Raw genomic sequence first — 144,179 nt, 5'->3', positions numbered from 1 at the left:
GTTACCTTACTCACAGGCAGACCCTGTGCATGGTTAGTACAAATATACATTGTGTGGACAAAAAAACGCAAACAGGAATAAATATTGATCAGCGGTAAAGAAACACTGACTCCAGGTGGCAAGTTTACAAATTTTATAGCTAGAGGGAAAGATGGCACGATTTTGCTATTGTATAGCAACAGTAGTAGATTTTTTCAAACTTTTTTGTATCTGAATCTTTTTATATGGATTCAGTATCACCCAGTTATGATAATCACCTTTTGAGAATAAAACTAGTGTTGTAAATAGCATGGATAGATGTTTAACGTGAGAGTGTTTCAGTGCGCATCTAAAGAAAAGCTGTCTGTGTCAAAATTGGGAAGAAATCACTGCATTTTGCTCTTTCATGTCTGGAAAAGCTTTGTTAAACTGAGTTAAGTGCCTTGAAAGCTTTGTTATTTCAAGTCGATGGCAGCCCTTAATTCCTGCCGGGGAATGAAAATTTCATTAGATCAGGAAATTCATGAAATCAGGTAATGTTTCACTAGGCTGAGTTTTAACTGCAATTTCAGTCTGGCAGCAACTATGCCAGAGAATGTAACGGCTAGTGCATAAAAGTATTGGGAAGTACTTATCCTCATTTCACCCACAACACTTTTTGTATCATGGTTTGAAGGGCCACTCACCAGGTTTGACTATTTTTAGCTGACAAGTGCAATGCGTACATGGGGAGTTCACGATCAGATCTGCCAAAACTTGCAACGCTACGCGCCACGAAAATGGGTCAAATTTCAAGATTAACGCTGCTCTTTCTTTCTTTTGCAGCCGCGCACCCAGAGAATGAGGGCATGATCTACACATAAGGATTGTCCTACGTACATGGCAGTGCTGTGATTTTGGTCCTCTATGTAGACGACTGATGTAGATGACTGTGCTCTGACGTTGCCAACAGTAGCGCGTGACATGGTGAAAACTATTTATCCCGATATGTGTAGTTTATGTAATTTGTTACTTGACTAGATTAATGAAACATGAGATAAATAGTGTGATGCAATTAGGGAATTGCGTGCAATCAGGGAAATGTGTGCGTCTTTTCCATTTTTCCTCTGTAAATTGCAACGAGATGCGGAGATAATGTGCCTTTGTTTCGCATGCGTTCATGTCCCCGCGGTTAGCACATCAAGGAGACGCCTATTCTGGAAAAGAAATTAATGGTCCTGCGCATTCGAGTACCCATTATGGTCATCTATTCTACCGCGTCTAAGCCACTGTTTCTAAATTATCCCGAAGGAACAGACAGTATACCACAAAATAACGCTGGTCAACAAAACAAAGCTGCTCGCGTGCTCGGGGGTTGGGCTTGTTCGGGCATGTCATGCGCACCTGATCTCGTGGCCGGATGCCGGAAAGGGTAGGGAAGAGATTTGGCTTGCGAAGGCTACGCCTGGGAGCGGCAAAGGTTTCGAGCTAGCCTCCTCGCATCTTCCTTTCGCACCACTTAAAAAAAAAAACAATTTTTTTAGCTTTTAATGAAGCGATTGAAAAAAGTTTTGTAGCATAATGCTCTTCATCAGACACACAATAACTACCACGGTCTAACTAAAATTTGTTAGGGGGCCTGGTCAGTGCCTCTTTAACATTATGTGAATATAACAACTTTATTCAAGTATAACAAATCTTCAGTAATCCAATTATTATGCATCACCACTCTATGAAAAAACTTCATGTTATTTACTGTATGAAATATTACTCCTGATGATGCATGTGTAGCATATTTTACGAAAACAATGAATGACACCAAATGTGTCCTGATTGCTTAGTGTAAACTAAGCTAAATGAAATGCGGAAAAAAAACAATGACCATGCATAAAAACATGGCACTGAACTAACTGGCATAGAGGCAAGCAAGGTAAATTCAATCACACATTTGCAACAAGTTAAAGAAAAAACTCAGGACGGAAAAGCATCATTCAAAGGTATGTCCAATTTTAACACACTGTAAAAAAAAACGTGATTGAAGGACACCGACACAAATAGTTTACATTTTTATTTACCCATACTTTAGTTCTTCCATTAGGTAACTTATGCTGTTTAAATACTAAACTGCACATTGGCACCTGTGACTCTTAGCATGCTGTGGTAAATGAGAACAGGTGGCTGTTCACAATGAGATTTCATATTTTGGGTTAACTGTCACTGACCAGTTGGTCCAATGCAACACCTCCTACAGGCCAAGTTGCTTACTGGTGTGCATGTGTGATTCGAACCAGTTGGTGAAGTGTATTGTCTTTCATTTTTTCCCATAAAGATAAGTACAGAGAGTTCAGGAGGTGTTCTCAGTGTCTTTTTTTTCTGTGTGTATGTTTGTTTTGCCCTTTAAATAAGATCTCTTGTATTGCCCTGTTCATTGTGCTAATTGAACTGTATTCAAAGTCTGCTACATCAAACTTGGTAAATTAAATAGACTTTATGTCGAACTAGCTGCAAACATGACAATGCTATAATGTCAATGCATAGGAAAATTTATGGCAATCTTGAGCTAAAATGGATAGAACACTTGATCTATCGAGCATTGGGCAATGCTAAACACCCCAAGTAATTGACTCCCCCTACAATATTTGGTATTTCCTAGTGGAAGGGGGCTTTTCAGCATGCATTTGGTAGCATCAGTGGTGTGATTGAAAGGATGCCGTGTTGAGCAAATAGAAACCAGCATTCATCATTAGGTGTTCCTCTCATGATTTCTCGCTACTGCGCCTGTCAGCCTACCGTGTAAAATTTTCATGAGCTTTTCCACTCTCTCACTCTCTTTATTAATGCAATGGCAGCCATAAAACAAAAAATTCTGGCTGTTCTTCGCAAGGTTAACGATAATTAAAGGGTTACTGACACAAAAATTTACGGCCAAGATAGCCTGCGGGATTAATTCTCGTGAGCATGTGTATATCATCTGCAAAATACGAGCAGCGAACATATCTACTTGAAAGGTATTTTACAGCAATTATAAACTTCAACTTTGAAGGTATTGACACCATCTGAAGGGACCGCTTGGGGACCCTTTTACTTCCTTCTCATCACCACACTGCAGTCAAAAAGCAAGGTATGATGACATCATAGTTGGCATTTTTTTTTTCCATGTTTGTTTCAGCAGTTTATTTATATTTCTCTGCGGCTAGTCGCAAGAGCGTGGCCGCCGAGAAGTATAAATAAACTCCGACAGCTGCTTTTTATTTTCAGAGACATGACATACTTCACATTTTACTTTATCGGCTGCACTGATACAGCAGAATATTAGGCTGAGTTCGTGTAGTGAAGACAGAAGTGGTCTTCTATTACCTTGTGTTTCGAAATTATAATGAGACGCTTGTACAAATAATTTTCAAATATTATAGGCTAGATCCCTTCCGTTCTTCAACGTTCTCATGAGAGAAATGCTATGATAGCATAATTCCTCCGTTCACAGAAATCCAACCGACTTCGAAAGATACTGAAATTATCTACTGTCTCAATAGTAGTATTTGACGAGTCAGAGAGGCTGTGTGCAATTTCATAGACGAAAAAAAAAAAGGAAAGCCGTTGTCAATGACGCTGCCTGGAACGTTGCTTTGGGCGAGTTTGTTTTAGCAAATAAAAGCTTGTGGTGGCGCGTCAGACCAAGGGAAATGCCACGTCTGCATTTCACACACACAAAAAAAGAAAGACATATGAGCAAGAAAGTTTCTAAAAGCAGCAAAGCAACAGGGGAGGGGTGGGGGGTGAAAAATGGGCACTTTCCTAAAACCACACCAGTACTTTTTTCACCTAAGACACACAGCGCTTTCCTCCTTCTCCAGTCAAGACACAACGCTGCTTTGAACCCCGCCCTCCCTCCCTCCAAGACGAAAGCTTGCTGATATCTATGGCATGAGGGGTCAAAGAATACTTGAGTGCTCCCACTCCATTGTATGGGGGAGGCTCTGGCCACACTGATCTCCCCCACCGTTCGCCTCGTCCGTGTGAGTGAGGGACATTTGGGAGGACTTATCCTCACCTGTTGACATCATTAGGCTCGGCCTTTATCCCCCGTGTATTTCTCTCTCCTGTGAATCCCGCTTGAAGAACGATTGTCGTCCAGAGACTGTGACAGCGACTTTTGCTATTTAGGCTGCAGGCAGGACGCACATTTTGCAAACCGAGTGAGCTGTGTTGGCTTGCCGTGATAATGTTCATTGTGGTGGGGCTGGCTTCCAGATGCTTGGCGAAGAACTTTAAAATCAAAGTAAAGTCAATTCTCATTAATTCAAACTCAAAGGAACCTCTTAATTTTGTTTGAATTATCAAGAAGTTTGAATTATCAGAAGTTCTCACATTGATGAGTGTGGGTGAGCTGACACCACACATTATGATTAGACGTTGATTTTATCAGATTTAAAAACTTTTTAAGCGATTGTAATCCCTATCTGCACGAAATGAACAGAAAGCAGAGGTGTACAGTCCACAAGTTTGTCGGAGATTTACTGCTTATCAGACCTTTTAAAGAAATTGCGAATTGCGAGCTGCTTCTTTGCTGTATGTGCCTTCAGCACAAAGATCTCTATACCAGTTGAGAAGCATCATGGTTTACCATGCATGTGCTTTGTTTCAAACATTTGTTTACTAGTGAATCCTTTTTCTTTGAAGGCCTGAGGCACTTATTTTTCATTTTTAGACTATTAGGGTTATATAAGCTTGCACATTTTTGATTAGTAGTAAGAAAGCAGCAGATATTTTCTCCTATAGAACCACAAAAAGTATGAATTAAATGAATGATTAAATTTGAATTAAGAGTATTTTAAATACATTGAAAGATTACAGGTCCAACCAAAAAATTGAATTTTGTTTGAATGAACAAAAAGTATGCATTACCAGAGTTTGAAATATCGTGAGTCTACTGTAATATATTTTTATCCTGTGTTGTCTGGCTTCAGTGTGTAGAGAGCGAAGACAGTGCACACCATGATGAAACAAAAAATTTCCCTTTTGGTATGCCTCCAATTCATGTCAAAACTCTTTTAAGGGACAAGGAAGACAAGGTCACAAGCAATATGGATTGGATGGTTGAGGTAGTGAAAGAGTTCTACAGGGATCTGTACAGCAGCCGAGACAATCAGGATGATAACGTAAGAAGCAGTAATAACCAAGATGAATCTGACATCCCACCCGTAATGACAAGGGAAATAAAAAAAGCCCTAGAGAGAAGGCAAAGAGGCAAAGCCGCCGGTGAGGATTAGGTAACATCAGTGTTGAAAGATGACAGAGAGATTGTGGCAAAAAATGTGGGCACACTGTATACGAAGTGTCTCTTAATGGAACTAGAATCTTGGAAGAATGCCAACATAACCTTAATCCATTAGAAAGGGGACATGAAGGACTTGAAAATTTACAGGCCGATTAGCTTACTCTCTGTTCTCTACAAGCTCTTCACAAAAATAATTGCTAATAGAATTAAGATAGAATTAGAGTTCAGTCAACCAAAGGACTAAGCAGTATTTCGTTCAGGCTACTCAACAAGAAACCATATTCTTACTATCAACTGGGTAATAGACAAATGATTGGAATACAACTAACCCTTATATACATGGCCTTTATAGATTATGAGAAGGCATTTGATTCAGTCGAGATATCAGCCATCATGCAGGCACTGCAGAATGAGGGCATCAACATGCCGGGATAAATCAATAGTGAACACACAGCTACCACAGTCCTTCATAAAGAAAGCGATAGAATCATAATAAAGAAGGGTGTGAGGCAGGTAAACAGGATGCTATTCTGCAATGCTATTTACTGCATGTTTACAGGTTTTCTGCGCCCTAGATTAGGAAGAGTTAAGGATAAGAGGGTCCATGATGAAAACACAAATCATTGCTTCAACACAGGACACAGGAAAGAAAGGGACACACACGGTGCTGAACTTGCAACAGTTGCAAGTACAGTGCCGTGTGTGTGTCTCTTTCTTCTGTCCTGTGTTGAAGCGCTGTTTCATATTTTCATCATGGAACTGCATCATACCAGTGCTTATCTATGGAGCAGAAACCTGGAGGCATACACAGAGGGCTCAACTTCAATTGAGGATGACGCATCAAGTGATGGAAAGGAAAATGATAGGTGCAACCTTAAGAGACAGCAAGAGTGGATCAGGGAACAAACGGGGGTTAACGATATCATAGTTAAAATAAAAAATAACTTGACATGGGCCGGGCACTTAGCACGTTGGGAAGATAATCGCAGGGCATTAAGGGTAATTGACTAAAATAAAAAATAAATTGACATGGGTCGGGCATGTAGCACGTTGGGAAGATAATCGCAGGTCATTAAGGGTAATTGACTGGATTCCCGGAGGAGGCAGACACGTGAGAGGGAGACAAAAAATTAGGCGGGCAGATAAAGATAAGAAAGTTTGCAAATATAACGTGGCAACAGGAAGCATAGGACCCAGTTGATTGATGGAACAAGAGAGGCCTTTACCATGCAGTGGGCATAGTTAGGTAATTATAGGCACTCACGCAGAACAACGACAACAGGAATATTTGAGGCTTTTTGCATCCAGGAAAGCGAAAAGTGTTGTGTCAGCGTGGCTTCACTATTGTTTCAAAAAAATTGAATGAAGTATCTCTCGAAAATGTGATTCAGTATGTTTCAACGATAACTTGTTCTTTTATACTTTCACTGATTGTATTTTCCTGTATATATTGACGTGTAAATGCAATAAAACATGGCTTTTCGCACCGCATTTTGTCTTCTCGCCTTCGTCCTGTTCCAGCGCTGTTACTTTTTCTTTGTCAATATGTACCAATCAGCCCAATTCAAGACGCTAATACAGTAGTTAGGGTGATGATGGTAATGATATTCGAAGAAGAATTTTATTGTTACAGCTCAGGTACTCATGGCTATACATGTCTGTACGCTCACCAATTAGTGTTATGGCTACCTTTTTATTAGTGCAATAAGTAAACTGAACAATACGGCACCTCTTTTTTCTATTATCAGGTTGTAGGCCACAAATTCTGTGAGATCGGGAACGTGAAAAAAGTGGTGGTGACCTACAATAAAATTGGGGATCCGTATACACCTGAGCTTATGCATGAATGAGAAAAAAATCTAGAATAGAGCAGTTAATTAGATTTTTTTTTGGCAGCGACAGCTGGAAGCTTAGCACGGAAGAAAGTCAGCGTGAACTGAAGAGGCAGGAGCTGAGGGAATGTAGAAGGTATATAAAATAAAACTTTGTCACCATATTTATCATTACAAAATAAGCATAAACCCCGAATAATATTCTCAGGCACAACACTATATGCCAGGAGGACTGGACCACTGTTTGAATGTAATGTTTTTTAGAGGTTTCTTCATGTGTTTTTCTTTTTCTTTTTGTTTGACGTGCTTGAGATTTGAACAGTTCACTATACAGCACGGGTCTCAAATACATGGCTCACAGGTCACATGTGGCCCGCAATCCCCTGATTTGCGTTCTGCAGCCCGCAGAAGTCTGTCTTCCTCCCACATTTTTTATTCTCTTGGTAAGCATGTGCACATGCTACATAAGCATTACTGGTCTCACATTATTTACATGAGAGAGTTCACCTAGTCACCATGTGCTGAAGTATAACTGTGAAACAAAATCTCCATTGTAGAATTGACGTCAAGACTTTAGTCACTTTGACGACCGCTATCGGCATATTGTTGGAAGACTGGCACCAAATTTTCTTAATATATCGCCTGTGTATAGGGTTTAGCGAACATTTTTTTTCAAATGGCAAAATTAGCTGACAACTGCCCCCCCCCCCCCCTTATTGAGTTCGAGATCCCTGCTATATATAGCAATGTGTATACGTGTAAATTGTAGTGCTGACCTACAGCAGAATCAGGTATCCATATACATCTCAGCTTATGAGCAAATGAGAAAAAAATTCTAGAATGGAGCTGTTAGATTCGTTCTTGGTAGCAACAGCTTGTAGCTTAGAATGGACTGAAAAGGCAGGCCTGTCAATGCAGGTTAAGTGTAGAGATGGTTCCCGCATGGAGGAAGAAGCGTAGGTGGCTGAAGCGACCATCTGGGGATGGGAACGTGCTAAGAGGGGTGACAGTGTGGCAATCCACTTTCGACAGTTCACACTTATGTCCGTAATGTCCATCATTGGGTACGTGCCCAATGACGGACGTCTACGTTAATGCTGCCACAATTTTTATTCTCTTAATAAGCATGGCACTTCTTTTTGAAGCATTGAAATAATTTGTTTATTTTTGTAGTTGAACCCCTTCCCATGCCACCTTAGTGCCTTGATTGATTGATATGTGGGGTTTAACGTCCCAAAACCACCATATGATTATGAGAGACGCCGTAGTGGAGGGCTCCGGAAATTTCTACTACCTGTGGTTCTTTATGTGCACTCAAATCTGAGCACACGGGCCTACAACATTTCCGCCTTTATCGGAAATGTAGCCGCCGCAGCCGGGATTCGAACCCGCGACCTGCGGGTCAGCAGCCGAGTACTTTAGTCTAGTGACCACCACGGCGGGGCATCTTAGTGCCTTATGAGGAGACGTGGGTATATATAAGTAAATACAGTACACTTGAAACATTTTTTAAGTTCCAATGAAAATTGTGGTGGCAGCCTAGACTATCCTGAGGGCTGCCAGGTAGTGATGCAAAACTATTGGTAAATGAACTACCGGAATTTTTAAACAATCGATAGTGTACAAGAACTGTCATATTACTACCATTGATAAACTGTCGATAGTATTATTAAAAGTGCAATCAAGAGTACCATCAACAGCATTATTATAGGTGACACTATTATAGTGCAGTGAATAATTTTGCGGTTGTTGGCCAGTGAGATCACCAAAACATCCATGATAGCCTACTGTCAGCAATACTTGGTTCGTTTATGAGTAATATTTTAGCAAAAGAAATTAACTATTGCCACATCAGAAATGTCAGCTCATGTCCTTCCAAAAAATTGATATTCAAAAACAATCTGCCACATCTTACAATTAACAAACTTAGTTCATGATATTTTCATTAACTGATGTAAAACTTTAAATATTACTACATCATACTTTTACTTTAAAATCAGCGAATGCCATACAAATTTGAAGCCACACATCACCACCATATGTAACAGCTTCATTTCTGCTCCAGGTAAACAGTTCAATTTAATTATCATGTGCCAGCAAAGCATTCTGGTGAAAGAACACGAGCACGTCAACATTCTTGCCCTTGTGCCTGCTTCTTATGCTCCAGCATTTGCTGTGCACTTGAGGAACAACAATTATACCGCAATGAATTTGTGCGGTTGATCTTATACTATAAATACTGCACTATCAAACTTACAATCGTTAGTGCTATCAATAATTTTTTTGTACGATATATGATTCAAAAGTCACTAAACTATTGATAGTATAGTGCTATCGATAGTTCTGCATCCCTACTGTCTGCACTGCTTGTGTGTCAAATGAGCGGCATTCAGCACAACCATGGTATTGTGCACGAACTGTGTGGAGTTTAGCTAATTTTGTTCAAGTGTAAACTAAACAAATAAGCTGATATATATATTTGGAATAAAAGAATAAAGAATCATGCTTGCATTAGTATATACAGTGTCAAAGCATTTTGCCTAGTTTTTGGCTACAGCTGGCCTCGGAATAATATATAAAAACCCAAACACCACACAGTAAGAAAACAGTTAGGCCTTCGGAAGGTTGGAATGATTATTAGTAAAACTGTTTCTCTTTGTGCAGTGTTATGTATACCTTTTGCTTGATTCGTCAATTTTTTACTTCTTTGCAGACACTGTGATGCATTGGGAGCACTGAAGTGAAAAAAAAACAACAACTGATAACATATTGACATGACATTACCAGAAAATTAGGATGTATTTGAAGCAAAAAAATTGAGGAGTTTCAGACTACTGCTAACTGTTTTTAACGAATTGGATTTTTGCCACCAGTTAGACCATACCATTCCTAGACCAGCAACTTAAAACATTAAATTTATCCCATTGGCACCTATACTATTTTTCAAAATGTAATGATTTTGAAAATAACTGGTGAACTATTGACTAGTCAGTTCATTATTGGAGCAAGGTGAGTGTCACAGCTTGCCGACGTAGATTTCCCCTACAGACCAATTTAATACAAGTGGGTAATAGGCCCCTGCATGATTGATCTGTTTAAAACAACTTTAGAAAGCTTCTTTGTATATTAAGACCATAAACACAAATATGCCTGTTATGCTGAAGAAACAAAGCAGTGCAGTTGCATGAACTGAATGTTACAGATAATCTGTAGACAAACTTTAAATTTTGCTCCACCGATTTCACATTCATTGACTATAAAGGTAATCTGATGTCAATAAATTTAAGCCAAGCAAACAGTGCAAGATTTTCACAATTGGGCAGTTATTATAGCTAATTCAATGATCAAAATATAAAAAGTTATTAATAAAGATCAAATATAAATGAAAAACTATCTTAGATCAAGACTTGTGCTATAATCATAATATTTTTACCAACTTCTCTTATTTCACAGCGTTGCTCATTTTTAAGACTTAAATCAATTGATATCAATCAACATATTGAAGTTCAACTGAATTACCAACTAGTTCTATTCTCGTTGGAACCAGCTATTATTTAGAGCCTTTAACCATGCAGTTCCTATAGATAATTTATGGATTTGACGACGAAACCCTTTGATTAGTGACTTCACCAACATGTCTCTCTATATATATGTCTCCTGACTGGAAATGCAATACAAGAACTGGTAAGGCACACAGTGAAAGTGAGGTACATATATGAAAAACAAATCTGTCATTGTTGTGATCGAAATTTGGAATTTGTCAAAAATTGATGCCAGAATTTCACTGCATATATGTGTTGAACAAAAATCGAACTACAATGAGGGCTGATAGCATATGCAGAAATGTGGTGGCACTGTTGGTACGTGCGAGAAATGTGCACTGAGAGTTCACCACAGCACATCGTGGACAAGTCCAGAATAGGAGGAGAAAGGGGGGCACCGTCATTGATGCTTTGATGCACTACCAATCGTCTAAGAGTTAGGCTGGCAGAAATTGTGGAGCTCACTCAGACTCACTCATGAAGTGTACGCTCTGCTTAGAGCTCACTTGGACTCGGACTCGCCAAATAATTTCCTGAGCCGAGGTTGCTCGGACTCACTCGTGGGCACATTCTTCATCCAAACTCACATGAGCTGACAGAAAAGAGGTGCCTCTTTCTTGTAAAACACTTCTTGTTACAATTTTGTAAACAGCGTGGCACCCAATTATTGCAATTCAGTACCAACTAGCCTTCATAGACACCCTTGTTTAGTCACTCGAGCTCAAACTCACCAAAATATTACTCACACATACTCACTTCAGACTCAAACTAACGGGTCGATCCGAGTCTGAGTGAGTTCGAGTGAGCAGATTCGTAACTGCGTCAGCCTAGAACTAGCTTTTTCAACCATGGTGTCCATGGTATTCCTTGACCCCAATATCTCATGCAATCAGTGCTCCTCTGGGCACTTTATAATATGAAGTACCTCTGAGTAAGGGACTGGTTTCAAGCGAGTAGGGTCGTTTCTTGTGAAAGAGATGAAGACATTGGATGTTTTCACAAATAATTTCCCTGGAAGTCTTGATGGCAGGAAGGTCAAGGCACCCTTCAATGTAATGCACACCTTTGATTAATAAATATTGAAATAGTATATGAATGATGCTGCTTTTAAATACGCTCGAGTAGACATGAGCATAAACATGATCGCAGGCAAGGCTAATAGTAGAGGTAAACAGGAGTAGATAGTACTATAAGTCGGCAAAAAACAAAAGTGGAACTCACTGAGACTCACTCAAAAAATATATCTTTCACTTTGGACTCACTCGTACTCAGCCTTGCCGAAAATTTTCTGAGTCGTACTCACTCGGACTCAAACTCACCGTAATATTACTCACCAATACTGACTCAGACTCATGGCTCTGAGTCAGAGTCATAAGTCGTGCGACTCATGATCTGAGTCGGAGCAAGTCTGAGGGAGTCGACTCATGCGAGTGTTCGCTGATCTATGAAAAGGGGTGTTTTATCGGGAGGGGGGGGAGCTAAAACTTCCAAGGCTCTATGTTTTTTGTGCGAGTATAAGTGTGCTCAAAAACATAGGTATGCACAGACATACACCTAAGGGAATAAGGGGCGAAACACCCCCCCTAGTCACAAAAAAAATTCTGCATATGCCCTTAGCCATTACAACATGTGGTAGGTTCTTTCTAGAGTTACCGTGTGTGGCTTTTTTAGCCACATAATGTAACTCTAGTTCTCTCCAGTGTACAATGCCTATGTGTGTGCCTAACATGCAAGCATTGCGAGAAGGTCACTACTGAGCAGAGCTTGTCAAAGCGTTTGACCTCTTCCTGCTTTATCTTGTAACACAAATTCTTGCCAGAAGATTGTGTCAGCGCTACCATGTGAGGCTGCTTCAATGTGGCCAATGGCCTAGATCTTACCACAGCTTGCTGTGGTAACAAATGTCAAGCATCAATAATCCTACATCATCACTCTCACATAATTAAAACTATTCAGACTAATTAAAGACAACAAATTCTGCAGCAATGCAACATTTATGCAACATTTTGCAATAGTGTGATATTTCAGGTGCAGTGGACTGCATGATGTGCTACTCGCTCCCAGAAGACGGGGTGCATGTAGCATACAAATTCCTACTGCCTCAAAGGAATAACTTGTATGTAGATGCGAGTACTTGGAAACCCCACGTACACTAGTGAATGCACCATGCACAAAAATGAATTGCAGTGAGAGCATTTAACTCAGGCTAGAACTAATAAATTGAAGGTAGGAAGATATAGCCTAGTACACTTTATGCACAAAAAATAAAGGAAGTGTTAGAAATGTTTATTAAAAAAACTGTGGATGTACCTAAACTACTGTCACTATTTTAATACATGAGCATGAATACAGGCCAAATATTGTTTTACTATAATTATGAGGCTGTTAGTTTTACACATTAATTTGTGCTTTTGGCTAGAAGAGCATTCACTGTTTTCTGGGTGCTTGACAAGCAAAGCTGCATATCGCTGCAAAATGAAGGTAGTGAACAAAAACAAGTGCTTATTGTTCATTGTGTTTGATTTTTCTTTTAACGTAAAAGTGACAAGGCAGCACTAGCAACTTGAATTGAATGTTCACTATGTTTCTTACTATTTTTGCTGCCTGAATGCAGCGTATCGTAGACATCAGGCACACAAAGATTAAAACAAATGTCACAGAGCCTCTAAAATTATTGTGAATCTAGTGCTATCTGCAGCACATATCCGTCATCATTGAAAGGTATGTAGCACAAGAATTACCTATTGCTTTTAAGAGTACGTTTCTCATGTGATGATACATAATGGCTGTTTTAAAGTAGCTAGCAACTGTAAATTGCATGCAAGCTCAAGAAACATAATACATTCAAGGAGCAGTGATCGATATTTTATTTGTCCACAGCACATGTGAGTGACCATATTAGGTTTGGCCCATTTGCTTGAACTATCAGCACAACTACTTGAAAAATCACTCTTGCTCACTGATTTCTCATTGATGTCAGGTGTCCTGAAAGTATAATCAGGAATAGACAGAGATGATACGGAGAAGCCGTTTTCATTTTGAGAACCACTGGCAGCTGAAGATGTTTTGCGATGCTAGAACATCAATGATTGATACCTCATTATGTAATTTACTTCTTAGACATTTTTTACCCTTTCTGTAGCTAACGGTAACTGCAAAAACGCTTCAGACTCTCCAACAATCCAGCAGAGTCACACAACATTGACAAACCTGATGCAGTAGTGGAAATGCCATCAAGGCACGAAAACTCATAGCAGAAAGCACAAAGGAACTGCTACGAGTACACTGACAGTGGCCTTTCTGGCGATATATTTGGAAGATGCTGCTGGCATGTTTCAATAGTATCTGGGAAAGCTAGTATCTGTGGCAAAACAGCAAAACAAATACACTGTGTCTGAAGGTACGTTGGACGTACCCGAAACGGGAGTTACGTCGGATGTCGAGCAGGTCTTATCACGGCTGTAAACCTCATGGGCTCAAGCGGGCTGATTAGTTTTGTGACACAGTTGCAGGAGGCACCCAAAATGGTATTGATGCAAACTCAGCTGGCTACGTGGCCACACAAAACCGCGTTCACAAAAGCACCACGACCTCTTTGCAGCGAAAGGCCCTAGGCGCTGATATTATCCCCTGCCAAGGCAAGGATATCAGCCTTCGCACTTCTGCGCGGGTCTGCCCCTTTTTTTCATTCAAAAGGTGTGTTGTCTGAGAACACTCGCGAGAACATTGTAGGCAAAGCTTGCGGACGTTGCTGCGCGAATATGCGCCATACGCTAATTTCTTCCGAGCTCTCGTTAAATGACGCAAAGCGTGCGGTAACTCTGTACTTAAACGAAAACGTAAGGCGCGTTTCGCGTGCAGTTGGAATGAGGTAACATGACACGCACTTCAGATTCATTTTGGTGCATGTTCCAAGTCATATTATCTTTTAATATTTCGTAGATGATCTGTGCCTGTAACACAAATCTATCCGACAAATTATCACGCCTTGAGATTTTGTGTCAGTAGTTCTTTAAGGTTTGTGACTGGTACCGCCTGCCGCGACGCCGTGCTCACTTCTTGTCGATTTTTACGTCAACAGACTCGTACTACGCGGTAGCCGTGACCCATCCGCCGACTGGTGCTTCTCATCACGACGGCCAACGTATATTTAAGCTTGCGGTTACGGATACTTCTGAAGTGCCTTCAGCTTTTGGCATTCACGTACGTACATCTGCTGCATCTTCTGTCCGCCGTACCTTTGGACACAGCGAAACAAATAACGCGCGGCTCCGTGCCGACAACAGTGCTCCCTACCGATGACTATAATCACGAGCTTTTATCGCGACAAAGTCTTGTACAGTCCTCTTAAAAAAATATTTTCGCTTTTTAAAAGACTGCTTTAACTTTTCGGCCTTCACGGCCACGCCTTCACATCGGCCACGCCTTCACATCGACCACTACCTTTCAAGTTAGCTGTTCAACACGAAAACACTCCCCGAAAAAACTTCCTGGGTACAACCCTGCTTGGACAGGCCTAATAAGTTAAGTTTCCCCTTTCACACTATACGCGACAAAGCTCGACACTTGCGCTGCTGTGAAAAGCGACCAAGTTACTTCACAGCGAAGAAAGCTTGCACGCGCACCCACACAATTGCGTGCGAGCTCAGAGAAGACGAGGCTGGCGCGGTAGTAAAAAATTGCTAGACCAGATCTTTCTTAGTTGTTCTCTTGCCATATGTGCATGTTAGCAGCGCTTGCTATGTTTCCCAGACAGCAATCTTTGAGGAAAGCAAACAAAAATACGAAACGCGAAAACAAACACTGCCAATATATCTTTATTGGAAGTGTGCGCAAATCACGGAGGATTAAACTGTTTGTAATTTAGACGTTATTTGAAAAGTTAATTAAGTTGATTGTTTTATTTTATGCAATTGCACGTGCATTACAGAGTACCTTGCACGTTTTATGCAACAACATAAATAAATTAGGTTTGAATTTGTTGCCAGATTTTCAACAAGTACACAGCGTGGTTTAAATTTGGCAGAGACTGCTGCGCGGCGCACAAGCCACCCCTCACACAAAAACGGCTGCTGCGCCGCACGAAAGTGTCAACACGCATTTTTTGGTTAGGCGCTTTGTTTGAATAGTCGAGGGTGTCTAGCGGTACGTCTAGACATAACGATAAAAGCCGTTAAAATTACGTCCAAACGAAAAAGTGAACAAAAAGTGTTAGGTTTAGCGAGACAACAATGCAAAACCGGCTAGTTTGCCATCACAAACTGATCGGCAGCTGTGGCGTAGTTGGTTAAAGCAACATATCAACTGCTGAGGTGGGTGGTTCTAGTCCCATTGCAGTTTATCTTTTTGTTGTTCACGCATGTATTGTTTTAACATTTGCGCCTCCTCATCAGCCCGACTTGCTGCTGCTGGTGGTCCCGTCCACAGGCCCTTTAATATTGGATCTTCGATGACTCTTGCAGGATTGACTATATTTATTATGATAAAGTGTTTTACGAATTAGTGCTCTTAATCGGCGAGACGCAAAAAGACACAAAAAACTCAAATGCAGCTGGCTGCATTGGTTTCTTCGGCACAGGTGTCAGGAATGTTTTCACAGTTTATCAAAGTTTTGATGACAGAAAGGTGCACTGCAATGTAGTCTCGGGCAACTTTTTTTACGTCGCTCAGTGTACCACCACCTGACGAGGTAACCGGCAGGCCGCTTCTTTTAAAAATACTGACGTGTCACGGCAATGTTCTAGGCGATCAGCACTCGATAAACGATGCCTAAGGGCAAGAGCCGACGGCGTTAGCCCATCTAACTACAAAGCAGCTTGTCTGCCTTGCTGAATAACACGCACGGCCTGGGACAGCACGGGAGCATTCACGTAGCAACGGTTGAGAATGGCCGTACGTGTTCGCACTTGACAAAACAGACGGCAATGCAGTAGCTCTGGCCTTCGTAGATCACAGGCTTCGTAAGAACATTACAATAAAGTTGTTTCCATCCACCGTATGAACACTTCGCCGACGCACTGGGGTTTCATGCATGTGCGTCCGGTCAGTCACATGTGAACTGTGCGAAATCATTTATTTCATAGTCGACCTTGTCCTTCGCGACAAGCAAAACACGGCAGCAAGAACACTTTCACCTTTGACAACACCACGCTTGGCACTGCAATCTAGAAAATGCTGTACGTCCAACAACTGTAATCCGCACATCATACTGAGAAACTTAATGGCGCACACACCCAGATGAAGATGCGGCGCGGTGGACGGCCGCGCTAGCTCCAACCACCAAGTTCAACTAAGCATCCAGCAATCACATGAAGCAGCGACGACACTCCAGTCCTCCTTGGGAGTGGCCTAGGCCATGGCCACGATTTCGTCGGAGTTTTCGCCACCTACACACATCGCAGGCGGCTACCATCTCGCAGTGTTTACCTTTCGCAGCCGCAGCGCCCATAGCACCCCTGTATTTAAAATACCTTACTATGTACTTAAATAACAAACCTAGTTTAATTGACTCGTTGAACACCTGCTTAATAAAATTTTTGTAGGTTTAACGCATTACACACAAATAATTTACTCATTTAACTAGCTTTAAGTAGTAATTTTTAAAGTGACGTCACTTCATGCGGCGCAGGAGCCACTTCTGTGTGTGGCTCTGCTGGCTGCTGCACCGCGCAGCGCTGGAGACGCTTCTTTTTTTTTTTTGTTAAACATACCTGTTTATATTTACGTAAACAACGTTTATTTTTTGTAAATTATATACTGTTACAATAAGTGTGTATATAATTTTGAGGTCTGAGTTTTTATATTATTTATTTGCATATGACGTTTGAAGACGTATTTAGTGGCCAAAATTCGGTAAAAATAACAATGTTGCCCAATTTTCACAAACTTTTAAAATAAAACGCATTATTTAGTTTTTTAAAATAATTAAGTAACGCTTAAAATTTATTCACTTATTTAAACGTTGTCATGCAAAAATGTGTTTGATATTACCAGTGTTTGCTGATTGTTGTGATCAAAAAATGTACATTGTTGCTCAGATTTTGTGTATCAATTGCAAGAATTTCATTTTTTAGTTTGATTTATTTTGTTTTTGAAAATATTTTTTTTTCAGTTTGTCTGTTGTTTGTTGTGTTTGTGTAAGTACTGACGGCTATAAATTAATACTTTGCGTCTCGGTTAGTCTCGGTGCCAGCCCATGGCCAGCCAACGTTGGTGCCAGCTGCGGTGGCTGCGGCAACTCCGCCAGCGCTACTTTTCTCGCTAGCGTGTGTCGCATATTGCGAGGCCGTGCTTGCTGAGTTGTTTCTGTCCGTGTCTAAGTGCTTGGCTATTCCTTTCATCTAAGTTGATCCAAGCTCGCTTCTCTTGTGCTCGCCTACGGTACTGTAAGTTTGTTGCTCGCGCAGGCAACAAGGTACTCGTCAAATCCTGTTGCAAGTAGCGTAGCTGACGTTGATAAAGATAGCTAAGGTTACATTGTCTTTATTAGAAATTTTCCTTGGGCTCCGGAGCGTGCTTGTGTTTTTTAATGCATTAGCGTGCGCCACCGCAGTGGTCTAGTGGCTAAGGTACTCGGCTGCTGACCCGCAGGTCGCGGGATTGAATCCCAGCTGCGGCGGCTGCATTTCCGATGGAGGCGGAAATGTTGTAGGCCCGTGTGCTCAGATGTGGGCGCACGTTAAAGAACCCCAGGTGGTCAAAATTTTCGGAGCCATTCACTACGGCGTCTCTCATAATCATATGGTGGTTTTGGGACGTTCAAACCCCACATCTCAATAAATGCACAGGCGTGCGCAGGGTTCTCCATCAAGGCGGGCGGGAGTCATGGCAGCGCCTTCCCTCCTTCTAACTCAATGTATGAGGCAGATTTTACGCGCCTTCGTGGCTCGGGGGATGGGCGCTTCCACCTGCATCCCCGTCCAGCGCACGCCTATGAGTGAATAGAATGAATGAGAATGCTACTTCGCATTTACATTCACTTCACTTCACTTTAATACCTTAAAGACCCCGGTTTGCCCAAACTCCATAAGCGCGAAAATGCACGCGACAGCGACGAGCGACGCGACGTAGATCGGCGTCGCGCCATAGAGAAAGAAGAAGACAAGAGCGGACACTCCGCGAAACCTGGCCTCAGGAAGTGCATGAGGGTGGCGATTTGGGCTTGTTGGTATGGTTGCATGATGATGGATGGTAGCGCAGACGTGTTGTGTCTATGTGCCTTCTCTTGTCCGTGTTCGTTGTCTGCGCTACCATCCATCCTCAGGAAGTGCGTCACGACTACGTAACGAACTAGTGCTCCCACCACACGTCAGAGGGCGCAAGCGCAAAAAAAAACACAGTTATAATCAATGCAACAGAATTGTTTTCACAAATTAATAATTACACGCCCAAATTTGGTATGTTCTTTATACATAAAAACGATTTATTCAACACACCTTACGCGATTATTTTTCTTCAGCCGTACTGTCATAAACACCATCTATCCAGCGACAAGCCCATGCATGACTGACAGCGAGACGCTTTCGTCGCTTTCGTCAACGTCGGCTGCGTCGGCGTTTTCAAGCGTGAGATAACAGGTGAGGCACGTTTTCAAGCGAAGCTTGTTGAATGACATGTTGTTGGTCTTGTTGGGTCATTTTTTCAGAAAACGGTTACGCCTGCGCGAAAAAGACACCATGCAACAAACATAGAAAGATGCACACACACACGTTGCGCTTCGAGTGTGCGAGTTTGTTCCTTACGTGGCGTCTCATTCACGCAGTTGTAACCTTTTTCTGAAGCTTGTAAGGATGGGGAGGTTCGCTAAAAAGAAAGTTTGTGGCTCTATGCGGCGGTTAGACGGGAACATTGTGCAACGTATGCAGTATAGAAAAGGCGGCACGGCGTCAAGCCGAGGCGACGCGTGCTGCGTCTGCCACGGACGCGAGCGTCTGTGCGCTGAGCATAGCTGGGCAGCTAGGTCGTAGGCTCGGTGCAAAATATTGAGAAGCGTTTGTTGGGCCTCGCATGCTTCACGACGCATTTCCCGAAGGCTCGGAACACGAATAATTCTTGGTGTGCCGGAGGCAAATCTGGACTAGCCAAGTGGCCATCATCTTCGTTTCTTCGCTAGCCTTGTGCCACTAGTGCAAGCTGCCCACAAATTTTTTTGACGTTTCCAATATAATTTTACCGCACAAATTTCAACTACGATTTTTCTTCCCAATGTACTGCTGATACTGCGTACGCACGAAGGTGTTCTAATGTTCCCAGGCCGCGATACCATTGCATTACAAGGGATAGCGGCCTGGAAACTTCTGAAGATCTTTGTTCGTGGTCTTGACGTATATCTTTGTAAGTCAGAGTTTTATGGGTCAGAGATGTATCACTGGTTTTGTATTGTGCATCGATTAGCTAATCATTCAAAGGGGTTTGCTGGTACACTTATGACGTGCACATATCTTTTTTGTAATTTGACAGCGAAGCATCCACTTACTAACATTTTCAGACCGCGCTGACGCCATGCCGTCCGGCGGTCCAAGCTACGGCAGCTACTGCTGTGTATCGTGGTGCTTCAACAATGGCAGAACCCACAAGAAGCCTGGGACGAGTTTCTTCCGCGTACCACGGGACGGCAGGTGTGTTAAAGCTTTTGTATGGTTTGCATGTCTGTAGGCTTACTGTTCGTACTTGCTAAGTGAGGGTAACAATAAAAAATCACTATTCAAGCACTTCCCCTTTCAGCTGATAGTTCATTGCCAATGCAGGATGAAAGCATGGATGCAGTATGCTGGACGCGATGATCTCCTGAGTAAGCCGGCCAGCCTATTGTACGCAACGTACAGGGTTTGTAGCGACCATTTTACTGCTCAAAGTTTCATGGACCCTGGGCACACAAGGCTTACAAGAATGGCTGTTCCCAGTGTGCAACCAGCTGCACCATGTAAGTGATTGACTGAAACTCAAATATGTGCAATAGCAGCCACTTGTATTGAATCAGTGGCGACAGTTAACCGTGAAGATCTCTGTAGCCGATAGAGAAACCTCACTACAGAAGTAACACTTGGAAAGTCTTAAGTTCTGTGAATTGTGGGCTATTACCTTCCTAACAGCAGCTTTACATTTCTGTCATTTTTTGATGCTCTGGACCTGCGCAACTTGTTTTGAAAGACTTTAAAGGGCTATTTCACGTTATCTTCAAGCCTGAGTGCACATGTACGTATACCTTTCATCAGTGAAAGCTGCCACTGTTGATAATTCCAAAAATCACAAATTACTTGTTTCCTAGTTGGTGCCGTCTCTTTTCTTCCACGTTCGACCAATTTATGCGTTTGAAAGAGCTGTTTAAGCTTCCCCATGCTACAAGCTTTGTAACTTGTACCAACTGCACATATATGCAGGTTCTCTGAGCGTCGCTTCAAGTAGTGACTGTGACATGGCTGCAGAAGCTGCACTGCAAGGTGCGGATGAGCTTCAGTTTGTGTTATTATAAGCCTCTTACTGACACATTGTCGTAATTTCATCTCTTCAGGACCTGCGGTAGAGGCTTCAGAAAGCGGCTCCCACACATTGAGGTGCCCCGATGAACAGGGTGCGTTCAGTGTCGCGATTTCTTTTTTTTTTTACCCAAATTGACTGTTGACCAAACCTCTGCAGGTGGCAGCTCCCTTGTAGCTGGTGAAAGAATTTCTGATGATTTCGTCTTGCCGGAGAAAACCTTAACCAGTCGTTCAGCTGTCACAAAAGGAACTTGTGTGGCCGGTAAGTTGTATGTTCACTTCAACACCAGAGTGGATTGATATAGAGACTTCCGCAGGCCGCTCGCAAGATTGTTCCGACAGCATTGTCCGAGGCACTGAACAAGCTTCACAAGACCCTCCAGAAGACGTCTCCGCCAACAGCTCCACGCCTGAGTGCCTTAGAGAAAATGGTGACTATGCTTTTATTGCAGCAGTTTTTAATGTGCTATTTTATGTTTAGGACATTCTGAGGAAACTATCCTCAAAAGGACACTACGTGTGCACTTACAAAATGTAAGGGTGGGCTCTCAGTGATTTTCATTTTTTTTGTGCATTGTCAACATTGTGAATGGTTTGTTTTTAGGTAGTGGAATCGAAAACTTTGTACCACAGAAAGTTTCAGACCTTGGGTCTGAAAGAGCGAGGAAAGTGCTCGTATGGGATTAGTTGTTCTTCGCTTTTACATCAATTTTTTTGTTTATTGCAGTGCGTTCCTGTGTGCCAGCGACAATGTCTCCTTCAATGAAGTACAAGCAAACCATTAAACATCTGCAAGCCAAAGTAGCAGCACAGCGGAAAACTATCAAAAGACTGCAGAGACAGCCTCACCAAGCACCGTCATCGACTACGAAGGCCCTTGAAGTTATCCGACCGCACGTCACCGAGGAGGTTTTTAAACTTCTTTCTGCACATGTTCGCTTGAGGCCCAAATGCAAGGGCAAGCGGTTTCCCGTGTGGTTCAAGAAATTCGCTCTTCACTTAAACTTCCGAGGTCCGCGAGCATACCGATTTCTGGCTCCGTATTTTTCTTTGCCCTCCCGGCGTTCATTAAGGAGGTGGCTAGCTAATGTAAAGATGACTCCAGGCATAATTCCAGGAATCCTTTCTTCCATTGCAACAAATACTCAAGCTTGGAATGAACGGGACCGAGTGTGCGCTTTAGTTTTCGACGAAATAGCACTCAAAAAGAATTTGTACTATGATGCTTCAAGAGACGTTGTCCAGGGTTTTACAGATGATGGCACTCATCGCACTTCAACCATCGCTGATCGAGCACTGGTTTTTCTTCTTGTTGGTGTTTCGAGAAAGTGGGTTCAACCGGTTGCTTTTACTATAGGGCACACATCAACACCATCATCTGTTATGCATAACTTGCTGGTGTCACTCATTTTGGAGCTTAGGAGCATTAATATTGCAGTGAAAGCAGTCATTTGTGACCAGGGCAGTTCAAATGTAAGTCTCGCTAACCAACTAAAAGTGACTGTAGCAAAGCCTTTTTTTGAAGTTAATGGTGAGCGGGTATATTACATTTTTGATGTTCCGCATTTAATTAAAACAACGCGCAATAATGTCCAAGCACACAAGTTATACATTGGGGATGACATCGTTAACTGGTCGCACATTGTAAGCCTTTACCAATCCTCACATGAGTTGCGGTTGCGATTGGCTCCAAAGTTGACTGAACGGCACGTTCATCAGAAACCTTTTTCTAATATGAAGGTCAGCAGAGCAACTCAGGTCTTCAGTGCATCAGTTTCGATTGCTATCACGGCAATGGTGTATGCGAAGGTGCTGCCTGCCTCGGCCATCACTACAGCTCAATTTTGTGATCGTATGGACAGGATTTTCGATGCCTTGAACAGCTCGAGTAAAAAAAGAACTTCGCAAAAGCTGCGGCATGCAATCATGAAAAATGATTCAGAGCTGATTGACTTCCTCCGAGGCCAGCTTCCCTGGATTGCATCATGGCAGTTTGTTGGCAGACGTCAACCACAAACCATCGTAGGTTGGCAAATTACAATTCAGGCAATTTGTCAACTATGGGACGACCTCTCCAAAAATTACAATTTTGAATACCTGTTAACACGCAGGCTTCAACAGGATCCTCTGGAGAACATATTTGGCCACATTAGGCAAAAACAGGGTTGCAACACCAACCCCAATGTAGCACAATTTATTTGTGGCCTGAAGCACATCTGCATAAGAAAACTCTTCAAGCTGTCAGAATACGGAAATGTCGAGGATGATGAATGTGACCTCCTCCAGGAACAGCTGTCGCCATTCTCCCTCACCAGTGCGTCTCTTGTGGATAATGAGGAGTGTGCACAGCCACAGCCTGACGACTTTCCCGCTCTAGACGATCTCTCTGAACTTGCGACAAACATTCACTCCCATATTATCGATGACTCCGCTGCATATTATGTAGCTGGTTTTCTCATCAAACACTTCCTTCGGAATGCATGTGACGGTTGCAGTTGCCCACAGTTACTGAAAGACGACAGTGAGACGCTTAAGGGTACCCACCAGTATTTCACAATGCTCAAAGCATACCACGTCCCCAGCAAACTTTTTGGGAATCTCACTGTGCCATCAGAAGCAGCTTTTGCATACGTACAACAACTTGAATCTCGCTTTCTTGCCATAATTGAGGCCACTGCACATCACCTGAAAGTGTGCGATGTTTTGTATCACCATCTGTCAAGTGTTGGCGATTTTCATTTCTGCTCTGCTGGGTGTCGCGCTAAGTTTCTGAAAATGTTTTGCCGGGTTCGTTTATGTTGGCATGTGCGTTTTGTGAACCGAAACTTAGACAGGGTTAGGTTCCAGTCTTCAATCTCGGGCATGCAGCTTGACAAGTTCAAAGGTTAGCAATTAGCGGCGGGTTTACACTAAAGTATTGGAGTTGAGCCGAATCCTGCAATAGCTTTGTTATGTTATTACTTCGTTACAGCAGACTTCATTATGGTCTTATATGCTTATATTCAGTTCAACTGGACTAACCACTCCTTCGTTGCATTCATTGTTTTGGTTACCCGCTATGAGGAGTACAAACACTGTGTATTCGCTCGAAGTGATTTGCATAACCTTAAAAAGAATGTTGGGCATCCTGTCTGTATTTTTTGTAGCAAATACGGGCGAACTGTACACTTTACTGTGGGTCGCTTGGTCACTGTGTATGCTTTATCTCTCCAGCTCAAGTAATATATCGATAACAAAACCGCTTGTTGAAATGTCTTCGAGCGGGTAAGGAACACAGTATGAAGTGGGCACGGTTCATGTTATCACGCTTTTCGTATTTTAGCTTCTCATCAACCTCCTCATCTTGCCCATCAAAATTTTCAAAAGAATACCCAAACTTGTAGTGTTTGATGGGGCTGCGGACGCTGCCATTTTATTTTTATATAGCTTGTGAGTGATAACGTACGATGTAGAGCCTTTGTGAAAAATAATGAGCCAAAGTGGTTTCCTTCTGCTATTTATTAGCCCTGTAATACCGCTCTCGTAGCACCAATTAAAGTCCACAATTCTGGATAAAGTGATGACTACAATCTATTTTAGCTCGCAAGCGTCACAGCAACACCCAAACGCAAATCACTTGGGATCTTAAGTTTTTGATGAAGGCGACGCATAACAAAAGCCACAAGACCTGCCAGTGTTGTAGCATAAAGTTTGTCTTTCACGTAGTGAGCAAGCTGCAAAGCCCTACCTTTCTGAGGACAAGCAGGCATCAAGTCTGCTTTTTTTCATTTTGGACTAGCTGTTCTTAAGCACAGCCAGCACACTGCACCTTTGCCTTTCTGTTATATTGTGTCGTGTGGTTTCTGTGCGCTCTTTTTTTCTATGCATTATTTCAGTTAAGCCCAGGCGTGATTCGCGACTTCATTGCTGTGTATATGTCACTTCTTCCTTCTTCATCAGCATTGTGCGCTATGTTTTTGCCATAGATCCTTAGTTACCCACTGGCCCGGTGTGTCATACTTCACCAGTTTCTCGGCTTCTGCCAACTCTAGCGATGTGTGCGTTGTCTGTGTTCTCTATGTATTTGTTACAATATTTGTTACAATTTATTTGTAAGGCGAGATGCATTTGTTGTCTACCTTTGTCATATTGTGCTTTTTATATTCTCATACTCTACCTTGCCTTTGAATAAAACATTGCGGATGCTCTGTTTCTTTGACTGATATATACATTGATCACTTGTTCCAAAAGAAAAACACAAGCGCGATGAATAAAACGATAGTGAATTATCATTACCTGCATCTCTTTTTTTTATAACTTAATCAAAATAAAAATTACGTCACGACCGATTCGCACGAACCACTGAACAAAACAAAACAGGGAATCGCTAAATCAAAACGACCTACAAAAACTATCCATTTGGGCGATGAATAGTGGTCTGAAATTATGAACTTACGACATAGCCAAACGTCGGTTATGCAAAGTAATTCAAAAGTTGCGCCAGTGAAACCGAAACCGGAAGCGCAAGCCACTTGCTCTCATCAACCACTAGGTGTGCTAGAGTCGATTGGGCCGCTGGGGTCTACGGGAGTGTCCACTCTTGACCTTTTTTATTTCTCTATGGTCGCGCGATCAGTCGCTAGCGCAGGCGCGGCGAGCGAATTCCACTGTTGCTGGCATGAGGCCGTCAACTCGCACCAAGAAAACTGCGTAGCGAGCAGTTTCCAATTAAAAAATGAGATATATTGTTGTGTAATGGAACGGAAAGTGTTTATTATTGCCTTGCAGCACTTTTTTATATGCGCATGCGTAATAAACATTGCGTTATTTTTTTGTTGCGCATACGTGACTCGGGCAGGGTCACGTGCACCTATGTAGTCTTCGTCTTTTCCGGTTTTTCGCTATTGGCTGCTTGAGCCCAGCACTTCCGGGCGATGAGCGACGGTTTCCAAATCTGGAGAACCGAGCGATCGCGCGAAAACGAGCACGCGACACGTCGCGCGAACGCCCTGTTTCGTCGCTCATAGCGTCGCTCGTCGCGGTCGCGTGCATTTTCGCGCTTATGGAGTTTGGGCTTAGTAAGGGGTGGATTAACAAATGTCAGTTACAGAGAGTGATATTCACGACGAACAGTGTGCAGTTATGTTGTCCGCAAAATATGATGGACACGTGATCGTTGCAATGTTCGGAGATGCCATGCCAGTCCACTGCTGTGCGAAGAAAAAAATGGTCCAGACAGAGACCCACATTTGTGTTTGGGAGGGGGGGGGAGGGTAAGGGGCGGCTCGGAGTGCTACCTCACGGCTGCGGTGGTCGCCTTTCGATTGAGGCGAAACGGTAGAGGCGTGTGTACTGTGTGATGTCAGTGCACGTTAAAAACACCTGATCGTCAAAATTTCCGAAGCCCTCCACTACGGCGTCTCTTATCACCTCCTCATCACATGGTCTTGGGACGTTAAACACCATATATTATTATTATTATTATTATTATTATTATTATTATTATTATTATTATTATTATTATTATTATTATTATTATTAAACTACAAATGATACTTCAGACATAGCTGCCCATATTATGCCTGTCACACTTCATGTGTGTCAAGAAGGGGAATCTTGCGGTGAGGAATTCAAAAGAACGAATTCGTTGCAAGTCCGCTTGTCTAAACATCGGCTTCAGCACCAAGCCTCTGTTTTCGAATTTCTTACCTCGTGTGTGGGAGACAGAAAAAGCGTGCGCGTGTATGACCGACCAACCAACCGAATTAATAATGAATGAGTAAGTGGGTGAATGAACGAATGCTCCCTCGAACTAAGCGTACACCAAGCGTCGCGTATTCTGTCTGCACGTACCACAGCAAGGACGATATCCGAAGGCTCGGTAAATATAGGCCGAAGCGCGCATTCTCGCTACTTGAAAGTTCGAGGGTGCGTTTGCTCTACGATTCCCGCAACGGCTTTAATTTAATATACGTGCTTACTGCTCTGGGGCTACAAAATTATGATGTGCTTTACTCAACCAGCTACTAATTAAACATATTGGTAAGCATGAGGTTATATGAAACGGCTATAGGAAATTAAGGACGTACTTACACTCTCTAAAAAAAAAAAGCCGACTCTTCCAGCATTCAACGTGAACATTCTATTTTTCACGAGCAACTTGTCAAATTGCGTTAAGCAACTGTCGACTATGATTAATTGGGCGCTATTGAAGACTTAAATGCTGTACCTAATGAATCTTCATATGCAGAGATTTTTACGATAAATGAATGAGAGCGTTCTCCTTTTTATGATGACCTTCAATAAAAGAAAAACGATTGTTTCGAGTATCCAAATGAAGGATTTTCCTTTCGGTCTAAGAGAACATCCCAACCGACGCGCTAATTTAGATTTTAACGAGCCTTCCGATAAAGTACCGCATTGTCGTGTTTTGTTAAAACTACCGCGGCTGAAAATTAATCCGCCCGCCACGGTGGTCTAGTGGCTAAGGTACTCGGCTGCTGACCCGCAGGTCGCGGGATCGAATCCCGGCTGCGACGGCTGCATTTCTGTTGGAGGCGGAAATCTTGTAGGCCCGTGTGCTCAGATTTGGGTGCACGTTAAAGAACCCCAGGTGGTCCAAATTTTCGGAGCCCTCCAATACGGCGTCTGTCATAATCATATGGTGGTTTTGGGACGTTAAACGCCACATATCAATCAATCAAAACATTCATCCTCCTGCGTCACCCCATATGGCACCGTTCTTGTGCCGCTCCTAGTTCTAATCTACAGTTGACTTGCCGTCTATATATGTAACCTCCGTTCGACGTCTTTTTCAGATGATAGGGTCCTGTACTTCCCTATAAATAACCTGTGAGACGTCTATTCCCTTCAGAAGGATCCGTCTCATATATTCAAGACTAAGATGCTACATATATGGTTCGTGTCCCTAACACCAGTAAGGGCGCACACATTTCATTCCACCGTCTACTCAATTGCGCACGCCTAGCGTACGATACTGTGTTACTACATACATCTGCTACTGACTGTGCCACTGGAATAGCGTACAACCTATTCTTGTCGTGTGATTCTGTGTATATAGTGCAGACATCAAGCTGCGGGCATGTTAGCTCAAAAGAATGTGAGGCGAACACTCGCGCTGATGGCCATCAAACATAGCTTTGCACTGCAAAGAGTGTGGGTGCGCTCGTCAATTCACCAAAACTAACATCATCCTCAGGAATATCGTGGTCCGACTACTCGCAGGATGATAGAGGCTTTGTACATGCATAATGCCAAGAATTCATGTATCAGCCTTCTATATATTGCCCTGCAGAAACAAAAACTAATTTTGTAATTGAGTAGGCAATGTCGATATTTTTTTTTTTTCGTGCTTTGGTAGACGTGTGGGTATAAAAGCGTGTGTCGCCCCGCCACGGTGGTCTAGTGGCTAAGGTACTCGGCTGCTGACCCGCAGGTCGCGGGATCAAATCCCGGCTGTGGCGGCTGCATTTCTGATGGAGGCGGAAATGTTGTAGGCCCGTGTGCTCAGATTTGGGTGCACGTTAAAAGAACCCCAGGTGGTCCAAATTTCCGGAGCCCTCCACTACGGCGTCTCTCATAATCATATAGTGGTTTTGGGACGTTAAACCCCACAAATCAATCAATCAATCATCAAAAGCGTGTGTCGAAGTCAATAAAAAGTAGTTGAGACCTGCTGCGCTTGTCTTCGTGTTTTGTGCATCATCAGTGTTGTGCGTATTTTCGTCTTACCGTTTCGTAATCATGATCCGTTACCAACTCGCCTAAATTTTAGCTCTACTTACTTTATTCGTGCGGTATAAATGAAGGTTTGGGTGAAGGTCATGCGAGTTCAGTCGAGTAAAGCTTAGTCGTGGCAACTCGTTACTTTTTCTCTTTTTTTTTTTGCTGATATTGCGAAGGTCAATAATTACGGCTCCCATTTTACGTGTCATCTCGCACAGATCATTTGTTGGAAGCCTCCCTGCCAGTGTATATATAGGCAGTTCAGCTCCCTCCCAGTTAAGAGCAGCCAGGTAACAAAAAGACCGAGCTATCTGCCTGCATCTTCGTCATTTTCGATGTGAGATGCACATTTTAAAGAAGCTATGAACAGAGATTCTCCCAATCTCGCTCGTCTCTGTAATATATTCGGGTGCCGAGAGTAGGAAATAAGTAAAGCGCGCTCGAGCTATAGTTCGCCGCCTTAAAAGTTACTATTGCTGGTGGAGCTGCTATTACGCCTATTATAGTAATAACAAGAGCTCATGTTAAATGTGCGAGCGTAGGCGACGAAGTTTGCTAAAAGAGAGAAAGAGGAAAGAACCGGCCCGTGGAGCTGATAAGAATGCGCACGGCGACGAAACCATTGTGCATTGCTTACGTTATGCCTGCATTGCTTACGTTATGCCTTACGTTATGCTTACGTTATGCATTGACGGTGCGGTGTGCGCGTGGCCCTGAGCGTGCCAGTCGGTGAGCAAAGAAAAAAAAAAGCATCGCTTTTATTAATCCTGCTTGAACAACTTGATAGTTCTTGATCAAGGGTGCCCCGCCGCGGTGGTCCTGCTTGAACAACTTGATAGTTCTTGATCAAGGGTGCCCCGCCGCGGTGGTCTAGTGGCTAAGGTACTCGGCTGCTGACTCGCAGGTCGCGGGTTCGATTCCCGGCTGCGGCGGCTGCATTTCCGATGGAGGCGGAAATGTTGTAGGCCCGTGTGCTCAGATTTGGGCGCACGTTAAAGAACCCCAGGTGGTCAAAATTTCCGGAGCCCTCCACTACGGCGTCTCTCATAATCATATAGTGGTTTGGGGACGTTAAACCCCACAAATCAATCAATGATCAAGGGTGCCGTCTGGCAGTGTACGTGAATGAATCGCGCCCAATGCGATAAATGATTTGCCGGAACTGCGGCTGGCCTATAGCTGTAACTACGTTTGACCTAGCTGTTCGCGTTGCAAGAGCGATTTCTTTGCAAAACCAAGGTTGTTAATAACGCCAGAGTGTGCGCTTCTATCACTGATGGCCATTCATTCGTTCATTCATTCATTCATTCATTCATTCATTCATTCATTCATTCATTGTGTTGGTATTTCCAGCGTAGCGTCGTTGATTGCACAAAACAAAATATAAACATTGGAATCTCGGTGATACGATCTTGCATAATGCGTTTCTATGTCAAATACGTTTTTTTTTTCTTTTCATTCCCGCCCAACGTCTCTCGGAAATTATGCATTTTCATGCGTTTAATACAATCACTTTTTAGCCTGCTACGACCAGAAAAGTGGATCTTGGCCGATATATTAACAAATGAAACGCCACAATGCGCATCCAGGGGATTTGCGTTGCAGAGCCACTGAGCCCGCAACAGAGTCAGTTTTGTGGTGAAAAGATTGCTGCTAGACACGGTCCCTGCGTCCAGTGATGATGATGAGTCAGGCGAAGAGTTTTGAAAGAACCGAGAAAGTTCAATGCAAGTGGACGAGCTACTTCAAGATGGCTCAGTAAAAGTGAGTTGTTGAAGGGGTATGTATATTTTCCTCCTTTCTTCAGTTTCTGTGGGTAATACGATTTTTGCATAATTCGTTTTGTTTTACGGTGCCCCTAAAAAAAGCACCAACAAAACTTCACCGCACTTTGCGTTTTTGAAGTAGTCTTCTCCACATTTAGACCCCAACAGTGGAGAATGAATTACAGGCACATTTCAAGGCGTAGTTTTCGAGTGTGGCAGTTTGGGCTAGTTGGTATGACATGACGATAGTTAAAGCGCGAGAACAGAACGACGACAAAAAGAAAAGAAGGACACGAAAGTTGAAAGTTAGTGCTCGTGTCCTTCTTGTCTCTTTATCGTCGTTGTGTTCTCGCGCTACAACTATATTGTAACTATTATAGTTTTTGAGATTGCTAAAATGATTCGCGAATGCGCTCAGACACGCCTGAAAACTAGGCGACTTAATTTCGCGACAACCACATTTAAGCTGCCTAGCTAACTTGCCACTCCCGCATTTGTATGCAGCTGGTACGCTAAAGGGCGACTTTTTTTATGTTCGCGTATACGTTGAAGTTTCACGGAATAGTGGTACGGCTGAGTGTCATGATGTTATACCTAAAAGTACAAAGCCGCGTTGGGGTTTGACGAAGGAGCTGTTTGCTCATCGTTTTGCCTTAAAAAAAAATTAACATCCTGAACGGCCTCTGCCTTTTTAGCGCGTGCGATGCAGTGACTTGGCCGGCGCGCTCTCGTCTGCTTCGCTTCTCAAGCACGTGCGCGCTGTCCCGCTTCACAGTGTATGCAGAATTTTTTTTTTTTTGGGGGGGGGGGTAGACAAGTGGTCGTTTCGCACTATCTATGCCATGGCGAAAATTTTTAGGGGCGAAGCTCCTTAGGGCGTGGGCTGTGCGTCCCCTGTAGCCTGTATGTAGCCACCTCTAGTTTAGTTCTTGCAGTGTTCACTAGATGGCGGTACCGTCCCCTGTATGTAGCCACCTCTAGTTTAGTTCTTGCAGTGTTCACTAGATGGCGGTACCGTCTCCTGTATGTAGCCACCTCTCGTTTAGTTCTTGTAGTGTTTACTAGATGGTGGTACTTGTAGCTGATGATGAAGAGATGCAAGATGTTATAAACTAGAAAGCGGTACTTGTAGTTGATGAAAGACGCGAGATCTTATAAAATAGGAATGATGTCACATATGGCGCGTGTCATTGGTTGAAGGCAATCGTTCGATTTAGTGCGGCGACGTACGCTAGGGGGAGCGTTGTAATAAAATCCGTTCGCTGTTGGCGCGCGCTCGGAGTCGCCGGATGGATAAGGCTGCACAGCGGAGAGAGCGCAAGGCGGCAGCAGCGCGCGCTCGCAGACAGAATCCCGATGTGCGAGCGCGCGAGGCAAGGGACATCGCAAGCCATCCATCGTCTAAGAACAAATAAAAGTTGATTTGTGTATATACACACACAGCGTTTCTCACGTCTTTACATGATGATCGACTGGGCGAATTACACGGAAGATTCACAGTTTACCAATGAATCCCTCCGGAGCTTCGCCCATTCATCATCATTCACCCCGTGAATATGCCGTAATTTTTTTTGGATGGGGGGTAAGGCATGGGCTGGGTGTGCCACACCCTGGTTACCCCACTGGTTTGTAGTAGGATGCAGTAACTCTGATGGGCGGAGAGAACGATATAAAGACGCCGAAAGAAACAGACACAAAAAAGACAAAAAAAAGGACGGAAGGAATAGAAAAAAACGATAAAAATACAGAGAAGCGCACAGACACAGAGAGAAAAGGCGGCACATGAAAGGAAATTAAAAAAAAACAGCAGAAAGACGAAGAGCGAAAATAGAAAGAGAATGAGTTCGAAAGCAAAGGTAAGCGAGAAAACTTACCGAATGTTTCAAGAAATATGTGCGAAATTCTCATAAACCAGATAAACAGAGATCAAAAATTAAGAAAGTTAGATTAATTAGCTTTTTTATTTAGGGAAGCTTGGAAGATAAGTTAAATAAGACAATTGAAGCTAACATGAACCCATCACAGTTGTGAGATGCAGAAAAAGTGACCTGTAGTGTATTACTGTTACGTAATGAACTTCAGCCAAATTCAACAGCGAAGCCAAAGCATCGATGAGCGCAACAAGCAGATCCCAAATGACGTCACCCGTCAAGGTACCGATTACGGAGGTGTAGGTAGAGGCGTTAGTTAACGTATTTGCCTGCTATAATTGCAAGCGCATCCCGCAATCCCACTCAACGAAGTCGGTTGACGGTCTATATAACAGCGCTTACTCATTATGGAAGTCTCAGAAAGATATGGCAGTTGTTCTCTATAGCGCTTTTCGGCTCCGCCGTTGAATTTCATTCCTTCGCAATTATAATCAGAGAGGCCGCTTTTTCGGATATCTTGAGGCTGCAATGACTTCTCCACGTGAAGGAATTCAATTCTCCCATTTGACATAACATCCTAAATAGTTTAATTAAAAACTTAATGTATATTTCGTAATTAATGTCCCAAGGCTACAGAATAAGTAATTCTAAGGCGTTGAGCAAATATCAGATTTCGCTGTTTTTTTTGAGAATTTTGGACACATTTCTTGAAACACCTAATACAAAGAGGGAAAGGGAACAAAGTGAGAACAAAACAGGAAAAGAGAGAGAGAAAAAGAAAGAGAAAGAACAGAGACAAGAAAGGGGAAAGAACAGAAAAAGAGAAAAAAATGAGAAGGAAGAAGTGGAAAAATAAAATGAAACGATAAAGTTTCTCCAATTAACGAACCAAAGATGGCCGACCAGCTCCAAGCCTATGAGTTTAGTGCCACGCCATCAGGCTTGACACCACCAATGCGAAGCTGCCAGAATTTTTTTTTTCACAAGAAAGAAGATTCAAAGTAACGCACTGAGCGTGCGTGTATATACTGCCCTCGAGTGATCGTCAATTTTTGTTTGCGGCCATCTAGTCACTGTAATGAAAACAAAAAGAATCACTTCTCTATCACGTCTGAGTAATACGAAAAAAAAAAGGAAAGAGTGCATTGTAGGTACCTGCCACTAGCTGGCTGCGAGATTATCGTTTTGTCACCAGCAAAAGAGTGAGTGCCAAACGGCGCGCTTTAAGCTAAACCGAAAAGCGAATAACTGAGGATCCGGCCTGTGCCCTCCATTCAATTCATTGCTATTAATACACTTTTCCTTTGACATACAGCATAGAAGTTAATTGCGAAAGTTGTCGTTGGCTAAAAACAGTAAGTGGTATAGTAACTGGGAAAAAAAAGAGAGATAAAGAATGTGGCGGAAATAGACAAAAATGCTGTGTAAATGGCTGTGATGTCAACGAAAGTAGTGGTGCAGGAAAAAAAAAAAAGATGATGTCGGGATCAAAACTACAAAAGGAAAGAATTACATGCGTGACTTGGGCGGTCACATTCTGTGGATTTTGGCTACGTGACTCATATATTTCGAATAGCCAGAAAATACGCAAATCGGATAAAACGCGGCTTCATGGGTAATATAGAAAATGTATTTTTAAGAAATGAGCCTTTGCAGTATCAGATCGTGTATCTCAAGGAACAAAGAAAAAACCCTCGTGGATCTCGATCCACGAGGGTTTCAGTGTTCCCCATGCACCTGGGCAATACTGAAACAAATAAATTCTGTATGAACGTGGCGCTCAACAGATGAACTATTTGGGTCCACTAAAGAGGAAGAAGCCGACACTGCCAGGGCCGGAATAATAGTGCGGAGGGCCCGGTTAAAAAAAATTGCCCGCAGCTTCCCTCGGGGGAACACTGAGGAGGATGCGGAGCATATAATTGGTTAACGGGGTGTTAAAGTGCGACTTACTTGGGTCGATCCCTATCGGAAAAAAACGAATGGTGGGCATGGTGGAAACCACCACCCACCATTATAGTGGATTAATGTAGTGGGTGAATGGTGGGAAACACCCACCATGGCGCATGGTGGGTATGGTGGGTGCTGCAGTGCCGGCAACACTTGAGCGCGAAATGACGTCAGAATCACCGTGATGAGCTGCCACAAAAAATAAAAAAGAATTCTATAAAAGCGGTATAAAAAACACCCGTCCCGTAAAAAAAAAAAAAAAAAAAAAAGATGGCACCACGGAAAATCGAACGTGCAACCTGCGCATTCCCATTCGAAAACGCTAACCACTGCGCCACACCAACATGACGGTCTTTGCGTGTTAAATACTTAGTTTGGATACAAACTTAAGGTTCAACTTAAGTTTTGTTTGTCGTGTACACAACATAGACGAGATCTACACCTGCTACTAAAAATTGCACATTTATTAAACACGAGCAACTGCGGCCTGTAACGATTGCCACTATGTTAATGTCACTAGTGCTATTTTTTTTTTACAGTTCACAACTTCAAGGGAAAAAAAACCAAGTGGACTGGGGAGCAGCAACAGTTTACCGGCGGGGTCTGCCAAGTTTAATATCCGTTTCGCGCTCGTTCTAAAGGGTGACATCTGCTCACGCTTTATGACGCTTCTAGGCTCATTTCATAGATACGCCCGCCTAAATTATTTGATTGAGTATTGGGATGCTTTTCGCATAATGTAGAGGGTGGTCGCTCCAGCGCAATGCTGTAGCTCTTTCGCTAAAGCAACGACTACATAACGGCTTGGCCAAAACGAATGCAGTGTGCCGGAAACATTGCGCTATCATAATGGTTCACCAAGCACACGAATTGCCACGTCTGAGTTCTCGTACAAAAGCTAGAGAAGTGCCGGCGAGTGCGACCGGCGGCTGTCGGTGAGAGGACACTTAATTACGTTCTCTGGGAGTGCTTTATTTGCGTCGCATCGATGTTTGTTGCTTCTCGAGCGGACACCATACACAATGAAAAATGCTTCATTTAGGTTAACTGATGCCATATGGCTGCACTGTATTGTCATACTTAATCGTCGTAATCGTGTATTCTGAAACCCGGAAGCACGGATAACACAATTGTACGGGCTCGGTCAGTAGGCCTAACCTTTGGTGGAAATCATGGTGGTAGAACATGTAGTGTACAGATCCCAGCTTGGTACACTATATAAATTGCCCGCCATTATAAGCCCACCCATCATCCGCTTACTGCTTCCCAGCATTATCGCGATGGTGGTCAGAGCTTCTCAGCTTGGTACACCATGTGGCCCACCATAACAAGCAGCACCCATCATCTGCTTAGTGCTTCCCAGCATTATCACAATGGTGGGAAGAGTTTCTCAGCTTGGTACACCATGTAGCCCACCATGATAAGCACCACCCACCATATGCTTAGGGCTTCCCAGCATTATCGCAATGGTGGGCAGAGTGTTCCATTATTGCCCACTATCTAGCCTCTGCTTTCCACCATCATTTCCACTTTACCCATCATCTGTACACCATACAACCCAGTATGTCCCGGCATAACCACCATATTTTCCACTACGTCCCACCATAGCCATCATAATTTCCACCATGCCCACTAATATTTACACCATGCCCACTATTATTTACACTACGCCCACCATGTTTTCCAGTATCCACCATGGCAATTTTTCCAATAGGGATGGCTAAATTGGTTAACGTGGTTGTGAAATGGGGTGTTAAATTGCGACTTACTTGGGTCGATGGCTAAATTGGTTAACGTGGTTGTAGGAGGGGGTGTTAAATGAGTGAACACGTACACACGTATGCGAAAGGGCGGCGCTGGTCGAAGGGACGTCGATCATTGTGTTTGTGGATTCGTTGGAATTCATTTCACCGCGACCTTGGACGTCGACGCGCCGTACAAACCAACCAACGAGCGGCAACTGAGCGAGCGAGCGCCGACCTTGAGTATATATACAGCGCGACGGCGCATGCACTGTCAGCTGTCGAATGTTCGAGAAGGGGGAGAAGCGCAACGGCGCATGCGCGCGCGTCAGCTGCCGATGTTCTCGAAGCGCGACGGCGCATGCGCGCGCGTCAGCTGCCGATGTTCTCGAAGCGTGACGGCGCATGCGCGCTACATTATACACCTAGCGAATGTTCGTGAAGAGGAGAAGCGCACGCGGTGTGTAGAGGAGGAAGGGTCCACAGATGGTGGAGGAGTGAAGCGCGCGCGGTGTGTAGAGGAGGAAGGGATGCACAGATGGTGGAAGAAGGAGGAGGAAGCTTGCGGACGGCGCCGCACTACAAGCCTCGAGTATTAGATGCTCCGCATCTAAAAATTAAGAGTGCTCTCACCCCACTCTCTTTCTTTCCATCTGTGGCACCTGGTCATGCTTGAGCATGGACGTTTTTTTTTTTAGATTTAGCTGCAAAGAACACAAGCCATATTTATTCTAAGCCTCGCCGGAGTGTTTAATATCACCTGGGCGTTTTCTTTATTGCAGTGTTGTGCGCACACAAAAGCGTGCACAAACAAAATTTATTTAACTGAAGAACGCGTCATAGGTGCCGTGTTGCCTTGTTATATAATCTCGATCAAACTGCGCGCATCCGGTTAGCTCGGAGAAGCATCATGTTCACCTGAGACGCCCGCGATTGCATGTGCTATGCAGGGCATTGCGTAAAAGAAGTTCGAAAGTGATGGTTGGTTGAAAACTCCAACCACAACACTCAAGCAATTGCGGTAGATGGTGGCCAGATATATTGGATCTATGTTGTAGATATTTCCTGTGCACAACCTTTACCAAGTGATGGTCTCAAGTTTCCCTATATAACCACCAAGGAGGAAATGAAACAGAATGGCCATGCTAGAAGCGAAGCATCAATAAACATTAAAATCGGGCAAGTTGGTATGATTCCATCTTGGTAGGAAGCGCATACCTTAGTATAGGTATGCGCTGGGTAGGAAGCGCATACGAGAACACGAGAGAACCGATTAACTTCAACTAAACATTTATTGCTAAACGACAGAATCAGGGTGAAAGAAGGAAAAAAAAATTATGAACCATCTCCCTGAAGAGAATCGCACCAATTCGCACAAGTAAACAGTGTGATTCTTTTATTCATATTGTAAATTTCGCCGTGGATTAAACTGCCCTCAAGATCTCCGCTAGAAGAGGAAGTGGGCGCCCGCGGTGCACGAGAACCGAATGCGAACCTTCTTTACCTGTTAGATTCAAATTATCAACAATTCAAACATTCCTAAGAGTCTATGACTCGCCGATAAAACGAGAAGAATATATATTGATCAGTGATCCAGATCTGTTTTTTTTTAATATAACATGAGCTCGCTTTCATACCGGTCCCCCTAAGGCAAGTGTTACCCCAAAGCTGTTGGACCCATTGCAAATAAGGCTTAATGATATAGTGCCGATGAGTGGAAGGTTCAGTGAATTAGCCATATCATATGACGATATATTCCCTAACAATGCGAAATCACTACCTAGTAATCGTCCTAATGGCATTTTTCAAGAGTACCTAAATCGAATTGGTTCTACGGTTGTCAACTGATGCTTCGCAGTGTGAAGAAAAGGCCGGGGTGGGAATTTTTTCTACACAACTACACTGGTCGTTTTCTGTCGGGCTTTCTGATTACACCAAAATAATTTTGGCCAAGTTCTTAGCTGTTATATTAGCCCTACTTGAAATTCCTTTAATTTTAACTTTTGTGGTTATAGTTACAGATTCATTGTCGTTGTGTTCGGCAATAGCTGCTTCGACAAATTTGGATATTCTAAAATTATGGCGATTACTTGTTCCTCATCATCTGCGAAACCTGCGATTAATTTGCGTGCCGGAAAACAAAGGAATTGTGCTCAATGAAGTGGCGGACTCTCTAGCAAAAGCTTCTCTGGCAGGTCCAGTTCTCTCTCTGCTCCCTGTTACGGCGTTTGTTGCTGCGACAAGGTTCAGAAAGTCTGCATTATCTATTTATTTATTCAAAGTACCTTACTGACCCAACAGGGCATTGTTTAAGGGGAGCATAAAAGGAATAGATACATGAATTGGTACAATTTCCATACATACAATAAACATAAACTAATGGTCAATTTTGTCAATATGTGCTTACTCCGTCTCGATTCATCACTGGACTTTCTGCAACTAGAGTTCCCTTGGAGCAGGAAATAGTGTGCAGCAAGACGGGCTGAAGTTGTATTAACCACAATGCGTTGTATAATTCCAAATCTTAATTTTTACATGCACAGAGCGGGTTTGGCAATCTCCCCTTCTAGCTTCTATTGCAACGAACTCAAAACTATCGAACACTTCTTGTTGAGCTGCCGACGTTTTTCCTTACGCAGAAAACGTAGTATCGAAATTATATTGCGGCAATGTGGTCTACCGGTTACGTCGGTCGTTCTGTTATCATTTGGGGCCTCTGTGCTGGGACACCCGCCCAGGAATATTTTCAAAGCTGTCGACAAGTTTATATGTGCCTCGAATAGATTTGGTAGGTGTATAAACTACTAACAATTCTTTATTCAGCCTTCCTAGTCAAAATATCTTCAGTCTCTGGGAGAGTACACAAAATTGTGCAACTTAAAATTACAACCATTCATAATTAACGTTACATTAAAAATTCATCTCAAAATTATTTTAGCTCTTACTAAATATCAATCATAAATCCAGAAAATATGATCCGCCCGACTTATGGTCGATCCTCCCGAGTGGATAGGTGCCAAGGAGGATATAAAAACTTGCTGGAGTGGAAGCGACGCCCGTCAGGTGACGCCAGCGGCAGCCATCTTGCCGGAGGCAGAAAGCGCGCTGCCGGTGTGTCGCCTCCACGCTTCGTTGCTGGTGCACGCTGTTCTCTTCAAAGTTTTCAATGACTGCAAGTCTTGCTCTTGGATAATGGTTACCTCCTGCGTTGCCTACGGATGCACAAACAGGCTGAAGAAAGGTTCTGGCCTCACATTTCACCTGTAAGTACATGAAATTTAGCGTGTTCTACTCGCGGTCATTTCAGCCGCATTGTAGTTGCTTGCAGGCCCGCGCATGAAAGAGCAGCAAAATGGCATTGTGTGTACGTGTGCCGCACTTGATTGTCGTACATTTCTTGACAGGTTTCCAAAGAATGCAGAAGTTCGGAGTCTTTGGGAGCGGGCAGTTCGCCGTGAAGGGTGGCGCGCTAAGGATGGAGACCGCCTGTGCTCCGTACATTTCAGTCCTGAGTGCTTTGACCGCACTGGGCAAACGACGCGACTGCGGGTGGGAAGTGTGCCCACGTCGTTTCCAGCTTTTCCGCCTCATCTGCAGAAACCTGTGAGTATTACTGCCATCGTTGGACGAGAAGCGTAATGTTTAGCGTGCATAACGCTTGTGGCGTTACGGCCGCTACATAATACTTGTTTCACGAAATGTTGTTGCGGGTATACGTGGCATTGATTGCGTGCCGAGAATTGGCGGTACTGTGGAGAAGTAGCTGTAGTTTTAGCATATCGTTACCGTGTTTGCGTTACCGTTTACCGCATTACCGGACGCCGCCGGCGAAGGTGAAGTTACCGGTAATGGTAACTGCTTCACCTTCGCCTTAACTGGTGATCAAGATACATATTTATTTATTTATTACTGCTGACCTGTTTACCAGGTCTTAAGCAGGAATGGGCATACAGCAATGTTTACTACAAAAACATTATTGACATCCACAGCATACTGACAGTGGTTACAATTCAATACTTAAAGGCACATCCGGCGAATGGAAAGTTATACCAGAGCGGGTGCATGTCCTTTTTGCTGGCATACAATGTCTCGTGCACGATTATGAAAAAGCTTGTTACTTAATACATTTATTATTTCTTCAAAGAAAATGTGTAGCTTAATTGTACCGACATTATACGTGTGAGGTTTCATTTAGTTTTTGCGCTTGCTGCCTTTTTAGCTCGTCTGAGAAAACGTATGCTTTCAAACCCAGGTCAAACAGAAACGTCCCGACCCCAAGTCTCGAGATTTCCCGGCCCCGCCTGGTCCTGAGTGTTCTGGGTTGTGCGACCTGCCTGGAGCTGAAAATTTTCCTGAAGACTCGCCAACCAAACTGTTCTACAAAGACAAGGTCCTTTCCTCACAAGAAGAGATAACCCAGTTGAAGAAGAAGGTCAAAACACTGCAACAAACTAAACGAAGGCTGGTCAAGAGAAATGAAACCGCCCAAGAAATCATCAAAGAAATCAGAGAGCAAAAACTCTTGTCAGAAGAAGGCTCACATGTGTTTTCATCTGTTTTCTCGGATGACATTCAGCAACTACTTTGCAGGGTGGGCAATGAGCAGAAGGGCAAGTACCCACCTGAGCTGCGAGCATTTGCACTGACTTTGCATTTTTACAGTCCAGCCGCGTACGAGTATGTACGATCCAAATTCAACGAAGCCCTCCCATCCCAGCGAACACTAAGGGGCTGGTACAAGTCGATTCAAGGAGCTCCTGGCTTCACAGCCGAAGCATTTGCTTTCCTTGAGAAGTTTGCGGAAGCACGTGATGAACCCTTCTACTGCGCTCTCATTGTAGACGACATGGGCATCAGGAAACACGTAGAGCTAGTTGGAGATAAGGTAGTAGGGTATGTTGACTTCGGAACTGGACTTGACGATGACGGTCTTCCTGAAGCTGCAAATGCGTGTGTCTTCATGATCGTTGGAATCAACGTCAGATTTAAGATGCCAGTTGGATACTTCTTAATAGACTCACTCACAGGAGCAGAGAGGGCCGAGCTGGCCAAACAGTGCATTGAGAAACTTGCGTCGGTGAAGGCTGAAGTAGTCTCTCTCACATTTGACGGAGCCTCGTCGAATTTCACTATGGCCAGGTGTTTAGGTGCTCAACTTCGTGTTGACTGTGAGCAAATTTCTTCAAGCTTTGTGAACCCAGCTGACGATACTAAGAATGTTTACATTATCCTAGACGCCTGCCACATGATTAAGCTTATTCGCAATTCCTTGGCGAACTTAAGCTACATTGTTGATGCTGAAGGAAAGCACATAAAGTGGGCCTACATAGTGGCATTGGAGGCATTGCAGCATTCCGAAGGGCTGCGGCTGGGCAACAAACTCACGAAAGTCCACGTGCAATGGGAAAAACAAAAGATGAAGGTGCGATATGCTGCGCAAGCATTGAGTTCCTCTGTGGCTGACGCCTTGGACTTCTGTGAAAATGTGCTGAAGCTACCCCAGTTCTGGGGCGCCAGTGCAACATCGAAGTTCGTGAGGGTCTTCGATCACCTGTTCGACCTTTTTCATTCTAGGAACCCTTTTGCAAGATCGTACAAGGCTCCTCTGCGGAAGCAGAATGAAGCCTGCTGGAAGCCATTCTTTGCCTACACCCAAGCGTATATAAAGGGATTGAGAGATCCGGCTGGGCGGCCAGTTTTAGAAGGCTTGAAAAAAACTGGTTTTGTGGGCTTCTTGATCTGCATGGCGAGCACTGAAGAAATGTTCGACGAGCTTGTTGGCCAGGGTAAGCTGAAGTACTTGTTGACGCACAAACTGAGCCAGGATCACGCTGAGAACTTCTTCGGATCTGTTCGTGGCCGAGGTGGGTATAACAACAACCCAACCGCTGCTCAGTTCATGGCAGCATACAAACGTTTGCTGGTGCAAACAGAAGTGACGTCTTCTAGCTCGGGAAACTGCACCAAAGACATGGTTTCCATCCTGAATGCCACTACTGTTGTCGCCCAGGTAGACGCAACAAGCGCGCTCACAGACATGCGCAGGTCCTCGATCTTGGAGCCTCACGATGACCACGACTACACGCATCCTGAAAACCTGTCTGCCGTAGTTGTTGCGGTGGTGCCTTATATCGCAGGCTTCGTTGTACACCAAGTGTGCAAGACAACAACATGCGAAGAGTGCATTGCAGCCCTGTACTCAGATGAGCTAGTTCCCCTAGTTGAGCAGAAAAACAGAGGTGGGCTTGTGTCCCCGTCCAAGGATGTCATTGGCTTGTGTGAAGCCGTTGAAAAGGGGCTGCGACGGCTACAGATTGAGTGTGGAACACTTAAAGCAGTTAACTCCCAGTCAAAGCATCTCGTTTTGGAAGTGCTACGACTGTCTGTAGAGGAAAAATGGTTTCAGAACCTAGAGCAGCACATTCTTGACCTTGATCCCCTCGACAATCATATCTACAGCTTGTGCAAAAAAGTTGCGGAGCTGTATGTGAAAATCCGCATCCACCATATGACAAAAGAAAGAAACCGCGAGATCATCAAGGACAGGGTCAGGCCAGTTCTTTCAAGAATGACCATTTTCAAACATCAGTGAGTCTCCCCGCACTGCTCGTTTCGGCTATACTGTTCGCATATATTTTTAATGTTTGTGTGATTGTGTTTTTTCTGCCATTTTCGAGTTTCTCAAAGCGTTATCGTAGGCCATTTCGCCACCAAAAAGCAAAGAATAAATGCTTACAACCTGACACAACTGTTTTTATTGCTTTGAAGACGCGAGAAACTGCACCTGCTGCTTAGATAAGCGCGAGCGCAGCTGTACTCGGCTGTTTCTTGCCTCTGCCAAGATGGCCGCCGGCGGCTCGGCGCGGCTTCACCCCCTCCCATGGGTAAGCGTAGGCGGCTTCCACTCCAGCAGGTTTTTATATCCTCCTTGATAGGTGCCAATGATCCAAGGAGCATCATCATCATCAGCGGCCTCAGTCAGTGGAAGCTGCCCGGCCCAACTAGCTGCACGGCCCGGGATCTCGCGTGCGTTTACCGAAGCCGTCTCCTCGTGGCCCCCCTCACCAGCGAGCGGCAACGCACGACAGCGGGCTGCACGGGGTCGACGGCTGCAGGTGGGACGGAACCCCGAGCGATGCAGCCTTGCCGAAGAAGCAGGCGGAGGCCGACGAAAATCCTCCGACGGCCGGCCGGCAAGCAAAGCGCCAGGCTGCTGATGCTGTTGCGGACAATGGCGCCGGCCCTTCCAGCAAGGCCCCGGCTGCGAAGCAGCCATGCGGTCGACCACGCAAGGCCGTGGCTGTAGAGCCGCTAGCGCCGAGCGCCCGTTGCGACCACCACGGCGGCTCGCAAATCGCGGGAAAAAAAAGCGGATGCAGCGGAGCGCACTACCGAAAGCCCGTCGACCAGCAAAGCTGTCACGACCGTGGTCGCGACCAAAGCCCTGAGAGCGAGCCTCGAGAAGCGCTTGAGGAGCGCCCCTCGGAGGAGCGCCAGCGATGCGGCTAGCGAGGCTCTGAAACGTCGCAGGACCAACAGGAAGGTGAGCCATGGCCGATCACGGAGCTCGTCCTGCAGTCTTCATGTCGGACGCGCACATAAACACCGTAGCCGTGAGAGCTAGGAGACGCACTCTGAGAGGAGCCACGGGAAAAAGAAGAGGCGCGGAGAGGGCCGCCACCGTGCCTGTTCTGTCTCTTCATCCCGGCCACAACAAGCATGCGCCCGAAGCAGCGTGGGAAGCGCCGCCACGCCTACAGCCTCCTCGGGCCGCCGAAGAAGGCGCACCAAGGCAAGGAAGGCCTCGAGCAGCGGATCATCAACGAGGACGAGAGGCGGAAGAGGATCGGCAAGACCCCGAAGAGCCTGAACGGAACGGTGAGGCCGCGACGAGATCGAATTAGACCTCTGGTTACACGAGCCCCATTTGAATGGCGAAAACAGAGGAAGCAAAAATTGCTTTTCTGCTAACTTCATCCGGCTAGAAGAGGCTCTTGTTGGATTGAGTGCAGGATTCTATAGAATGAAATTCTCTTTCAATCCCACATGTTGTTCAGTTAATGTTTTAAGTGTCTTATAGAAAAAAAATGGACCATCTCCCCATAGAGAACCACGATGGGATGTGAAGCAGCAGTGGTGCGCACGATGTTGACCCGTCTGAAACAGGCGTCGATGCAAATGCTAGAAGAACGCTTTGAAGCGAAACGCGGTGTAGTTTTTACTCGAGTAAGCATTTGTTTGAAACGCGAAGACACGGGAGGCGGGTTGGGTTTCGTGTAAGTTTCATTGCAGATAAACGAGCCGAAAGAGTGTTTCCACTCGACGTGCGGTCGAGCGTTGCGGGCGGTGGAGAGGGTGAAGCGAGAGAGAAGTGTGTTGGGAGCGGGCAGAGGAGTAACACCACCTAGGTGCATGTTGGGAGGAGCCGGCAGCTGCTGTGGGTGAGGGAAGTAGTGACGTCAGAGCGCAGCTGCGACTTGACCTACTTGGCATCGTTCCAACAACTTCGACGAGGGGAATGCGGTACGGCGCGTTGGTCCGGAGACACGGGCGACAGCGTTACACACGCTAGTCAAACAGCTGCTTCGCATCTACAAGAAAGGCAAAAGAGAGAACCAACAACCGATAGCCCGTGTGCTGAGCCATACATTACTCATCCATTATCAATCACACCATTCAAAAGACAAAGTTCTTTCTGCGTGAGCGGGACAGATTATGCCCCTACACACGCCAAGTCATCATTTCTGCTGCTTCGACAATCGAACTGGTTAAATGTGTCACGATATAAAACACGTGTTGTCAAAATACGGCACACAGCCGCACTAATTACAGAGGATAGCCAAGTCACCATCGGTAGCCTTTAGCACTTCAATCTTTCAGTCTGTCCCACGTAAGTGCAGCCACAGGACAAGGATACCCTATAAATAATGAACTGTGTGCACTCAACATAGACATTAGAATGCTTAATTAAAAGAAGCGTTGCAGAATTGCTCTGCCTTTTACCTTTCTTTTTCCATCTTTCATCCCTATTCTTACCCTATTCTGACGTTTTGCAATAAACGTTTAATTGAAGCTAAAGTGCTTGTGTCTCTTCTCTCGTGTAAAAGTTCTGTGTTGCCCCGCCGCGGTGGTCTAGTGGCTAAGGTACTCGGCCGCTGATCCGGAGGTCGCGGGATCGAATCCTGGCTGTAGCGGTTGCATTTTCGATGGAGGCGGAAATGTTGCTCAGATTTGGGTGCACTTGGGTGCAAGAACCCCAGGTGGTCGAAATTTCCGGAGCCCTCCACTATGGCGTCTCTCATAATCTTATGGTAGTTTTTGGACATTAAACCCCACATACCAATCAATCAAAAGTTGTGCGTTTCCTACCAAGATTGAAGAACCAAGCCATTACTCCTTCAGAGCCTTTGCATAATCAGGAAGTTCCTATAATAATTTGCAAATATTTCATGGTGCGTTCTTTACACTATAACGAAAGCATACTATAGCATACCTACGCGTGAGCTTCATACCGGTTATTTTCATTCAGCGCATTAAACAATATTTGAAACAGGAACCACTCGCTATTCGCCTTCGCATTTTACGTGTTGAACTGTAGCTGCTAAAATCATCTTCAAGCTGCTCTTGTGCCAATATTCTTACACCATGGTTGCCATATACACTGGATCAGCTCTTTCCCTCCCCACGACTCATAGTCTTGGGCAAGTAAGAAGTTTTTACCACAGACTGCAAAACTGTGAGCTGACTTCAAGATTATGAACGTTTTGCAACGGAAAACCTCTCAGGATTATGTATATTGATTATTGAAATAGATAATCTGTTTCTACTTTCTATCAGGTTAATCCAGCAGGACAATGCAACGAACTATAGGCCATTTTTTATAGCCCTTGGGTGAAGGGGGGGGGGGCTAAGACCAGAGGGCCCGATTCATTTGAAACCTAGATAATCCACCCTTGCACACTACAGACGGGTATGTATCACAAATATTTTTGCGGCCTGTCAGAAACACATACCAATCATGGATGGGTATGCGCCACAGAAATTTCACCACGTAGCTTCCTCTAAAAAAATCACTGCCCTCTTGGGCAGTGATTTTACTCCGTACAAATGGTTAACCAGCGAAAGCTTAAGGCCCCGGTGTTTAGCTGTGGGTTCTACACAACGCTGCACTGAAGCCTTTCACAATTATTGGTTACATGTTCGTGGTACTTAATGAGGTTAGACACAGGTTTGGCTTGGGTTCACCACAGTGTTTCCTTCACATGCCACACAGTGTGCCTCGCATGATCACGGTCATGGAAGAGTGTAATGAGCGGTTAAATGCGTGCCGCAATGCGTTAATCACAGTGCTTGTTCTCAAACCACAGGCAGTCACAGATGTTGCAGCCGAAGCCAATATGTCGCTGAAGAAACTCCTGCCAAAAGTGAGCATGCACCTCGGCGAACGCGCTCATGCAATCATCACGTTGAAGATGTGTCTGCAACGGTGCTCGTTCATCGCGGTGTTATTGCAAGCGTTTATCTGCCCGCCACCAGCGCTTGCATTCCTGTTCACAATTTAGCGCAGCTTGGAAAGCTGCCCGATCATATGTACGCAGTTCCTGCTGGCACTCGGCCTCCCGTGCCTGTTTTTGTGTCTTGACTGCAGCATCGGCCCGGCGAATGCAAGCTCTTTCATGTTTCCACTGTCGGCGCTCTTCTAGAGTTGTCCGTACCTTACCCATGCGTAACTTTTCAGTAGAAACTGATGCGCGCGCGCTCGGTGCCCCGGCTGCGATGGGATAGACGACATCATTCAGAACGCAGCCAAATGCAGGTGTGCTTGGGTACGATGCTGAGAATGACGTAACTGATAGCACAGCCAATGAAGACCACTCATGACACCAATGTCGAACCATTTTTCATTTTTCCTAGCCATCTACAGCTTTTACTATAAAAAAAGGTAATTGATGATTGATATGTAGGGTTTAACGTCCCAAAATCACCATATCATTATGAGAGACGCCGTAGTGGAGGGCTCCGGAAATTTCGACCACCTGGGGTTCTTTAACGTGCACACAAATCTGAGCACATGGGCCTACAACATTTCCGCCTCCATCGGAAATGCAGCCACCGCAGCCGGGATTTGATACTGAAGTACTCGGCTGCTGACCTGCGGGTCAGCAGCCGAGTACCTTTGCCACTATACCACCGCCCCGGGGTGTTCCCTAAACGGAGCATATACATAAACAACTTGGTGTGCCTATAGAAACACTCACTCATGCACGCACGCTACCACTCAATAAAAGCACGCCGCACCACAAATTTGTGAGTGGTAGCATGTTTGAATGTATAAGCATTTCTAATGATGCCAAGTTTCAGTAAATTACTTACAATATGACGAGTTACAAACTAGCTGAACAACTATATTTTTAAGAATAAGATACGTTGCTTTAATTTTGCTGTACATGCTGCGCCATCTCGCGGCGCGCTCGCAAAGCCTCCCCTCTCCCGTCCCCGCCAAGAAATTTATGTGCTTGTCTCTCTCTCTCTGCATATGACAAAATCGAAGAGAGTCCGAGAGAGAGCTGTGCCGAAGCGGGAAGGTATGCTTTATTGACAAAATTTATGATGGCAGATAAAGCCCGACGAATGCTGCTTGAAGCCGAAATGAAATTCATTCACGTAAGATCATTCACACTGCCAATGTTTAAACGCTTGCAGTGTTCAAGCTTGGCCTTATTATCTATAGACAGAATAGAAAACTAAGGAGCAATCAAAAACACGGCATGTGTAACGACAGTGGGATGACATACGAAGTACACAACAGGGAAAAGTTTTAAAAACAAGATGACAAAAATACATATGAAAACATCAGCTGATGGAACATGTAGCAAAACAATGGGGATAATTAGCCTTAAAAATTCCTGGAAGAATAGCTGATTTTTTATAGGTTTTCGTTGTGTATGTGCCATGTCCAATTGGTTCAAGTGCCCCCTTTGAAACACTTATACTTGTTGGCTGGAATGTATTATACTTGTGAATAAGGTGCGGCAATTTTTTTTTCTTCAAAAAGCTGGTTACTGTATTTAAGGTTTAAGATTGTTGAAGATACGTCCTGCCACTATAAATTGCTGCATCATTGCTTCCAGTCATTTGCCATGCTTGCTTTGTGCCTATTTAATGAAATGTTATTAGGTTGTCCTGTTTGTTCAGTACGGTTGAGAGCTGGACTAGTTGGTGAAATATCATTTTAACATGTGGCGTAGTAGGGCAACTTCGACGGGGGCACAGAGGACAAGAAAAGCGAGTGTCGTGTTTTCTTGTACTCTTGTGTCCCTGTCGAAGTTGTGCTACTACACCATGTTAAAATGGTGTCCTGTTTGTGACAATATGTATATCTAATCATGTGGATAATGTTTGAACTAGTGCACGTAAAACTAGATTTTATACTATGCATAAATCACCTTTAGTGCTTTTAATTCTAACATAATCTTGAAGGTGTTAACAGGTCTTAAATCTTAGATGACAACTAGGTTATTATGTGTACCAAAAAAAATGCGGGTTTACTTTTGCATGCACTAACATGTCAGGGAACATTTTCTGAAGTGGCTCGTTGCTAGTTAATGTTGGGTAATACTTGCGAAAGATATTATTTACATTTGAAAATGCATTTCGGTATTTGATTGCAAAGGCTAACGGCTGGTTAGGCTGTGCTATGGGACATGTTCAGCTAATGATGATTTCCTCATTTTCAAGCTTCATTTTGGATTTTGTTCAGAGTGTTGTGCAGGTCATTTCGTCAAATGTCTCCTTTGGCTTGCTTAATTGGTGAGCATAGTGATCGTTGTCTCTACAGACACTTCTTAAACGCTTTGCCTGTCTGATGAATATTTCTTCTTTGCCGTATCATAGATGATGGCTTGTGTAGTCTATGTATTATAGTTGGCTATTCGTTTGCATTATGTAGAAAGTAACCTTCCATTTCTCTGTAAAAGAAAGTATTCCAAGACAGCCCCATTAAGATGCACATCACAAGAATTTACCACTGAAGATTAAATTTGGCCAAACATGTTAGCAGCAACAATGCAGCAAGAATTGTAAACTAAACTAAGATTTTTTTTCTTTTTGTCCAGTTCGACTAGGGGTGGAGTCCGCTTCTGCTGCACATCCTTCCTCCTCAAAATTTCACTTGGCTCTGCCCTATTAATTTTTCTTTTCTAATTGGCATTGCCTGCTATATGTTTCTGGTGCGGGCAGAGGATTTGTCTTTTTTTTTTCATAACTCACAATAAAGAATGTTTCAATAGATACCGTCATATCCAGGAAGTTAATTTTGCTGAAAAGGTGTTGCATGGTAAATTTACTACTAGGGTGAAACTTCTTACAATTGCCAATTGATGCAATTTTCATGAATGCACATCAAAAAAGACAGTAGCAGCAGAGCTATTGAATCTATTCTTCAAAATGATTCTATTTTCAATAATATCAGTGTTACCTCAAGACAACTTATCCACTGAAAGATAAAAAAACAACATTTAAACCAAGAAAAATGCATGTGTTAGCCTCTGTTTATCATAGAGTTGTAAAGAACAAGTGGAATAAATGTCATGTTTTGCCACTATTGAACCTATGCGGTTGAAGCTGTGGAAGGAAACTCTGGAGGGATTTATAGGCCTCTGCTGCTGTAGTCTCGAGCAGTTTCGTTTCCTTCACTGCAGCAATTCGACATGGGTGAAATCACAATGTACAAGCTCCGTACTCCCAACAACAGTTTGCTGTGCAGCTTTGCACTTGATTCACAAGCTTCTTGTGTGTATTTTACAAAAGCATTACAAGGATACTAAAGAGAAACAGTGACCTTGTTTAGATTGACAAGCTGCACTCTGAGAACTCTAATGCCAATGCCATATGTTTCACAATCCCAAGTTCATTATTAGCGGATAAAATTAAAGTTGAAGTTTCACTATTGAAAGTTGTGCGGAAATGTCTATGCGTGACGTCAAAAGTTTTTCAATATATTTTTCATAATTTTGCAATTGGTTCTGTGATATTTTCTAAAACTTCGTATGCTTCGTCTATGACACCCACAGATGACAATGTCCTTCATTTTTATCGATTATAAGCTATGTAGAACCCAGCAAACGCTATCAAAATAATTATGTCATTGTGTTTGATGAGACATTTTTTTTGCCCGGTTTCGCACCTGCCAAGCGTCGTGTCGTGGTAAGAGTTGTGTTGTGAAATCATAGTTCAATAGTATGCAAAAAATTATTTCGCTCTTTAGTCTCCCTTCAACACCCCAAAAAAAAAAAATTAACAAGAATGATTTAGAGTAGCTGACCAGCTCATTCACCTGGCCCAAAGAGAAATGAAAGTCAGTGTAGTTGTATTGTTAGGTGTATCACATCTCAATAGATATAATCCTAGGAGGATGGAAGATAGGAAGCATGACACAGTGGATAATTTATTGCAACAGTCACACATTACATGTACATTTAAATGAGCCCGTGCACTGCTTTTCTCAAACAAGCAAAAAAAAATATGCAGTCTCACAAGTCTGCAGCACTGTGGTACCTTGTGAGGCGACGTTCCTACGCCCGAGCAGAGCACTATGAAAATGTCTTTAAGCAATTTAACTGTTGTGAGCTCCATTAAAAAAGGTTTGTAGTCAAGATAACTGGGTCATTAGCCACTCATTGCAACAAAAGAAATGACAGGTCCAGTTTGTGTCGGTACTCTCTTGCCATTATTTACTAACTGAATTAGAACAACCGCTAAACAAAGCACATAGTCTTTTGAAGGCATCTATTGGCAAAGAAAATAATTAATTATGGCCGTTGGATAGGCGCTGATAAAAACAGAAGCAGGCACGCTTTCTTCAGCTGTAGCTTGATGGTACTGTAGCCAGTCGCCGCTGAGCGCAGGCCGCGTGCTCACGTTTTCCCTTTCATAAAGGACGACAGTGTATAGCCATGCTGACTATAACTGGTAACGTGGGAAGTCTGTCCTCACAAGCTCAAAGGCTACACATGGCTGAAGATTGCCCTCATTCACACAACTTGTTTAATGAACATGCGAGTTTCACCATGGTGAACTAAAACTTGAAACAGTGCAAACGTATTTGGTATGCTGTGTTCTTTCTCTTTGCGTAGGGGCACAAGTTTCCAAGTTCTTAGTACTTTAAAGTGAGAGATGCGCACTGGCCCAAGCACTACCTACAACTTCATACTACTGTAAAATCCTGAGAAATCACTCCCTCGGCGCTGAAAAATGATCTGGAAGGGGGCCCTTGCCCTTGCTTGGTCTCGGACACTTATTCAATATAAAAGTGCTTTTAACAAAAATGCACACCTGTGTTTCTAATGAAGTACTCTATTGAATACACATACATTTACTGTTTTACTGACCCAAGGAGAATCCTTGTGTGAAATTTCAGGTGTTATGACAAGGTGGGAAAGATGTTCTACTAATGTTCAGACAATTTGTGACAACTCATAATGCAGCCTCGAGGCATCACATTGTAAAAGTGTTTAAAAAATCTTGCGCATATATAAGGACTCTCAGAACTTTGGTTCCAAAGAACTGCTGCTGCGGAATTCCGTAGTGGAGAACAGGTTGAAAAATAATTGCGGGAGGGGAGGGGGCGTTTGCTCTGTATTTTACAGTGCCCATTCGCGATTGAAGTTGGAATGGAGACACTAGCATGTGCTTTTTTCATAGCATTGCCAGGGCTACACAAGAGGCCCATTGCATGTGACTACCCGCACAACCAAGGAACGCTTGCCACCAATTCAGCTGCTCTTTCTGCGAGTGTTCTCTTCACACTATTTTAACTATGCAACACTTTACAGTAAAAATGCACACCTGTTTTCATATTTTTTGTGTTTCAACCAATTTTGCCTAAATATCTGCAGTCTGAACAAAGTGGATACTTATTACAGTTTCTTATGAGAGTTTATGCTTTGAATTGCAGCCCGAGTCATGCAGTGAAGTTCATGCATGCACAGCTTACCTACCACCACCTTTATTTAGGAGTGGAAAGATAGGCTCCTGCTTGACTTGTACGGGAAAATAAAAGAGGAGGGGGGTAATTTGCCATGTCTGTTACAGGCAGGTGTACTTGCTGCCAAGGACCTCAAAGGAGGATAAGTTACAGTGGCGAAAATGAATCTGCACTCCAGCCAAGTGCACAACGAGCTAAGTCAGGAACATTATTGAAACGAAACATAAGATAAGCATTTTAAAAACTGTTAATAAAGCATTGTCTTGGCTTCATCATCCAACATGTGGTCGTTTTCATAATTTCTTTATTTTTCCTGCATCAAAAACCTCAAGCTGAGCATTCTGTTGTTATTACTAGCACATATGTTTGCAGGTGCTTATTTTGCTGCAATCTTGGATAGGATATTTAGTAAAAGTACTCAGTGGCATTAATGTTCATCTGCTCCCTCATTTGTTTTTAAGATGCACTTTTTTCTAGATTTGCACTTGTCTCTAATTGCAAAGAATTCATATTGATCCTTGAGGTGTGTAGTAAATAACAAGCAACTTTTTCAGGCAAGGTTACCTTATCATTTTCGGTGATATGTGGGGTTTAACATCCCAAAACCACCATATGATTATGACAGACGCCTAACTTTACATTTTCTTGTCAGTAACTTTTATTAAACATTTCTATTTGTCCTGAAACATTATTTCTTTGACAGTATAGCTGCATGACTGCTGTACAATTATATAGAATTAGTTTGCCCAACGAAGATGAAGAAATTTTGTTGATTTGCAAAAGGTGTGTGTATGGGCCAACTTGAACACATATCCAACTGTTTCAAACATCCTCCCATGCAGTAAATGTTCCCTGGTGAACTTGTATTCTGGTTTGAACAACTGTGAAAAAAAAAAAAGTCATGGCAATAGGGAAGGCCTTGAAAAATTGCACGGCTAAATAATGCCATAAATTCTGTGATGAACCACACATTCACATGAAAAAAACTGGGAGCAGAATTTCGCAAGCACTGTACACCTATGCTGGTTTAGAGAAGAATTAATAAAATTAAGTTCGACGGTTTCATGTCGCAAAACTAAAATCTGGTTATGAGATGCACTGTTTCAAGTTAAAGCTTAATTATTTTGACCTCATAATCTCGCTGAGTGCATGGAACTAGAGCACTAGTACATATTACAACTATTATAATGAGATTCCTGAGGTTCGGAATCAATCCTGTGATCTTGTGCAGAACTGCACGCAGTGGCGGATCCAGAAGGGGGGCGCTAGAGGCGATCGCCCCCCATCCCAAAGCCTGTCAGTATCCCCTCACCCTTTCTTCAGTGCTTGCCGTCCACCTGTTATCACCAATTAGGACAAATGATTGGGATTCCTTTAAGCACACATTAATAGTATTTATGCTATGATAGAGTTTTTAAGCTAGTAAAAAAACAAAAAGTAATGACCATGCCCCTCTCTCCGGTGTTACCTTAAGCAACCCCCTCCCCCTAAAATGATTGGCTGGATCCACCTCTGACTGTACGGTACTTCCCTTCACCTTAGGGTCAGATTAGAGATACAGACTTTCTTTTTTTTAATGCACTATTTCATATTTAAATAAAGACAGCCGCATTCACACTGATGATTTTTAAAGCTACATGTGTAGACCGAAAAAGCATGTATATGCGACCGATGGTATGGCGTCCTGTACAAACAAACAGTATTGCTCATATGCTCTACAGCAGAATGCTGAATAACATCACTGCCTTGAACAATAGCTTAAAAAGAAACCTCTTCGTGGTGAATGGGAGAAGTGACATATTAATCTCTTTTTTTGGCATCTAGCATCAAATACTATGCTAAGTCAGAGTGAAATATGACAAAGACAGGCAATAATAATGCAACACTTCTGGTTTGTTCAAATGTCTATAATGAAATGCAGAGGCATAAAGAAGAGGATAAATATGGTGCTACTACATGTACATGCAACAAAGTGGAACCTCAATACTAATTACTTAAATTCAATTAGTTCTATGACTATGGAGATCGCCAGCAATGCTTTTACTGAATGATGTTACCCTCTTAATGAGATACAATAAAACACCACATTTTAATTATACAAGTTTTCTGTTTACTAAGTTTAGGCATTTGTTATTAGACCATTTGTGATGTATTTGACAATCTGTGCAAATGCATAGCATTTGAAACAGCACCTGTTAAAGCAGAGCAAAAATACTCTATTCATTACAGTGAAGTTCAATATGTTATGACACCATCCTGACATGCTAAAGAAAATCCAAATATTTTGTGACAATCTTGATTTCAGAAGTATTTGAATTTCTAAACATTTAATGTTCGGGTATTAGCAGTTTGTTATAAAAGGATAGAAAAGAAGCTATATTAAGAGGAAAAATAGAGCTTAGTATAACGTTGTTCGGAGGCCAGCAAAGAGCTTGAGACCTAGAAAAACAGTTGACTTTCCTTGGTATTAGCGAAGGGCGTTAAAACTCCATTGCCAAAGACTAGCAAAGGCTTTTTTTACAAAAGATCTGTACATGGTGACAGACTCCCAATAGTGCTGTGATCAAGTGCTTCCAGCTTTTATTTAACTGCAAATAACTTGCTTAAACTACCGCAGCTGTTGTTTCGTACCTATTGATCACATATTTTAGACAAATACTATTACGCTGTGCTATAGTCAGTAGGCATGGAGTACCATTTGAGTGCTTTTTAAAAACTAATGGACCAGCTGTAGTCGATCGTCTGAGCATGTTTTCACAATCAAAAGTTTACACAGACAAAATGTTATAATAATAGAATTTATTATGCATTAAATCTGCCAAGCAGTGGTCTTTGAGTTGCAGTTGAAAATTGCAATATGGTAGTGCATGATGAAAGTGTCAAGGCCCTCCACTGCCCTGGTCCTTTTATTATTGTACGAGATGTGGTCTTTTATTAAATAATTTGTATTATGAAGTGAGAAAAAGCAACAAGACCATAACTGATATTTTTTGCCCAAAATAAATTACTTCTAGATCATGAAAAGAAGATGCACCGATTGAAATACGCCGCACTTAACTGCACTGTGGAATGTACCACAATGTTAACGTTATCGTCTGCCATGAACATATCAAACAACACCTTCACATACAATCAACACCTATACATAGCCTTCATAGAGTACGAGAAGGTGTTTGACTCAGTCAAGACATCAGCAGTAATGCAGGCACTACTGAATCAGGGCATCGAAGAACGCTAGATAAACATACTGGACGAAATCTACAGTGGATGCACAGCCACCATAAAGAAAGCGGCAGAATTCCAATAAAGAAGAGTGTAAGGTAGATAGATACAATCTCTCCAGTGCTATTCATCTCGTGCTTACAGGAGGTTTTCAGGACCCTAGCTTGGGAAGAGTTAGGAATAAGAGTTAATGGAAAGTATCTTAGTAACCTGCGATTCGCTGATGACATTGCCTCGATGAGTAACTAAGGAGATGAATTACAACTCACAATTGCAGAACTGAACATGGAAAGCAGAAAAGTAAATCTGAAAATGAATGTCCACAAAACTAAAGTAATGTGCTACAGTCTCAGCAGAAAACAGCACTTTCACTTTTACGATAAGTGGAGAGATGCTGGAAGTTGTAAAAGAATATGTCTACTTAGGACAGGTAGGAGCCGCGAAGCCGAACCATGAGAGTGAAGTAACTAGAAGAATAAAGATGGGGTTGATCACATTCAGCAAGCATTCTCTAATCATGAATGGCAATCTGCCACTAACCCTCAAGAGGAAGGTATATAACAACTGCATCTTGCCAGTATTTACCTACGGAGCAGAAACCTGGAGGCTTACAATGAGGGTTGAGCTTAAATTGAGGATGACCCAGTGAGCGAAGGAAAGGAAAATGATAGGTGTAACTTTAAAAGACAAGAAGAGAGCAGAGTGGGTCATCGAACAAACCAGGGTTCAGGATATCAGAGTTGTAATCAAGAATAAGAAATGGACATGGGCCGGGCACATTGCACGTAGGCAGGATAACCGCTGGTCATTAAGGGTAATTGACTGGATTCCCAGCGAAGGCAAACACACGAAGGGGATACAGAAAATTAGGTGGTTCCATGAGAATAAAAAGTTTGCAGGTATACCATGGCAACGAAAAGCACGAGACCGGGTGGATTGGCAGATTATGGGAGATGCCTTTGCCCTGCAGTGGGCGTAGTCAGGCTGATGATGATGACACCTTCAATGTATGACGAGGTTTAGATTTAGGTGATAAGCAAAAAGTGAGCATGCCAAAGTTGCGCTGAAGGCAAAGCACTCGCTTTTTATGCAGATCGCAATTTACAGGTGACCACTTGACACACCAATTATACAATATATGTATAATGCGGTGGCCCAATGCGGCTCATGTCAGTAGAACGCTAAAAACAAAATTTGCCAAAAGCGTGACCAATAAGCTTGTTTGCAAGACCGAACATGTACACGGGCTTCTTTGCAGACGTTTTATATTTTCTAGAGACTTGCCTAAGTATGATGCACCGTTTCTGCGTAATTTTGATGTATTTAGTAGACTGCTTTTTTCTTGCATTGTCATGTAAGCAGCAGCCAAAGAAATAGAGGCCACGTGTACAGAACTGAACGGTTTAACATGGTATAAGCATTAACGTGTGATCACCGGCAGATGATATCGCAGTCACAGCTTTTTTTTTTTTTTTCTCTACGCTACTTGGACTACATGTGCGAGTAGTGGAAAGAATGCGATATTCATACCGCCGGTGTCACACAGACACTTGTGATCGCGGTCAGGGCATCTGCACCAATCTCGATGCTGTACAGTGCAACAGCGACAAAGTTGTTGCACGCGATCAAAATTTCTCGAGGAAAACCGGTATTAGTCACCGCTACACGGTCCGGATCAAATACAGTGCAGCGCGAGCACATGCAGCAAGTACCCGTGTGACAGCGTTCACTAAAGCACGTCAGAGCGCACCGCGCATTCAGAACTAACGTCCACACAGAACAGTCAGCACTCAAGCATCACCATACTCGCAAGGAATAATATCGCAATAATACAAACCGCCGCACAACACCGAAATAGAGGAAGCGCTGACACACACATAACACAGCCAGCGGCGCCTTTACATACCCGCACCACTCCAGCCAGCGTGGGCGCACCGCTAAGGACTAAAATGCTTAGGGATGTTCGCGCAATTTGGCACCTAGGCCACGCGTGGTCGTGAGAAAAGCACCTAGCGGGGAGGCTACTCTTATTAGTTCGCGGCAAGGCTCGCCGTGGCACGGCACTGACGACAGTCACCTGTCTGGAACGGCGCTGGAATGTAATGTCACCCCCCGCACCTCCTCACTGTGAAAACTAGAAAGTACCGTGCAGATCTCAGAGGCGCGTCAAAAGTTCAGGCCTACGAGACCGCAAAGACACTCAACTTTTTTGTTTTAAAGTGATTATATATTTTAAAAACAATAAAGCTTCAAACACTGCTTGAGCGTGTTCTCAAAAGTATGAATTGTACCATGTTGCCTACGTTTGATGTATTTTTTTTCAATGTGAACAGTATTTTGACAGTAAAACTATTTATCTCATATCGTACAACTAAGTTTTTGAATTAAGTTCATTAAAAAGATAAAAAAGCAACATGGTAGTATAATTTAAGCTTGATTGTTTATGTTTAAAGTTTGCCTAAGTGATGACAACTTGTTTTTGTGGCCACACTTTCAATAACTGTGTTTGTTGCCAGATTTTCATTATAAAACTCATAAACCAGTGTTTATTAAAAAATTATTTAATAATTATTTCTTCAATGTTGTTTTTTTTGTCAAAAATGAACTGTTTATATTAGAAACTAATCATTTTAAAGTACAATGTTTACTGATTTTTGTAAAACTTGTAGCTCATAGTTGCCTAAGTTTTGAACACATTTTAAGCTATAGTCAGTGGTATAACGTGTTTTTGTTTTGTTTTACTTAAAATTATTGATATTTACAACAAAATGTTTCTAATTTGCTTCAAAGTTGGCAGTAAGTTTGAGTGTTTGAGCTGGGTTTGTGTATTTTGTCTCATTGTGGCCAGACATTCGTGATCTGTGCCCAGTTGAGCGAACGTTCAATGTGGCCACGAGCGCACAATTTGTCTGTAGCAGCTAGACGAATGCGATGACATTGAAAGTGCGCTACCTTCAAGTCAGGCCGAGCGGCGGTGGCGCTCAGCAGAGAGGCTATTGAGAACATGTGATGACACTGTGTGCCTTTGCCCGAGTGTTTCGACCCTATGCTGGAGGACATCATTGCAGTAAGCTCAATTTTTGGTAACATTATAGGACCGCTTATCGCATCACGTATTACAAAGAAATCGCGGCGCAAGGTGCCTGCTAATGAGAAGCCCAACAGCGGACGACGCATGCAGCCGACGCAGCCGCGAACGGAGCTTCGTTTTTCACATTGACATGAGCATGCCCTGTTCCGCTGCATTCAGTTCATACCGTTTTGATGCATTTGAAAATGTAAATTTATTTGTGTTAAATGCGATGGTTTATTCTCGAGATAAGTATACGACAGTGAACGCCAATGGCGCGCGCGATAACGTAACCGAAACATGGCAAAAACGGGATGCGAAGTGAGTGCATTCGACCCGCTGGTCAGGCAGATTGGAAAGAGAAATTTACCAGTGAAACCGATGCGTGCTACATCTATCTTTAACTGCAGCAAGTATATCATTTTGAACATTTGGTGGCGCTGACCTCAGTATAAGCGAGCCGAGGCCACATGTCGGAGCGTTCAAGTTAAAGCTGCTGACGACTGTACCTTCAAAGTCTCATTCGTGCGTGAGATGTATTTTCGCCCTGCTGCTGCTGCTGCTTGGCGTACTTGCTCAATCTGCCGTCGCCCTGGGCGTGGGAAGAAATTATTATTCGGGAGGAGGGAGGGGGGGGGGGACTTGTTTGATCTGAAGTGCGGGCCGGGCAAGCAGATGTAGTCGAGTGTCATTTTGTGATCTGTGTGCTATCGTGAAACAAAAAAAAAAAAGAGGGTGCATGGGCCCGGTGTGCCGTTAATTGGCTATGGATACGCCACTGACCCGTTTTCTTATTTTTCTTTTGCTAAGCTGTGCGCCAAAATATGCCGCATGCTTTTAACCGCAATATGCAATGCAATAACAGGGTGAGCCGAACACGTTTTTCATTGCGCATGGTGTAATCTGAAGTATGCTAAAATTGGTCAGAGAATGCGGTACAGTTCAATAGTGCAGTTCTATAATCGTTGGCAGCGGAACGAAAGAACAAAGGCTTCCTTTCAGCTATATCCAGTTGCCCATATGCAGTTCTAGCTGATTCCGTGGTGTGTTAGTTAAACTGCCCACCATATAGCGCTCCCCTGCCGTCCCCGGTGGCGCTTTCCTTTGGTGTACGTGCTTCTACCGAAGTAGTCAGCCTGCGTTGAAAAACAAATTTCCTTTAGTTTTGACATTGCGATAATGACCTGACCATATCTTTATGATGAATGTTTCTTATCGCTCCTCGAAGGCAGCGATTTTTTTCTAACCTTCCGCAGATTTTTTCCAACTCTTCCTGTCTTTCTATATATATATTTAAACTGGCGTATATATGAATACAGTGTATACAGTCGAATACACTTATAAGAATCTTCAAGCGCTGCGAAACTTATGTTGTTATAACCGATAATTGTTGTGAATGGGCTACACGAAATAAAACAAAATAGAAGGTTAGCAGGCTGTTGAGAGAAAACAATCATAGAGGATGTGAGGATAATTTTTTGAGGATAAAAAAGTATAATAAGTAATGATAGTTTTTCGGACAATGAACTAAATTTGGACGCTTTAACGTTACCACCACAGACCTTATGGAGTTAATGTATTGAAGCTGAAGCTTTCGACACTGAAACTATTCCGGTTCTCACATGTTTACTCGAATTAAATGTCCTAAAGTCATTGGGAGAAAATCACCGCCGCTCTTGCGCCGTAGCGCAGTTTGAAAGCCAGCTTTGCCGCAATACTAAAATGCTATGCGGTAGAAGTGCTTGTGGATGTTGCGGTTTATGCGCAGGGGTTCAATTGCTTGAGTTTCTAGTTTTCTTCTTTCGTTAGGAGGATTACGTGTTCCATTACCCTTAGGCATCGATGCAAAAAGTCCGTAATTCATTGTTATAATCAATGATGCGGCAAGCGGGCTTTGTTGTAAGCGAGTTATTTCACCATAGAAAACATACAAAAGTGGACGGTACAGCAGGTTGTCATTGTTATAACGCATATATTGTTTGACCGGCATCGTTATAAGTTTATTCATATGTATACATATACACACAGACATGTGCAGAGTTCTCCTTCAAGAAGGGCGAAGGCTTGTCTCAGCGCCCTCCTACCTATCAAGTCAGTGCATAGGGCAGACTTTAACCCCCCCCCCCCCCCACGTGCACACTCCTATGCTAATACGTATAGCTTGTACGTGTACGCAGAAACATAAAAAATAATCAGGTGCCCCCCTCCCCCCTCGAACTTATAATCCTGTCGACTCCCCTGATAATATACTTCGGCTGTCAGCAATAAATAAACCACTTTTCGAACTGTCAAACATCAGACACAACTTTCAGCAGCGCAATGCAGCCGGTCTTTTGCGTAGTCCATTCACTTATTTGGCGCCATAAAAGCTTGTTTAGATGCGCTATGGTGAACAAGTTTAAATAAAGTCCCAGTTTGCCTAACACAGTATAATATCTGTTAATTTCCGGGAAAAGAAATAATAAAAGAAAATAATTACTGGAAAGACAGAGAGAAAGATAATGAGTCAGCCAGAAGCGTGGAGAAACTTAGTGGGTCCTTAATACTCCTTGGTTTCATTGCCATTGACCTCTATTGGCAACACCAAGAATGTAAACTTATCAACAAATGTCTGAAGGAAACTGTAATAATTAAAGGCAAAATATTTAGCGTACGCGAATATCAAGAAAAAACAATAGGTTAGCTTTTGCTCGCACTCGATCCGAGAATTCAATTTTTGAGATCGTTGGATCCTGGGGTCGACAACGTTTACAACCCACAATGGCACCGTTTATTGCGTTTGTGGGTGATACAGACCATGTGTCTTCTATTCAGAGTTATTTATCTTCAGCACAGGCGCGGATCTTCTGAAGACACAGCGGTTCCTCAGCTCTTAGAGAACGCGATAATTACGCAACTTTGCTGCCTTGCAAGGCTGAAATCTGAAGCTGTCGCCTCATGCTTTCATTCATCCTGTGTGTAAAGCGGTTGTTGAATACAAATTCACTCGTATGACCTCAAAATATTGTACCTCAGCTAAACGTCAAAGAATGTTCGATTACTGTACCCATTTGCAAAGGTGGAAACGCGGGGGGCTTGGGGCGCTCGCCCCGCCCCACCTTTCGCGCGGCTAGTATGGGGGGTGGGAGGAAAGGGGCACGCTAAGGTCATACGTGACGCTGGCCCGGGATATTTCTTGAGCTTAGGTTGGGGGCCCATCCATTGACAACGGCCTGTTGGCCCTTCTGTCTACCAGCTATTTCACAAGGGGCTGTTTACGCCCGCTTATTTTTCGTTTCATGCTTTGAAAGGTTGGATTGTGAGCGAGTGACAAGTTAAACACTTAGTAGAAAATGCGCCTACTACGGATTTGTATGCATGCGCGGAATATGTTATATTGATGAAAAACAGAAACGCCTAATCTATGTCAAGTTAAAAGAAGTCAATAATGGCGTAGCGACTGGTTTTCAGCAAACTAAAGTCCTTCAGAGAGTACAAACATCCCCGTTGCAGTCAGTCAGGATTGCTTTCGCACAAACTTGCTCGGCAGTAAAAGAAAGTGTAATTTCTCGGTTGTCTACAAATAGCTACGCTTCGACATAACTGCCCGGAAAAGTTCCAGGTACGCATTTTTTTATTTATCAGAAAAACGTTTCACTATACCAGTTCGATCACCGAAGAGTAACTCAACAGCTCGCCTAGAAAACGTTCTTTGGCAGAGAATTTCATAAACCCAGCTTCGCACATTGTGTCGTGGTAGCAGATGGCATTTCCTACCATCTGAGAATTATTTTTCCCTATCTTAAATACAATCCACTGGCGTAGCTAAAGCTTCAAGCGCTTCTCTTCATCAGCGCTCTTTACTGTCTTGCGCATGTTTACACTATTAAGTAAAGCATGACAAGAAAAATTCAGCAAACAAATGTCACACTCCCAGTTTCATACCCAACCAGACAGACTTGTGTCGAATGTTGCCATTCAAATGTCACGTTTTGTGGGAAACGATTTCATGTCAAGCAGTCAGCGAGTAGCAACCTAAAAGGCCTTACCTAGTACCTGGACGTCTTTGTAGTAATTGAAAGTAAATCTGGAGTTTCCCAAAGGAGATTGTGATAATTATATCATGGTGTCAGCAACTAAGAGCGTAAAAATATATTAAATTTTTTAATTTTTTTATTTATAATTTGAAGTATCTTTCTCATATATATATATATATATATATATATATATATATATATATATATATATATATATATATATATATATATATATATATATATATATATATATATATATATATATATATATAGCATATATAGAGCATCGAACGCATTATTCGAAGGTCGTAGGTTCGCTTCCTGCTCACGGCTGATTATATTTTCATCCACTTTTCTTTCTTCTTATTTACATTCCATTGGTTCTAACAACTTCCCCTGTACATTCCTTGGCATTACTGTCTGTTAAATCTCATTAATATTGTGTTAAAACACGCAAAAACGAGCCCTTAGGTATACACTTCTTTCCCTTATATATATATATATATATATATATATATATATATATATATATATATATATATATATATATATATATATATATGTGACGCTATGATGTATTGGCGACGTGGCCTGGCTCATACGCCATGTTTATTCCATCTGCACTTCTTCCTTCTCGGCTTCTACCAATCATCGCTTCATACGTCACACGATTCGACAGGATGAAGACCTCGCAACCACTCCATCGCCCGGCCATCATCATCGAAGACCTCAGTGAGACGCAGTGACCGAACGCGGACCACAGAAGAACGCGGACCACCAAGACCACCAAGCATCATGACAGCAGCATCAGACGACCTTGACATCCCCAAGTACACCAGATCAGCGGACGACGGATCCGTACAGGACTGGTTCAACCTGTTCGAGCTCCATGCCGCCGCTGCATCATGGTCGGAACGGGAAATGATCACCAACTTCACTGACTACATCTCCGGTGAGGCATTTTAGTTTTACCTGATACACATATTCGAAAACGACGAAACATGGCAAAAGATCAGAGAAGAGATGATTGCCCGTTTTAACGACTACAACAAGGACTTCCTCATTACCGGCCATCTGCATACAACCACACGCGGCCGTCACAGTCTACGCCTGTTTCACAAGGAACGTAGCTTTCCACCAGGTTTCCCTTCACGAAAGCCGGTATTTTCAAAGTCGTCGCTCTAGCACACGACACGAGACGTTGCTTACCCACCTCATGCACTTCATTTTTCTTCTCGAATACGTGGTCCACCACCCGGTTTTCCATCATGCGGCTCTTCAAGCGTTCCTGACGCTCACCGTTTGCCTCATAAAGACAACATGTTCACGATAGACGAGTTGACACACCGATAAAATACCCAGTCGAGCCATGCTCCTTCCGCACGGGTTCATGCATCACCGTCCGGTGCATACACACTCGACAGTCGAAGCAACACCCAAGGCTCAGATGCATCGAACGTCAGACGCTGCCATGCGCAAGAGCCACTCGTAGTGAACAGTGCAGAAAAAGCTTCTGAAGAACTTTCTATCAACTCTGAAGCATCATCTTCATTGCCTGAATTGCATGACAACTGCTCAAAGACTACCAGCTGCCGACTGGAGACCCCATCAGGTTGTCATGAAAACCAGCGCGATGTTCAAGAAGGGCTTCAACCGCAATATGGTCCACAGCAACGTCAGCAACGCCAGCAAAAGCAAGTCCGTGAATCGCAGACACTCCAACGGACACACCAACAAGGACGACGACGCAAAGCAAGCCTCTTAAAACAAATTCAAGAAGCGAGGCAACTTCGCATAAAGGATCGGCGCCAGAAACGCATTTGGCACAAAATATCAAGACTGCGCTTAAGATTACAGCTCCGAAACCTCAGGAAACACCGAACAAGACAAGAAGTCACCAGTTCTACCATGCAAAGATTCAGACACTATCCCATTAGTTTACGACAACGGAGCCAACGCCACAGAAAACTACGAAAGAGACTGAACGTTATAATTTGTACAACGCACGAACATACACATAATTCTTTGAACTTCAGTTCTTGTACATGCAGGCTGCAAGCACTAATTCTGTCTCAGCCGCAACACAAAATACAGCGCGTACGACAGAGGATTCAGCGCCTACGACATTCGACCTTCAAGTGCTCCAAGGACTTCCAACCTTGTTCGTTCCTCGCAGCTGCTCAAGTCATGTCATGGTCAGTGCAGTTTTGCAAGACGCGGCTACCATCTCCAGAACGCCACAGCCAACCTCACCCACCAGAACTCCCCCATTCACCGGACTGCCGCACTCTTTTCTGAAGTTTTGCGAGTTTACGGAACACCAGTGGGCTATGAAACCAATTGTGCATTGTGACATTTGTGACTTCTCAACCTTGCCTTGTTTACCTTACCTTGCCTTGTTAGTAATCCATGCCTTCTTTCGGGGGGAGGGGGAATCGTGTGACGTATGAAGCGATGATTGGTAGAAGCCGAGAAGGAAGAAGTGCAGATGGAATAAACATGACGTATGAGCCAGGCCACGTCGCCCATTCATCATAGCGTCACACGTCACACACACACACACACACACACACACACACACACACACACACACACACACACACACACATATATATATATATATATATATATATATATATATATATATATATATATATATATATATATATATATATATATATATATATATATATATATATATATATATATATATATATATATATATATATATATATATATGCGGACGACAGAGGTAGGTTTGCCCGCCCCCTCCCACTCTCGAAAGAGTATGTACGCCACTTCAAGCACGCTAGCGTGAGGTTGCAGCAGCGGCTTTTCAGCAGCGAATAAAGCATGTCATACACCTGCTTGTCACTTGTTTCAGTAATACTCCAGTAGATAACGTCAAAATGGGGCAGTAGTGCTTTTTATGATTGTGAAACAGTATCTCCCCCTTGGGTCATCAAAAAGAAGGTTAAACTGAACCACTTCTTAGTGACAAGGAGCAGAATTATAATGCAGTCGCTGGCGTGCAATGCAACATTCGGGCGTTGTGTTTGGCTTCTGATAAATAAAACACATTGTCTCGATAATGATTAGCGACATAATTACAGTATATATCATCGAGGCTCTTTTTACGATGTTTCAGGTAAGGCCGATGCGACAACCACTGGTTTGCATGACGAAATGATGTATCTTAGGTGTAAACGTTGGAAATGATTCAATATTGTGCCCATAATTGACACCTAATTGGCCATTTCCGGTTCTCATTTGTACTTTTAATCCATATTTTTAATGGGCGTAGGTGGCTGAGAACGTTTAATGCACATCACCATTACCGCACGGGCTTTTAGTTGAAGCATTTTGAGCACCTTCGGACCATTAAGAAAAGGGGGGATGAACGTGTTAAAATTCTTCCGAGAATGGCAACTGCAGTTTTAGTTTTATTGGTGAGCACGATATCGAATCATCTCCATTGTGTACACCTAGGCTAAATCATTTTGTCATGCACACCAGTGGTAAGAGATCGCATCGGCCTATACCTGAAACATCGAAAAAAGAACCTAGACGAATTATACTTTAATTATGCGGTTAGTTATTATAAGACAATGTGTATTATTTATTAGAAGTCAAACACAACACTTCAGTATTGCATTGCACGTCATTTACTGCATTATAATGCTGTTTCTTGGCACTAAGAAGTGGTTCCTTCCCTTTGATGAATGACCCAAGGGAGAAGATACTGTTTTATAAAGAAAGCACTACTGCCCCATTTTGACGTTATCTACAGGAGTATTACTGAAACAAGTGACAAGCAGGTGTATGACATGCATTATTCGCTGCCGAAAAGCCCCCGCTGCAACCTCACGCTGACATGCTAAGCAGTGAAGGCGAATCAAAGGCAATCTTCGCAATACCTTGTAATTGTCAAGATGAAAAAGTTATTTCTCCCTTAAAACGAAATCTACAAATCCCCATCGTATGCCCTGTTAGGGTGCACTGCTACATGTATTGTGCTCGCTTATACGTGGAACGTAATGAAATGTATACAACAATGGTTCTTTTTGGGTTATCTCGAACGCCTGCGTAGTACTGCAGGGATGAAGATCACTGGTGGCGTGGACGAAAGTGCTTTCTACAGAGATGCATTTGAATTTTAGGAGTTAAGGACGCGAATGAATGACAAGACTTCACGCAGTGGGTAGACGAAGTCGTTATACAAAATTCGATGTACGTACATGTGCTCGTTATTCATGGCTTCTCCTCGCGTTCTTGGTTCTAGTGCCTTTCGTTTCGTGAGGGTTTCTCGAAATAATACTATGAAATGCTAGCCTTGGCACAAAGTTTTTCCCTTCTTTTTCTTTTTAATAGAATAATGGCAACCAGCAGCAAGCGCTCGGCGGAGACACAGCTGTGGCGGTCACTTTAGCGCTTGTCCTGTCTTCCTGTCTGTTTTTCGTGCGCTTTAACTGATAGTTATCCCATGCATATCCAATTAGCCCAACTTTCGATTCTGTCACTTTCCATGTTGTTGGTCCAGCTGGCGCAGAACTTCGCCCTGGACTTGTAAATGAGAGTCCTTGTTTGTTTGTTTTCTTACAGCTTTCAGTCGCTTAGTGAGTAGTAAAGGTTTTTAGTGGCGATGAAGGACAGGAGATTGGGTGCAGTCTACACGCCATGTCATCCATTTTCATATAGTGTGCAATTAACAATTGTCATAGATGACATATATAAACAACAGAAGTAGGCCTAATCATGCTATCGAATCATATAGGTATAGTCATTTAGCGGTTCTGTTTTGTGCATTTGTACTATTTCAGTAAAAGGGAGGAGCGAAGTATTGTCAAAGTAAAGGGGTATATTTTTACACACTTCCTCAATTACCATTTCGACGGTCGTTTCTCGCTGTATAGTCGAGCACGGTTTTGAAGAGCACAGTTGTAAAGATATCAGTCGGCTACGGAATTTTTCATGTACCATCTAAATATCTGCGTAAGGGGTAAATAAACGACAGAAAATAGCGCAAAGAAACGGGGACACAAGACGAGGACACACGGCACAGGACACACGGCATAGCGCCTGTGCCATATGTGTCCTCGTCTTGTGTCCCCGTTTCTTTGCGCTATTTTCTGTCGTCACAATGCACCAACAAGCCCAAATTTCGACAGTGTTGAGGGGTAAATAAAGTCTCATTTTTCTTTTTCGAAGTGTGCGCGTTATACTAACGCACTTATGCTAATTAAATCAGTCTTATTTCTTATGCAAAATATGAGACATGATGTCACCTTCATCGCGTTGACTAATCACAGTGTGCATCCATGCGCGTGAACTTTTTCAGATTGCATGCGAATGTTCTTAGAATGAAAAGGAAATATGGATGATGACAAGTCTTTTATTATGTTATGTTGCATTTAATTAACCGCTTTTCTAAGGGGTCACATATAGGTGGCAACATTCGCAGTGAATCTGTGTGCGTATTTTTATTTATTTTTTTTGCGGAAAGAGCATTTGTTTACGTGTATAACAGTATTCCCATTTCCGGCATAGAATCATCTTGTACATCGTACAAGTAGAATTATCATAAATCGCCTGTAACAAAAGCGAAGTTATGCATGTGTGGTTCCCCGAAAGATGGAAGAACGTGATTCACGCTGTATGGTATAACGCAGTGCAGTGACATTCGCTCGCAGTTAGTGAGAGTGGATAGCTATGCTTAAACAAGAAACCGTCGCCGTGCCAAAGGGAGGGGGCATGTTACCTGTTATTACTCTTTTTGACGAGTCCCGGCTTCTCAGGGTGCCTCGTTAAGGTTTTGACATTTGGATCAAGCCTTTCTAGCGATAACCTTGTGCTGGAAATATGAGCCCATAGGAAGCAAGCCACTCCTACTGTATCTCTCAGCTCAGTGAAAGCTCGTAAAAATGGGCATTGCTAATCTTTGCTTCACCAATGCGCCTAGGTAGTCTTACGGCCACCCTGAAAGGCAACTTTCTTCAGCAGACTTCTCGTCTGAACATACTTGGTTTGCTGAGCTTGTGCTCGTATTGGTAGCAGAAAAGAAGCTCATGACTATTGGACAGTGAGTTGAAGCACGAGCAAATCATGCTGCCAATGAGGATGAGAGTCGCGATGCTCCCCTATCTACTGTTATTTATTTATTTATTTTACCCTCAAGGCCAAGGGCATTACAGAGGGGAGTGGGGGTTCATGTAGGGGGAGCAATACAACAAAGAAATAAAGTACAGCGGCAACAACGACTAAACATATACACTTAACATCTGTTACATTGTTAATAATGCAGTGCGCAAGCGTTAATTATTTTGAATGCCAGCAATTGGTCCGGGAAGGTGGTTCCATTGGTTTGATGTACGAGGAATGAATGACTGAAAACAAGTATTAGTGAGGCACGTCATAATGCCTACTTTGTGAGGTCAGTGCGGGACGAAACATACGAAGGTGGGGAAATGAGAGCTGTGCGTAGAATAGAGTTGTGGTGATAAATTTTATGCCCCAGCCGACGTCGTCATGGTGGCCGGCTCTGAACCTGTTACTGTTTTGACAACGATTGCCCCCCTATTCCGCTTCTAGGTGAAGGCTTCAACGAAGTCTGTTCGACTGCTCGCAATTCTCGGCCATCGCAACAAACCATAAATCCTAACACTACGTAAGATTTTGGAGAGTTTGAAAACAATAGGGGACAAGGCAGACATTGAAGTTCTGTTCTCTGCTCCGGAAAATTTATCGCTGCTCTGTAATCGCGCGAATGCCCAAACCACATGAAGGAGTCTTTGCACTACGAAACATAAGAGCCAGTTCGTAGCACGGCCAGTGGGTGTTGTGTACTTGATGCCGTTGTCCTGCAGTGCGTTGGACAAACTGTCAGATGTTTGGACGAACTTTTAAGGGAGCATTACTGCCATGTCAGCACAGCTGTACAAGACCATGTCGGCATATGTTGTAGAGATTGCGCTTGTGAACCGGTCTTAGAAAAGTGCATCGTTGTCGTGAAACATCGTGAGCACCTCACACGTGAAATCGCAGAAGCTAATGAAATATACATCTGTGTAAGCTTGCCTTCTGTCGCCCTCACTAAAAAAGGAAGTCGTGTATCTGGCTGTGATACAATAGGCAGTGAGTTTGTGTTCACGTGGGCTCTTGTTTTCGCTAATGAAATTTAGTGGAAGTCAGTGCCTGTGTTGCGCCTTTCGTCTGTCCTGGTTTATTTTGCGCTGTGAAAGTATGCCTATTTTAAATAACCAGCTGCCCAAGCTACCGTTGTGTCAGGCCATGAATGTATTGCATCATTCAGACTCGCAGAATAGTTTATACTATTCACAACGAAACCGTATTTTATGGTCGTACTTTATGCTGCCATATTTTATGGACATGTTCAAGCTATATTTGCCCTCGATATTTCGTAGATGTTGTGTATCTCTCCCCATAACTCTACCTCACTCATTATCTCGCCGTCGAAATTCGATCTTACTCATGGTCTAGCCTTCGAAGCATGATCGGAAAACGCGACCGATGTGTAGTCTAGGCTCCCGAGAACAGGCGAGCTAAATAATATAGCGCAGCACGTGGCCTGGAATTTACAAGAAATTCTCAACGTCAGCTGAAAATCGCTCTCTCTTCTATCGAGAAATGATGCTATGTACACAAACATCATTGAGTTATAGGCCTAGGCATCACGCCATCGGCTGATTTTAGCATGGTGCGTTTGGGAGTTACTGGGGTCGCCGCGGGAGGCCGCGACCAGTCCGGGAGCGCGCGATCCTATGCGGAGAAGGCGCGCGTTCGAAGGGAATGAGATAGGATCGAAGTGCTCAAAGTGAAGAAGCGCGCGTGGCGTACCGGCTTTCCTTGTTCCATCCCTCTCTGCTCAGCTTCCAGTGCTTTTGTCAGGACGACGGAAGAGAAAAAGCAATTGCAGCGTGCGACAAATCTTGGTAACTCCGCTTGTACTGGACGAATTCTTAAAAAAATATGGCGGTGGTCAATTCGTGAAAAATTGGCACATTTACTGAATATATTCCATGGCTGCTGGGAACAGTGTTGCACGGCCCGTTTGAATACAGCTTCGTTGACCACAGAGCTCCATTCTGCAGGTATCTTCCCCGCTTAACGTCTCAGTGGTAGCTTTGATCAATAAATATTCGTTTTCTTAAGCTTTATTGTCCATACTCTTCAGGGCGGTTTGTCTTTATCATCTGTGAAGATCGCTAAGCGATGAAAAATGCAGTACAGAAATATGCTAGTTGGAACAGATATGATCAGGTCGTTGCAGATTTTCACTGAAGTGTTTCATCAAAACTTTTGTGCGACAACGTGTGTATCAAGAGTCAATGCTGAGTACTGAATGAAATGAGTTTAATTCTACAATCACAATACGACACGTCCCCCCCTCCCTCTTTCTAAGATTCTTCAGTAAACATATATTTACTTGAGTCAAATGCATACTCTCAATATATTTACTTACTCTCAATGTATCAAAAATGCCTGTTTTATCAGGTAGTGAAAAAATAAATAAACAGAAAAAATACCAGAGACATAAGGAATGAACATGTACACGACGAGTGTCTCATGAGCATGATTCGAGACGAGTGTCTCGTGTACATCTTTCTCGCTTGTGTCCATGGACATCGGCAGGCGGGTGCAAAAAGAGCACTTGCCCCCTCCCAAGTCTCACCAGCGCTTTTTCCTTCCCCTGTCATGATGCAACACAGGTTTGCACCCCTCAAGACGAAATCTTTCCGATGCTCATGTTTGTGCCTGTTTTTTTTTTTTGCGCTACCTGCTCTAATATGCATTCCTGAAAAATAGCTATTGATTTCAGTTTTCGATAAAAATGCCTACTAAAGAAATAAAAGTCAATAATTGTACCTGCGCGACTGTGTGCCGTGCTTGTCCGGAAAATCAGAAGGAAAATTAGTGAAGCGACTGATGGGAAAGGACCGAGTTTGGTGTGTTTCTATAGCGTACTTGGTCCTAGGAAGCTCACTGGCATACTGAATAAAAATAAAGGGCCCCGTGGGTGTAGACGGTTTCAAGATTGCAAGCGTTGTGCAAGAAAAAAACTTCCGGTCACCTCATTAATTAGCTTGTAACCTCGAAACTGAAAGGACGCTTTCACGTTTTTCAAGGGTAAAGATATATTCTCTTATTAGTTTTTCACATAAAAAGAACGTGCGTCACGTTCAGGGCGATTCCTTTTGGTTTTCTGTAGCTCAAAAGAACATTTATTTGAATATATTTCGCCAAATGAGGGAAGGAAAGTGTAGAAAATAAGCGGCCATTTTCTAGCGCTCTTCATGCCCATCGATGCTATTGAGGCACATCGGTGGACAAAACCGGAGGTCGTCAAGTGCCTGTGTTTTTAAACAGTGAAAGGGTCTATACTGCAGCTTTCAGTAAACGGTATTCAGAAGTAGGAAAACAACAACCACAAAAGAAGCGAAAGAAACAGGAAAAGAAAGCATAAACGAAAACTTGTATTGCATAGAACTGCTCTTCCTCCCACCATCCGCATATCTTACCTCTTTCTTCAGCGATGCGTGGGTCTCGGTTGGTCCAAATATGGTGACGAGGGTGCTCGGTGAGAAGGGCTGAGAGCTGAGTTTGGGCGACAGCTTTATGTTTTTGGCTGCTTCTGTGCCTGTGTAACAAAAATCTGCACCAAATGTCGGTGGTGTGGCCAGCCGTTGAGCGTCACCCTGCCGACAGCTGTGCACATGGGTTCAGCGTTGTTATAGTATAGTTTGCAAAGTTGTGGACGCACGCTACTAACCCCGAGGGAGGCGCCGCACACCCGAGGTAGACAACACCGTGCATACACTCTACGATTTGCGCAAAACTTTTTCATAAAGTTGCACTCAAAACCCTGCCATCTGTAAAATCTACATTAGGTAGACGCGCATACATTAGTTTCGCAAGTTGATTCTTTATAGTTTCACCTGCTGAAGCTTGTCGAGCTAAAATGAACGTGGTATACAGAACGCATCCCGTCATCTTTTGCTATTCATTACCGAAACAGCTCCAAATGCCGCTTTCAAAGCGAGTGCTTAGCACAACGTACTTATACGTCGTTCCCCGTTCCTTCATGCCGGCGCATGAAGGCACAGGGAATCACCCGGAAAAATATATTTTGTGATTACTGTGGCCCCTAATGCCATTAAATATCGTTCACTGAATATGAGCGGCAGCGGTATTGCAGTGGCGAAACACTTTTTGTATGGTGAGATTTGTGTGACGGTATACATGCTGCGTACTACAGGCTGGGTTGTGACGTCGATGATGATGATATTGATATTATCTTTGAAATAGGCATGTGATTAATAGTCACTTGTCTTTTTTTAATTGAAAGGGGCCTTGCAACACTTTTTCAGCGTCGTCAAAAAACGGCAAGGTTCCTTTTGGCGTTGCATAAATGGTTGCCAGACTGGTAGAGTCAGTGTTGCCAGACTGCCGCTAAATTTGACTACAATTTTTTTTCTGTAGTTGTGGCTTTTCTGTGAGAATTTGGTGCCATCCGCGGGGCATTTCGCGAACGAGCGACGCTGGCCGTTTTAATTAACGGAATGAACCGTGCCTAGCAGTAGTCGAGCGTGGCGCTGCTGTGCAATTGAGAGGCCGTTTTAATTAACGGAATGAACCGCGCCTAGCAGAAGTCGTGGTCGTTTCGATAAAGCAGCCTTCCAGGCGTACATAGCTGTAGCATATCCGGCGTACCCCGATTAACCAGCCTTGGAACGCTTATTCATCACATGTATGTACGAGTCCGAACGATATGCCTTGTGCTGACACAGCTATGGGAAGCGTAGCGTCCCCCGTCGTAGCGCGCGGTCGACGCGACACGATCAGCTGAGAGAAAAAAAAAGTAAGGGGGGAGGGGGGCAGCACATCACCTCCTGCGACTCTATACAGTTTTCCCCGTCATCCCTAATACAGAGACGCGATATCTTAATTGCACAGCTGCGCACGCAGCAAGAGAACGCGCCCCGACTTCTGCTAGGCGCGGTTCATTCCGTCAATTAAAACGGCCTCTTAATTGCACAGCAGCGCCGCGCTCGACTTCTGCTAGGCGCGGTTTATTCCGTTAATTAAATTGGCCTCCTAATTGCACGGCAGCGCCGTGCTCGACTTCTGTAACGCACGGTTCATTCTGTTAATTAAAACGAATTCTGTAATGCACGGTTTATTCCGTTAATTAAAACGAAAGTAGAACGGCCTCTTAATTGCACGGCATCACCACGCTCGACTTCTGCTAGGCTCGGTTCATTCCGTTAATTAAAACGGCCAGCGTCGCTCGTGCACTTACCAAATGCACCGCGGATGGCACCAAACTCTTACGAAGAAGCCACAACTACAGAAGAAATTTTTTTGGCCAAATTTAGCGGCAGTCTGGCAACAACCACTCCAAAGTCTGGCAACTGATTTATGCAACGCCAAAAGGAACCTTGCTCAGAAAACACTGCTGATCGGTAAAAGAGGCTCCCAAGAACCCACTAGCCAAATATTATTGCGCCGCACGTGGTCTACAATTCGCAATAAATGATCGAAGTCAGCTAAGATTACTTTCTCTTTTCTCGACAAATGACGGACGACGTTAAAAATCACTCGTTGAAGGCCTTCTTCAGCCATTGGCTGATTTCAACATGGCGCGCTCAGTCGTTACAGGGATCGCCGTGAGAGGCCGCGACTTGTCCACGCGTGAGCGCGCGATCACACTCGAAAAACCATGTATTCGAAGAAAAAGAAAGAAAAAAGTGCTGAAGGTCACGAGGTGCGGTGACGTACTTTTTTTGCCCGTGTCATCCCTTCTTGCTTAGCTTGCAGCGCTTTCGTTGGAACGAGAGAAGAGAGAATGCGATTGCAGCATGCGACAAATTTTTTGACTCCACTCGTACTGGACGAAGTTTTAAAAATTTTTGCGGTGTTCGATTCGTGAGACAATAAGCTTTTTTAGTGAATTCATTCCATGGTTACTTAAAAAAAGTGTTTCAGTGCCCCTTTAATATCACAAACTCGCTACGCTGTGGCATTTCATAATCAACACTTCTCCTGACATCATGTGAAAATCCAGATGAACGAAACTAGGATTCTATAAAAAAGATCCTAGGCACGTGATCGCGCACTGTTTAAGACATCAAATGTGGCATGAGGAGAAAACACTCCGCATGGGATAGAGCAAGCGGCTTGAAGTCTGGCCAGCCACATGCCATGAACAATATGAGGCTCGTGCAGTGTGCTTTTCCTGGAATCGAAGGTGCTCAATGAGCTCATTTCCCGCGATGTTTCTAATGACAGAGCGATTATACTGCATCACTGAATGATGCCCTTCAAAGGTTTTCAGGCTGACATAATGGGCTCTTCTGTGCGGAGTATCTTTTTCACCATGTTGGTCCCTTTATGCTGGTAACGTGTTGGTGCGCATTTTGGAGTAACAAGAGTAAGAAAAGGCATATGGGTGGCTTTACGGGGAGTATATATATATATATATATATATATATATATATATATATATATATATATATATATATATATATATATATATATATATATATATATATATATATATATATATATATATATATATATATATATATATATATACTTGACAGGGCGTGGCAAATTAAGTGAGACCTACATCCCACTGAAGTCCTTCTGTCCTTGTAGCACACTGATAGGAAAATTCACATGTAAACATCCTTAACGTCCTTTCTGGTATATTTCTTGAGGTATGTCTAACCGTTAGCAGTAGTGATAAATACTAGCGAACCGAGCGTTCGTTGTTGCACACAATAGAACTATGACGTGGACGCTATCGCGGTTGCTGCAGATTGGTAGGTCCGAGGTCCCGCTTAAATTCTCCGGCAAGATGTCGTTACCTGGAAAGCGCATTGCGAGAACAGCTTTTGTGGATTCGAACCTCTCCGTATGATGTCTCCGAAGTATGATGCGAAGGGTTCCATAGGCGAAGACGAGATGCAGCTCTCAGAATGCTCCTCGCGGACCGCGGCTTTCGGACCCAAGTCTCGCCTACGAATGGCGCCGTCGGTGCGCGCCGCGAACTGCGTCCGTGCGTGGCGCCAGTTTTTAGACAATGGATGGGTGATGCTCACATGAGGCCGCTCGGGACTGAGTGCGACGTGCAAGCCGAGACGCTTTCGCGCCGCTGCATCGACAGGCGCGACATCTATGTGCGAGTGATGTGCCTCCTGGACCCGAAGGCGCTGCATTCGCACAACGCGCCGACATCCAGGCCCACACATTATAATACACAAAGCGTGTACGAAATATATTGTAATTGCGAAAAACTATTGGTCTTAATTTCTACATAACAAGGAAATGATTGGAACGAAGCATAGGTGTGCGCACAAGGGGGGGGGGGGGGGGGCAAAAGAAACAGTCGTACCTCATTAATCAGCGGAATGGGCGCCTATACATAGTATGTTCCATACATTAACTCAGTCGTTCCTGTCCAGTCATTGTTTAATGTGCAAGGCTATGGCGGCCATGCAGTTTTCTGAAAATAATGGAAGCCAAGGACCATTCATGTTGCATTCCAAGAGCTGTTCACTGTACTCATTTTTACTCCTGGAAAGTTAGAAATCAAAGGCAGGTCGTTGTGCGAAGCACGTCATCGCTTCGTTTACGACTCCATTACGCATCTTGCTTTTTTTTTTCTCAAAATGGGCCTAAACTTACTCCTCCCACCGCCTGCCTAACGAGAAACCATGCGCACGCCTACAAAACAGTGTTTGTTTCTGCGAGTCGGTATGTCTTTTTTATAACGGCAGTACATTAGGCAGACCCTGAAAGGAAATCTTCAGGAACATTTTGGTGTCCGCAGTTTACGCAAACCGAACAAGAGTATTTAAGCGTACCTGTCACAGGCTGTTGTGTTTTTGTGTTATAGGACGACCCTACGCAGATAGTGACATGCTGTGACGCTCCGTCAAAACGCGGTACGTCTTGTGGAATCGTTTTTATGTGTCGTGAGCACTTTTGCCGAGAAAAGTGCTACAATTGGAAAACAAAGTGGTACAGATTGCACGTACCACTTCAGAAAGTTAGCACCAGCAGCGAAGCAGAAAACATTTTGTTACTCTGCTAGGGCAGGGAATGCCATCAGTCCCGCCATCAGCCCCGCCATCAGCCCCGCCGCTTGCGCGTGCGGGGTGCTTACGTCACCCCGCATGCATGTTATATATATATATATATATATATATATATATATATATATATATATATATATATATATATATATATATATATATATATATATATATATATATGTGTGTGTGTGTGTGTGTGTGTGTGTGTGGTGCGCGCCATGTGGCTGGTTTCATTCAGCGCCAGCTTCTCAAATGAATGGCTTCGTCGGTGAGGCGAGACGAACGTAAACGAAGCGAATCGGTTTAGGTCAGCTTAAATCGTGACTCCGCTGACATTCTTTGGCTTCATGTTTTTGGAACTGTACACATGTACCATGCCATTCTTGTTCCTCAATAAGAGTTATAAGAAATGGTGAACCGCTGACGCTTATGGCCCATTGGAATCAGCTTATTTAGCTTGAGAACGCGTTAGTCGTATACTGCGCGAACAGGATATATACCCGGGGTACTCGACCGCCGGTCTTCACCAATATTTGTGACTTGCGCCGCTGTATCGTCTAAACGATTCGTAAAGGATCTGCAACTGCCACGTCTACCGAATAAGAATAACGCCGGTGCAGGAGCGCAAATACTATATTCGCAATATAAGGTTGGTCTTACTCTTCCCACACTACGTCATGTCTGGTACGAAGCTCCTTCCCACGGTTGGCGCGCTCTGGCAAGACACGCGGAGTTTACGGTTTCCGTCCGTTCCGCTCCCTGATGAAACGCGATTCCGACAGTCGCCCGTGAAAGCGAAGGTGCGACGAAGGGAGAAGGATGTGGGATGCGTCGCTTTGTTTTCTTTCTTTAGTTCATACCTTCTGATGCGCATTGTTTGTCTTGTTTTTCTTTTGCCCATGTGGCTGCAATATTGTCCAATCAACGTGAATATCAGACCTAACGAATTACTATTAGTAAGCAGCGACATTTTAGGGAATATTGTTGACGGATTTATTACTGCTGCTCGATCATCAAGTTCTCCGGTAATCGATCAGATGTCGCATGCCGCTTTACAAGGCAAGCTGCAACACGTCACACATCAGTAAAAAATTCGATTGAGAAGAAAGTGCCATTGAACGCCCATGGTCATACCACGCCATGGCTATTTGGATGCGCAATTTCTTATGTTCAACACCCAGTTGATGGAGGAATTGACAAAAAAGTGATGTTATAACAGCGTGACGTAAGGCTTTGTTTCAAAAGCCAAGTTCATGCGATACTGTTCCTTATGGGCCTATCTACACGTTCACTGTTTGAAAGGCTTTCCGTGGTTGTTGGGCCTTCGTGTATTTTGCGTGTGGCGGCTACGTATCTTCGTTTGCGTATCACGTGTTGAGATCCTACGTTTTATGAGCCTTTTCTTGATATATTGTGCGACTGTAAACTTCAATATTGTTTCTTAACGAGTGGCAAAGTTTATTTTGCTTCACTTGTGCGTGTCCCTTGTGTGTTTTTCTCTCATTTTCATGCAGGTTTCGTAGTTATGGATGCCCAACTCGCCCAGCGTCCAGTCCTCTTAATTTTATTTTGTATTAAAGTTAGCGAGCAGGTTTGTAAGTCGATGTATATTGTACATGTACTTCTTGTATCTTCGTCCCTGTTTTTAGGGGCAAAGCAAGTTTTTAGGCGTAGGCAAGAGCTGCGTTCTCGTAACCACCTCTAGTTCTCAGGGTGTTCACTAGATGACGCTGCGGTGGCATGCATGACATAGTTACTGTATATACTATCTTTAAGTAGCAGAGTTGCGAATAGGTGCGCCATCTGGCCCTCTAAGATGATCACGTCATGCAGGAAAGCCACCCCTTCCGAGTGTAGGAGCCGACGCAGCCCAGTGACTTCGTGCGTATTCTCGCTCGTTCATAACCCGTCGCTGCCGCATTGACTTTCACTTCAAATAAAAAAAGGAAAAGTTGAAGAAATAACGGTCCTAGATATTGATGATGCTATAGTTTGTTCGACAGCAGTCATCTGAGGCAGATATTCTTGTTTTAAGTAGCAAACAAGAAAGTCTTGACTTAATTTGTCGAGAATCATGTACACGATTCGCGACAACTTACGTTCCGCACATTGCTCGTTTCACGTTTTTTTTTTGCCGCTTGAAACGATCAAGGAGCTGGCTCGATAAAAGAATTGCTAGAACTAGCCTTCCGTGTTTCACAATTAACTTAAGCAAGCGAGAATTTTCGGCATACCTATACGTAGCTGTGACATCCCGTCATTGTTGCAACTACGCAGCACTGTGTCGCGGTGGTGCGCCGCATATTAACACTGATGTTCACTAAAAATGGACCACACAAGACACAAACAACACCAACAAAGTATATAGTACTTCGGCGCTCAGCGGGATCGGCTCGCCGGACTGCACAAAGATAGTTTGTCCTTCTCCCCACCTTGGCTTACTACCTTGGTAGCATATCCTTGAGAGAGAGAGAGAGAGAATGTATGGTTATATATTTTATTTTTTCGAACTTGCATAAATGCTTTTTCTGAATGCGAAAGTGGAAAATAGCGCATAGTTCTTCTACATCACTCTCGTTGAAAAACTTTATCTGCTCCTGCCCGTGATTTATCTTTTTGTCCACTTTTCTTTCTTCACATTTACATTACAATTGCTTCTAATTACATATCTGTATACTTTTCTTGAAGTTTTGTGTGTTAGTTCTCATTAAGGAAGTTTTTCTGTATTTCATGTTACTTGGCCGTATCACGTTGTCCAATATATTGAAAATTGCTACTCTAGGCGGGCCTTTTTGGGTAATGAATTAACGGGCTACGCATTTATGTTTTCTCGTGTTTTTTAGATCTTACTAACATAAATTAATACTTTAGTCGCGTTCAAACATGCGAAAGTTCATATAAAAATTGACCAACTTTCTCAGTGGCTGCTATAAAAGTAGTTTGTCTTCAGTCTCGCCATTAGCAACTTTCTATGGAAAAGCGAGAAACGCAGTGACTTGAAAAGTACCACTGACGGTTACAGTTCTGTTTGCGACCTTTTTCCAGTAATTTGTAGCTTCGCCTTTGGTAATCTCGGGAATGACTCGTGCATGGCCTAACGCATGGTATAATTAATCGTAGCGTCGTTAATTCAGAATGATTTTGCGTGAATTCGAAACTCCCGCCTAATTACCATAGGAAACCAGCGCCCCGCAGCAGGGGAGCGCCTGAGACTATGCGTGCCTGGATCATCGCCTGGACTACCGCCTGGACTCATAGGCGAGCGCAATTGATCCAGGCGGCTGTGACTCGAGCTTCAGTGACGCTGAACGCGTCGTTTTCAAATCAAGGGACCCGCGGGTGGTGAAGAAAGAAAAAATGCGAGTGCTTTGAGCGTGTCCCCTCAAGAACATTGGTCCTGGTCTTATCTTCTGTTTTTCTTTTTTTCTCGTGAATGAAATCGATAAGTTGTTTCAAAACTATATGTATTGCTAAAATTCGAGATCATCAGCAAATTCTTTTATATAACCAGGCACTGCTCGATTCATTGCCGAACCCCCTTGGTGGGTTGCGTCAGGGTAGTAAGGGTTAACCAAGCCACCAACCGTTAGAAAATAGAAAAGCCTTCCTGAGACCTAAGGAGACAAAACCGCCTTGAGGGCAGCCCGACAACAGAGCGAGAGGAGTGGCGACCAGTGGTCCTCGCCGGGTGCCAGCCGAGTATGGTCCGCAAATGTTCTCTGGCGTCGATGATGATGATGGTAGAATTGTTTTCATTTAAATGCAAAGGAAACGGGGAAGATCCTTATAGCGGGACACCTATGACAACTTTTGCGACAGCGCGGGCTCGCTGAACCAGTTCATGACAGAACTCGGGGGCGCTGTCGCGAAGGGTGCCTTCCCAGTGCTCCGTGGTAGGGTTGGACCGAAGGATCGGTGCGAGGGGTGGGCAATACTCGCCTTACGTGTCGAACGTCACGCGGGACCTCTGTTTATATCGAAACAGAGAGAAGGTCGATTGGGGCTGATGATTCAGATGAGTACTCACCCTTACTTAAGTTAACATATATCTTATAGCGCCACACTAATACTCGGTCGGAAGTGCCGCCGCATGCAGTATACTGTCAAACAACGCAATTATCGCGAGTTGCCAAATTTTAAGTCGGGGCTCTTTTAACAATATTCGGTATATGGCAGTGCGGCTCTCATTCGCAGCCAAATAATTGCTATCAAGAAGGAGGCAAGCCCTTAGAAAGCCGTTTCGCGCTTCTTTGTTCAATATATTGGACAAATTTTACATTTCTATAGGTCTCAGCCGGATATACAATAACTCCAGAAGTGCGCTGCGAGTAACTCCTTTTGCCACGTATAGTCTAACATACTGGGACAATGATGCGTTAGAAAATTAATAATAGACGGGAGTATGTCGCTGTGAACTTGCGATTGTATCATTAGAGCCGAAACTTGCGTGTTTAGGGATAGTTCAGATTTTTGAAGCAGTGCATGGAGACAATGCCCAAAAGGGACCACAGGAGAGGGTGAACCACAATAGGCCGACAAGAAATGGTGAACCGCTAACACATATATATGGTTCCCTCGAATCAGTTTACCTTGAAAACGCGCTAGTCAAATAAACGGGGGACAATGACGAATCGACCGCTGGTCTTTTCTTGGCGAATTCGTTGCTTGCACCGCCTTATCGTCAAAACGATTCGTCAGCGATCAGCAACTACCACATCTGCCGATCAAAATAACGCCGGCACAGAAGCGGAAATGCTATATTCGCACTGTATAGTTGGTCTGACTTTTCCCGTGGCACCTCATGTCTGGTACGAAGCTCCTTCCCACGGTAGACGCGCTCTGGTAAGAGACGCTGAGTTCAGGTTTCTGTCCTTTCCGCTCGCTGAGGAAACGTGATTCCAACGGTCGCCCATGAAGGCGAATACAGCGGCGACGAAGAAAAAGGAATGTACAATGCGTGGCTTTGTTTTCTTTCTTTAGTTTATACCTTCTGATGGGCATTGTTTGTCTTTTTTTTCTTTTGCCCGCGCGACAGCAATATTGCTCAATCAACATGAATATCAGATCTAATGAATTACGTGTATTTACTAGTACGCAGCGATATTTTTGTCAATATTGTTGATAGACTGATTGATGTGAATCGATAGTTAAATTCTTCGGTAATCGATCCGATGTTCCATGTTGCTTTGCGAGGCAAACTGTAACAGGTGATACAACCTTGAATAATTCATTTTAGAAGAAAGTGCCCTGGAATGCCCGTGGTCGTGCCACGGAGTGGCTATTTGCATGTGCAGTTTTGAGCCTTCAAAACCTAGATGATGGAGGAATTGAAAAAATAAAACTTTTGACAACATGACATAAGGGTAGTAGTTTTTCATAAGCCAAATTTCATTCAATATGTCCCTACTTTGGGCATATATCGTCACGTTGACTGTTCGAAACTAGGCTTTCCACGGTTCACGGACCATCTTGTATAATTTGCGTGTGGCGGCTATATGTATCTTCGTTTGCGCATCACATGTTGAGATCCTACGTTTCACAAGCCTTCGTTTTGTATTTTGTGCGTTAACGCACGCGAACACATGTGTAAGTTGATGTGTATTGTTGGTGTCAAGCGTTTTATCTACTTATTACTTATGATTGATATATGGGGTTCAACGTCCCAAAACCACCACATGATTATGAGAGACGCCGTAGTGGAGGGCTCCGGAAATTTCGACAACCTGGTATTCTTTAACGTGCACCCAAATCTGAGTACAAGGGCCTACAACATTTCCGCCTCCATCGGAAATGCAGCCGCCGCAGCCGGGGTTTTGAGCTGCGGGTCAGCAGCTGAGTACCTTAGCCACTAGACCACCGCGGCGGGGCTACTTATTGCGTCTGCGTCCCGTCACTGTCCCCTGGTTTCTGCCCTTTCAAGCTTTATTCAACCAGACAATATATATATATATATATATATATATATATATATATATATATATATATATATATATATATATATATATATATATATATATATATATATATATATATTGGCGCAGAAATCAAGAGTCGCTGGCGACTATTTACAAGATATATTTACTACAGCGGACCCGTTCAGCTCAGAGAGCGAGGAGGGAGAGAACTTCGTTCCCTTCGTCGGGCGTAGTCGCGCATTGTTCATGATATGCATGTAGCGTGATACTAGCGCGTCGTATATATATATATATATATATATATATATATATATATATATATATATATATATATATATATATATATATATATATATATATATATATATATATATATATATATATATATATATATATATATATATATATATATCGTGGACAGGAACCGCACCTGCGCCCTTCGGATAACGCGTTCGATGCTCTCTCTACCACTGAACTATCGTGGCGGCTATGCTTCCAGCCACTTTATTGGGTATACAATTGTACAAGTGTACAATTGGCCTAATAACTTCCCCTATATTTTCCTTGGCGTTATTGTCTGATAGATGTCATTAATATTGTGTTAAAACACGGAAGGACGAGCCCTTTAGTATACACTTCTTTCCCTCATTCATTAACGAGGGTTTCGTACTGGCAGACTTGGTGCCTTTAGGTTGTATACGAGGGATTATTGGTCAGCTGCCAGCTCGTAGTAGGTTCACGTGCTACGTGATGCCAAACTAGCTCATAAAGAGTGTGCCAGACTCTCCGCCATGGCTACTGGTGGCGCTGACTGACACTCCTACGTTTTAATTCACATATATACCCAATAAAATGACTGGGGGGATAGCCGCCGTGATCGCTCAGTGGTTAGAGCATCGAACGCGTTATTCGAAGGTCGTAGGTTCGGTTACTGCCAACGGCAAGTTAGCTTTTCACCCGTGCACTTTTCTTTCTTCACATTTACCTTACAATTCGGTCTAATAACCTCCCCTATACTTTTCTTGGCATTATTGATGTGAGATTTCATTAACATTGTGTCAAAACACGGAAAAAACGGGCCCTTAACCCTTAAGTATCCACTTCTTTTCCTCACACACACACACACACACACACACGTATATATATATATATATATATATATATATATATATATATATATATATATATATATATATATATATATATATGTGTGTGTGTGTGTGTGTGTGTGTGTGTGTGTGTGTGTGTGTGTGTGTGTGTGTGTGTTTATTATACACACTCTGATTATATGACTCCTAGGGGACCATGCAAAACTGTCGTACAGTCAAATCTTAATTCGAACACACTTAATTCGAACTTCCGGTTTATTCGAACTCACAATGAGGTCCCGTCAAAGCTATGTGTATTCAAATGGACGAAAACGCCTGGTAATTCAAACTCCCAAGCACTTCCGACGGTTAATTAGAACATACCGCACTCCGAAAATTCTCTCAGCACTCCGCCCGATCCCGCGGCGGCACCTGCGACACCTCAACGCTGCGCGCGAAGGAAATGAAAACGAAAGAAAAGGCTGCGGTGGAATGTTTGCTCTCTCTCAAATGCCGATTTGCGACGCGCCCTTCTCCTTCCAACGCTGTGCGCGAAAAGAGAGAGAGAGAAAAAAAAGAAAGCTGTCGCTGGGTTATTTGAATGAGTGGTTGAAGGAAAGGGAAAAGGCGCTATCTTCGGCAGTCCTTGCCCCTTGTGGGAGCACAGCTCTGCGCTTTGAGGGGGAGGGGTGTCTCTCACGCGCCGGTGCCGCGCTTCCCCTTTACTGTCCCTGCAACGTAACCCTTCTCCTTTCAACGTCGCCCACGAAAAGAGCAAAAAAAAAAAAAGCTGCCTTGTAGTTTTGGTTCTTCTCAAATGCCGATCTACTTCTTTCCGCGTGGAGACGCTCCTCCTTTCTCGTCACATGATGCGGCTGCGTAGCGGAGAGCGGGAGGCGCTGCTACGCATTCGTTGTTGTCGCCTTTAGAAAGTGTGGGCGCTGGACATTTCCGCGCGAAACTTATCTTGCCAGGGAAATTCTGAAGCCGAAGTAGAAAGGCTTTGCAAGCTGCATGCGAAATTGATTGACTCGCTGCAAGGCAAACGTGTGCAAACGTGCATCACCGATTACTTCAATTAATAACGGATGTCCTGTGATTTGTGAATAAATGTAAGTCTTCTGAAATTTCCCCTTCGTGTTAGCTCAATGCACATGCACCACTGCATGGGGAGCCCTCCGTTCATTTAGCTTTGTTTTATTCAAACTTCTTTTAATTCGAATAAATTTTCAGGCCCCTTCGAGTTCTAATTATCGAGATTCGACTCTATAATAGTAGGGGCAGTAGCAGACATCCTTGCTAAAAAAAAAAAATAAGTACAAGACGTTCTGCTTCTCCAAGAAAGAAAAATTAAATTATTCTTGCAGCGTTGCTTAGAAGGATGTGCTAGTAAATATTCACTCTCAGCTTTTAAAAATCGATCCAACATGCATTTTTTTCTATAAATTGAGTCCAAAGATTGCCTGTGCGAGAAAATGGAACTGACACGACGTTGCCAACAGCGTCTTGTCATAAAAGTTGGACACAGTGTCGTTGCCATCACATAATGGCTACAGGACGGAGATTTTGCCCAGAATGCCTTCAATTGTGGCTGAGCTGTGCGCTTTGTAATTTGTTGCCTTGTGAGCTGCAACTAGTGTTGTCCCGCTGTTATAATGAACGTTGACATCAAGTGAGAGTTATTTTGAACGGTGAAAATAACTGTATCGCACCTTTTTGCGTGCTGAAGCCTGTGACTGCAATACCACAAACCAAGGCAGTAGATTAGCTGTACGTCAACCAGAAAAGGTTTCCACAGCCCGAAAACACAAAAAGATCAGGATTTGAGAAATGAGCTTTTTGACCAGCTGAAACTACTCTGGACAAAGAGGGAAGTAACCACCCTGCATACGCATGCGATTGAGGCGTACACAGAACCGCATGTATTGTGCAAATAATGAATCTCAACTTCAAAGCGAATAGTGATTTGGTCGAGTAGCTACAAATCTCAAGGGGCCGCTGAAAATAATTCGTTACAGTTGACGTCCGATTTCCTGGAGCCTCAAGGGACCGTGAAAATATCTCTAAAATCGGGCAGTCCGGAAAATTGAATGCAAGCGAAAACACACTTTCTTAACAGGTATTTTTTGTCGACGAAGAGGGTCGCTGTAGGAGTACGGATGCTCATTGAAACTCAGCAAATGCATCGTTTTGGTAGCTCCGAAAAGAACCATTTATATATTGTTTAAAAGATAGAGAGAAAGAACAGAAAAAAATTGATGTGACCGGTGCTACTGCATTCATAAACGCTTAGACGCAAAGAAAACAAATCTGCCCGCATCTTCCAATGGGTGGAACTCGAGTAAATGCATCGCAGAGTGATGGGGGTTATCGTGTAAATGTTGTGCAATTGGGTATGGTCTGGGAGTGCCTAATTGTTATTTCATCTTCATTATTCTTATATATTGAACGAAGAAGAAGTGTTGCCTTCACCAAGTGGTAGCACGCTGATAATGGGTTGAGCCCCACTACTGGTTGTAGTTGTCGTAGGTCCGTGGTTAAAATCCCGGTGCCGCGCAGTTTCCATTTGGATAAAAAAAATCCGCGTGGTGATGGAACATCATTACGAGGCCTGGGGTGCGGCCTCACCGGTAACCACCGCCTAGAATGCACTCCCTCACCAGAGAAGGATTGGCCACCCTGGTGCAGTATCTGGCCACTACCTCCCACATGCATACGTCAAATAACTCACGGCCCTCAGTCCCCAGCAGCTGCGAAGCAACTGAACACGGCGGCGGTCAAATCTGCAACGCAGCAGAGGGTGCTAAGAATCTCTGGATCCGGACAGGCCGCCATTGGAACCTGAAATTGGCAACGTTTAACGCTAGAACCTTATCTAGTGAGGGAAGTCTAGCTGTACTATTCGAGGAGCTAGAGGGTGTTAAATGGAATATAATAGGGCTCAGTGAGGTTAGGAGGACAGATGAGGCCTATACGGTGCTACAGAATGGGCACGTCCTTTGCTATCAGGGCTTGGCCGACAGAAGAGAACTGGGAGTGGGGTTCCTAATTCACAGAAACATAACTGGAACATGGAGGAATACTATAGCATTAATGAAAGGGTGGTAGGTATCGCAATTAAACTTAATAAGAGAAACAAGATGAAGGTGGTACAGGCTTACGCGCCTACATCCAGCCATGATGACGCTTCAGTTGAAAGCTTCTATGAAGACGTGGAATCGGCAATGAGTAAGGTAAAAACACAGTTTACAATACTGATGGGAGACTTTAATGCAAAGGTAGGGAAGAAGCAGGCTGGAGACCAGGCAGTAGGATATTATGGCATCGGTACTAGAAACGCCAGAGGAAAGCTAGTAGTAGAATTCGCAGAACGCAATAATTTATGGATTTTGAATACCTTCTACTGAAAACGAGGAAACCGCAAGTGGACGTGGAGGAGCCCTAATGGCGAAAATAAGAACTAAATAGATTTTATAATGAGTGCACACCCAGGCATCGTGCAGGATGTGGAAGTGGTCGGCAAGGTACGATGAAGTGACCATAGAATGGTACGGTCTCGAATTCACCTAGACTTAAGGAAGGAAGGACAGAAACTGACACGCAAGAAGCCAATCAATGAGCTAGCACTGAGAGGGAAAGTACAGGAATACAGTGTCTCGCTTCAGAACAGGTACTCGGCTCTTAGTGAGGAAACCAACACCAACCTTAGCATAGATACAATGAATGATAATCTGACGAGTATTATTACGGAGCGTGCAGTTGAAGTTGGAGGCAGGGTAGTTATACAGGACACTGGCAAGCTTTCCCGGGAAACGAAGAATCTCATTAAGAAGCGTCAAATCATGAAAGTCTCAAGTACAACAGACAAAATAGAACTGGCAGAGCTCTCGAAGTTGATTAATAGGCGTAAGGTATCCGATGTAAGAAGGTATAACTTGGAGAGAATTGAACACGCTCTGAAAAACGGAGGAAGCGTCAAAGCAGTGAAGAGGAAACTAGGGATAGGCAAAAATCGGATGTGTGCACTAAGGGACAAAGAAGACAAAATAACTACCAATATGGATAGGATAGTTAAAATAGCGGAGGAGTTTTACGGAGATCTGTACAGTAGCCGGGACAACCACGAATTTAATACTATACGAACTAGCAGTAACCCAGATGACACCCCACCAGTAATGATAGAAGAAGTCAGAAAAGCTTTGTAGAGCATGCAAAGAGGCAAAGCTGCTGGTGAGGATCAGGTAACACCAGATTTGCTGAAAGTTGGAGGACATAAGTAAGCGGAGTTAGAAAAACTATAGCCACCTTGTTTACGAGGTGTCTCCTTACGGGAAGAGTACCAGAGTCTTGGAAGAACGCTAACATCATCTTAATACATAAGAAAGGAGATGACAAGGACTTGAAGAATTACCGGCCGATCAGCTTGCTCTCTGTAGTATACAAGCTATTTACAAAGGTAATTGCTAACAGAGTAAATAAAACATAATTCAAGCAGCCAAAGGAACAAGCAGGATTTCGAACAGGCTACTCAACAATCGACCACATTCATACTATCAATCAGGTAATAGAGAAATGCTCAGAATATAATCAACCACTATACATAGCCTTCCTAGATTACAAGAAGGCGTTTGATTCAGTAGAAATATCAGCCGTCATGCAGACACTGCGGAATCAGGGTGTCGATGAAGTATATATATAAAACATCATGGAAGAAATCTACAGGGGATCAACTGCTACCATAGTGCTTCATAAAGAAAGCAACAGAATACCAATCAAGAAGGGTGTAAGGCAGGGGGACACAATCTCCCCAACGCTATTTACCGCGTGCTTACAGGAGGTTTTCAGAAGCCTGGAATGGGAACAGTTAGGGAAAAAAGTTAATGGAGAGTACCTTAGTAACCTGTGCTTCGCCGATGACATTGCATTGCTGAGTAACTCAGGGGACGAATGGCATCTCATGATTACGGAGTTAGACTAGGGGAGCAGAAAGGTGGGTCCTAAAATGAATCTGCAGAAAACGAAAGTAATGTACAACAACGTCGGAAAAGAGCAGCGCTTCGAGATAGGTAATAGTGCACTTCAAGTTGTAAAAGACCATGTCTACTTAGGGCAGGTAATACCCGCGGAGCCGAACCACGAGATTGAAGTAACTAGAAGAATAAGAATGGGGTGGAGCACATTTGCAAGCACTCTCAACTTATGACAGGTAGATTGCCACTATCCCTCAAAAGAAAGGTATATGACAGCTGTATCTTGCCGGCACTTAGCTACGGAGCAGAAACCCGGAGACTTACAAAGAGGGTTCAGCTTAGCTTAAATTGAGGACGACGCAGCAAGCAATGGAAAGAAAATTGGTAGGTGTAACCTTAAGAGACAAGAAGAGAGCAGAGTGGATTAGGGAACAAACGGTGGTTAAGGATAACTAACTGGATTCCCAGAGAAAACAAGCGGGTGAGGGGGAGACAAAAGGTTAGGTGGGCAGATGAGATTAAGAAGTTTGCGGGTATAAATTGGCAGCAGCAAGCACAGGACCGGGTTAACTGGCGGAGCATGGGAGAGGCCTTTGTCCTGCAGTGGACGTAGTCAGGCTGATGATATATATATATATATATATATATATATATATATATATATATATATATGTTGTTATGCCAGCGAGTCCTCGTCAAACGACCGTGCCTCTGAAAAAGGCAATCTGGGTCAAGGCCAGCCCGCCGTCTGCCCGACGCGATCACCTCGACGGCGTGAACACGCGCGGCGCCCCTCTGGCCCACGTGCAATGAGTCAGTTGCGCACGTGACAGCGAGCCGGCGTCTTCGTGTCTGGTGGTCTGACGCATGGCGCGGCGACCCCCATTGGCGGAATCTGCCCTGACGACCAGCGGCGCCTTCTGATTGGACATTTCGGTTGGACCCGGTGTAAATAAAAGAAGCCCTGCGGCGCGTCGCGATCGGAGGTCCTAGGAGAGGAGTCCCCGTGTCGGAGTGCCGACATGTGTGTGAGTCAGCGGTTTTAGGCGAAAGGCTGACCTATGTGTTAGAGAGAGGAGCTCGGCTCTTCGAGTCTCTGCCGGCCCCAGTGCCGAAATTGTAACGCCTCTGTATATATGCTGTACATAAACCTTGTTTAACTCACCGTCGTCTCGTCCGCTCGTCTCCTCAGCTCTGCGCAGAAGCAGTCGCGAGCTGAGAAGCATACGCTACCAAACGGCTGGTGACCTTCCCGGCGGAGTTGAAAGCAGTGGCGCCTCCGGGGCCGTGTTGGCGTCGCCGTCTTTCGCAACAGTGGTGGCTTCGGCGGGATCGGTCCGCCGTTTCGCAACAGTGGTTGGCAGCTGCGGGATCGGCCGGCGTCAGCGACATCGATGCGGTGAGTGCCTGATGTTTTCCCCTCAGTTCACCAGACTACTCTAGCTCAGGTTGTAGTAGTTTAGAGAAGGGCTGTGTGAAGCATTAAAGTAAGCTTTGATCGTTTCAAGCCAAGTCGAAGCGCTTTGAAACCAAAGTTAATGCAGAGGGGGTAAACACGGCAGTGTTAAAATTGCTTGCGCGTCTTGCTAGTAGGCTTATAGTGGGTACGGCAAGTAGATTCTTAACAGGGGCAAACAGCAAGAGGCTAGTGTGAACGATGGAGAACCTTAAAGTGAAGGAACTCATCGAAATTTGTGAGGAACTCGGCATTACTTTGGGCCGTGCGAAACGAAAGCAAGCGATCCTTGAGATCATGAAGGATGAGGGAGTGTCGGCTGAGGAAGTCGATGAGGCCTGGGAGGATATTAAAGCACGCCGTGAGGAGGCTGAAAGGCGAGAAGTAGAAGCTCGCGAAGAAGCTGAAAGGCGCGAAGCTCGCGAAGAAGCTGAAAGGCGCGAAGCTCGCGAAGAGGCTGAAAGACGCGAAGCTCGCGAACGCGAAGAAGCTGAAAGGCGCGAACGTCGTGAGGAGGCCGAGAGACAGGAGCGTCTCGAGTTGAAACGACTAGAATTGGCAATCCTACAGTGTTCGCAGGCGCCTAGCGTAGCTTCTCCGACGATTCAGGTCAGCAGTTTTAGAATTCGGGACCAACTGCCACCGTTCGTAGTAGGCGAGGACATGGCGAAGTACCTCGTCAAGTTTGAACACGTCTGTGAGCGAAACGCTTTGGAGCGGTCTCTTTGGGCGCAGAACCTGTTAGCTCTTCTTCCCGGCGAAGTGTCCGACGCATTAACTTGCTTGTCTAGGGAAGCGTTTGAGAGCTATGACGAGGTTAAGGAAGTGCTCTTGAGACGTTACAAGTTGTCACCCGAGGCTTTCAGGCAAAGGTTCCGGTATGCTGAAAAGGGGAATGAGTCACACGTTGACTTCGCGTTTCGTCTTAAAGCCGATTTAATTGAATGGCTCAAGGGCGAAGGTGTTTATGACGACCGCGATAAGGTGGTGGAATGCGTTGCATTGGAGCAATTCTACCGCTGCATCGAGGATAATGTCAGGCTTTGGCTGCAGGACAGACTTGGTGAAGTACAGCTAAACAAGGCAGCAGAGTTAGCTGAGGAGTATTATACTCGTCGAAAGTTGCACAGCAGGGCAGTGCGCGTTGAAAAGAATGAGAGAAAAGAGGGCTTTTCAAAGAAACCTGATCAACGGAGACCCGTTCCGCACCGTAATTTCAAAAAGGACCCGTCTCTTACGAAGGACAGTGTAGGGGAAGGGCAAACAGAAGCGGAGAAATCGAGTGAGGTTTCTACCACACAGGCATTTGAATCGGAAAACAAACGGAAGCCGCTAATCTGCTACAACTGTAAAAAGGAAGGGCACATCGCGAGAAACTGTCAGGAAAAGTTTGCCTTCGCAACGATCCGAGAATCAGAGAAAAACATTCGGTTGTTGGAGCCGTATCTCCAAGAAATTAGGGTGAATAAGAAAACGTGCCGAGCACTTAGAGACTCAGCGGCAACCATGGACGTTGTCCATCCTTCGTTGGTGTCTCCGGATGACTTCACAGGAGAATGCGCGTGGATTAGGCAAGTCGCCGAGGTGCAGAGTGTTCGCTTACCAATCGCCACGGTTGTCATTGAAGGCCCGTTCGGTAAGCTTCGCACCGAAGCAGCTGTGTCTGCCGCGCTAAATGATCGTTTTCCTTATCTTTTCTCCAACAACTCGGAGCAGCTTCTCAAAGAGCAGGGCAAATCGTTCTTCCCCAACTTAGCGTGCACGGCTCTCACGCGATCGCAAGCGCAGAAGCTATCGCGGCAGCTTGATCTGGTTCAATGCGGTGAACTCTCAAGTGACCTTGTCGGCGGGTCGACGGAACCCCAGAAAGGAAATTTTCCGCATGAGTCATGTGAGCAGTCACGCGAGCGGCCCGTCGCGGGAGCGGCCGGCGCGGTATGCGCTGGGGGAGACGGCATGGCGCCATTGACTCAGAGCGAGAGGGTTGCAACGGTCTCGCCTGTAGCGGAAAGTTGGAACGAGCTGCCGAGAGTTGATCGAGAGACGCTCATTCGAGAGCAGAGTGAGGATATCTCGATTGAAGCGCTAGTGGAAAGCCAAATTGAAGCGCTCGTGGAAAGCCAGGAAAACGCGGCAAAAGTGCTGTCGAAAGAGCACTACGAGAAATCGGGGAAGAAGCGCGCTTTTGAAGTTGATAATCAGGTAATGCGGCTGCAGCCACCCAAAAGGAACAAGCTTGAGGTTGATTGGGAAGGGCCCGCCACAGTATTATCGAAGCCTTGCGATACAACTTATGAGGTGCAAGTAGGAAGGCGGCAGAACAAAATTTACAACTTGATGAAACCCAATGTTCAACATCAAGCGGTCGTAAATCAGCTGTTGAAGGCTTCAGAGGAAGAGGGAGCAGAAAATTTGAGTTCTAGTGAGGTGATCGAAGGGGGATCGAAAGTAATTTGGGAGCAGATAAACCTAGAGCCTAGCTTAAGTGAAGGAGGACCTGAGAAAGAGGACCTGAGAAAGATTGGTTCCGAGTTTGAAGACGTGTTTTCGGACCGCCCCGGAAACATGAGGGTGATCGAACACGATATCGAGCTAAGCGGTGAGGAGTCAATCAGTAGCAAGCCGTATCGTTGTTCCCCTGTGCAACGTCGCAAGTGTGAGCCGCTCTTGGTGCCGCATAGGTATCGTCGCCTAAAAGTGGCCGGTTACTGAGGGGGAGCATGTTGCTCCACAGCGCAACTTTGACGTTCGCTAAAGAAAAAAAAAAGGGAAAGGTAAACGCTAATGCAGGTGCATTGAGCAGTGCGTTCCAGCTAGTAACTTCTCAACCTTTCGGTTTCTCGCTGGCGATTCGGGGCAAAATTTTGACCTCATCACGACCTGGGCTGAGCGCTCTCGTTCAGAGTGATCTCAAGGGGCCAACTTTGTGGTATTCTAATTCGTTACGTTGTTGTACGTGGAAACAAAAAAAAATTGAGTTGTCATTTTAAGGGTCTTTTGTCCCACATGTGCCTCTTGATGTAGAGGGAACAAAATTCCGATAAACACGTAGATAGGTATATGTTGTACTATACTTTGTCTGGTGTTCTGTCGGGTGACCGAGGGCACTTGCTTGTGTCGTGTGTTGTCTGTTGTCGAACCGTTCTTAGCAAGTTGCAGAACCATCGACAAGTGCTGAAACCGAAAATGGTCAGAAGAGACGAGCGAAGTTGGCCAGCAAGTTGTGGCGACAAGCCAGTGGAGCGGGGATCCGTCGTCAATGATGGGATGTGTTCCCGGAACAGTCTGGAGCTGTATTCTCCCCATGGCCCTGGAGGCGAACCTGGAGGGACCTGGCGAACGAGCGCACCTGACATCCGAGCCCCGTGGAAGCAGCTCGTCTTTCCGGTGCATTGTCTGGCGGCGGGGGTGCTGTTATGCCAGCGAGTCCTCGTCAAACGACCGTGCCTCTGAAAAAGGCAATCTGGGTCAAGGCCAGCCCGCCGTCTGCCCGACGCGATCACCTCGACGGCGTGAACACGCGCGGCGCCCCTCTGGCCCACGTGCAATGAGTCAGTTGCGCACGTGACAGCGAGCCGGCGTCTTCGTGTCTGGTGGTCTGACGCATGGCGCGGCGACCCCCATTGGCGGAATCTGCCCTGACGACCAGCGGCGCCTTCTGATTGGACATTTCGGTTGGACCCGGTGTAAATAAAAGAAGCCCTGCGGCGCGTCGCGATCGGAGGTCCTAGGAGAGGAGTCCCCGTGTCGGAGTGCCGACATGTGTGTGAGTCAGCGGTTTTAGGCGAAAGGCTGACCTATGTGTTAGAGAGAGGAGCTCGGCTCTTCGAGTCTCTGCCGGCCCCAGTGCCGAAATTGTAACGCCTCTGTATATATGCTGTACATAAACCTTGTTTAACTCACCGTCGTCTCGTCCGCTCGTCTCCTCAGCTCTGCGCAGAAGCAGTCGCGAGCTGAGAAGCATACGCTACCAAACGGCTGGTGACCTTCCCGGCGGAGTTGAAAGCAGTGGCGCCTCCGGGGCCGTGTTGGCGTCGCCGTCTTTCGCAACAGTGGTGGCTTCGGCGGGATCGGTCCGCCGTTTCGCAACAATGTGTGTGTGTGTGTGTGTGTGTGTGTGTCTGTGTGTGTGTCTGTGTGCGTATGAAGGTAGCGATGGTTGGTAGAAGCCGAGGAGGAATAAACACCTTTTAGAATAAACATGGCGTATGAGCCAGGCCACGTCTCCCATTCATCATAGCGTCACACGAGTCGACAGGATGAAGACCTGGCGGCCACTTCATCAACCGGCCACCATCTTCGAACGTCTCAGCAAGACGCAGTGACTGAACGCGGACCACAGAAGACTGCGGACCACCAAGACCACCAAGCATCATGACAGCACCATCAGACGACCTTGACATCCCTAAGTACACCGGATCAGCGGACGACGGACCCGTACAGGACTGGTTCAACCTTTTCGAGCTCCACGCCGCCGCTGCATCCTGATCGGAACGGGAGATGATCATCAACTTTACTGACTACATCTCAGGTGAGGCATTCAAATTTTACCTCACCCACATCTTCGAGAATGATGAGTCTTGGAAAAAGATCAAAGAAGAAATGATCACCCGTTTCAAAGAATACTATGAAGACTGTTCCATACCTCATCAGCGGAAGGCTTTTCAACTCGCCCATCAGAGTTACTCGAAGTCTTCCCGCAGTAAACCTATTTCCCAAACGAGACCTCAGAGAAAATATACCGCCATTGTACCATCATATGACTCTTCCGAAAAAATGTCACGCATTCGAACACCAACTGGTAACTTGCACGTCGCAACAGACAAGTTAAAGCCTCCGTATACCAAAAGGAATCTAGACTATTTCGCCAAAAGACTAAACCTAAAGTCGGCTTTCCCAAGAACAATGAAATCGGCATTTTCAACGTGTTCACTGCACCACAACACTTCACATTTTACTGAACCACCTGAATCCCTTGATGCTTCGTGTCACACATAAGGCCCAGGCTGTTTCGAGCGTGCGACGGAATTTACGCGTGACGAGCTGGTTAATCCTCACAATACCAGCCCCTACCCTGACGTTCCGGACCAGGGTCGTTCGACAGACATTGTCAGCCTAACTACGCTGCAAAAAGAAAAACATACGCCATCAGAACCACCTGAAGCCATGTCTGTTGTGCTCTCATCGTCAAGTGAAAACACACATGTGAGTCAAAGCACTGCAGGAATTTCGAATTCACCAACGCCGGCGCATTGTCAACTGACAGAAGCATTTACAATCAAGGATGACTCACAACCATCTTGGGAGCTTTCTCATCAGCCTGCCACGCTGCTGTCATCGCAAGACAAGCCTACAGTGTCGACTACCGACAATCTACAGATCACATCACCATCTAAAGAAAAGCAGACTCATGTTCCTGAAAGAGGCCCATCTGATGAACTTTCACAAGACGAGCAAGTTCAACAAAGGCAACTCCACGAACTCCAAGAACTGCAACGGCTACTCGAACAAGAACAACGATCAAGTGAAACCTCTGCACGAGTACACTTGTGGCTGAAAGGTCATCAGAGACAACATCAATTAAAGAAGCAAAGACAAAATTGATGCCTAAGCCATCCTCACAGAAATCAACGTCGACAAAATTTTCTGCACCAGTTCTCAAAGCCATGTCTGCGATCCAAAAAACTGAGAGAACGCCACAGAAAGTTACGAAAGAGACATGAAGCTACTACGTATACAACGGAGAAAAAAAGACATCGTCCCATCATCCTCGGTTCTCACGTGCGCGGACTAGAAGCAAAGCATATACTGCCACGACGGCGCTGGATCCGATGCCAAAGACATCCGTCAATCCAATGCTACACAGATTTCAAGCCTTGTTCGTTCTTCACAAGACCCCAAGTACGCCGGATCAGTGAACGACGGACCCGTACAGGACTGGTTCAACCTGTTCGAACTCCACGCTACCGCTGCATCTTGGTCGGAACGGGAGATGGTTACAAACTTCAGCGACTACGTCACCGGTGAGACATTCAAATTTTATCTAATTCACATATTCCAGAACGACGAATCATGGCAAAAAACCAAAGAGGAGATGATTACCCGTTTTAATGACTATGACCAAGACTTACTCATTGCCAACCATCTAGAGACAACTGCACACTATCGTCGATCTCGTAAGCAGTCCTCAAGCATTCGAAAGTCCAGCGCGAATTGACAAGTGCCTCAAGACGAAGTGGCACATGCGTTTACTTACAGAAGGTCATACGTGTATTGGGAAAAACCCAACCGTCAAGCGCAGCTCCCTTGTGCACGAAAGTCGGCATTTTTAAAGTCGTGGCACCAACATACGACACGAGACGTCGCTCACCCTACTGATGCCTTGCATGCTTCGTCTCGCATACATGGTCCACCACCTGGTTTTCTACGACGCAACTCTTCAAAGGCTCCTAACGGTCACTATTCGTGTCATAAGGACGCCTTGTTCATGATAGACGAGCTGACACATGGGGAAAATACCAAACAACACCAAGAAGGCTCAAAGAGTGAAAATCAGTCTCCACGCATTGGAGCAGCTTACTCCCCACCTCGCCGACTTGGCCCGCATCCTGGTTTTACATCACTTCGCTGTTTCATCGCTCACAACGCTCACCTCACACCTCACTCGCCCACTACGGTTGGGATAGAGCTGCGGAACTCCGAATATACTCAGCCAAGCCTAGAGCCAACCGTCCTCATTCATGCATCAGAACAGCTTATCTCCCAAGGTGCGGACACAGAGAAACAGCCCCAAGTAAAATCTGACCAAACCAATCCTCTCGCAGTGTCGCCGTCGAGTTCCCAGCCACCTGAGAGCCCAGTCGAACAGGAGGCTCGGAAGGATCAACTTTCAAGCACTTCCCTGTGACAGGAACGTCCATTAAGAATGTCGACCGTACATTGACTACCGAATCATCGCCTAGGAGGACAACGACCAGCGCCATGACAGAACCATCGGCTGACCTCGACATTCTTAATGGACGTTCCTGTCACAGGGAAGTGCTTGAAAGTTGATCCTTCCGAGCCTCCTGTGTCGACTGGGCTCTCAGGTGGCTGGGAACTCGACGGCGACACTGCGAGAGGATTGGTTTGGTCGGTGTTTGGTCGGTTTGATCAGTATATATATATATATATATATATATATATATATATATATATATATATATATATATATATATATAGTGGGAGTAATAATTCAATGGGCCAGTTAGTCTTCGTGAAGGTATGAGATATGGCGCAACGGGTGTGTTGTCAACAATGATAAATATATTTATTTCCCAACAGTTTCGGGAGGGGTCCTCCCTTCATCAGGGGATGAGTTATACTGACCATGTTCGACGTAATAGACGCCTGCTCCCAACAACCCGTAGTGGCAGAGACGGCGGGCTTCTCTGCTGAATCGCTGTACTTCCATATTAAACCGATTCATTGATCGCCAGTTCGAGTCCCGCCGTCGGCGATTGGGTGCGCGAGGTAGTGGCAGACCCGCCGTCTCTGCCCACCGTCTCTGCCACTACGGGTTGTTGGGAGCAGGCGTCTATTACGTCGAACATTGTTTCTCAACATTCCCGCTGCGCCGCTTCCCGGCTGCTGACGGCTTACATGCAAGCTTCGAGGGAGTCGCGCTGCTGGCACAGCACACGAGGGTGCAGCTGCGATGAACGTCGGCGGCATGGAGATCGGCGGCAATCGCTTGCACGGACAACTCCAGTGCCAAGCCCCCTCAACAACAAGGAGCCGAGCGACACACAGAGCAATCCAGGGAACCTGCAGTGACGATGTCGCCACTACCACCAGCGAGGCCAGCGAGCCAGCGGGTCCCACCAGTGAGTCAGAGATCGGCGGCAACGGCTTGCACGGCAAGCTCCAGTGCCAAAACCACTCAACAACAAGGAGCCGAGGGACACAAAGAACCATCCAGGGTCCCAGCAGTGACGACGTCGCCACTCCCACCAACGAGGCCTTACAACACCAGGCGGACAAATGCGGCAAAGACCAAAACGGCGGCTTCCAAATGACACGGGGAAACAAAAGGTACGGGCAGTCTTAAACACGCATGGTCCCACTCATTTCTATCGATTAGGAAAATCATTGAAAAGCGGGTGCAATACGAAAAACACGCGGAACAACTAACCAAATATCTATCTCACGAAATTGCACCTAAGGGCCTCCGCCTAGCCTGCAACCCCTCAATGTCCACACTAAGTGAAGCAGAAAGGGGGAAGTGGGAAAAAATATTACTAGAAGCGTCCTTGCAACTGACTCGGGTCATTGCGGACCATAGTGAACGTAAGGCCGCCGAATACAGTGTCACGGAGGCCACGCAGAAATTGGTATCTAATCTCGGAGAGCATGAGGCAAGAGAACTGGAACGATATGAACCAAAGAAGAGAGGCGAAATTTCAATAGTAAAAGATAGAATATTCAAGCGGGACTGCAGTAGCTCCACTGCTCTGCAACAGGAAAATAGGAATGAGGCCGTACAAGAACGCCAGGGACCACCCGTACCACAACCTAACTTTGAGGAGAAAAATGGGAACTCAAAACTACAGTGCAATCCTAATCAAAACATCCTTACTCTCGAATATGACGCTGACACTCCCGTGCCACGTGATAGCCAAGAGCAGCCGAAAACTTATGAGAAAAATGTCCTCAATCTGTCAAACACAACACTCCCACCCGCTCAGCTTCAACTTTTGTCGAGAAGCTTAACCTTTTGTCTATCATCCGGTAGATTCAATGAATTTGAACTGTACCAAGACCTCGAAAACTTTGTGCGTAATCTCCGGCTCCGTGAATACTTTCATGATCGCGGGGAGTGTGCGGACGAGAATAGAGTGATTGGTGGTGACAAATCATGGTGTCCGGGTAAGCAGAGGGACAAACACCCCGATATGTATATATCAGCAGTTCAAAAAGATATCATCAGAGCGTATGAAAAAAATCGGCCATTTCGAAACAACATATCAAAGTCAGAACGAAGGGCACTCGATGAACTACGAAAAAAACACTGGAATTACTATCAAACCGGCTGATAAAGGGGGCTGCATAGTAATTCTAAACACGTCGGACTACTTGAAAGAAGGGGAACGACAGCTATCAGACACAAAATTCTACAAAGAACTTCCAACGGACCCGACTCCCGAATTTGAAAGGGAGATAAAAGTAACTCTAAACAATCTCCGCCGGGACGAGAAAATTACCGGCAAAATGTTAAAAGCAATGTTACCGGCCCATTCTGTTCCCGGTCGATTCTATTTGCTCCCCAAAATACACAAGGCAGGTAATCCGGGACGTCCGATAGTATCCAGTAACAGCACATCAACAGAAAATATATCAGAATTCATCAATTCCTTAATAAAAAAACATCCCCCCAAATTTTCCCTATTACCTAAAAGACGCAAACCACTTCATCTGCGAAACTTCAAGTCTCGACATCCCAGGCGGCAGTTTTCTGGTGACCATGGACGTCTGCTCACTGTACACCAACATACCCCACCATAACGGAATAGCGGCTATGGTTTCTGAATATGTAAAATCTGACTCATCAACTAGTGTAAGTGGCGAGGTACTGTTTACACTTCTTGAACTTGTACTAAATTATAACCATTTTGAGTTCAACGGAAAGCATTTCCTTCAGGTCAGTGGCACTGCAATGGGCACGAAAATGGCCCCAAACTTCGCGAGCACCTTTATGGCTTCACTTGAAATCCCATTCATTGAGGGACGCACCTTGAAACCTTTCTACTACAGAAGATACTTAGACGATATTTTTATGATATGGAACCATGATGAGGGAAGTCTTTTCCGCTTCATAGAGGATTTTAACAAATGCCACCCGTCAATAAAATTCACGCACAAAATTTCCAAAACTAGCATTAACTTTTTGGACGTCACTGTCACGGTCGAAAATGACCGCTTGCCAACAACCCTTTACAAAAAGCCTACAGACCGTCAAATGTACCCACATTTCAGCACCAGCCACCCAAAGCATTGCAAAACGGGTATTCCATATTCTCAGGCTTACCGGTACCGAAGAATATGCACCGATATGCGGGAATTTGACAGACACGCGGAACACCTAAAGCATTCCTTATTGAAACAAAATTATCCGGAAGACATTATTGACGATGCCATACTACGTGCTCGCAACGTGAACAGGAATGATATAATTAAGGGACCAAACAGAGTATCTAAAACGACTTCCCAAACGAACCTTGTACTAACTTACTTCTCATCAGTGCCACGAATCAACAACATCCTTTCCTGCCATTTCAACGTAATCAGGCAAAGCAAACGACTAACTTCTATTTTCGCGAAGCCACCTCACGTGGTGTACCGCCGGGATAAAAATCTGAAGGACATTCTTGTCAGAGCAAAAACAAACACCCCCAAATTTCAATCAGGGTGCCAACCCCGCGGAAAAGCTCGATGCAAGGTATGCCCACAGATGGTCACAACACGTGAATCCTTAATTGTGACTCCAGTAACGTAATATACATGCTACATTGCAACATCTGTGGACAAGAATATATCGGCCAAACAGACACGCCATTTCGGCGGCGGTTCAATAATCACCGGTACGACGCCACTTCACTGCCGAAGCTACCTTTATCTTGACATCTGCGCCTGTCAAACCACAGTTTTGAAAATATCAGCGTAACTCTTTTGCAGTCCGGTTTCTCAAACAGACGCGAGCGCGAACAGCGTGAGGCATATTTTATTTTCAAATTTCGTACAATAGTAGCCGGCATCAACGAGGACCCCGGAAAACTCAACTGCCTCCGAGAAGTAAGCCAGGAGAAAATTGGTGACAAAGATTGATAGCTGGAGACCATGCTTTTAGATGCGGAAGCATCTTATACTCGCGCCTTGTAGTGCGCCGTCCGCGCCGTCCGCGCCGTCCGCACCGCTTCTCGAACATTCGACAGCTGACGCGCGCGCATGCGCCGTCGCGCCGTCGCCCACTCTTCCACCATCTGTGCATCCCTTCCTCCTCTACACACTGCGCGCGCTTCACTCCTCCACCATCTGTGCACCCTTCCTCCTCTACACACCGCGTTCGACATCTACAATTCTCCTGATTCTCCAGTGGACGCGCATGTGGCGTCGCGCTTCGAGAACATTCAACAGCTGACAGTGCATGCGCCGTCGAGCTGTATATATACTCAAGGTCGGCGCTCGCTCGCTCAGTTGCCGCTCGTCGGTTGGTTTGTACGGCGCGTCGACGTCCAAGGTCGCGGTGAAATGAATTCCAACGAATCCACAAACACAATGATCGACGTCCCTTCGACCAGCGCCGCCCTTTCGCATACGTGTGTACGTGTTCACTCATTTAACACCCCCTCCTACAACCACGTTAACCAATTTAGCCATCGACCCAAGTAAGTCGCAATTTAACACCCCATTTCTCAACCACGTTAACCAATTTAGCCATCGACCCAAGTAAGTCGCACTTTAACACCCCGTTAACCAATTATATGCTCCGCATCCTCCTCAGTGTTCCCCCGAGGGAAGCTGCGGGCAATTTTTTTTCTGACTGACTCGTACGTGTACACTGTCCTTTTTTTTTTCACATGCACATACAAAGTGCTTACGTTCGCCTACCACTTGATGACCATTGAAGGGAAACGGACGAAGATTAAAGGTAAATAGCCGACCAACCCATTAACGGGAATTCCGTCCTTTACGCACGCCGCCCGCCGACCGACCCATTACGGGGAAACCCCCTTCTTTATGCACGCCGTCACGGACCCTCCCGGCACCGCGGCGACAATATTGGGTGGCCCGACACACGTCAAGAACTGAACAGCACGTGATATGAACCGTATGTGAATGTAGACGGCTTCGTTCTCAGTGTTGACAGTGGTTCTTCCTCTTTTTTTTTTCTAGTTCTCTCTCACTCTCACAAACATTTTTCAAGGCGAGAGAGACGCGGCAGCAACGAAGTTTGGAAGCTCATGTCAGTATAACTCATCCCCTGATGAAGGGAGGACCCTTCCCGAAACTGTTGGGAAATAAATATATTTATCCTTGTTGACAACGCTCCCGTTGCGCCATATATATATATATATATATATATATATATATATATATATATATATATATATATATATATATATATATATATATATATATATATATATATATTGATTTTACGGGATTTGAAGTGTATCCCGCAATCGCACTTGCAGCTTGATCTTGGGGCCAATATGACAACCACGGATTAAACAGCGCTCGCGCATGCGTCTTGACCCATGACATCTTGAGCGGGGCCAAAACAGCTTCCGCTGTGCAAGTCGGCTGGACGGCAAAATGCATCTTCCGTCAAAGCGTTCTGGTGGTTCATGGACAGGCGTAGCCTGGTCTAGAAACGCTGTTGATAGCTTCTTCGAGGAGCCGCACGGGATGAAATTAAAGCAATGTTCTGAAGTAACTAACTATATAGACACGTGCCACTGAAATGTCTCTCACGGTGTTCTTGGACACCGGGGAACGAAATCTGGGAAACTAAGATATATATGAAGCAATACCAAGTTTTCCGTGCATCATCTCCCTGGAAGAGCGCGTGAACGTTTGGAACGCGTTGAAACGTTTCCTCAAATATATGTAAACCATGGATCATAACACAGAAGAGCTTTTTCGTTATCTTATTCCACTTGCGCATCTGGGCTGGTAATTACCCCCCTGAATAGCCTGGTCCATTTGAGTTTTCTAAAAAAATGTTTTAATGTCATCTCATTAATGAGAGTACGCCTCCTGGTTGGAGCAGTCGCAATTGTGATGTAATATGCGCAGCTGTAAGTAGCGAGCTCGTCGCTATGTTTCGCTGGTGAATAACTGACGGTTAAAAATTATGTTTCGCTTAATTAAATGCGAATCAGTGAAGGCAATGACAACTAACTGTATTGTTACATGAAGTAATTAAGGCTAGTCCTTCTGATCGAATTTCGCCTAGCTCAATAAAACGCACGGGCGCTTGAAAGACTGTACAAGTCGGTTTCGTGCTTTCAGTTACACCAAGTAAGCATTAAAGATACAGCAACTTTACGACCACCCCACTTCACCCCTCCTTCCACTCCCTTCGCTGCAGGATCCTGACGAAAGACGGCTGAGACGTGTCTTCTTTTTTTCATGAGCGATCGACAGCAGGCATCACGCGGAGGGTGTTGCGCCCTTCGTTCGAAGGGGGCGGCCGGCTCGTTTCATCTTCAGCCGCGCGAGCTTTTACTCGAGGATACGGAACATACGATATGCTGAAAATGATAGCAATGGTGACGACGTCGACAGCTTCGAACTCGAGGTGCCTCGCTTGAATGCAGAGCGCTAACTGTAGGCGACCGTCTTGGTTTAATTTTTCTGATCGTTTTTGTTTTCTTTTTTTTTCTTTCGCACTGTTTTTTATCTTTCTTTGACTTCTCTTTCGGTCTCTTCAGGTATTGCCAACTCTTTCTAGCTTCTTATTTCTTTCTATTTTCCTCTTCCTTTCTCTTTTTCTGTCTTTCTATCCTTTAGGTCTTCAATCTTTTCATCTCTCTCATTTTCTTTCCGTCTTTCCTTCTGTCACTTTCCCGAGCTATCATAGTTTTCGTTTCCCTTTCGTACTGTGCTCGGTAAAGGGCTTTCCTGTGACGCGAACCCCACCTGAAGAGTTTTGCACGAAGAAGCACACGAGACTGGTAGCGTGCACAGCTTCACTGTTTAAAAATGAGGAGCCTCTGCACTATGCAAGCTGGACGACCAGCGCAAAGCTGTTTAGCACATGCCACAGATATAAAATGGTTTAGGCTATGTTGCTATGTAAGGCCACGTTGTTACCACCCGGGCTGTTAACGTTCGATATACATTTTTTTTTTGCAATCCTTCATATAGAGGTAACTATGGGAATCTCCTAGCCACATACATACAAGTTTGCTTTAAAAGGAGAACGAAGATCGGTATATCATGTAGCCTCCTGTTGGATGCACTTTCGCGTACTTTCGCGGATGCTCGGCTTAAAGCTGATCTTCGTCTTTTAGATGAGCGGGCGCATGCGCAAGTAATGCCCTGGAATCGCTCCGAGAATGCTCTTGCTACGTCAGAGAGAGTTCTCAATGAGAGTTTAACGAATGTCGGAAGAAGGTGGCTTTCCGAGCCCAGCTAAGTGATGTCTTGTTGCGGCAAGCAGTACAATCGATCCAGGAGAAAAAGCGCCCGGTATTCGCCTTGAAGTTGTCATGGGGGAATGCATGCAGTGGCGATAGGGTGAATTCGTAGCATTGATGCAGTGTTGTATGTCGCAGCGTTCGTCTACCACTTCTGGTGATAACCATGTCGGGGTATAAAGAGTGTTATTCTTATGAAGTACAATTTTCGGTATTCGGTATTTTGTTTATTTGCTAGCTCAAAAAATTCATGAAGACGTTATTAAGACACGCTCGAGTGCATGACGCCCTTATTTCGCATTATCGAGTTAAATATGAGGAGCTCCTGAGATAATTTTCTTCGTTAGACTTGCAATGAATACAAATGTTTCTAGCTATTCATAAAAATCTGGTTATAATTATTACTCGAAAATTATTATGGAACATTCAAACATCTCAAGGTGCTTGAATGGGAAATCAACTCGCCTATCCAGTGCATTCTAGAATTTGAAATCGGCTGCTATTCTAAGATGCAACATTCTGCTGCGTCGAAGGGCTCCAAGTGAAACTTCTACTGCTCCATAAATGTAAAAAAATGCTCCAAATTATATATATATATATATATATATATATATATATATATATATATATATATATATATATATATATATATATATATATATATATATATATTGAAACGAAGATGCGCGAGCCTACGGGGCGCGGAAGAAGAAGAAGAGTGGTGGAGCGGCGCCTGGACTGTGTGGTTGGGTGGAAGCGTTCTTGGCTTGTCTCAGAAGTACGCTGCTATTTCACAACGCCTTTTCACCTCATCTGTAAATAAACACAGTCACTCGCAACAGTTTGGTGGGAGGTGCCGGTACATCGATCTGGACGACCCAGCTCTACCGATTTTGCGACGGAGCAGACGCTTGGCAGGCTTGCCACCGCAGCTACCAGACATGGAGGACGCGGGAGCAGGCCATAACAACCTCGTTGCCGATGAGCAACGCGCTCACCCGCCAGGACAAGATCGCTGCGGCATGCCGGAACGTCAGCCGAGGACCTTTTCGGGGCAGCCGGATGACGATGTTGACGACTGGCTCAAGCACTACCAAAGAGTGAGTCGCAGTAAACGCTGGAGCACTGCTAAGCAGCTCGAGAACGTGGTGTTTTTTCTCGTCGGCACCGCGTCTCTTTGGTTCGACAACCATGAGAGTGCATTGACCACATGGCACATTTTCGTGGACGAGCTGAAGAGGTGTTTTGGTGACTCAACAGCTAAGGTCAAGCAGGCGGAGCAAACGCTTTCACGCAGAGCTCAGTTACCTGGCGAAACATGCACCACCTACATCGAGGCCGTCTTGAAGCTTTGCGGAATCGTGAGTGCGACCATGTGTGACGAAGGTAAGGTAGGTCATCTGCTCAAGGGAATCGCGGAAGACGTGTACAATTTCCTTATCACTAAGGAAGACTTACACACACCTTCGGACCCAAGGAGACACTGCCGAGCGTTTGAAACCCTAAAGAGGAGGAGAGTACTACCAAAATTTGGACGTCTTGACAACGTGCCCACGATTGCAAGTGTCAACCTTGCATCGCAGGACGAGATCTCTTCTCTTATAAGACGAGTGGTTAAGGAAGAACTTGCTCAACTACAAGCTGTGGACACCGCTGGTGTCTGCCATCAGTGTGCATTCGACCAACGGCCCCGTGAACCACTGGTACCTCGGATGCGACAGAGCTACTTTGAGCCTCGCCCGAATTACACCGATCGGTTCGAATGGAGGAGTGAACGACCACTCGGAAACCAGGAGCGCAGGCAAGCTGCGTCACAGCGATTCACTCCTCGACCACCATCGCCCGGCTTTTATCAACCGACGAGGTTTACTTCGCCGGGGACGACTAGACGCGACACCCGTACTTGCTACAACGGCGGGCTACCTGGACACATCGCTAGGTACTGCTACCGTCGCCAGCAGCGAGCTCCACGTTTCAACGTGTACACGCCCTAGGTACCTGCTGGCGAGTCTCGACCATTTCAGGGCTCTTTCCAACAGCAACACGCAGCACGTGCTGACTCGCCTTGCTCCGACCGCAGCGTTACCCCACCACCAGCACGCCAACAGCGATCCCCGTCTCCGCGTCGCCGCTCGGGGACGCCACCACCACTGGGAAACTAACTGGTGCGACCAATGGGGGCGAGGCCACAAAATCATCTTCCGCAAGACCCCCTTGTGTTGTAATGGTTGAGAACAAAGTGAGTGTTTTTGTAGACAATGTGAGTACTGTTGCACTAGTTGATACCGGTGCTACCGTTTCCATAATGAGCATGTCTTTTAAAAATCGCCTAGGGACGGAAGTAATGTTTGCTTGGAATCGGAGTGCTACGTTCCGCGGCGTAGGGGGAGAAACGTTGAGCCCGGTTGGAGTTTGTTCTGTTTTACTTTCTATAGGAAATCAAACGTTTCGAGCGGAACTAACGGTGCTTGCACGAGCGACCCATGACGTTATTCTAGGTATAGATTTTTTGCGGGAATGTGGTGCAACTCTAGATTGTGGTAGTGGTGGGATTATTTTTCGTCCCGTGTTGCCGCCTCCATTGACAAAAGATACCGTTGATGACTGCTTGGAAGTGTTTTCCGTGTCTGAAGACGTCTGCTTGGCCCCACATACCGCAATGTTTGTGCGTGTAAACTCTTCGCGCTCTTGTGCGGGTTCTTACTATGGTTTAGCCGAGCCGAACTTCAGTAACGCCCTTAAGAAAAACGTTATTGTGCCTCGTTGTCTCGTGCTCATCGTCGATGGTTGTGCCGATTTGTGGACTGTGAACGTTTCCGCGCAGCCCATATATCTGCCTGCAGGACTTAAATTGGCAAGCTTTCAAGAGCAAAGTACTCTTACCATACGGTCACTCCAACTGTCGGTGGATGTAAAGAAACCCCACGCCAACTCGTACCGCGACTATTCTGCCAGCATTGACCGTATGATTAACAAGTCACTTCCATCAACTGAACGGTCGCTGCTGCAGGAGGTGATCACACGCTACGCCTCGGTCTTTGACTTTGCCCAAGACGAGACGTCTACCGTTACGCCACCGTCTTCACGTACGCAACACCGCATCTATACAGGCCAAGCACCACCAATACGCCAGAAGCCCTATCGTGTCTCGCCTTCCGAAAGGAAAGTCATCGCTGAGCAAGTTGAAGACATGCTAAAGAAGGGCGTCATACAAGAATCGTGTAGTCCATGGGCAGCTCCTGTCATTCTAGTGAGGAAAAAGGATAATTCATGGAGATTCTGCGTAGACTATCGTCGCCTAAATGCCATCACAAAAAAAGACGTCTACCCTTTGCCACGTATAGATGACGCCGTAGACTGCCTGCATTTTGCCTCCTATTTTTCTTCTGTTGACTTGCGTTCTGGGTATTGGCAAATTCCTATGCATCCCTCAGATAAAGAGAAGACGGCCTTCGTAACACCAGACGGTCTCTTTGAGTTCAACGTTATGCCCTTTCGTTTGTGCAATGCTCCAGCGACATTCGAGAGATTTATGGATACAGTACTCCGTGGACTAAAATGGGGAATTTGCATGTGCTATTTAGATGACGTGATTATCTACGGCAAGACTTTTCAAGAGCATAACCACCGCTTGTCGCTTGTGTTCGAATGCTTACGCGAAGCTGGCCTTGTTTTAAACTCAAAGAAGTGTCATTTTGGAGAACGTCAAGCCCTCGTATTAGGCTTTCTCGTGGATAAAGAAGGCGTGTGACCAGACCCACAGAAGACCGCAGTGGTTCGCAACTTTGAACCACCACGAACAGTGAAGGATCTGCGAAGTGTTCTGGGTCTGTGCTCATATTTCCGCCGATTTATTAAGAACTTCGCACAACTTGCCTCCCCACTGACGTCCCTTCTTCATAAAGACACACCGTACTTGTGGGATGATAAATGTGAGGCTGCATTTCAACAGCTGAAGTTTTTGTTGACTTCAGGACCCATCCTAAAGCATTTTGATCCTGATGCTTTGACTGAACTTCATACTGATGCTAGTGGGCTAGGTGTTGGTGTTGTGCTGGTCCAACTCTGCAACAGTCGCCAGCACGTCGTAGCATATGCCTGTCGGACACTGACCAGAGCAGAGACGAACTACACCGTCACCGAGCTCGAGTGCTTAGCAGTCGTTTTCGCCATTCAGAAGTTCCGACCGTATCTACATGGCCGCGAGTTCACAATAGTGACCGATCACCACTCACTATGCTGGCTTGTGGGACTTCGTGACCCGTCTGGCCGGCTGGCTCGTTGGGCGTTGCGCCTCCAAGAGTACAGCTTTTCTGTTACCTATAAGAGCGGACGATGTCACACAGATGCCGACTGCTTATCCCGCCTTCCTTCAGTACACACCAATGCTGACGACAATGACATTGATGACTATTTAGTTTCTGTCTCGTCCGACTTCCCAGATACCAGCAGCTTCAAACGTGAGCAGCAGCGCGACCCTACTTTGAAACCTTTGCTCGAAGCTGCACATAACTCCGTCGACAAGCACTTTAAAATTTCAAATGGCTTGCTGTATAAAAGAAACTATTCAGCCCATGGCCTCCCGTTGCTTCTAGTGGTTCCGGAAAGCCTGCGCCAGGTCGTCCTTCGTTCTGCGCACGATGACATAACATCCGGTCATCTCGGTTTCACACGTACGCTGCATCGACTACGTGAGAGGTTCTACTGGCCGAAAATGTGGAAGACCACAAAACAGTACGTCACCAGCTGCGCTATATGTCAGCGCCACAAGCCATCCACCACTGCCCCGGCGGGTTATTTGCAGCCCATCCCTCCACCGACATCCCCTTTTGAAAAAGTCGGCATTGACTTGCTCGGACCCCTTCCTAAGACCCCATCGGGCCACCGATATGTTATAGTGTGCGTGGATTATTTAACGCGTTATACGGAAACGGACGCACTGACATCGGCCACAGCAGCCGCTGTTTCTTCTTTTCTGTTATAACGGGTCATACTGCGTCACGGTGCTCTACGGGTTGTCATCAGTGACCGTGGACGACAATTTATGGCCGATGTGGTTGAAGAAATTTTGCGCCTCTGTGGCTCCTCTTATCGCCACTCCACCCCTTACCATCCGCAAACTAACGGTTTCACTGAGAGAACAAATCGAACTCTCACGAATATGTTATCGATGTACGTTGATGCTGACCACAGGAACTGGGACGCTGTCTTACCGTTTGTTACTTACGCGTATAACACCGCCAAGCATGAAGTTACTGGACATTCACCCTTCTTTCTGCTTTACGCACGAAATCCACAGAGTTTCCTGGACACTCTATTACCTCTCTCGCATCAGGAAGATCTGTCCATCGCTCAGACTTTGTGTCGCGCTGAAGAAGCACGTCAACTAGCGCGCCTTCGAACATTGTCTTCGCATGAACACAGCAAGAGTCGCTACGATGCCAAGCATATCCCCGTAGAGTTTTCTCCTGGTGACTACGTGTGGCTGTGGACTCCTGTTCGTAGAAAATGATTGTACCGGAAGTTTCTAGCAAACTATTCCGGCCCATTCGTGATAGTCACTCGTCTCAGTGACGTGAATTACGTTGTCGCCCGAGTCACAGCTAATAACCGGCGTTCGCGCACTACGCAAGTTGTTCACGTAGCCCGCCTCAAACAGTACCATCGTAGGCCTATTTAACTCGCTCGGCGAGCTTCGTCTGCCGCCGGGGGAAATGAAACGAAGATGCGCGAGCCTACGGGGCGCGGAAGAAGAAGAGTAGTGGAGCGGCGCCTGGACTGTGTGGTTGGGTGGAAGCGTTCTTGGCCTGTCTCAGAAGTACGCTGCTATTTCACAACGCCTTTTCACCTCATCTGTAAATAAACACAGTCACTCGCAACAATATATATATATATATATATATATATATATATATATATATATATATATATATATATATATATATAGACAGACAGACGTAGCGAGGAAGGAAGCGCACTGGCGAGAAAGCACGACTTACGACGAAACACATTTATTAATCTCATACGTTTCGGCTGGTGGGCCAGCCTTTGTCACACTGACGAAAGCTGGCCATGGCCGAAACGTAGAGTAAACAATTATCAAATTTTCCTAAGTGTGCTCCTTTATTCTTAATTATATATATATATATATGTGTGTGTGTGTGTGTGTGTGTGTGTGTGTGTGTGTGTGTGTGTGTCGCGCAGTTCACTGTTTAAGTGCGCGATTTGTTGCTTTGTGGTGAAAATTAAAAAAAAAGTAGGAACCGGCCGGTGAGTACAGAAGGTGCCTGGCAACCTGTGGCAATATATATATATATATATATATATATATATATATATATATATATATATATATATATATATATATATATATATATATATATATATATATATATATATATATATATATATAATGTGTGTGTTTCTATTGTATCTGTAGGAGGGCTTGTTTTCGTCAAGGAATACCCAGTGGCGTAAGCTCCAAAAATATTGCATTAGGGGACACGCATCTTGCAATCGCGGCCATCTTGTTTTCATAAATATCATTTTTTGTTATATAAAATATCATCCTTCCAAATGAAATTGAAAAAAAAATTAAATGTGCATGGGCATCTAACAGTGCACGCGTACAATCGCAATGATGATTTCTAAGCGTAATGTGTATACGTAAACTTTAGTACGATTCCAGGACGTGATTCGGCTCTGAATATAAATAGAAGCGGTAGTACTTTTAGTGGTAAGTGGTATAAAGGTACAGTTTTTTTTTAGCTTCAGCTTGATTCCCCGTCGTGTATAGCTAGCTGTTAGAAACTGCCTTCAACGCTTTATCATTGGAATCTTTCTTCTAAATCATATATTTTATGTTCAGCGGTGATTGTCATAATAAACCTGTCATAGTTAAGCAGTCTTTTGTGACTGCTTAAACAAAGCGTCGACAAGATTATTGATAGATCATCAGATATTCTTTTTAAACCTTGCATTTCAAAGCACGTAATGATAAACATTTACGGCACGTCATAAGTGACTAGCGCTTCAAAAAAAAAAAAAAGGAAGCTCAAGTCTATATCGAATTAGAAATGCTAACAGTTAATTCTAACGTGAAGCTTGAATGGAAAATACGGTGCAAAAAAAATGGAGGAGCGTTTGAGAAACCTCGTGCTTTACAGTGAAGGGCCTCAGAGTTCAGTGTTAGTTGTACGGAGAGTGCGCTATTCTTAACTGTCAAGAAATTCCTATATGACGCGTGAAAGATAATTGTCAAGGGGGGAACACTAGCAAGGGAGCCACCCCCTCCTCCCTCCGTGATATGAAGAGAGATAGCGCGCGGCTTCGCGTAGCCACGCGCCCACTTTCTCCATAGAGAAGCGCGCTGCGCCGCGTCAGAAAGCGTCACCCTCAGGCGCTGCGTCGGATACGTGGGATCAGGCCTTAAGAAGTGTCGCTGTAAAAAGTCATAGTTTCTTTTAAAGGAATACTAAAGTTAAACACTGGTGCTTTAGATTGACAAACGGTACTCTCGTAACTCCAATGTCACAACTTCGCACTGAATTTTCTGCCTATGACGTCACAAATTTCAAAATTTTTTCTCGCATTTTTGCGACACTAAATCACATTTTCTAAACCTTTGTGTATTAGGTCTATGGCACCAGGGGCTCCAGAGGTATATCTGAAGTGTGGGGGCGACGTTTGTGGGCAAATATATATATAAGGGCGTTAATACATGTCTCTGTTTTTGCGAAGGCGAGAAAAGGGGTGGGGGGATGGGGCTGTAAAGGCTGTTATTGGGGGGGGGGCATGCCCCCCCTCCCTGTTTTCTAACCTGTGAGGGCGACGGCCCACACTGCCCTCCCCCCCCTCCCCCGGTTTTGGAGCACCTGCATGGCACCCACAGATGATCATCATCATCATCATCATCATCAGCCTGACTACGTCCACTGCAGGACAAAGGCCTCTCCCATGTTCCGCCAGTTAACCCGGTCCTGTGCTTGCTGCTTCCAATTTATACCCGCAAACTTCTTAATCTCATCTGCCCACCTAACCTTCTGTCTCCCCCTAACCCGCTTCCCTTCTCTGGGAATCCAGTCAGTTACCCTTAATGACCAGCGGTTATCCTGTCTACGCGCTACATGCCCTGCCCATGTCCATTTCTTCTTCTTGATTTCAGCTATGATATCCTTAACCCCCGTTTGTTCCCTAATCCACTCTGCTCTCTTCTTGTCTCTTAAGGTTACACCTACCATTTTTCTTTCCATTGCTCGCTGCGTCGTCCTCAATTTAAGCTGAACCCTCTTTGTAAGTCTCCAGGTTTCTGCTCCGTAGCTAAGTACCGGCAAGATACAGCTGTTATATACCTTCCTCTTGAGGGATAGTGGCAATCTACCTGTCATAATTTGAGAGTGCTTGCCGAATGTGCTCCACCCCATTCTTATTCTTCTAGTTACTTCAATCTCGTGGTTCGGCTCTGCGGTTATTACCTGCCCTAAGTAGACATAGTCTTTTACAACTTCAAGTGCACTATTACCTATCTCGAAGCGCTGCTCTTTGCCGAGGTTGTTGTACATTACTTTCGTTTTCTGCAGATTAATTTTAAGACCCACTTTTCTGCTCTCCTTGTCTAACTCCGTAATCATGAGTTGCAATTCGTCCCCCGAGTTACTCAGCAATGCAATGTCATCGGCGAAGCGCAGGTTACTAAGGTATTCTCCATTGACTCTTATCCCTAACTGTTCCCATTCTAGGCTTCTGAAAACCTCCTGTAAGCACGCGGTAAACAGCATTGGGGAAATTGTGTCCCCCTGCCTTACACCCTTCTTGATTGGTATTCTGTTGCTTTCTCTATGAAGCACTATGGTAGCAGTTGATCCCCTGTAGATTTCTTCCAGAATGTTTATATATACTTCATCTACGCCCTGATTCCGCAGTGTTTGCATGACGGCTGATATTTCTACTGAATCAAACGCCTTCTCGTAATCTATGAAGGCTATGTATAGTGGTTGGTTATACTCTGAGCATTTCTCTATTACCACAGATGATAATGTACTTCAATTCTACCGTCTAAAAACTACGTAGGACCAAGCAGACACAGTCAAAATATATGACGTCATTGTGTTTTATGCGGGAATCCCAAGGTGGCGTAGCTCGATTAACACACGACACAGCCGCTGAAAACGTGTGTGGCCTGATTCAGCCACCTTCGTCGAAAGCATTGGTCGGCGTAGATCACTGCGGCTGCCGTTTTCTGCCCGCCACAACTTGTCTCGCTGAGCGAGTGGCGAGAGGGAGCGGAGGCAAGCGCTACGAATCAAAGTCAACCACTTCCCGCCTTCGCCTGATTTAAAATTCACAAAATAAAAAATAAAGTTGACATATAAACAACAGCTATGTACTTTGCAGTGGTATAGAATTTTTTGTGAAACCCAACAAATGCGACCATTGACACCGACCTCCATCCGTTCAACCAGATCTTAGGATACTCGGCAACCGCTATAGACGAGCGTGCACGTTCCTTAATACGGTAATGATAGCGCTGAGTATTTGGGACCTGGCGCTATCCAGACATCATGAGACGTCTCGATGCTTACTTTTCGTTTGCAAACTGCAGCAGGAAAACCGCTTTGGTCCTTGCACCGGCCATAGTTACGCGAATTAGATGTAAAGGAGTTTCGCCCTTAACGGTGCACTAAAGAGAAAAACGATTTTTTGTGTATTGGTGAAGTACAATATCACAGTCCCGAAAACAACACTCTTACCGCGATACGACACTCGGTGAGTGACCGAAAACGCGTAAAAATATCATGTGGGGGTGGACGCCACTCTAACCGAGGATTAATTTCCAGTTCCGCGAAGGTTTTTCCGGTTTCTTAGGGACAACGGGTGAGCACAGGTATTTTGACGCAGTATTTGAGCAGGTATTTATTTTGCCCGAGTACATGAGTAATCCTAGTTCTCTGCAAGTTTGACTGGACTGACGGAAGTGCAGTATCGCTAGTCTAGTAGGTCAAGGTGTCAGCCATACTTCTGTTGGAAAAATGAGTTTAATGAAAGGCTTGCATTTGTGTTGGCTCGGCTACATAGTTTTTGCTTCTTTTACTTTTGTCATGTGTGTAGTTCAAATGATGTTAATACATTATAGGCTCCTGTTCGTAAAATTCATGTAGCCGTGGTTTGAAACTTTGTGAGTCGTTACTTTCAATGATGTCACTCGAATAAATGTGATGGATTAAATGCTTCTATAAATCATTACAGGGAATGTCACTGGAAACAACTTTTTGACGAGTGAACTTTTCATCGTCTAAGCAACGCTGCCGCCCTGATGAGGACAAGTAAACTTGCCAAGACATTGTTTGCGGTGACTTTCTCTAAGAATTTTGATGGCTTCAAGCCTCTCCGTGCCCGTGAACTTCAGCCTCATTTGTTAGTTCATTTTTGTAAGAAAACGTAGTGTGCCATCATAACAAAAGTAATCTTCAATTATGACGTGTCGTATCGTGATTGTTCATAATCCATTTGGCGACAGATATTCTAGATTCATTGTTTTCTCATTATGTCCATATGACAGCTGCAAATTAAAGCTACTTTAATAGATTGACACTTTCAGACTATGTGTATTTTCTGTTTTTTTTAATACAAAACGTTCATAAAAAGTTCATTTTATTTATGTCGATGGAGTTTCATCTAACTGTGAAATGGGCCAGCTAAACTTTCGCCGCTTGAAAAAACACAATCAAATAAAAAAATGATTAACAAAATTTTACTAATGGCCGCATCGGCCAAGAGGCCAGCGGACCTGGAAGAAGGAACGAGCGCATTCCGTTTGCATGCGAAGTGAGAAAGGAGGGCTTCCGTGGCAACCCTCCTCCTCTTACATTTCCGTTCTTTCCCTCTATTTGGCGACCTCAGCAGTGACGTCATGTAAGAAATGTTCTGTTCGTGATTTATTTCTAAATGAATGCTTGGCTTCTTTTGGTCGCATCACATGTTGATGTCAATTCTTTCTCGTCCGCTATCGACAAACATAGTGACAACCGTCCGTAATCATCACAGATGGGTATACTGACTCAATAGGCAAAATGATCATAGATATTTGTGAAAGGCATAATTTGATCATTTTCAACAGTACTGAGAAGTGTGAAGGGCAAATAACATGGGAGGTAGGAAGGCTGCAGTCAACGATAGATTACGCACTGATGTCACATAGGATGTATGATAAGCTCAAGGGAATGCACATAGATGAAGGTGGCTCCAGGAATCTGGGTAGTGATCACAAACGTATCAAGCTAAGTTTTGGAAGAGCAGCGAAAGTGGGAAGGAGACAAGATGAGCAACTACAGGAAAATTTTCATTCAGAAAGGCAGATAGAAATTGCTACTAAAGAAATTGAGAAGGTAATCACTGAGGATAATAAAACTGTGTGGACATACACAAATCTAATTAGACTGTTTGGGCTAGAGCTTGCTAAGGCACGTGACAAGTCACCCCGGAAAAGAAGACACAAGCCTACGAGTTGGTGGGATGAGAAAGTTGAGAGAGCCATAGCAAAACGTCAGGAAGCCTCTAGGGAACACAGACATGCTAAGCAACGGGGTGAACCGACAGATGATGTTGAAAGAAAATGGGACATCTTTCTAAGCTGTAGAAGGGAATTATCCCGTCTGATCAATGAAAAGATTAGAAGAAAGGGGGCTCAGTGGCTGGCAGAAGTACATAAAAAGGACAAAAAGGCAGCTGCGAAATTTTGGAACCATCTATACTGCCTAAGAAATGGGATAAGCCTAGAACAGAGGTTTATAACTACAGCTCAAGGTGCAGGCTAGAAGGGGGCGAAGCTATTGAATATATAAGAACAAGGGTGACAGAAAAATTTCAACAAAGAAGTGCCTTATGCACTACAATAGACAAGGATAGATCAAATGGCACAATGGCTTCATTTTCACAACGAGAGTGGGAAAGGGCTGAGAAGAGGGTTCCTAGTAGTACATCAGCAGGCCCAGATGGCATTCTAATTATGCTGATAAAGACATTGGGTTTGAAGTCTAAACAGACTTTGAGAGAGGCAGTGAGCAAAATAATAATCGATGGTGAAGTCCTTGATGGATGGAAACTTAGCAGGATGAGCATGATCTATAAAGGAAAGGGGGACAAAGCTGACATAAACAACTACCGTCCTATAATAGTGACATCAGTGGTCTACAGGCTGGCGATGTAGATTATAGAGGAAAGACTGCAGGCATGGATAGAGGATGAGGGAGTGCTGGGGGAACTGCTGAATGGGTTTCGGAAACACAGGAGGTTGGAAGACAATCTGTTCTCACTGACGCAGTGCATCGAAATAGCAGAACAGGAACACAGGCCCCTGTGGCTAGCATTTTTGGATATCAAGGGAGCATACGATAGCGTAGTTCAAGAGGACTTGTGGGGAATACTGGACACACTAGGTGTGGAAGATGGAGTCACTAATCTTTTAAAGTATATCTATAAAGATAACAAGGTAGTTATAAAGTGGTAAAAACAGGTATCCAAGCCCACAGAGGTGAAAGGGGGACTTAGGCAGGGGTGTCCTCTGTCACCCTTGTTATTCATGATGTACCAAGAAGGATTAGAGGCCAAATTAGAAGGAAGTGGACTTGGCTTCAACCTCTCTTTCGTCAAACAAGGAAAACTCATTGATCAGGCACTACCAGCATTAATGTCCGCAGATGATATAGTGCTAATGGCCGACAACAAGAAAGATTTGCAGAGATTGATGGACATCTGCGGTAATGAGAGAGATAGGTTAGATTTTAGATTCAGTAAGGAAAAATCAGCAGTCATAATTTTTAATGATAATGAAGGTATTGAGTTTAGAATACAGGAGGTCATGCTAGAGATAACAGATAAATACAAATATCTGGGCGTATGGATAAACAATGGGACCGAGTGCCTAAGGGAACACGAAATATACGTGACGACTAAAAGTAACAGGAATGCTGCAGTGATGAAAAATAGGGCACTGTGGAATTACAATAGGTATGATGTTGTGAGAGGAATATGAAAATGGGTCATGGTTGCTGGGCTGACGTTCGGCAATGCGGTCTTGTGCATGAGATCAGAAGTTCAAGCAAGATTAGAAATTAAGCAACATGGAATAGGTAGGCTTGCTTTAGGAGCTTACGAGAATACACCAAATCAGGGAGTACAAGGTGATATGGGATAGACATCATTTGAGGGCAGGGAAGCTAGCAGCAAGATAAAATTTCAGAAGCGATTGAGAGAAATGGGGGAGGAGCGTTGGGCTAGGAAGGTTTTCAGCTACTTGTACATGAAGAATGTCGATACAAAATGAAGGAAGCGAACCAGGAAATTGACTGGTAAATACTTAGAAAACAGCAGGTGGCCAAACCAAAAAGAACTATCGGTTAAGAAAAAAGTGAAGGAAACGGAGACTGACATGTGGAGAATTGGCATGATTAAGAAGTCCACACTAGAGATCTATCGAACTTTTATGCAGAAAATCACCAAGGAAAATATGTATGATAATACTCGGGGTAGTTCTCTACTGTTTGACGCCAGGACGGGAGTATTGCGAACCAAGACACAGCGGGCCAAATACAAAGGGGTAGACACAGTATGCAGTGCGTGTGGAGAGGAAGAAAAAACTGCCGAACTCTTGATAATGTTCTGTAAAGGGCTTCACCCTATAGTTCAGGATGATGGCGCAGAGTTTTTCAAAGCACTTGGGTTTAGGGACAGGGAGGGCAAAATAGACTTTAAGCGTGTAGAATTAACTAGAAGGAGGTTATCTGATTGGCGGCTAAAGTCAAAGCACGAGTGAAAATTAAACCCTTCACTGCAAAGTACGAATCTTGAAATTCACTATTTAAAGGAAAAAAAAAAGATAAATCTAGGCGTTAGTTCACTAAGTATTATGGCTAGGTGATGCTAGCCGCCGCGCAATCTAAAGGGTACAGCCACATCCATCCATCCATCCAGCTAAAGCGTCATCAGCGTGCTAGAGCATGTACACCGCCCCCTGATCACGCGTGACCGTGCCCAAGTTTCTAGCGACGCACATTTCCCCTTCCTTCTCTAGCGTCCCTTCATGCTTTTTACCAAATGTGGAGGGTGTGGTGCATTTTTTTTTCTTACACTGTGGATGCAGCCAACTTTTTTATCTAAAAATACTAGACGCCGGACTCAGACGCGTGGTGATGTTAAAGGGCCCGTAAAGCATCCAGAGGTCGAAATTCAGTTGTGGTTGGGAAATTGTGCACGAGTGTACGACGAACACGGAGCCGTGAGAATTTTTCGAAACGATAGACGCGTTTGATTATCGAAACCATGGAAATCAACACCTTTCGCTCTTTCCTGCTCTTCTCTCTGCTAGCTCTCTCGCTTGGAGCCCCCCCCCCCCCCCGATTTCGCGTGGCATACGTCATCGTGACGGGCTGCTTGAAACACTGTCTACCTCCAGTCGCCGCGACTCCAGCCGTCAACTCAATCAGCTGCGTGCTTGTTGGCGAACCGTGGCTGCCCGTAATCATGCCTGTAAGGAACCTGCGTTGCGCGCACGATTGCCAACGCGGCAACAACAAGCAGCGCGGGTAGCTGCTTGCCGACTGACCGGAAGTCGTATGCTCTTGTTCGACGAGTCACAGCATTTTTGGCATATTTGGCTTGATGCGTCAGAAATGTGGCACGGCGCGTCATGCGGAGGAAGAGGGATTGTTTCTTCGAACGACTCTTTCTTTGCTAACACACAATTCGGATATCGAGCTCATCTGTCTGCCCAAGATGTCCTTCTACAATTACGGGAGGAAGTCTTAGGACCACCGTCGCGCGCCCAAACGAGAGCACTTGTCGCCTTAGATCTCAAAGGGGCGTTGATAATGTTGCACATGAACTTATCCTTCGCAATGTTGCAGAGTCGCATTGTGGGGCTCGTATGTACAACTATATCCGCGCATTTATTCGAGATCGCACAGCTACCATCGGAATCGGGCCGCATCGATCAGGTACAATCCGCCTTGTAGGGCGTGGGACACCACAGGGCTCTGTTCTTTCCCCCACCCTATTCAATATCACGCTTGCAGGGCTCCCCCGGCTTCTTGATCAGATCCCCGATGTCGCTCACGCTATTTATGCGGACATCACTATCTGGTGTACACGTGGTTGCGACGGTGCTATCCAAGAGCGACTGCAGCAAGCAGTCGACACTGTCTCTGAGTATGCGAGAAAAGGGGGCTTAAATTGTGCTCCACAAAAGTCGGAGCTCATAATCATTCGTTCCCGCAGCCCCTCACCTATGCCGCCCATCACTGTACACGTGGATGGTATACCCATACCACAGGTCAGCCGTGCTCGCATCCTAGGCCTACACGTCCAGGCGGATGGCAGGTCTAACTATACTGTTTCCCTTCTATCCCGACAAACTGAGCAAATTCTGGCCATGATCAGGCGGGTCTCTAACAGGCGCTCGGGTCTTCGAGAAGAGGACCTGCTGCGCTTGGTGGAGGCATGCATCATCAGCCGTCTTACATACCATCTTCCCTTTCAGCGGTTGACCCAAGCGCAACAACTTCGCGTTGATGCCCTCATTCGTGTATCGTGGGTACCTTGCTTGTGCTGTGCCGTTATGGCCGAAACAGAATGTGTGGTCTGAAACGCGTTGGTTCTTCAGCGCCATCATCAGCGGCGGCTACGGCGCACAACACCAACGGACAAGCACGAAGCTAGCCCATGGCCTACCGCACTATACTTCCACATACCGCCTCCTTAATTTAGGAATGCATAACACACTAGGAGAACTACTAGAGGCGCATTGGGTCAGTCACCGCCTGCTCACACGTACTGGCCGCTATCTCCTTGCACGGTTAGGGCACTCTGTCCCACCACTTGAACCTGAAGCCCGCCCAACGACCTTATCACCCGCCCTACGTAAGGTACTGAATATTCATCCCTTGCCGCGTAATATGCACCCAGTGCATGACAAAGGACGGCGTAAAGCTCGTGTGCGATACCTTAACCGCATGCTCGAAAACATCCCAGAATCCCAGGCTCTATACACAGACCCGGCGCGCACTCAAGAGGGCTATACATCCGTAGTGTTGGATGGCACTGAATCCCTGAAGGACTCTGCTGCAATGCGCGGCACTAATGTCACGTACGGAGAAATTCTCGGCGTTGCTCTCGCCATTCGACACGCCGTTCGTGTCCCAGGGGAAGTGTATATACTGACGGACTCGCAACAGGCATGTCGGGCGTTCCTATCAGGACATGGCATTCCGAGAGCAGCACAACAAATTCTCAAACAGATCCCGAAAAATGATTCAGTCACACCTTCCCGCATCCACTAAATGTGGACCCCTGTTCATGCCTCGCTGCCGGGCAATGAACGCGCACATGCAGTAGCCCGCGATATTTCCCTCCGGGCGGCCCGGCGTGGGGAAATGACCAGTTCAGGGTGGGGGGATCTCTTGCTGCGTTACGGAGAGATTCTCCGTCGTTATAGAAGCGTTCGCTGCACTCACCGTGCGCCACCACCATCCTTCTCGAGAGAGGAAGCAGTGGCACTACGCCAGTTGCAAACCGACACTTTTCCTAATCTTGTCTCTCTGAACAAATACTGGCCACACTGTTATGCCGACAATTGTCCGGGCTGCGGCAGGTCACCCTCCATCTTCCACGTCACTATCGAGTGCACGGAAAACCTTTTCCCTCCATTACCACCCCTCCTCCGCCCGCTGCGCAAAAAAGAGCTGTGGGACGACACCCTCCGCGACGGACCTCCCGAGGTTCTGCGAGCCATCATACAACGGGCTCGACACGTCGCCGGAGTCGTCCTAGGGACCCCGTACTAGGGGTCCCTCCCATGCTTTTTGTTCTACCTACATAATAACGATGTTTGTCTCTCTTCGAACGAGGCCGGGCTAGACTGCACCTACAATTAGCGCGCGCAGGTGCAGTCTAGCCCGACCGTGATTGGAATTTGTGGCGCGCCGGCGGCTCGTAGCGCTGCCACGTGCAGAATCGTTGATCACGACGGCATTCTGCACACGTTTACTTGAAATTATTGAAAAAAAAATATCGGAGGTGGTTTATGGGCCGTGCCTGCCATGCGATATAGATATCGAGGGCTCGTGTCATCTCTGCTGCAGCCGCGCGTTCGTCGCGAGCGCTCATATGAGTTTATACTCGCGGATAGAACACATGATGCGCGGAGTGATGTCGATTGGGGCTTTATAAGGAAAATGGCAGCGAGGACAAAAACCCTTCGAGGGCGGCAATTATACTGTGGAGGAGATAGCTTTTTTATTCTTTTGCATAATAGTCTTTGGTGCTGATTCCCAGTGTTTACAAATTATGCCAATATTACTTTTTTGTACTGCATGTATGAATGTGTGTTATTGAACTGCAATTTGTTTGAGTATAAGAGTGTAGCCTTTCATATGCTGACTGTCTTGTTTTGTTTCTATGCATCACATTTTATTTGTGCTGGGCGTCTGGCGCACTTATGTAGTTTAATCCATGGTCCATTTCCAATTTTTGTTACATAAAAAAAGTATTAATAATGCGATTTTCATCATTTCAATGTTATAGATCACGTGTGTTCACATGTGGCCATGATGACTGAAATTGGTTATGCAAAATATTAACTTTGGAGCAAAGTGCATTTTGTTGCATTGTTGAAGACATTCCAAAATGACAGATAAAATTTTTCGTACCAACATACAAGCTCCACAGTGATTTTTTCGGCATTTTAAGGAAGCCTGCAAAATATTCCTAAGGTTTCACTCTTGTAAACCTATTCATCACAAGTGAAATCAATATGTTTAGCTTGGTTCTGCAAAAACTATGGGCACCGTGCATTGTTGGAGAGTTTCTTAACCACCTACCGACGCTCGCAGGCTCCTCTCTCTTCTTTTTCGCTATCTGCATTTCCGATGGAGGCGGAAATGTTGTAGGCCCGTGTGCTCAGATTTGGGTGCACGTTAAAGAACCCCAGGTGGTCTAAATTTCCGGAGCCCTCCACTACGGCGTCTCTCATAATCATATAGTGGTTTTGGGACGTTAAACCCCACATATCAATCAATCAATCTTTTTTGCTATCGCCTGCAGCCGCCTCTCCAATGATGTTATGTGACAAGTAATAGCTGTTAAGTGAGCAAACGAAACAAATTATTAATTGATTTCAATGTTTTTGTAGTTGCCTACAACTTAACGCATTCACTGGAGTGTGGGTCACCTGTGCTCCTTCTGTGTGGCTGCAATGTTACGAGCACGCATCTACTTGCTGATGCAATGACTTTGTCACACTTGAACGCAGAGGTGAACGTTGTTGTTAGACGTTATGAATAGCCAGAATACTTTTTTAGTGTTAGATGCCCTGACCCATCGGTTGCCCATGATGCACTGAATTAAAACATTTTCTTGCTGAGTGGAGGGCGTGAACAACTGGTGGTCCACGCTCAAAAACTCTCCATCATGTGCTGCCATTTAAGGTTATAGAATGCAACCAATTTATTTATTTTTACTAGATTTAATGTGAGATGGTAATGTTGTTTTTAAGGAGCAAAGTGATGGCCTACTTATCATTGTGTTGCTCCCCCCCATTTTGCCATATGGCTTTTGAAATGTGTTTCACTCAAATAAGTGTACATGTGTTCTTCCTGCTGCTTGCAAAAACGTGTCAACCTGACTCAGTGTATCATAATGCCTTTTACCGATGCTTATTAAAGCACAAAACAGAGGAAGCAAATGTGTCCTTGTGTTTTCTAGTGCCAGGCACCTTAAATTTCAGCATAGCTTTATGCAAAAAAGCAAATAAATTGCTCTGTGTCTTTAAAATAAGCACGCCAAATGCCAGTCACAAAGGTAGCATTGCCATCTCTTCGGATCGAATGAAATAGGCACAGGTGCATGATCCACTTGTGGGTCATGGCGCACTTGGACATTACGCTGAGTGACCCAGATGGGAGTCACTCTGCACCTTAAATGAGACCTCAAAAAACCATGCCACAATGAATGTGTTAAGATCGATATTTTCTGAATTAGACATTCAAAAAATGCCCTACTATTGTTATAATTACTGAATGTTAATTAATTACTTAATACTTAGTGATATTTTGAAACTATTTGTTTTTAGGACACATTTTTAGTGCTAATACCCAGCTAGTGCAACCTTCCTAGAGCTCTTGGTTTTTCTTTAAATCTTGGGCCAAGTTAGCTGGGACACCCTGTATACATATGTGCAGTCATAAAAAAGAAAGATAGTTGAAGGGATGTTGCTCATTAGAGGAGATAATACAAAGATGCTTTTTGGCAGAAAATTGCAGGCCATGGTTTCGCGAATCTGCATTGCTTGCACTTTTAAAGCATGTCTTGCAGATGCTTTGTGGTTATCTGCAATGGAGTATGAGGCTACAGGTTCCATGTCTGTTGATATGGATTATAAATATACTTTACGAGCACATTTAAAACAAGCCACAGTAGCCTGCACACTTTATTGTGTCTAGGTGTTTCTTGTGGTACTGTGGACTCTACATTGCTTCTCGTGTAAAAACTTGTATGCTACCCAATGAAAACTTCTGAGTGCATCGAACACTTCTTTTAGACAGCCTTTTTTTTAATACCCAGATTTTCCTATGGAAAAAGAAGCAAACTCCAAGCCTACAACACTGGCCTAATGGGACTGTCATCCTGGAGTGCCACACTGGCTAAACATCAACTAGATCAGATGTTTTTCTTCCTTGAAACTGGCATGGGACGATGACGGACAAGTACATGTGCTTCTGGTCTTGGGGAAGACCTGATGCCTGTATCAACTGCTTCCCAGCACTTGATGGTAGTCATGGAGTGCATGACATATATTTTCCAAGCATTTTCTCTACAGTTTGCAGGTTGGTGGCTTTCCATTTTTTTTTTGCATACCATAGTATTTTACTTCTGCCTTTCTTTGTTAAGCACTTAAGCAAACTGACTCAAATCAAAACTAAGCAAAATTAATTTATTAGGGGCCTTGGGAAGGTAAATGTGTTACCCCTTGCTTGACTGAAAGGAAAGAAGAAAAATGTGCCAAAACTACTGAAAAGATTTTTTCACTCAATTTGTAGAGCTTTTTCTTCTGAATAAAACAGTATGCTTTGTTCATTTCCAAGGGGCTTCTTTATTTCATTAGTTGCCTAGAAAAAATATACCAACTCGAAAATGGATTCACTGCATGGCAATACAATGAAAGCCAAAACTCAAATGTTTCAAAATGGACAATTGTGGCCATCTAATGTGAAGAAACAAAAATGTGACGAGTACTTGTAACACCACTTTTATCTGTAATGCTGCAAATGGCATTGAGAGTATTTAAATAAGGAGTCATCATCAGTAATTTTGGTATAAAATCTTGTGACTTAACTCGTCAGTGGTTGCAAAAGGGTTAATACCGCTTCGGCTGAGAAAGAGGATATACTACTGTGGCCTGCATTAATTGCACTTGTCATATAAATGCTTGCTTGAGGTAAAACAATTGAGTGACAAGAACTTAAACAAATTAGAAGTACCACCGAAAAAAATGCTGCTTCTGTTTGAGTACTATTACAGTGGCTCTAAAGAGATGTGTAGCAACACACTGCCTGTAAAACATTCGATGCTCAAAGAGAAACAATTTAGAAATACAAAATAGTATTTCACATTTATGAAAACAAGCTTCTCATTTTGAATTCGATATTAACCACACACAGTTATGCACTGCCTAGACAATGAATTCAAGTGCGCGGTATAAGCACAGGGTTTGGTGAGCTCTAACTATACATATCAGGCGCAAGGCCAACCACTGGAAAAGCAAGTGTTAGCTGTGGTGGTGTAGCTGTTACAGACCTCGACTGCTGACGCTAAATTTGGGGTTTTGATCCTGGCTGCAGTGGTGATATTTCGATGGAAGCGATATACTGGAGGCCTGTGTATTCTGTAATGTCAGTGCACATTACAGAACACCAGATGGTCAAAATTTTTGGAGCCCTCCATTACGGCATCCCTCATAATCTTATTGTGGTTTTGGCACGCATGCTTTGGAGATATTTTAGAAAAGCAAGCACCACCATCGGTATGAAATGTTAGGCAGGATCACGTGGCCACAGCGATTGTGTCTTCGGCATCGAGAGCACCAAAACGATGTGAAAACAAAATTTTAGAATGCCATCCACCCAATGCGCACTTTGCAACACTGGAAAGCACAACAGTATGTAGTTACTGCATTGATAGTGTCTCACATGGCCAAATTTAGAATTGTTCTTCAGCCATCAGTTGCAAACCTATGTGCAGCCAGCACTCCCCTTAGGGAGAGTTTTTCTCCTTCAGCATTGGGCTTATGTGTTCGCTGAAAACCAGAAAGCACACACTGAGACACCACGCCTCTGCACATTGATCAGCTCAAGATGCTTTTCTTCCACAAGCTGGTCTATAAGCTGCCCACCTTTATAGCACTCCTGAAATCAAGTCGATTCTAGTTGGCCCATCCCAGCTCCACTTGTTTTCTATGGAGATATATGTATTATTGTTAAAAATGTGCCATGCCTTTTGTGTTATGGCCATGGTTTCGCGAACAAAATTGCTGGAGAACTTGCCATAGAGTGTATGGCATTAAAAACTTCCAAGGCAGACTCCACACCTTATTTTTACTCTTCTTTGCAAATAAAAAGTTTCTGAGACAACTTCTCCCTTATTTTTTTGTGATTCACAGCTCGTTCAGGTCATTATCTACTGCCAGCATTTAGAGAACTAGCTCTGTGAACTATGTGATATTTGTTCACCTTTGCATTGCACGATATGCCACATGTCTTGCCTTTTAGTCTGCTTCACTTTCAACAGCAGTCATGAAATGTGTAGCCTTAATCCTTTGTTCTATGAAAATTTTGAGGATATGCTGGCAACTTCACTGGAACAGGAAGGCAACATAAAGGCTCATGTTAAAAAGGAAGGTTTCTGCTTGTCTAAACCGCAACCAGTTAATAGACTGGACCAAAAGCAGAATATATGGGAAGTTGCACTAAGGTAGAGGAACTTATAGTATGACACCAGGTGAAAAATAATTATAATGAAATCGAATTAAAGACTGTTAGTAGTCTTCCTGATGGCACACACAAGTCACTGTAGATGCTGAAGTTCAGGAAGTTTTATTGAAAATATTTTGAACAGATTTGATACTGCACACAGCACTGTTGGATGCACTATCAAAGCTAGCTGTGCTGATGATAAAAAACGCATAGCTCTTTTTTTGACAAAATTCGAGCACCACACCGGAATTATCTTTATGAATCAGTAAATGTAACATTGTCAATAGTGGCTTGAAAGTGCCACTCCTTGTATTTTTTCTTATGCGTGTTGTTCTTGATTCATCCGTATTGTGGGTATCGAGCTTGCAGTATCCCGTTCATAGTTAAAGCAAGGACGATGGAAGCACATAAAAAAAGAACACTATTTCCCTAAATGTGTCAATTGGCAGGGTCAGCCCAGGCACATGAGAAAGCTACACGGCGACCATGATTCTTGAGTAGCAGCAATCAGCCAGCTTTAGTATCAGCAGCTGTTCTTCCTGGCTGCCAGGGCACCTCTCCCTTGGACAGCACAAAGACTGACCCTTTGAAGAGAGCAGGTAAGCTACACACACAACTTCTGCGTGACACGTGGCGCTATCTCTGGATAGCCGGTGTGTGTTGTTTCTACACATCCCCCCTCCTCAAAATGGCGGGCAGACTATTAGTTGACCAGAGGTCAGCTAATAATGTTCGGCCATAGGTACCCTAATGCGTACTGAGGAGGAAAAAAAAAAAACAATGAACATTTTCTTCTTGCCACCAACAAATGTATATGCATCTTAGGCCAATGAACGAGGTGAGCATAGCTACCATATGCTTTCGGAAGGAAAAGAATAGCAAGCACAAAGGAAGTAAATATGTCGTCTTCTCAAACTCAACACGATCAGCCCACAAAATAAGAATAAGTACACAAAGAAGTGCACGACACAAGCGCTGTTTCTAACAACTGAAAATTTAAAGAAACGTGTCATATATATATATATGCGAACATGAAGGCATAAAATAATCCAGCAGAGCCCACGTACCTTCGGAATCGACGTTATGCAAACTATGCGGAGGGAAGGTGAGCATGTCACAATTTTTTTTATTGAGCGACACGTCATGAAATGATGCTAAATATGTTTACAAATGTCGCACGCCCAGACATATATTGAAGAGTTACAGATGTTTACATAACCAGTTGTCTGCACTTGCCCAATGATGCCAACAGGAACATGGGTATTAGCAACACCAGAAGCTGATATGAAGTGCCGAATCATGCGAGGATGCTGGCCGTGGACACTGCTACATAAATCAACTTCAGTGCATGGCACCGAACCACAATTGATGTTAAACCAGCGCGATGACTGTACCAAAGGAGCACATATGTAATGTTTATAAAATTTGTGCGTTTTGGTTAATAGTGCCGTATAAAATTATATTAAGTATAAAATTTGTGCGTTTTGGTTAATAGTGCCGTGTAATTTGCAACGCTATAAAAATGAGAGTAATTGAAACGCTCAGGAGAGCCCAGTGGTTTTTTTTCTACTCAGAAGCATTCGCATAAGCAGGTAACTTTGACCAAATTAACCTTCTAGAAAGCAGTCTTTGTCTATGTTTTCTTGGCTATACTTTGAAGAGCGCTTGATCAAGTGATTATATGAACGGAACCGTAAGCTTTTTCTAATGTTGAGCAAACGAAGAATATTTTGGCCACAGCGTAGGCCAAAGTTTCAGGAAAGCTAGATAGCTTCCAATTATTGGCAGCTGTAGAGAAAGACGAGACTTTAGGACATATTTAGCGCTCGCTGAATCCGAGTTCCGGACCGATGCTCTCTGCTGGACAGAACCGATGAGAGTAGTCAGCGACGAAAAGAAGGAGACAGCCGTTCTATGTCAGGACGACAGTGGTAAAAAGCAAAGCTGCGCTTTACTTGAGCCAGAAATTGGGCTCTCGGGAGATAACGTACTGCGCTTCAGGAAAGGAGTGCGCTTGCATTGTGTAGGCCATTCATCAGTTGCAGTGTTATCTCGGAGGTGTTAAATTTAAAGTAGATACCGACCATTGTCCCCTTGGTTGCAAACCATGACATCGAAGAACAGTCGCCTTGTGAGGCGAAGCTTGGTCCTTCAAAAATATCATTTTGACATTAGGTAAAAAAGGGCGAATTGAATGGAAAGGCTGACGCACTCAGTCGCTATTTCTAAGCCATTCTGGGGTGCTCTTGATGTATCAAAATTGATATTTTAATTTTTTTTTCGTGCAACTTATTATGTGAAATTTGTAAGGTAGCACGTCCGGTTTCTCAGCTCAAGTGAGTCCTGAGAGTTCTGAGTGGGAGCTTTTTGTTAAAAGCTAGGGAAAAAAATTGGTTTGCCATCCCTCTTTTGGCTTGGTTTGTTCGAAGAGAGCCGAGTGCTTGCTTGTGCATGTGGTCGAGTTTCAGAGATGCTGTTGAAGATTTCGGCAATTGCCCAGACCATGCCACAAGCGAAGGCCAGTTCCTGGCATTCAACTACGGACCCTTTCGTTGTCCCTACGAGCAGCAGTGGTGACTGCTGCCCTCCATGACTCATCTGGCGAGGGGGAAGCTGTTATGACCGTCGTCAGTAGGCGCCATGCTGTCGCTGTGAAGCGTAGCCGGGCAGCGTTCCCACGCCTGGAACCCAGTTTTCTCAGAACCAGCGTCCAGAGATGACGAGGGAGCGGTGCTCTTTTAATCCTCAAACAAGTAGCCGACTGGCCGGCTGCCTATGCCCGCCAGGTATTGTCCCTGCTAGCCGGAGGATGAGACGTCGTGTCGCCATGACGCTGTAAGTCGTTCCAGGTAGGATAACAAAGACAGCGTCTTCCTTGAAAGAAACCGCGGCCGCCGCCACAAATTGCCCTGCTAATTGAGCGGACAGATTGGCGGACCGTTTGATGTCTGCTGTCTGGAGCTTGGGACCCCCCGACCAGCGGCACACACACGACGAGGAAGAGGCCCTCTGGCGCCACCTTGCAGTGCAGTGATCACGACTCAATATTGGATGTTCACGTGGGCCGTGCATGCTCGTACCCCTCGCCTGTTGTGTGTGTGTGATTGGTGTTCCACTCAAGAAGGAGGAGCCCGACAGGGCTTATAACGACGCCGCAGAGTGCGGGACGTCCCTCTGAACCATGTAACGGTTCAACCACCACGTTCGTGGTTCGTGTGAATTCCTAACCTCATGCTGTAAATAATTGTAAATAGTGCCATATACCTGTTTGTTTTTAGTATCCCCATTCTGTCAGCGTTCGTTTCCTCAACCCTAAGCTACACCACACTACCACAAAATACCGGGCAGCCACCGGTCCTCAACAACTGGTGATCAGCGGTGGGATAAGACTCAGCACCGGGATCCACAACAACTGGTGATCAGCGCTGGGATTCGGTACGACTACTGGTGAACAGCGCCGAGAGCCACAACAACTGGTGGCAGCGGTGGGATTCGCAACAACTGATGGCAGCGGTGGGATCCACAACAACGGGTGGCAGCGGTGGGATCTACAACAACGGGTGGCAGCGGTGGGATCCACAACAGTGTCATGACCACACACACTGTGTCGGGCTCAAGCTGGGGTTCAACAGATAATGGCGTACGTGAAAATGCATCAGCAACCATATTAGGGCTACCCTTCTTACACCTAATGACATAATCAAAACACAAAAAAGTATGTGCTCATCAAACCAATAGTCCAGAGGGATTAGGTTACAGTTTCAGCCAAGACAGCGCTTGATGATTAGTCTGAATAACTAAGTCCCATCCAAAAACACGCCAAACTTTTTAATGCAAGTATAATGGCTAGACATTCCTTCTTTGTTACCGAGTATTTGTGTTGCACTGGTCAAAGTGTGGCTTGCGAAAGCAATGGGCCTCAGAGTTGGCGTACTCCTGTAAAAGTACAGCACCGAGGTCCTAACTGTTTGCCTCGGTCTGTAAAAAAAAAAGAGAAAAAAAAGCTTTGTTCAGATCTGGCAGCTGAAGAGAGGCATTACTGGTGATTGCTCTCAGAAGCATGTTGAAAGCTGTTAGTTGCTCACTGCTTCATAGCCATTTAGCACCTTTCTTCAGTAGCTGTGTTAGTGGTCGAGGGATGTCTGCGCATTGTACGTGCAATGAAATCACGATAAAAAACAATGATTCCACGACACCTTTGCAAAATCTTGGTGTTTCTGGGCAGAGAAAAAACTGCAGTTGGCCCGGAGCTTATTTAGGTTTGGTTTTAGTACACAATTGTCGACAACGAACCAAAGAGGGTTGATCTTGTTAGTAGAGAGCTGCAATTTTCCGGGATGAACTGTTATACTAGCTGCTGACATCCACTATATGCGGCTGCCGCTGCTGCTGCGACCATCGCCGCCACCGCCACCAGTAGCAGCAGTAGCAACAACATCAACAACCATAACAACAACAAGGAAAACATTAGACTGTATACATCAGAATGTGCTATTGGTGAATTATGAATTCAGCTGCATTGAAAACTTTTTTTTTATAAAGGTAACTTGTGTGATAGAGCGAAGTCTGCTGAAATTTAGCACACAAACCCTAGTAATGTTTTTACATGACTCGGACATAATATTTAGACTTGGATTATTTAGTGACAAAGTTCATTTCAAAATTTTGTCATATTTTACATGTTATATTTTGCCACTATCACTACTACAATTGTTTTTTGGTGGGTGAAAAAAGCATGAAGATAATTTTAAAAATTACGGTCCCAATATTTGTAGAAAAACTAGCTGAAAAAAATCTGGACAGTAAGTTATTGTACCTAATGCATGAATAAAAAGCGGAATGCACATGTATTCCACTGATTCAAGTGGTTTGTAAATATAACAAAAATTAACTATTCAGTGGCCTTTTTAATATCATTGTTTCAAAGTCAATTGCTATCAAACAAGGAGAAATAAAAGAAATGAGATCAGCAAAGGAAAAAACAATATGTGCAGCATTACAGCCATAGCTGCAGGTACCCTAGAGATAGAGAAATCATTAGCCCTGACTAGCAGGTGAATAATAAAATCTTGTTTTTAGAACATGTGAAAAAAAGGAAAAGAGATTTTGTGAACTGTATGCAATACAAAATAATGAAAAAAATTTTTCCTGCATGATTAGTAGCCACCATGTATATTATTAGTATGCAAACTGCTACAACATGCATTGTAAAGCAGTAGCACCTCATTAAAAAAATACAGCCTTCTTTTATAGCGTCTTATTTGTCGGTCAAAATATAGCTTGCTTTAGTGATCTAAATTGCTATCACGGCGGCAATATTAATTCAACCTTTTTGGGAAGCTTGAATACTTTATTTAAGTTTCTGGATAGTTTGCTGTCATTTTCAAGTGGTGAGGATGTCTGGTGATATGAATATCAAAGATATTAGCTATGTTGAGGCAAATACTTTTGAGTATGGTAATATGCTCAATAATTGTCAAGTTTCATGAATTAATCAGGAACTTTCATTACACCTGTCAGTGAAACTACACTTGATTACTTTTTGACAAGCTATATGATCCTGAGTTTCGTTTTTACACATTGTACTCATTACCATGCACACCTAAATTTTTTAAAGGTACATTGAAAGTGGTTTTATTGCACCAATACAACTAGGATTTGACTTGCTCTATCAAACTGTTACAGAAAGAAAGTTGCACTCCTTTTAGGAAAATGTGAAAAAAGAACATACCGGGAAACTGGTCAGAAAAATAATGCTAAAGCAGCCAACAGACAAAGTTCACTCATATTTGTTCAAAACACTGTCTACGAGCACGAGTTGGTGCAGAAGTACCTACAGCAATGTGGCTCACCTTACACTTTTCTGCACCTCGCAGGTTTTCCTCGCATCTGTTTCGCTGTGGTCAGTGCTTGCCCCTGACACCTTGGTGGGCCACTCTTGCTGTGCTGCACCACCAGAGGAATACACCAGGCATCAGTTCTTCGGTGACTACTCCCAACCGAACTGACTCGGACAGACTCGCCTAATCTACGGCACATGTGCATCATCAGTGGTAACATCATCCCCTAGCGACTACTGAAACTCCCTGCTGCTGGACACCATCTTTAGTGAGCACTGGAGTACTAAGAGTAACGTGGCTCACCTTCTGCCTTTCTGCACCTTGCAGGTGTGTAATTGCTTTTATTTGTATGCTAATAAAAAGCAGCAAGATCTGCTGGTTTCTACTTGTGTCTTCACATGTATGTGTTATTCACATGTATGTGTCTTCATATGTATGTGTTATTACTGTGCGGTGGTGACACTGAAAGTAATCATGGGCCTACAACCTGTTCAGAGCATCGTCTTGAAACTCAGTCGTTACGTCATGAGCCCTCAGAACAAATGGCAGTCCCACTTAGCTACCAAAAGATGCTCAGTAGCAATATACTCTATTCTAAAAAAAAACTGTACAGAATTGATCGCCAATAAGAAAGCGGTCAATACCAGCCAAAAAAATGTTGAAGTAGAAGTTTGTTGTATGTAAGAAAGACTAGACGCTTTTAAAAAAAGAGCAAGTTTATTTCATCAGTTTAAGGAACACACGACAGGTCCCCGGAAATTGATAGATACCTGCAACAGACAACTTGATTTTAAGCAATTTCGGTTTTATGGCCTGAGGGACAGATAACATAGAAAACTTTGTAACATTTAATAGCATCTCTGGTGTATTGCAGCGGTATGCTGTGGAAAATGGCTGCCACATAATTAGTTAGTTGTAATAAATACACTTTCTATTTTTGTAGTTGCTCAAGTAAGTTTTTACTTAGTTGCTACTTCATTTCACTAATCAGTCAGAGCATTGATGTAGTCAGGAGTCTGCCCACAGGACCGTAGCCAGTGAAGTCTCATGGAGAAGTGAGCAGAGCGGCCAGAGCTAATAAAAGGAATACAGTAATTACGTTTGTAAGGTACACGTAGCGTGATACTACAAAGTTTATGGTAGCATCATGGAAGCTCTCGATAGGAGCTTGATGGAAGCTTCTGGGAGTGTCTCGACATTTGCATTTTAAGCCCTGGTTTTTCCAAAATTCCCCGCAGGGGAAACAATAGAGTCCCTGCAGGACAGTCTAATGACGAGGTAGTCTTCATCTCCACCCCCAAATTGGGAAAGTTGAACACGGCCTCTTTCCCAACCCAGGAAAGAGAGAAGAAGCTCGCCCCATTCGCCGCACAGTGAGAGAGAAGCACTGTACAATACACAATACAATAATACACACAACATAAAACAAAGCAATGACGTTGTGTCCCATGTTCAGATCAACCGTAGTTCAGTGCAGTGTTGACGCATCAATAGGGTCTGCGGCACCGGACAGGCCACGACTTGTGGGAAATGAACACATGAAGCCACCGCAGAATGTGGGAAGTGTACCTAAAGATGAATCCCAGACGCTTGGCTAATTGTTCAGCATGTCTCGTAGTATGTCCAACAAAGCAGGCAGCCTCGACTGCCAACAGCTCTTTCTAATCTGTCAGTCGATGGGGCATGTTCAAAGAGTTTTGACAAGGGAAGTCAACAGTCCTGAAGAATTTGAAGCAGCACTGTCGTGTTGTCCCCACTTCTTTTGCACCTCGGGAAGCGTCGACCTGGAACAAATCAGGGTAGGCTTAGCTGCACAAACATCCCATGCATCCAAGTTTTGCCAAGCCATAGAGGTCGATCATGACAGCATGTAAGCATTATTAAGTTTAAAAAAAAGCTAAATAGTTGTATAACATGAAATGCGGCTTTTAACACTTGTTTTTGTACAAACAAGTAACATGCCTTCAGCTAAAAAACACGGCCACTTCTTGTTCGCGCAGGTTTTGACAGGCAAACCTTAGCATCAAGTTAATTTTTATTAATCTTGGCCTGTAATACTGACACCACATGTGACATCTCGCGATGATTTTGCTTCCAAATTTTTCTATGGCTTCCAACCTTTGTTCTATGCAGACACTTTTTGTTTGCAAAATTAGGATTGCATCATTGAAGAATGTAGCACAGAGACTATACTCACTTGTAACCAATAAGAACATGTGAATACCTAGGCACATCTTATGAGAATTTGCTGTGTTGTGCTATGCGACTACAACTGCTGTTTTATGTATGTTTTGTGAGCATCTAGTGCATATGGTTAAGATTTGTTTTGAACTTATGTACACAGTACAAATTGTTAAAAAACTCATCTTTTCAGCATGAGGTCCCTGGTCCACTGTGCCGTGCTGCATAGCTATAGGATTTCCTCAAGTGGGAGCCGTTCCATTTGAGGCAAGACCATGTCGTAAATGAGGTTTCTTTCATTGATATGCAAGGAAATGCTAGCAGAGTCATAAAATTGGAAAGACAGTAATCTAAAAGTAATTTATTACTGCTTAGCACTTTATTAGTTATTTTTATGAGAGAGCACTGGTTAACTATAATCTATGACGTGTTTTACATAAGTAATTGTAATTCATCATCATCATCATCAGCCTACTACGTCCACTGCACGACAAAGGCCTCTCCCATGTTCCGCCAGTTAACCCGGTCCTGTGCTTGCTGCTGCTAATTTATGCCCGCAAACTTCTTCATCTCATCTGCCCACCTAACCTTCTCTCTCCCCCTAACCCGCTTCCCTTTTCTGGTAATCCAGTTAGTTACCCTTGATGACCAGCGGTTATCCTGTCTACGCGCTACATGCCCGGCCCATGTCCATTTCCTCTTCTTTATTTCAACTATGATATCCTTAACCCCCGTTTATCTCCTAATCCACTCAGCTCTCTTCTTGTCTCTTAAGGTTACACCTACCATTTTTCTTTCCATTGCTCACTGCATCGTCCTCAATTTAAGCTGAACCCTCTTTGTAAGTCTCCAGGTTTCTGCTCCGTAGCTAAGTACCGGCAAGATACAGCTGTTATATACCTTCCTCTTGAGGAATAGTGGCAATCTACCTGTCATAATTTGAGAGTGCTTGCCGAATGTGCTCCACCCCATTCTTATTCTTCTAGTTACTTCAATCTCGTGGTTTGGCTCCGCGGTTATTACCTGCCCTAAGTAGACATAATCTTTTACAACATGAAGTGCACTATTACCTATCTCGAAGCGCTGCTCTCTTCCGAGGTTGTTGTACATTACTTTCGTGTTGTACATTACTTTTGTTTTATGTAGATTAATTTTAAGACCCACCTTTCTGCTCTCCTTGTCCAACTCCGTAATCATGAGTTGCAATTCGTCCCCTGAGTTACTCAGCAATGCAATGTCATCGGCGAAGCGCAGGTTACTAAGGTACTCTCTATTAACTCTTATCCCTAACTGTTCCCATTCTAGGCTTCTGAAAACCTCCTGTAAGCACGCGGTAAATAGCATTGGGGAGATGGTGTCCCCCTGCCTTACACCCTTCTTGATTGGTATTCTGTTGCTTTCTTCATGAAGCACTATGGTAGCAGTTGATCCCCTGTAGATTTCTTCCAGGATGTTTATATATACTTCATCGACGCCCTGATTCCACAGTGTCTGCATGACGGCTGATATTTCTACTGAATCAAACGCCTTCTCGTAATCTATGAAGGCTATGTATAGTGGTTGGTTATACTCTGAGCATTTTTCTATTACCTGATTGATAGTATGAATGTGGTCAATTGTTGAGTAGCCTGTTCAAAATCCTGCTTGTTCCTTTGGTTGATTGAATTCTAATGTTTTCTTTACTCTGTTAGCAATTACCTTTGTAAATAGCTTGTATACTACAGAGAGCAAGCTGATCGGCCTGTAATTCTTGAAGTCCTTGTCATCTCCTTTCTTATGTATTAAGATGATGTTAGCGTTCTTCCAAGACTCTGGTACCCTTCCCGTCAGCAGACACCTCATAAACAGGGTGGCTAGTTTTTCTAACACAATCTGTCCTCCATCTTTCAGCAGATCTGATGTTACCTGATCCTCACCAGCAGCTTTGCCTCTTTGCATGCTCTCCAAAGCTTTTCTGACTTCTTCTGTCATTACTGGTGGGGTGTCATCTGGGTTACTGCTAGTTCTTATAGTATTGAGGTCGTGGTTGTCTCGGCTACTGTACAGATCTCTGTAAAACTCCTCTGCTTTTTTAACTATCCTATCCATATTGGTAGTTATTTTGCCTTCTTTGTCCCTTAGTGCATACATCCGACTTTTGCCTATCCCAAGTTTCCTCTTCACTGCTTTGACGCTTCCTCCGTTTTTCAGAGCATGTTCAATTCTCTCCATGTTATACCTATTGTAATTGTAAGAGTAATTAGTAAATTAGTAGTTGTAATTGTATTGTAATTGTAAATCGTAATTAGTCATATTTTTCTGTAACATGTACGAGTCTGCTGGAAATGTTTTACACACCACCTGTGCATACATCAGAGTGAGTGCAGAAATGTGCTCTTATAATGTTAAAAGATGAGGTGCATGGTTGTTCTTGTAGCCAGAATGAAAAAGGGAGCACGTCACAACAGCTTTATTCAAAGCAGTCATCACAGTTATTCACTGATTGATAGGGGTAGTGCACAAGAATGTATTTCAGTTGGTTATAACATACTTAGAACTTATAGTGATGTCACACATTTTGTCCACACTCTTATAATTAAGACATATTGTTATTCCCAACAAATGGTTAGGGCGTTCCACTTGGGTCTGGCTTGTTGCTTTTTTCGGCACATAATTTCTTTGAAATTGCTCTAAAGATTGTCAGCGATTGTGGAGCCATAAGCTGACAGTTCTTCATATAAAATATATCAAACTGTCAAGCAGTCAAGATTGCTTGTTTTCACAGTGTACATGAGAAAAGTTCAGAAAGATCATACATTTTCAGAGCCTAACAGGAGCTTTGACTTTGGATAAGCCAATAATAGATTGTGATCAAATATGATGTCCAATATATTTGAATTTTAAGGTATTCTTTTGCCAAATACATCAAATTTTCAGAAATAACAAGTATTTGACATGTGTGCTCTACTGCATGTTGGCAGAACTACAATTTAATTAAAATTGAAGTGTATCATCATGTTACATAGTAATAATTCAAAGCAATCTGATGAAAAATTCAGATGCTTATACCAATCTGCACATAGCAAACACCAAGTAGGATGAATTTGTTGCCTTATAAATGTATAAGACAATATAGATAGCTTAGTAAGATGTGGATGATGTCCCAGTTTACTACACCTATGCCTATCAGTAATAAGTGTGAGTGAACAGCTAATTTATGTAACACTGCTTCCACATTATGAATATGAATTAGGGCTCCAAATGCAATTTTTCATTGACTACTATCGCACTTCCACCACGACATTTCGATCTGTCATAGGTTAATACAGTTGGGCAGTTTTAGGAAGTACGAGTTGTGCTTTATTTAACTGCTTGCTCTTACTCTATAGTTCATTGTATGTGAAAAAAACTTTATCTTTCGCATCTTTTCTTAGCTTATTAGCTAGGTTACAGAGCCCTTTTTTATATCACTTAGCAAGAAATCTTCAATGAAGGTACCATGTGTAAACTACCGTAGCATTTCTTCAGGTAGATCGAGGAAGCGGTTGCGACATGACAGATGCCTTCTTGCCATAACATATTCAAACGTCGGTGCTTTAAATGCTACCCTAAGCTTTTATTTCAGGCATCTGAGCACTTTCATTGTGCTCCAAGTGTCAAAGCCCAGTGAAATAAAACCCCAACATGCATGTGCTCGTCGTGAAAAAGAAAAAAAAAAGAAAGCAAATTTCAGAGTTCGGCTCTGTTCTTGTGACATTTTTCGTAGTTTGGCACTGTTCTTGTGACATTGTCATTTGTGGTTGTCAAGAGAACGTGCACAAAATACACCTAAATACCTCTAAATACCTCTAAAATTACTTTTCAGGAAAAAGGATAATTACTATTATGTAATTATTCTTTTTTTCTGAAAAGTAATTTTAGAGGTGTGTAAATTAGATGGGGAGGCAAATCAATAGTAAATATAGCAATCCAGGTAGGAACAAATTCAATTCAATCCACATTCTAAACAATAAAATCTGTAAATACTGAAGTCCGGGTTGATCTAATTCAATCCAGGCCACATTCCAAGTGACCTGGCCTGCAGTCATTATAGTAAACTAGAATATACTCCACCGGTGGTGGAACTGGCGAGGCTCCCATGTCCTCCTTTTCCACAGAAACCGTGATATGGGGCCACTTCTACGTTTCATCACCGCTTTTGCTGCATTGTGATGCTATCACAGGACCCTTCAAACTTTCAGCTGCATTTAATTTGCACTCAGGTGTTTGCTTGCTTCCACGTTTTTCTGAACATCAAACAGCCAACTCACTCTCAGCCTGGCTCAGAGGTTTTATTTTGGCCAGATATACATACTTTTTTCATATTTACCACACACAATCGGAACATTATAAGCATGTTAGGTAAATGTGTTTACTTGTTTTTATACTAGCACCTGATTTTTTTTTTTGCCACTCGAGGGTTTTTTTCCAGTACATATAGTTTTCTAAGCAGATGTGGTGATTATGGTTTTTGCTTTTATTCATCATAGAAAGACCTAGAAAGGTCAGGGAATTTGAAAAAAATCAAATCGGAAGACACCCTCAAGTAAAAAATTTTAGCAATAACAGAAATAAACTAATTTTTCTGAACAGCTTTCCTGGGAGTATCAAAACATTCCTAGTAAAACAATTTGGCCTCTGAAGAGCTCGAGTTGGAGTACCAGACCCGCCGATCAGATGCGATAATTAAACCTGCTGATAGGAGTGATGCACCGGTAATAAATATTAAGGCCGTTAATCCTAAAGAAGAATACCAGCAACAAGAAGACAAGAACTTCTATGCAGAACTCGAAAAGGATTCTGCTACTTTAGTTGGGAAGAAGCAGTTAACAAAATTCGCTACACAAGAATAGAAAAACCTGTGGTGATATGCTTCAAGGAATGTAGGCAATTCAGCCAGGCCCATGTCATTTTTACTTGATGCCTAAAATCCACAAAACCAGTCACCCGTGCCACCCTATTGCTTCAGCTTCAAGCAATGGAATTAGTAGCGACATAAATTTTGAGCGAGTTATGTTTCATTATTTAGGACATAGCTCTGACTATCGAATTGACCGACATACAGCATTTGAGGCCCCCAAAGATGACGACGAAGATAGCGTTACAATATATGCGATGTATCTTTACAGAGTCAATTTCAAGGGCCATGCTAAGGACCTTAAAACGGCCCTGGTAGGGAAGCACTACCTAAAAAGTATCATCGATAATGATGGTATAAATCGAGCGCATACATTAGGTAGAAACAAAATTTGGTCAAGCTAGAAATTGCAACCAAAACAACCATGTCCTCACTAATTCCTCTAGGGCCCTTTCTCTTATTGTAGTATTATTTAGCAGAGTATGTACATGTCTTCGATTTTTATTAGAGTCACACAGTCTATTGCCGGGGAAAGAACATGAAAGATATTCTAGTTAGAACTGAAACAATTGAGACTGAAAGAAATAGAGTTGGGTTACAAATCATGTGGTGACCAATGCTGTCAAGTGGGCAAACATATGGCCACTACTGGTGTTGCTCAGGCTATGTCCTGTGCAATAACCATAAAGCTCATGCCTGCGCTATGTCATATCTTCTATTTTCCAAACGTCTCACTCTAGCGCAGCATTCACTCGACAAAAGAAGCGTCTTTCTCCAGGCAGGTCTCAGCAGCATTTCTGAACAAGAACAAGGTGCGATATTTGATTTATCAAGAATATTTTAGTGAAGGGTTCAACAGAACACTGTCTGGTGTGTTTCATACTTTTCATGCAAATAAACAAACACTCTGCAAAGTTTCAATGAAAATGAATTTATGACGTTTCGAGACCCCTGTGGTTATCTTGTTTACATGCTAACAAAAGTAGTTGGGCCGTGCTTGTATATGCGTAGTTGATGGTGCTATGATCTGGTGTAAATATCAGGTAGATTCCCACGTGCCTGGTTGAATGTATGAGGCGTCGACTGGATTAATAATGATTCCAAAAGAAGGCAGAATAACAGTAACTTTTCCGCGTCGATGGCAATCGCTGAATTCCAATCAATATTGGGGCCTGTGTTAAGATGATGTTCAGCTTGTGCCTTGTTGATGGTATGTCTATGTTATTTTGGTGCTGCCTGATGCGTCGTTTGAAGTTGTTTGTTTCTCCTATGTATGCTATGCAGCAGTCTTGACAGGCTATCTTATATACGACTCCAGGATAGTGTTCATGTTCCAATGGATTCTTAATGTGGTCCAGCTGGCATCTTAACTCGTGCAAGGGCATGTGTGCTACTTGTACGTCGTAGCTTTCAAAAATTCTTGTGAGGTTTCACTTACACCGTAAGCATAAGGAATGGGTTAAGTTTTCTTGCGGTCGGTTGATTTGTTTCCCAGAGGTTCTCTAATAGGAGTGGTATCCTGTCAACGTAGTGTAGTAGTCTCTGGATAATTCAAACTCTGATAATTTATACTTTTGCTTACTTCAAATAAAATTAAACTTTTGGTTGTCTCCGTATTCTTTCAATGCATTTAAAATTAAAAGGCTCTTAATTCAAACTCCCATTATTCAGTTATTTTATACTTTTTGCAGCTTTGTACCACAAAATATGTGCCACTTTCCCACTACTATTTAAAAACTTGTGTGCTTATATAATCCTAACTGTCTAAAAATTAAGATAAGCATCTCAGCCCTTCAAATAATTGTTTAAAATGAAGCACACACATGATAAACCGTAATGCTTCTCAACTGGTTTAGAGAGCTTTGTGCTGAAAGCTCATATCTATGGTAATGAAGCAATTGGCAATTCACGATTTCTTTTTAGGGCCACTCACCAGATTTGGCAATTTTGAGCTGACAAGTGGAATGCGTAGATGAGGCAAAATTTTCAACGCTACGCGCCGTAGAAATGGGTCAAATTTCAAGATGAACGCTGCTCTTCCTCCTTTCTGCTGGCGCGCGCCCAGAGAATGAGGGTATGACGTGCGTGTATGAATAGACCTACGTATACGGCAATGCAGTGACATTGGTCCTCTACGTAGACGACTCTGCTTTGACGTTGCAAGCAGTGGCACGTGACATGGCGAAAATCGTTTAACACGGCATGTGTAGTTTATGTAATTTGTTACTTGAAGAGATTAATAAAACTCGAGATAAATAATGAGATGCAGTAAGTAAATGTAAGCGTCTTTTTTTCATTTTTCTCTCATAAATCGCAACGAGATGCAGGGCTAATGTGTCGGCGTTTCACATGCGTTCGTGTCCTCGTGGTCAGCACATCGAGCAGACGACTGCCGTGGAACGCTCCTACGCATTCGCGCACTCATTGTGCTCATCTGTTTTACCGCGTCTAAGCCAGCATTTCCAAACCATCCCACAGAAACAGGCAGAAGACCACAAAATAACGGTGGTCAACAAAGCAACGCCGCTCGCGTGCTCGAGGGCTGAAATTTTTTGGGCACGTCATGCGCACATGACCTCTTGGTCAGATGCCTGAGAGAATGGGGAAGAGATTTGGCTTGCGAGGGCTACGTGGAAGAGCGGCAAGGGTTTCGAGCTCGCCTTCTCTCATCCTCGTTTCACGGCGCTTGAAAAAACCTATTTTCTCCACTCGTGTTGAACCGATTCAAAAAGTTTTTGTGGCAAAATGTTCCTCATTGGACGCCCAACAGTTTCCACTGTCTAACTAAAATTTTGTATGGGGCCTGGTGAGTGGCCCTTTAAGAAGTTAGATCAGCAGTAAATGGCCAATAAATTGCAGGCTTTACACCTATGCTTTCTGTTTACTGTGTGCAGTTATGAATTAAAAACACTTAAATATTTTAAATGCAATAAAATCAATGCCTAAGCATAAAGTGTGGGATCGCCTCACCCAGAGTCATTTATCTGAGAACGCCTGATAATTCAAACTTCTTGATAATTTAAACTAAATTCAGAGGTCTCTTCGAGTTTGAATTAATGAGAGTCGACTGTAGTTGTCGAGGGTAGCCATTGTCTATGAGGTTGTGCTTTAACTTTATCGCATTTCCGTCTACATGCTGAGCAGTCTGAGCAAAGGTGGAGCGCATGCTTGAAGAGGGAAGCCACCACAGAGCATTTGTGGCCAGTGGGATGGGCCAAGGCAAAGCTGAGGTACCTGCCCGAATGAGTGGGCTTTCTGTACACCTTTGTCGAACAATCACTGGAAAGAGCAGAACAAGGAAGTCGAGGAAGAGAATTCGCCTGTTGCTTTCGCTTGTTCACCTGTTCTTCTTCTATGGTGAATTCAATGAACCGTTTAATAGAGTTCAATGAACCATTCAATAGAATTCACAGACAATAGCTATCCTTTTCAACTACTATGTCAACAGGAACGTCACTCCAGAGAACCTTCTGGAAACAAATCAACTGACCGTCAGAAAACTGGGTGCATTCTATATACTAACAGTGTAAACGAAACCCTTACAAGAATTTTCAAGAGTATACAAGTAGGACATGTGCCCTTGCAGAAGTTAAGAAGCTAGCTGGTTCACATTAAGAACCTATTGGAACCTGAATGCTATACTGGAGTGGCATATAAGGCACCCTGTCAATACTGCATCGCATCATACATAGGAGAAACAGGCAACTTCAAATGATGCACCAAGCAGTACCAAAATGACATAGCTAAGGGATATACTCTTGACACAGGCCCCAACATTGATTGTAATTCAAGATTGTCATTAACACAAAGAGATCATTGTCATATGGGCTTTTATGGAATTTTTATTAATCCAGTCGGTGCTCCTACACTTAATCGGACAGGTGGAAATCAAACAGATACTTACACCAGATTGTTGTGCCATCTACTACACATATAAAGACATGCCCCAACTTCTTTGGCTTGTATGTGAATAAGAACAAGAGACCCTTAGGGGTCTTGAAACGTCATGAATTGTTTGTCGTAGCAACTTTGGCAAGTGCTTATTTATTTGCGATAAAAGAGAACTGAAAAGAATATCTTGCTCCATTGTATGCAATTAGCTGTGAATAAGCAAAAAATGTGATGGATGCTTAAACAGTGTGTGCTAAAATATTTGGGGAAATGAACTGGCCGAGCCTTTCTGTAGTGACTCTCTCTTCTTTCAATTTATCGTGGTACATGTGTTTACACATGTGTATGGTGTATTCTAGGTTTGTGCAGTTAGTGAATTTAGGTTCCAAGTGAACTATAGATGAATAGCGATTCTGTTTGAGTAATTTAGAATTGAATTTGAATAGTACATATTGCATAATATAAAGAAAAATGGGCATACTTGTCATGACCACTCTAACCTACACAATATTTTTTCATTGAAACAAGGCATCAACTAATGTCATTCATTTTGATCAGAGCAAGTAAAAGCAGTTTTGAGTACTAGTAGATTTGACTTTCGGTAGAGTGGAAGTGATGTCATAAAAAGTATGTTAAATTTCAAAGTTTTCTATACTTAACTCTTTTATTACCGCACGAAAATGGTTGTTTTTCATTTGTCTCTAGAAGATCGTTCTTGCCAGTTTGAAAAGTACTCCAGCACGCATCACAGCATACTAAACTTTGCACAATGAAATGCTCTTTCCAAAAAATATATGTTGTAGAGGAACAAAAATATCTTAGAATGAATGAAAATGTGAAAAGTATAAAACTTTTGTTTGTCAGATGGTAAACAGTGCAATAGAAACACTATATATACAAAAATATTCAAAATAAAGAAACTTTCTAATATACATTTTGTTAATAAATGACCCAGGAACAGTGTAAGAAATAATGAATGTTGTACACAATGTTTTTCTTCACATGGACAAAGAAAATCAGAACTGAGGTGCTGCTGCATTGCTCGTGCCGTGCAGTGAAGCATTGCATGGTTTTTCGTGAGACACAAGTATAGAGGTACACTTTTCTCACTAAATTTTTGTTGTCTTATGATAAGAGTCTCTAGGTGTTCCAATATAGATGGATACCCGTGATGTGAATAATTCCTCTATAAATGAAGTGTCCAATGA

At 44.1% G+C, this 144,179-nt stretch overlaps 1 protein-coding gene and 1 long non-coding RNA gene across 3 annotated transcripts; both read left to right on the top strand.

The window, feature by feature from the left end:
* Positions 1-18,865: 18,865 nt before the first annotated feature.
* LOC142776325 (uncharacterized) lies at positions 18,866-25,362 on the top strand. Its single transcript, XM_075879824.1, has 8 exons — positions 18,866-19,186; positions 20,098-20,227; positions 20,357-20,532; positions 20,990-21,049; positions 21,121-21,180; positions 21,246-21,350; positions 21,406-21,519; positions 21,816-25,362. Exons 2-8 carry the CDS (start codon positions 20,112-20,114, stop codon positions 23,975-23,977), a joined length of 2,793 nt encoding a protein of 930 aa, XP_075735939.1. The 5' UTR covers positions 18,866-19,186; positions 20,098-20,111; the 3' UTR covers positions 23,978-25,362.
* Positions 25,363-58,221: 32,859 nt separating this feature from the next.
* LOC119162338 (uncharacterized) lies at positions 58,222-137,059 on the top strand. Of its 2 annotated transcripts, XR_012887456.1 has the most exons (5): positions 58,222-58,416; positions 123,776-124,038; positions 126,633-126,782; positions 132,060-132,350; positions 134,398-137,059. It is a non-coding gene; the product is annotated as an uncharacterized LOC119162338 (long non-coding RNA). The 2 variants fall into 2 exon arrangements; XR_005108555.2 differs by lacking the exon at positions 134,398-137,059 and having other exon boundaries at positions 132,060-132,408.
* Positions 137,060-144,179: the final 7,120 nt, after the last annotated feature.

This window comes from Rhipicephalus microplus, chromosome X (assembly GCF_043290135.1).
Source record: "Rhipicephalus microplus isolate Deutch F79 chromosome X, USDA_Rmic, whole genome shotgun sequence".
In the NCBI taxonomy this organism is placed as follows: domain Eukaryota; kingdom Metazoa; phylum Arthropoda; class Arachnida; order Ixodida; family Ixodidae; genus Rhipicephalus; species Rhipicephalus microplus.
The sequence above is the reverse complement of the archived record's forward strand: the minus strand, read 5'-3'. Positions and strand labels throughout refer to the sequence as shown.

Excerpts from the sequence above, each read along its gene's own strand:
- LOC142776325 (XM_075879824.1), top strand. The coding sequence starts at position 20,112 with ATGCCGTCCGGCGGTCCAAGCTACGGCAGCTACTGCTGTGTATCGTGG. Across the intron at positions 21,050-21,120 it reads TGCAGAAGCTGCACTGCAAG|GACCTGCGGTAGAGGCTTCA; the intron begins GTGCGGATGAGC and ends TCATCTCTTCAG. Across the intron at positions 21,351-21,405 it reads AAAAGGAACTTGTGTGGCCG|GCCGCTCGCAAGATTGTTCC; the intron begins GTAAGTTGTATG and ends AGACTTCCGCAG.